A 144,179-nucleotide genomic window follows, 5' to 3' on the forward strand; every position below is an offset into this window, starting at 1 on the left:
GGGTTGAGGAGTAGGGGGTGATGGAGGAGTGGACCAGGGTGTCCCAGAGGGAACAATCCCTGCGGAATGCTGCCGGGGGTGGGGGGGGGGGGTGAAGGGAAGATGTGTTTGGTGGTGGCATCATGCTGGAGTTGGCGGAAATGGCGGAGGATGATCCTTTGAATGCGGAGGCTGGTGGGGTGATAAGTGAGGACAAGGGGGACCCTATCATGTTTCTGGGAGGGAGGAGAAGGCGTGAGGGAGGATGTGCGGGAGATGGGCCAGACACGGTTGAGGGCCCTGTCAACGACCGTAGGTGGAAAACCTCGGTTAAGGAAGAAGGAGGACATGTCAGAGGAGCTGTTTTTGAAGGTAGCGTCATCAGAACAGATGCGACGGAGGCGAAGGAACTGAGAGAATGGGATGGAGTCCTTACAGGAAGCGGGGTGTGAGGAGCTGTAGTCAAGGTAGCTGTGGGAGTCGGTAGGCTTGTAATGGATATTGGTGGACAGTCTATCACCAGAAATTGAGACGGAGAGGTCAAGGAAGGGAAGAGAAATGTCAGAGATGGACCATGTGAAAATGATGGAGGGGTGGAGATTGGAAGCAAAATTAATACATTTTTCCAGGTCCCGACGAGAGCATGAAGCAGCACTGAAGTAATCATCGATGTACCGGAGAAAGAGTTGTGGGAGGGGGCCGGAGTAGGACTGGAACAAGGAATGTTCCACATACCCCATAAAGAGACAGGCATAGCTGGGGCCCATGCGGGTACCCATAGCCACACCTTTTATTTGGAGGAAGTGAGAGGAGTTAAAGGAGAACAGTAGTGTTCGGGTGTGCAGGGCAGTGGCAAGGTGAGATCAAAAGGCAAACCTCCAACTGGCTCCACAGTGAAAGGAACCTCATTTTGAATTTGTGAGGTAAAAATGCTTTGCCTGGTCTCTGGTTAAGTCTATGGGCTGTTGTTGTCTTAGTGGAGATTAGTTTAGGAATTTGTTAAAAGTTATAATAGTAGTAATTTGTAGCCATGTGTATATATTTTAACCTGTGTAAATTAATAAAATGCTTCATTTAGTTAATGTAAAATCTCGAGAACTGGTGGTCTGATTGAGTCACATCTCAAATATAACACTTGAAATGATGGATTATGACAGTTGTTTAAAGTTTAACTCTGGGATTTTTAAAATAACTCCGCTTTACCAACTGCATCGGACATAACACCAGGTGAGTTCCAGACTGGAATCTAATCGAGGGGGTCCGGGTTGTATATATTTCAAATAACAGATACCTGGGAGTGGGTTACAGATTGGAATCTAATCGAGGGGATGCAGGTGGTTTATATATCGAATAACAGATACCCGGGAGTGAGTTACAGACTGGAATCTAATCGAGTGGGTCCGGGTGGTATATTTATAGAATAACAGATACCCGGGAGTGAGTTACAGACTGGAATCTAATCGAGTGGGTCCGGGTGGTATATATATCGAATAACAGATACCCGGGAGTGAGTTACAGACTGGAATCTAATCGAGGGGCTCGGGGTGGTTTATATATAGAATAACAGATACCCGGGAGTGAGTTACAGACTGGAATCTAATCGAGTGGGTCCGGGTGGTATATATAGCAAATAACAGATACCTGGGAGTGAATTCCAGACTGGAATCTAATTGAGTGGGTCCGGGTGGTTTATATATCAAATAACAGATACCTGGGAGTGGGTTCCAGACTGGAATCTAATCGAGGGGGTCCGGGTGGTATATATATCAAATAACAGATTCCTGGGAGTGAGTTCCAGACTGGAATTTAATCGAGGGGGTCCGGGTGGTATATATATCGAATAACAGATACCCGGGAGTGAGTTACAGACTGGAATCTAATCGAGTGGGTCCGGGTGGTATATATATAGAATAACAGATACCCGGGAGTGAGTTACAGACTGGAATCTAATCGAGTGGGTCCGGGTGGTATATTTATCGAATAACAGATACCCGGGAGTGAGTTACAGACTGGAATCTAATCGAGGGGTTCGGGGTGGTTTATATATAGAATAACAGATACCCGGGAGTGAATTCCAGGCTGGAATCTAATCGAGGGGTTCGGGGTGGTTTATATATAGAATAACAGATACCCGGGAGTGGGTTACAGATTGGAATCTAATCGAGGGGGTGCAGGTGGTTTATATATAGAATAACAGATACCCGGGAGTGAGTTACAGACTGGAATCTAATCGAGGGGTTCGGGGTGGTTTATATATAGAATAACAGATACCCGGGAGTGAGTTACAGACCGGAATCTAATCGAGTGGGTCCGGGTGGTATATATATAGAATAGCAGATACCCGGGAGTGAGTTACAGACTGGAATCTAATCGAGTGGGTCCGGGTGGTATATTTATCGAATAACAGACACCTGGGAGTGAATTCCAGGCTGGAATCTAATCGAGGGGTTCGGGGTGGTTTATATATAGAATAACAGATACCCGGGAGTGGGTTACAGATTGGAATCTAATCGAGGGGGTGCAGGTGGTTTATATATAGAATAACAGATACCCGGGAGTGAGTTACAGACTGGAATCTAATCGAGGGGTTCGGGGTGGTTTATATATAGAATAACAGATACCCGGGAGTGAGTTACAGACCGGAATCTAATCGAGTGGGTCCGGGTGGTATATATATAGAATAGCAGATACCCGGGAGTGAGTTACAGACTGGAATCTAATCGAGTGGGTCCGGGTGGTATATATAGCAAATAACAGACACCTGGGAGTGAATTCCAGACTGGAATCTAATTGAGTGGGTCCGGGTGGTTTATATATCAAATAGCAGATACCTAGGAGTGGGTTCCAGACTGGAATCTAATCGAAGGGGTTCGGGTGGTATATATATCAAATAAAAGATACCTGGGAGTGGGTTCCAGACTGGAATCTAATCGAGGGGATCCGGGTGTTTATGTATAGAATAACATACCTGGGAGTGGGTTCCAGGCTGGAATCTAATCGGGGGGGTCCGGGTGGTATATATATCAAATAACAGATACCTGGGAGTGAGTTACAGACTGGAATCTAATCGGGGGGGTCCGGGTGGTATATATATAAAACAACAGATACCTGGGAGTGGGTTACAGACTGGAATCTAATGCATCTTGTAGATGGTACACACTGCTGCTACTGTGTATGGGTGGTGGAGGGAGTGAATGTTTGTGGATGTGGTGCCAATCAAGTGGGCTGCTTTGTCCTGGATGGTGTCGAGCTTCTTGAATGTTGTTGGAGCTGCACTCACTCAGCCAAGTGGGGAGTATTCCATCACACTCCTGACTTGTGCCTTGTAGATGGTGGACAGGCTTTGGGGAGTCAGGAGGTGAATTACTTGTTGCTGGATTCCTAGCCTCTGACCTGCTCTTGTAGCCTCAGTGTTTATATGGCTAGTCCAGTTCAGTTTCTGGTCAATGGTAACCCCCAGGTTGTTAGTGGGGGATTCGGTGATGGTAATGCCATTGAATATCAAGGGGCAATGGTTGGATTCTCTCTTGTTGGAGATGGTCACTGCCTGGCACTTGTGTGGCGTGAATGTTACTTGCCACTTGTCAGCCCAAGCCTGGATATTATCCAGGTCTTGCTGTATTTGGACATGGACTGCTTCAGTATCTGAGGAGTCGTGAATGGTGCTGAACATTGTGCAATCATCAGCGAACATCCCCACTTCTGACCTTATGATGGAAGGAAGGTCAGTGATGAAGCAGCTGAAGATGGTTGGGCCGAGGACACTATCCTGAGGAACTCCTGCAGTGATGTCCTGGAGCTGAGATGACTGACCTCCAACAACCACCTTCCTTTGTGCTAGGTATGACTCCAACCAGTAGAGTTTTCCCTGATTCCCATTGATTCCAGTTTTGCTCGGGCTCCTTGATGCCACACTCTGTCAAATGTGGCCTTGCTGTCAAGGGCAGTCGCTATCACCTCGGGAGTTCAGTTTCTTTTTCCCTATTTGAACCAAGGCTGTAATGAGGTCAGGAGCTGAGTGGCCCTGGCGGAACCCAAACTGGGCATCAGTGAGCAGGTTATTACTAAGCAAAGGCTGCTTGATAGCACTGTTGACGACCCCTTCCATTACTTTACTGATGATGAGAGTAGACTGATGGGGCTGTAATTGGCCGGGTTGGATTTATCCTGCTTTTTGTGTACAGGACATACCTGGGCAATTTTCCACATAGCCGGGTAGATGCCAGTGTTGTAGCTCTCAGTGCGTCCTCGGTGCTCTCATTCCCAGGTGGTGAGTGTTGGGGAAGCTGCAGCGGTGAGGCAGCAGGATTCACAACCGGCCCCAGTCCCCTGAACCTTTCACCCAGGGTGAAGCTTGGTGATTGGATAGGATCAGGTAGCGGAGACTAAAACTCTTTCACTCATAGGAGAGCATCAGAGTGTGATAAAGACAGCAGCTTCTGCCTTCATTTCTTCAGGGACTGGTACAGCCAACATCAGTTGCCCATTGCTCATTGCTCTTGACCTGAATGGCATGGCTTGCTAGGCTACTGCTGTGGGTCTTGAGTCACCTGTAGGCCAGGCTGGGTAAGGGTGGCCCTAAAGAGCATGGGTTTTTACAATTGATGGCAGTTGTCATGGTCACCATTACTGAGACAAACTTGATGTTCCAGGTTTATTCATTGAATTTACATTCCACCAGCTGCCTTGGTAGGATTTGAACCCACATCCCTCAGAACTTTAGCCTGGGCCTCTGGATTATTGGTCCAGTGACATTACCTCTAAACCACCATCTCCCACTTGCTGTAAACTTGGCCAGATTGGAGGAATTTACAATCCCTGAGCTTGATGGCAGTGAAAGAATTTGTAACTCCAGCCAAAGTTCAGGAACACTCAGCTCTTAGTTCCTGCATCGTCCCCTGGGCCCAGCTGCTACCCCTTCACACTGGGAAAGAATCCCACCCTTACTGAAAGGATCCCTTGTCTGTCAGTGCAGTCTCAGACAGACTCTGAGCATACTGTCAAGCCTCAGTGTCTGCATCTCTGTGCTCGTACAGATTGATCCAGGAAGACGATGGTGCCGCAAGTGACTGAGAGAGCCCAGGTCCTATCAATGTGCTTGTCTGTCAGTGACTGTGGAGTACAGCAGAGAGAGCCAAAAGGGAGGGCCTGAGCAAAGAACAGGAAATAGCAGAACAGGAGAGGGGGAGAAAGCAAGATGCACTGCAGCAACTCACCAAGGCACCTTCGACAGCATCTTCCAAACCCACAGCCACTACCATCTAGAAGGACAAGGGCAGCAGATAGATGGGAACACCACCACTTGAAAGTTCCCCTCCAAGTCACTCACCATCCTGACTTGGAGATATATCGCCGTTCCTTCACTGTCACTGGGTCAAAATCCTGGAACAGGAATGAGGAGAGCAAATGAGAAAAGTAATTGGTAGATAGGGAGGAACAAGGGGTCATGGAGAGAAAGCAAGGAAACAGAAACAGAAAGGGGGAGAGAGAGAGAAAAAAAACAGAATAAGATTAAAGTAGGAGCAAGAGAGAGAGAAGCAGGAGGGGTAATTGGGTTTAAGAGGAGGCAGAGGCAAGTTAAAGGGCGGGGTATGATACCATCATGAGGTATACATTTGTGTGTGTGTAGAATTAGGACTTGGTTAATCATCTGTGACTGATTTTTTATGAACTGACAGACAGCTTGTGGTTAGGAATAATGAGAGTGTTCCAGTAGATTGGTGTTTACTGTGTCTGGGTGTAACCTAACTGACTTCAGCTCTTTAGCTTCATTTGAGGTGCAGCATTTGTTTTGTTTTTATGACTGTTGAGATGAGTGATGAGTGCTGTACTGCAGGTGCTGGGACCCCTGCGGTTTATAAGTACATTAAAAATTTAGACGTGAACATAAGAGGCATGATCTGTAACTTCGCAGATGACATGAAAATTGGTGGTGTGGTAAATAGTGAGGAGGAAAGCCTTAGATTACAGGACAATACAGATGGGCTGGTAAGATGGGCAGAGCAGTGGCAAATGGAATTTAATCCTGAGAAGTGTGAGGTGATGCATTTTGGGAGGACTAACACAGCAAGGGAATACACAATGAATGGTAGGACCCTAGGAAACACAGAGGGACCTTGGAGTACATGTCCATAGATCCCTGAAGGCAGCAGCACAGGTAGATAAGGTGGTTAAGAAGGCACATGGGATACTTGCCTTTATCAGCCGAGGCATAGAATATAAGAGCAGGGAGGTTATGTTGGAGTTGTATAAAATGCTGGTTAGGCCACAGCTGGAGTACTGTGTGCAGTTCTGATCACCACATTATAGGAAGGATGTGATTGCACTGGAGACGGTGCAGAAGAGATTTACCAGGATGTTGCCTGGGCTGGAGCGTTTCAGTTATGAAGGGAGGCTGGATAGGCTAGGGTTGTTTTCCTTGGAGCAGAGAAGGCTGAGGGGGGACCTGAAAGAGGTACACAAAATTATCAGGGGCATAGATAGGGTAAATAGGAAGAAACTTTTCCCCTTAGCGGAGGTGTCAATAACCAGGGGGCATAGATTTAAGATAAGGGGCAGGAAGTTTAGAGGGGATTTGAGGAAAAATGTTTTCACCCAGAGGGTGGTTGAAATCTGGAACTGGGCCTGAGGGGATGGTAGAGGCAGGAACCCTCACAACATTTAAGAAGTGTTTAGATGAGCACTTGAAACGCCACAGCCTACAGGGCTATGGGCCAAGTGCTGGAAAATGGGATTAGGATAGGTGCTTGATGGCTGCCACGGACACGATGGGCCGAAGGGCCTGTTTCTGTGCTGTATAACTCGATGAGAAGTGGGATGTAGGACAGACTGGGAAACAAGTTGGCACCTGGAAGTTTGCAGCAACTCTCACTTTGGGGGAGTCTTGTTTAGAACACTAGTTGTGTCAGAATGGCTTAGCAAGGATGGTTACATGACCAGAAACCTATAAACCTCTGAGCTTTCCTTAATTTATGGTCAGGATGGATGAAACTTGTCTACACAGAAATAAAAGGGGTAATTTGTTTATTTGTGCTTACAATGCTTAAAAGCCGTGTGCGTGTCTGGACTTGATCAGATACAATAAAAGGATTACCTGGTAGCCATTTCTGCTTCAATTATTCTCATTAACTACCTTACAAAGACCCAAGTTAAAGTGGGGTGTGACATGGACACGATGGGCTGAATGGCCTCCTCCTGCACTGTAACCACTCTAGGATTCTAAGCTCATTATAAACACAGAGGATCTTTTGAACACTGCTTCAAAGAATAGCAAAAGATGAGAAATAACAAGGTATTTTATAATATTTTATTGAACAGTGATTCCAACTCACCCTTCACCATACACGACATTAACACTCAGTATACACTCCCTCTCCATTTATACATTAACACTCAGTATACACTCCCTCTCCATTTATACATTAACACTCAGTATACACTCCCTCTCCATTTATACAACATTAACACTCAGTATACACTCCCTCTCCATTTATACAACATTAACACTCAGTATACACCCCCTCTCCATATACACAAGATTAATTCAGTAACTCTCCCACTCCATATACACCCACATCCTAACACTCAGTAACTCTCCCACTCCATATACACCCACATCCTAACACTCAGTAACTCTCCCACTCCATATACACCCACATCCTAACACTCAGTAACTCTCCCACTCCATATACACCCACATCCTAACACTCAGTAACTCTCCCACTCCATATACACCCACATCCTAACACTCAGTAACTCTCCCACTCCATATACACCCACATCCTAACACTCAGTAACTCTCCCACTCCATATACACCCACATCCTAACACTCAGTAACTCTCCCATTCCATATACACCCACATCCTAACACTCAGTAACTCTCCCACTCCATATACACCCACATCCTAACACTCAGTAACTCTCCCACTCCATATACACCCACATCCTAACACTCAGTAACTCTCCCACTCCATACACATTCACGTCCTAACACTCAGTAACTCTCCCACTCCATATACTCCCACATCCTAACACTCAGTAACTCTCCCACTCCATATACACCCACATCCTAACACTCAGTAACTCTCCCACTCCATATACACCCACATCCTAACACAGTAACACACGCACTCCATATACACCCACATCCTAACACTCAGTAACTCTCCCACTCCATATACACCCACATCCTAACACTCAGTAACTCTCCCACTCCATATACACCCACATCCTAACACTCAGTAACTCTCCCACTCCATATACACCCACATCCTAACACTCAGTAACTCTCCCACTCCATATACACCCACATCCTAACACTCAGTAACTCTCCCACTCCATATACACCCACATCCTAACACTCAGTAACTCTCCCACTCCATATACACCCACATCCTAACACTTAGTGTACTCTCCACCTCATATACATGATTCTAACATTTGGATAATTAGAGTATGTTTAAATGGTGACCTGCTGGAAAGGTCTGAAAACAGATTGACTGAAACCATCCATGTATACAGATGACTGAAATGTAGTCGTCAGGTATATTAAAAAGATCAAAAAGGATAAGAGAATGTTAGCCTTTGTACTAGGGGTTTGCGATATAAAGACAGGGATAGGGGGTTGGGTGGGGGGGGGGAAGTTTCGTAGAGCTAGACAAGCCTCTAGTTAAGACCTGTCCTGGAGCACTGTGTACAATTCTGGGCTCCACACCTTAGATTGACTTTGGACAGAGTGTAGTGCTGGCTCACCCCAATGTTGCCAGGGAACCGAGAGTTAGATTGTGATAAACAGGCTAATACTGTGTCAAACATAGGAGGATAAGGAATGACTGAGTTGAGGTGCTCAGAATTGTGAAGGACATTGACAGGGCAGTTAGATTTTTTGCTGCTGGTGTCAGGCATTAGGCAAATGGATGAAATGTTTGATTGGAAGCAGGCCAATTCCGGAGAGATTTCAGTAAAACTGTTCTTCACACAGTGTGGAACACTGTACCACAAAAAGGAGTTCAGTGTAGCAGAACTGCAGGAGTATTAGAGCAGCATTGTCTGGCAGTGAAGGAAGCGGTGGTGCACTGTGCTGGCTGGGGATGGAGAGTGTGGGCTCTGTACCTGTGTGTTCTGTCTGGGTGGGGATAGGGGAGTGAGGGCTCTGTACCTGTGTGTTGTGTCTGGGTGGGGATGGGGGAGTGAGGGCTCTGTACCTGTGTGTTCTGTCTGGGTGGGGATAGGGAGTGAGGGCTCTGTACCTGTGTGTTCTGTCTGGGTGGGGATAGAGAGTGAGGGCTCTGTACCTGTGTGTTATGTCTGGGTGGGGATGGGGGAGTGTGGGCTCTGTACCTGTGTGTTGTGTCTGGGTGGGGATAGGGGAGTGAGGGCTCTGTACCTGTGTGTTGTGTCTGGGTGGGGATGGGGGAGTGTGGGCTCTGTACCTGTGTGTTCTGTCTGGGTGGGGATAGGGAGTGAGGGCTCTGTACTTGTGTGTTCTGTCTGGGTGGGGATAGGGAGTGAGGGCTCTGTACCTGTGTGTTCTGTCTGGGTGGGGATGGGGGAGTGAGGGCTCTGTACCTGTGTGTTCTGTCTGGGTGGGGATAGGGAGTGAGGGCTCTGTACCTGTGTGTTCTGTCTGGGTGGGGATAGAGAGTGTGGGCTCTGTACCTGTGTGTTCTGTCTGGGTGGGGATAGGGAGTGAGGGCTCTGTACCTGTGTGTTGTGTCTGGGTGGGGATGGGGGAGTGTGGGCTCTGTACCTGTGTGTTGTGTCTGGGTGGGGATGGGGGAGTGAGGGCTCTGTACCTGTGTGTTCTGTCTGGGTGGGGATAGGGAGTGAGGGCTCTGTACCTGTGTGTTGTGTCTGGGTGGGGATGGGGGAGTGAGGGCTCTGTACCTGTGTGTTCTGTCTGGGTGGGGATAGGGAGTGAGGGCTCTGTACCTGTGTGTTGTGTCTGGGTGGGGATGGGGGAGTGAGGGCTCTGTACCTGTGTGTTCTGTCTGGGTGGGGATAGGGAGTGAGGGCTCTGTACCTGTGTGTTCTGTCTGGGTGGGGATAGGGAGTGAGGGCTCTGTACCTGTGTGTTCTGTCTGGGTGGGGATAGGGGAGTGAGGGCTCTGTACCTGTGTGTTCTGTCTGGGTGGGGATAGGGGAGTGAGGGCTCTGTACCTGTGTGTTGTGTCTGGGTGGGGATGGGGGAGTGAGGGCTCTGTACCTGTGTGTTCTGTCTGGGTGGGGATAGGGAGTGAGGGCTCTGTACCTGTGTGTTCTGTCTGGGTGGGGATAGAGAGTGTGGGCTCTGTACTTGTGTGTTGTGTCTGGGTGGGGATAGGGAGTGAGGGCTCTGTACCTGTGTGTTGTGTCTGGGTGGGGATGGGGGAGTGAGGGCTCTGTACCTGTGTGTTGTGTCTGGGTGGGGATAGGGAGTGAGGGCTCTGTACTTGTGTGTTGTGTCTGGGTGGGGATAGGGAGTGAGGGCTCTGTACCTGTGTGTTGTGTCTGGGTGGGGATAGGGAGTGTGAGTTCTGTACCTGTGTGTTCTGTCTGGGTGGGGATAGCGAGTGAGGGCTCTGTACCTGTGTGTTGTGTCTGGGTGGGGATAGGGAGTGAGGGCTCTGTACCTGTGTGTTCTGTCTGGGTGGGGATAGGGAGTGAGGTCTCTGTACCTGTGTGTTCTGTCTGGGTGGGGATAGGGAGTGTGGGCTCTGCACCTGTGTGTTCTGTCTGGGTGGGGATGAAGGAGTGTGGGCTGTGTCTTGGGGGTGAACGGGAGCAGAGTGAAGGTGGGAAACTGTTCTGGACATGCTGTCTCATCTTGATTCTGATCCATTTTCCAATGGCGCGTGTCCACTGCAGTCCCCTCACTAACGGATGTAAAAACAAGACTGTCCAACATACTAAGTGTCTATCGAAAACGAGCCTGATAATGAGCCTTGTTTTCAGTTACACCTTCTGCACAGGGGTCTGGCACTGGGCTGTCCTCTTCTTACTCTTCATCCGGCTTCTCGCATATACCCGCAGGAAGAGGGAGAGGAAGACAGTGGCCAGGCCCAGGCCACCCACCATGGTGACTGAATGGCCGTAGATAAGGCAGGACAGGAGGATGGCAAAGGCCTGACGGAGGGTCATGATGATGGTGAAGACAGCAGCTCCAAACTGGCCAATGGTGTAGAAGATAAAGAGCTGTCCACAGGCAGAGCAGATTGACAGCAGTCCAGCATGAAAGGCAAACTCTGGGTGCTGTAGCATGAAGGCTAGAGACTGGAAGAAAGCTCCCTGCTCCAGGAGAGAGCCAACGGTGAAGAGACAGGAGAAGAGGTTCACTCCAAACATCATCTGGATAGAGGACATCTTGTACTTGAAAAGGGCGTCCTGCCAATTGGAGGTGAAGCTATCAAAGAGGATGTAACCAGCTAGGATCACGATGCCCGAGAAAGTGGTGACAGTGGACGGGTGTTTGTTCTGAGTGTTGGACAGGAGGAACATGCTGACTCCAGCTGAGATGAGCATGGCTGTCAGATACTCCCAGTACTCGTAGCTCTTGCGTGACACGATCTTGCCCATCAACATGACGGGAATGACTTTGGAAGCCTTGGCCAGTACCTGGGTGGGAAAGCTGATGAACTTCAAGGCTTCGTACTGGCACCAGCTGCTCAAGATGTTGGAGATAGAGGCGAAGGAATATTTATACATGGGTGCCCCGTGGCGAGGCTGCTTCGTGAGAGCACAGCACAGGCCGGCGACTGTGACAGCCAGGATACGATTCATAAAAACCAGGAACTGGGAGTCGCGGAACTTCACCCCAGGATCAGTCTCTGTTCTCCCGTATGCTTTGGTCATCACCCGTTCCTGTAGGACCCCCCAGGTCAGGTAGGAAACCTGGAGAGAGAAACCAACAACTGCTGACTGGGGAAATCCAAAGAATAAGGTGAAATGTGGTTGCCCTCTCACCTCTGGGGGCCTCCTTATCAAATTTTGGAGCAGCAGACATCTTTGGTGTTCAGTATTACTGGCCTCTCTTTTTCTGTAAGTGGGCCACATGGACATCACTGGCAAGGCCAGCATTTGCTGCCCTTCTGAACTGAGTGGCTTGCTGGGCCATTTCAGAGAGAAGTCAACCAGATTGCTGTGGGTCTGGAGTCCCACGTAAGCCAGACCAGATAAGGACCTAAAGGACATGAGCGAACTAGGTGGCTTTTTGTGACAACTGATGATAATTTCATTGTCATCGTTACTGAGGCTAGCTTTATATTCCACATTTCTTTTATTAATTAGTTGAATTTAAATTCCACCAGCTCCTATGGTGGGATTTGAACCCATGTCCCAGAACATTAGCCCGGGCCTCTGGTATGCGAGTCCATTATCACATCACCATCTCTCCATCCACTGGTGTTAAGACCCAGGGGTTATGAGAATCAGATCTCCTCGTGGTGTGGTTACTGTTTCCACCACCCCCAATCTCTTCCCAACCCTGTGTATCACAAAAAGACAGGGTGAGGGAGAGGACAATAAAACAATGCCAATTCCAGTCTTGCTAGGCTCTTAAACTATCAATAAAAGGTGAACCAATAAGTTATTTGATTTAGGTTTTGCCAGAGTAAATAAGGAGAAACTGTTCCCAGTAACTGTTAGCTACAGGATACATTCTCAGGCGATTGGCAAAAAACCTGAGGCAACACAAGTAACTTTCTTTTTTACACAAGTCACTGTGATCTGGAACGTGCTGTCTGAAAGGGCGATGGAAGTCGCTGTGATCAGGAACGTGCTGTCTGTAAGGGCGGTGGAAGTCACTGTGATCTGGAACGTGCTGTCTGAAAGGGCTGTGGAAGTCACTGTGATCTGGAACGTGCTGTCTGTAAGGGTGGGGGAAGTCGCTGTGATCTGGAACGTGCTGTCTGTAAGGGTGGGGGAAGTCACTGTGATCTGGAACGTGCTGTCTGTAAGGGTGGTGGAAGTCGCTGTAATCTGGAACGTGCTGTCTGAAAGGGCAGTGGAAGTCACTGTGATATGGAACGTGCTGTCTGTAAGGGTGGGGGAAGTCGCTGTGATCTGGAACGTGATGTCTGTAAGGGTGGTGGAAGTCACTGTGATCTGGAACGTGCTGTCTGTAAGGGTGGGGGAAGTCGCTGTGATCTGGAACGTGCTGTCTGTAAGGGTGGGGGAAGTCACTGTGATCTGGAACGTGCTGTCTGTAAGGGTTGTGGAAGTCGCTGTGATCTGGAACGTGCTGTCTGAAAGGGCTGTGGAAGTCACTGTGATCTGGAACGTGCTGTCTGTAAGGGTGGGGGAAGTCGCTGTGATCTGGAACGTGCTGTCTGTAAGGGTGGGGGAAGTCACTGTGATCTGGAACGTGCTGTCTGTAAGGGTGGTGGAAGTCGCTGTGATCTGGAACGTGCTGTCTGTAAGGGCTGTGGGAGTGGCTGTGATCTGGAACGTGCTGTCTGAAAGGGCTGTGGAAGTGGCTGTGATCTGGAACGTGCTGTCTGTAAGGGTGGGGGAAGTCGCTGTGATCTGGAATGTGCTGTCTGAAAGGGTGGGGGAAGTTACTGTGATCTGGAACGTGCTGTCTGAAAGTGCTGTGGGAGTGGCTGTGATCTGGAACGTGCTGTCTGTAAGGGTGGGGGAAGTCACTGTGATCTGGAACGTGCTGTCTGTAAGGGTGGGGGAAGTCACTGTGATCTGGATCGTGCTGTCTGAAAGGGCTGTGGGAGTGGCTGTGATCTGAACGTGCTGTCTGTAAGGGTGGGGGAAGTCGCTGTGATCTGGAACGTGCTGTCTGAAAGGGTGGGGGAAGTTACTGTGATCTGGAACGTGCTGTCTGAAAGGACTGTGGGAGTGGCTGTGATCTGGAACGTGCTGTCTGTAAGGGTGGTGGGAGTCACTCTGATCCGGATCGTGCTGTCTGTAAGGGTGGGGGAAGTCACTGTGATCTGGAACGTGCTGTCTGAAAGGGCAGTGGGAGTCGCTGTGATCTGGAACGTGCTGTCTGTAAGGGCAGTGGGAGTCACTGTGATCTGGAACGTGCTGTCTGTAAGAGCAGTGGGAGTCGCTGTGATCTGGAACGTGCTGTCTGTAAGGGCAGTGGGAGTCACTGTGATCTGTAACGTGCTGTCTGAAAGAGCAGTGGGAGTAAATTGAATATCAAATCTCAAAAATGAATTAAAATGGAGAAATTTGCAGGGCTGTGGGGATAAAGCAGGGGATTAATTGGATTAAATGTTTCCAAGAGTCAGCACAGGCACACTGGCCTCCACCTGTGCTTTAACCTTCTATGTGCATAGTGAGCTCAAACATACAGCACAGGAATCCACACGACAGAGTAAATAACTTTGTATATCAGTGAGGGCTTACAGGGACCGAGTGGGGACATGGCACAGGCCAATGGGAGTGAAGTGCGGAGAAGGGTGGTGGGGTTGGGTGGGGTTAGGGGTCTGGTTAGTGGGGGTGAGCCAAGGCCTGCAACGGGGTGAGTGAAGGGGGGGGGCAGAAATCTGGAGCACAGGGTTGATGGGAGGGCTAGCTGGGCAAGGAGTGATCCAGGCCGACGGACAAGGCTGGGGTGGGGGGGTTACAGGGGGCGGGCTGGGCGAGGGGGGGGGGTACAGGCCGGGCGATGTGGGGGGTACAGGCTGGGCGAGGGGAGGGGGGGTACAGGCCGGGCGAGGGGGGGTACAGGCCGGGCGAGGGGGGGTACAGGCCGGGCGAGGGGGGGTACAGGCCGGGCGAGGTGGGGGGGGGGGTACAGGACAGGCGAGGGGGGTGCAGGCTGGGCGAGGGGGGGTACAGGCTGGGCGAGGGTACAGGCCGGGCGAGGGTACAGGCTGGGCGAGGGGGGGCACAGGCCGGGCGAGGGGGGGTACAGGCTGGGCGAGGGGGGGTACAGGCTGGGCGAGGGGGGCGCAGGAGGCGGGCGAGGGGGGGCACAGGCTGGGCGAGGGTACAGGCTGGGCGAGGGGGGGTACAGGCCGGGCGAGGGGGGGTACAGGCTGGGCGAGGGGGGGTACAGGCTGGGCGAGGGGGGGTACAGGCTGGGCGAGGTGGGGGGGGGTACAGGACAGGCGAGGGGGGGTACAGGCCGGGCGAGGGGGGGTACAGGCCGGGCGAGGGGGGGTACAGGCTGGGCGAGGGGGGGTACAGGCCGGGCGAGGGTACAGGCTGGGCGAGGGTACAGGCCGGGCGAGGGTACAGGCCGGGCGAGGGTACAGGCTGGGCGAGGGTACAGGCCGGGCGAGGGTACAGGCCGGGCGAGGGGGGGGGGTACAGGCCGGGCGAGGTGGGGGGGGGTACAGGACAGGCGAGGGGGGGTACAGGCCGGGCGAGGGGGGGTACAGGCCGGGCGAGGTGGGGGGGGGGGTACAGGACAGGCGAGGGGGGTGCAGGCTGGGCGAGGGGGGGTACAGGCTGGGCGAGGGTACAGGCCGGGCGAGGGTACAGGCTGGGCGAGGGGGGGCACAGGCTGGGCGAGGGGGGGTACAGGCCGGGCGAGGGTACAGGCCGGGCGAGGGGGGGTACAGGCTGGGCGAGGGTACAGGCTGGGCGAGGGGGGGTACAGGCCGGGCGAGGGTACAGGCTGGGCGAGGGTACAGGCCGGGCGAGGGTACAGGCCGGGCGAGGGGGGGGGGTACAGGCCGGGCGAGGTGGGGGGGGGGGTACAGGACAGGCGAGGGGGGTGCAGGCTGGGCGAGGGGGGGTACAGGCTGGGCGAGGGTACAGGCCGGGCGAGGGTACAGGCTGGGCGAGGGGGGGCACAGGCTGGGCGAGGGGGGTACAGGCTGGGCGAGGGGGGGCACAGGCTGGGCGAGGGGGGGGCACAGGCTGGGCGAGGGTACAGGCCGGGCGAGGGTACAGGCCGGGCGAGGGGGAGGGTACAGGACAGGCGAGGGGGGTGCAGGCTGGGCGAGGGGGGCGCAGGGGCCGGGCGAGGGGGGTGCAGGGGGCGGGCCAGACGGGGGGTCAGTGGTTAGAGTGGTCAGTCACCTGCAGTCCAAGGACACAGGCCAGCAGCTTTAACGTCTGTTTGGTGAAGGATGATTCTGTCGCCTCGGTTCGTGAAGTTGCAGCAGGTTCTTCCTGCGCTCCAGACTTTAGCTCATTCCCAAATACGCAGCTTTTAACAAGAGGGAAACAGAGACCTCGGCCTACAGCAGAGGGGAGAGAGGAGATAACAGTCAGTCACTCGCTTTTCCAGAGCTGCTTCATCCCATTCAGGGTCGTGGAGAAGTCAGAGCCTATCTTGACAGGCAATGAGCGCTAGGCAGGGTACACCCAGGGTGGGATACCAGTCCATCACAGGGCACACACACACACACAGTGGGGGACAATTTACTGCAGCTAATCCACCAGGCCAGTGTCTTTGGGCAGTGGGAGGAAACCGGAGCATCCGGCAGAAACCCACACGGACACGGGGAAAACACGCAAACTCCACACAGACAGACACCTGAGGTCAGGATCGAACCCGGGTCCCTGGAGCTGGGAGGCAGCAGCACTAACCAAGAAGATAAATCCCCAACACTCCGCGCAGAAATGTGATTCAATAAAACCAGGCACTGAGCCATATAAGGAGACACTAGGCCAGGGGCCAAAAGCTTGGTCAAAGAGTTCGATTTTAAGGAGTCTTAAAGGAGGGGGGGAGAGAGAGAGAGAAAGGGAAGGAGGGGTTTAGGGAGGAAATCCCAGAGCTCGGGCCCAGGCAGCTGAAATTCCAACCACCTAAAGAGGGGCAATTAAAATAAGGCGGGGCAATAGGCCGGAATTGGGGGAAAGATGAGTTATGAAAGGATTGCATGGCTAATAAAGGGCTAATTTAGAGATAAAAGTTTAACCGGGAATCTGACTGGGGAGTTAAGGTAAATCAAGCTGGCACTTGTTTAGTGGGATTTTATACATGGGGCAACAGGAACAGGAGGAGGCCATTCAGCCCATTAAGCCTGCTCTGCCTTTCAGCAAGACCATGGCTGACCATCCACTTCAATGCCTTTTCCCCCACTCTATCCCCGTATCCCTTCATGTCATTGGTATTTAGAAATCTGTCACTCTCTGCTTTAAACATACTCAGTGACTGAGCTTTCACAGCCCTCTCGGGTAGAGAATTCCAAAGATTCACAACCCTCTGAGTAGAAGAATTTCTCCTGATCTTGGTCCTAAGTGGCTTCCCCCTTATTTTGAAATTGTGTCTCCTGGTTGTCGACTCCCCAGCCAGAAGAAACATCTTACCTGCAGCTACCCTGTCTATCCCTTGAAGTATTTTGTAGGTTTCAATGAGATCACCTCTCATTCTTCGAAACTCTAGAGAAAACAGGCCCAGTTTCCCCAACCTCTCTTCACAGGACAGTCCCGCCATCCCGGGAACGTGTCTGATGAACCTTCGTTGCACTCCCTCTATGGCAATAATATCCTTCCTAAGGTAAGGGGACCAAAACTGCACACGGTAATCCAGGTGCAGCCTAACCAAGGTTCTGTATAATTGAGGCAAGATGTTGGTACTCCTGTACTCAAATCCTCTTGCAATAAAGACTAACATACCATTAGCCTTTCTAATTGCCTGCTGCACCTGCCTGTTAGCTTTCAGTGACTTATTGACGAGGACACCCAGGTCCCTTTGTACATTTTCTAATCTCTTACCATTTATTCTGCACATCTGTTCCTCCTACCGACGTGGTCCACATTATATTCCATCTGCCAAGATCTTGCCCGCTCACTAAGTCTGTCCAAATCCTCTTGAAGCCGCTTTGCATTTTCCACACGACACATATTCCCAACTATGTGTCATCGGCGGACTTGGAAACATTACATTTGATCCCCAGATCCAAATCATTGATATATATTGTGAACAGCTGGGGCCCAAGTACTGATCCTTGCAGTACCCCACTAGTCACCGCCTTCCAATGTGAGAATGACCTGTTTATTCCTACCCTGTTTTCTGTCTTTTTTTAAAATTCATTTAAGGGATGTGGGCCTCACTGGCTGGGCCAGCATTTATTGCCCATCCCTAGTTGCCCTTGAGAAGGTGGTGGTGAGCTGCCTTCTTGAGCCGCTGCAGTCCGTGTGGTGTAGGTACACCCACAGTGCTGTTAGGGAGGGATTTCCAGGATTTTGACCCAGCGACAGTGAAGGAACAGTGATAAATTCCCAAATCAGGATGGTGAGTGGCTTGGAGGGGAACTTCCCGGTGGTGGTGTTCCCAACTATCTGCTGCCCTTGTTTTCCAATCCTCAATCCATGCCAGTATATTACCTCCTATCCCATGTGCTTCAATGTTGCTAACCAACCTCCTGTGGGGGACTTTATTGAAAGCCTTCTGAAAATCCAAGTATACTAGGTTCACCGACTCCCCTTTATCAAATTGGTCAATAAGATGCTCAAAAAACTCCCAACGGGTTCGTCACAGATAATTTGCCATTGTTGGCTATGTCCAATCAGATCATTATTATTCAAGTGTCCATTTATCACATTCTTTAGAATTGATCCTAGCATTTTCCCTACTACTGATAGAAGGCTAATATCAAAGCTGAGAGTCCTGGCTTATCTATTGGTGATGTAGCAAAGAAGCTTGGCGAGCTGTGGAATGCTTGCAGTGAAGAGGAGAAAAAGCCGTTCATTAGCAAAGCTTATAAACTGAAGGAGAAATATGATAGAAGGCTAATAGGACTGAAGTTCCCGGTTTTCTCTTTCCCTCCCTCAGATAGTGGGGTGACATTCACTACCTTCCAATCTGCAGCAATTGTCAAGAATCTATCAAATTTGGGAAGCTGATCGCCCACGCATCTCCATAGCTACCTTTTTCAACAGCTGACGTAGAATATCAGGTCCCGGGACTTATCAGCATTCGGTCCCATTAATTTCTCCAATGCAGCCTTCTTATTCATACTAATTCCCTTCAACTCCTCAATCTCCCTAGTCCCTTGGATTTACAATTGTGGCAGATTTTGTGAAAGGGAAATGATGTTCAACCAATTTACTGGAGTTCCTTCAGGAAGTGACATGTGCTGTGGATAAAGGGGAAGCGGTGGATGTGCTGTTGTCATAAAGAGATATTGATGTCTATAATGTTATTGGAAATTATTTTTTTAAAATAGAGTTTAGTGGTGTCTGTGTCTATGTTGTGTATGTGTGTGTGTCTTAATTGGATTATAGGCAGCTAGTGTTGGGGTAACTTATTGGGATGGATAGAAAATTGACCAGCTAACAGGAAGCTCGGAAGAGTATCCTGCAGTCAGCATCATGTGAAGCAGTCTGGGAAGTGTCCTGCAGTCAGCATCGCAGTGAAGCAGTCTGGGAAGAGTGTCCTGCAGTCAGCATCGCTGTGAAGCAGTCTGGGAAGAGTGTCCTGCAGTCAGCATCGCTGTGAAGCAGTCTGGGATGAGTGTCCTGCAGTCAGCATCGCTGTGAAGCAGTCTGGGAAGAGTGTCCTGCAGTCAGCATCGCAGTGAAGCAATCTGGGAACAGTGTGCTGCAGTCAACATTGCTGTGAAGCAGTCTGGGATGAGTGTCCTGCAGTCAGCATCACGGTGAGGCAGTTTGGGAAGAGTATCCTGCAGTCAGCATCGCGGTGAAGCAGTCTGGGAAGAGTGTCCTGCAGTCAGCATCGCTGTGAAGCAGTCTGGGATGAGTGTCCTGCAGTCAGCATCGCTGTGAAGCAGTCTGGGAAGAGTGTCCTGCAGTCAGCATTGCTGTGAAGCAGTCTGGGATGAGTGTCCTGCAGTCAGCATCGCTGTGAAGCAGTCTGGGATGAGTGTCCTGCAGTCAGCATGGCAGTGAAGCAGTCTGGGATGAGTGTCCTGCAGGGATGAGATCTTAGAAGGCTCCTCAAATGAAGCCATATGGGTAGACCTGAAAAACAAAAAAGGAGCAATCACATTGCTGGGAGTGTACTATAGGCCCCCAAACAGTCAGAGAGAAATAGAAGAGCGGACATGTAGGCAAATTTCAGAGAAGTGTAAAAAAAATAGGGTAGTAATAGTGGGAGATTTCAACTTCCCCAACATTAACTGGGTTAGTCATATTGTGATACATTTAGAGGGAGCGGAATTCTTAAAATGCATCCAGGAGAGCTTTTTAAGCCAGTACATAGAAGGTCCTAAAAGAGAGGGGGCGGTCCTGGACTTAATTTTAGGGAATGAAGCCGGGCAAGTGGGAGAGGTATTGCTGGGGGAGCAGATAGTGATCATCACTCTGTTAGATTCAAGGTTGTCGTGGAAAAGGACAAGGATGGGCCAGAAATCAGAGTTCTAAATTGGGGGAAGACCGATTTTAATAAGATCAGATATGATTTGGCCAGAGTGGACTGGGAGCAGCTACTTTTAGGTAAATCTTCATCAGAGCAGTGGAACTCATTCAAGAAAGAAATAGGGAGAGTACACAGCCAACATATTCCAGTAAAGACAAAGGGTGGGACCAACAAATCCAGGAAACCCTGGATGTCGAGGGATATACAGGACTAGATAAAGAGAAAAAGGGAGGCTTATGGCAGATACCGAGGGCTCAAAACATTGGAAGCCCTAGAGGAGTATAGAATGTGCAGGGGGAAACTTAAAAAGGAAGTTAGGAGAGCAAAAAGGGGGCATGAAAAAACATTGGCAGGTAAAATAAAGGAAAATCCAAAGTTATTTTACAAGTACATTAAGAGTAAGAGGATAACTGGGGAAAGAGTAGGGCCCATTAAGGACCATAGTGGCAATTTGTGTGTGGAGCCGGAAGACGTAGGCAGGGTTCTAAATTAATTTGTGTTGGTGTTCACAAGTGAGAGGGACGACGTGGGTATGGAAATCAGGCAGAAGGACTGTGATATAATTAAAGAAATTAGCATAGAAAGGGAGGAGGTTCTAAGTGGTCTGGCAGGCTTAAAAGTAGATAAATCTCCAGGCCTGGATGAAATGTATCCCAGGCTGTTGAGTGAGGCAAGGGAGGAGATAGCTGGGGCGCTGGCAATAATTTTCAATACCTCTCTGGCCACAGGAGAGGTGCCAGAGGACTGGAGGACAGCCAATGTGGTACCGTTATTCAAGAAGGGAGGAAGGGATAAACCAGGGAACTGCAGGACAGTCAGTCTAACCTCAGTGATGGGGAAACTACTGGAAGCAATTCTGAGGGACAGAATTAATCTACACTTGGAGAGGCAGAGATTAATCAAGGACAGTCAGCATGGTTTAGATCAGGGGAGGTCATGTCTGACCAATTTGATTGAATTTTTCGAAGAGGTGACCAGGTGTGTAGATGAGGGCAATGCATTTGATGTAGTCTACTTGGACTTCAGCAAGGCTTTTGATAAGGTCCCACATGGGAAACTGATAACGAAGGTAAGAGCCCATGGGATCCAAGGCAATTTGGCAAATTGGATCCAGAATTGGCTGAGTGGCAGGAAGCAGAGGGTGATGGTCGAGGGGTGTTTTTGTAACTGGATGTCTGTGTCCAGTGGGATTCCACAGGGATCAGTGTTGGGTCCCTTGCTGTTTGAGGTTTATATAAATGATTTAGACTTGAATGTAGGAGGGTTGATCAGTAAGTTCGTGGATGACAGGAAAATTGGTGGGCTAGTATATAGTGAAGAGGATAGCCTTAGGTTACAGGAGGATATAGATGGGCTGATCAGTGGCAAATGGAATTTAATCCAGATAAGTGTGAGGTGATGCACTTGGGCAGGACAAACAATACATGACGAATGGTTGGACCCTGGGAAGTACCGAGGATCAGAGGGACCTTGGTGTGCATGTCCACCGGTCCCTTAAGGTAGCGGGACAGGTAGGTAAGGTGGTTAAGAAGGCATATGGGATACATGCCTTTATTAGCCGAGGCACAGAATATAAGAGCAGGGAGGTTATGCTGGAACTGTATAAAACGCTGGTTAGGCCACAGCTAGAGTATTGTGTGCAGTTCTGGAATCCACATTATAGGAAGGATGTGTTTGCACTAGAGAGAGTGCAGAAGAGATTTACCAGGATGTTGGCTGGGCTGGACAGTTTTAGTTATGAGGAGAGATTGGATAGACTGGGTTATTTTCCCTGGAGCAGAGGAGATTGAGGGGGGATATGACTGAGGTGTATAAAATGAGGGGCATAGACAGGGTAGACAGGAAGGAACTTTTCTCCTTGGTGGAGGGATCAATAACCAGGGGGCATAGATTTAAGGTAAGGGGCAGGAGGTTTAGAGGGGATGTGAGGAAGATTTTTTTCACCCAGAGGGTAAGACTCACTGCCTGAAAGGGTGGTACAGGCAGGAACCCTCATAACATTTAAGAAGTATTTGGATGTGCATTTGCAATGCCATGGCATACAAGGCTATGGGCCTAGTGCTGGAAAATGGGATTAGAATAGTTAGGTACTTGTTTGACTGGCGCAGACTCGATGGGCCGAAGGGCCCTTTTCTGTGCTGTAGACCTCGATGACTCTATGAAACAGTAGGCATTAATGAGTGATTTTCTGGTTGGCAAGATGTAACGAGTGGTGTGCCACAGGGATCAGTGCTGGGACCTCTGCTTTTTACAATTTATATAAATGACTTGGATGAAGGGACAGATGGCATGGTGGCTAAATTTGCTGGTGATGCAAAGATAGGCAGGAAAGTAAATTGTGAAGAGGGCATAAGAAGGATATAAAGGGATAAAGATAGGTTAAGTGAGTGGGCAAGGATCTGGCAAATGGAGCATAATGTGGAAAAATGTGAAACTGTCCCTTTTTGCAGGAAGAATAAAAAAGCAGCATATTATCTAAATGGTGAGAGATTGCACAGGAATCTGGGTGTCCTAGTGCATGAATCGCAAAAGGTTAATGTGCAGATAATTAGGAAAGCTAATAGGATGTTGTTTATTGGGTGGGGAATTTAACACAAGAATAGGGAGGTTATGCTCCTTATTTAAAGGGTGTAAATGCATCTGAAGCAGTGCAGGGAAAGTTTACTAGACTATTACATAGAATGGGCAGGTTGTCTTATAAGGAAAGGTTGGACAGGCTAGGCTTGTATTGGTGTTTAGAATAGTAAGAGGCAACTTGATTGAAACCTACAAGATTCTGAGGGGGTCTTGACAGGGTGGATGTGAAAGGGTGCTTCCGCTTATGGGAGAATCTAAAATTAGGCATCACTGTTTTAAATATAAGGGGTTACCCATTTAAGACTGAGATGAGGAGAAATTTTTTCTCTGAGGGTTGGAGTGTCTTTGGAACTTTCTTCCTCACTCAAAAGGCAACATTTTTAAGGTATAGCTAGATAGATTCTTGATAAGCAAAGGGGTGAAAAGCTATCAGAGATAGGAGGGAATGTGGGGGTTGAGGTTACAATCAGGTCAGCCATGATCTTATTGAATGGCGGAGCAGGCTCGAGGGGCCGAGTGGCCTATTCCTGCTCCTCGTTTGTAGGTTTGTATTTCTTGTATCTTCCTCAGTGAGTCAGCCACACAACAATCATTTAGCCACTCTGCCATTTCTTTGCTTCCCATTATAAATTCTGACTCTGCCTACAATGGAGCCACACTTGTCTTATGCCCTTGTTCCAAAAAGGTTGTAAGGATAAGCCCAGCATTTACCGACCAATCAGTTTAACTTCAGTGTTGGGCAAGATTCTAGAAACAATCATTTGGGGTAGAGTTAGTTGTCACATGGAAAAATAAGGGTTGATAAGGAAGAGCCAGCATGGATTTCTAAAGGAGGAATCGTATTTAACTAACTTGGAGTTTTTTGAAGAGGTAACAGAAAAGGTCGATGAGGGTAATGCTGTTGATGTGGTGTACATGGACTTTCAAAAGGCATTTGATACAGTGCCACACAAGACTTGAGAGAAAAGTTATTGCTCAAGGAATAAAAGGGACAGGAGCAACACGGATACAAAATTGGCTGAAAATAGGAAGCAGAGAGTAATGGTCAATGGATATATTTTGGGCTGGAGTAAGGTTTGTAGTGGAGTTCGGTATTGGGACCCTTGTTGTTCCTGATGTATATTAATGATCTAGGTCTTGGCGTGCGGGGACAATTTCAAAGTTTGCGGATGATACGAAGCTTGGGAGTGTTGTGAACTGTGAGGAGGACAGTGTGGAACTTGAAGAGGACATAGACAAGTTGGTGGAGTGGGCAGATAGGTGGCAGATGAAGTTCAATATGGAGAAGTGTGAGGTGATGCATTTTGGTAGGAAGATCATGGACAGACAATATAAAATAAGGGATGAAATTTTGATATAGTATCCAGGGCTTTATTAATAGGGGCATAGAGTACAAGAATAAGGAGGTTATGCTGAATTTATATAAGACACTTGTTAGACCTCAGCTGGAATATTGTATATAGTTCTGGGCACCACACTATAAGGATGGATGTGAACACATTGGAAAGAGTTCAGAAGAGGTTTACAAGAATGGTTCCTGAGATGAGAAACTTCAGTTACGAAGGAAGAAATCGAGAAGTTGGGTCTGTTCTCCTTGGAGACGAGAAAGCTAAGAGGAGATTTGATAGAGTTGTTCAAAATCCTGAGGGAGCCGGATAGATTGGATAGGGAGAAGCTGTTCCCACTCGTATAAGGGTCAAGAATGAGAGGGCAACGGTTTCAAGTGATTTGTAAAAGAAGCAAACGTGAGGTGAGAAAAAACTTATTCACACAATGAGTGGTTCGGGTGTGGAATACAATGCCTGGAAGTGTGGTGGAGGCAGGTTCAATCGAGGCATTCAGGAGGGCATTAGATGATTATTTAAATAGAAACAATGTGCAGGAGTACAGGGAAAAGGCAGGGCAATGGCACTATGTCATAATGCTCATTTGGAGAGCCGGTGCAGACATGATGGGCCAAATGGCCTCCTTCTGTGCCATTAAAATTCTGAGATTCCTTTTTACGCACCTATTGAAGCTTTTACAGTCTGTTTTTGTTTTTTGCTGCTTTACATTCATATTCCATTCTCCCTTTATCAGTTTCTTGGCCCTCCTTTGTGGCATTCTAAAATCCAACCAATTCTCAGGTTTACTATTATTTCTGGCAATGTTATAGGCCTTCTCTTTAATCTTATACAATCCTCAACATCCTTTGTTAGCCACAGTTGACTGACTTTTCCTTTTGGGTTTTTGTGCCTTGTGCCATACCATAAAATGGAAGAGGGTAAAGGTTATGTGGTATACCTTTACTGAAGCGACATCCTTGTGAGATATTACTGGATTTCATATTTAAATATCTTTCAGGCAGTGTTGCCTGGAAAGTGATTACTTGTGGATTTGACCAAGTAGAGAATTTTGGGGGAATGTTTTGTAAGACTAACCTTAATTGCGTAACTGTAATCTTGGGTGCTTAAGTTTTCTTTTATTTTTCTTTGTTAATAAAACTTTTGAAAAAGTGTTACTGGGCCTCTTACTGCCCCACCCCCACCCAGCTGGACAGAGAGCTCTACCACACAACCCCCACCCCCACCCAGCTGGACAGAGAGCTCTACCACACAGCCCCACCCCCACCCAGCTGGACAGAGAGCTCTACCTCACAACCCCACCCCCACCCAGCTGGACAGAGAGCTCTACCACACAACCCCCGCCCCCGCCCAGCTGGACAGAGAGCTCTACCACACAACCCCCACCCAGCTGGACAGAGAGCTCTACCTCACACCCCCCACCCCACCCAGCTGGACAGAGAGCTCTACCTCACACCCCCACCCCCACCCAGCTGGACAGAGAGCTCTACCTCACACCCCCCACCCCACCCAGCTGGACAGAGAGCTCTACCTCACAACCCCACCCCCACCCAGCTGGACAGAGAGCTCTACCACACACCCCCACCCCCACCCAGCTGGTCTGTGACTTCCTGCCACACAGCATCTACCTGTCTCCAGGTAGTTTTTCCTCTTGAAGTATTGAACAAGTAGATATCCTGGGAGGATGATGGTAGCATAACCAGCAAGATTAATAAAAAAACGCAGAATCCAAAAATCAGACCAAGCTCCATCAAGATCGGAATCCTGGGCACTGGCTGGAGTCATTGCAAACATCAGAGCAAACAGGGAGCTGAAATACAAGGTCAAAACATTAACCCCGTGCTGTATCTCTGCTATCACACACACACTCCGTGTAGCTTCTCTCACCATCCCTCCATCCCACTGTTATTCCCACACCCAGCCCTCTCAGCCCCATTTCTCTACCTAATTTCATTCCACAATATTTCTACACTCTCCTACCCTGCTTCACCCCCATTGCTCTCCTTCCCTCTCTCATTCCCCCTCTCTCTCTTTCCAACTCCCTCCTTTCTCACTCTGTCCCTCCAATTCCCTCCCTCCTTCCAACTCCCCCTTGTCTTTCTCTCCCTCCGTCCAACTCCCCCTTGTCCTTCTCTCCCTCCGTCCAACTCCCCCTTGTCCTTCTCCCCCTCCGTCCAACTCGCCCTTGTCTTTCTCTCCCTCACTCCAATTCCCCCTTGTCCTTCTCTCCCTCCGTCCAACTCCCCCTTGTCTTTCTCTCCCTCACTCCAATTCCCTCCCTCCAACTCCCTCCTTCCCCCTCTCTCTCACCAACTTCCCCCCTCTCTATCTCCCCCTCACAGAATCGCACAGTGCAGAAGAGGCCCTTCAGCCCATCGAGTCTGTACCGACACGTGAGAAACACCTGACCTACCTACCTAATCCCATTTACCAGCACTTGGCCCCATAGTCTTGAATGTTATGACGTGCCAAGTGCTCATCCAGGTACTTTTTAAAGGATGTGAGGCAACCCGCCTCCACCACCCTCTCAGGCAGCGCATTCCAGACCGTCACCACCCTCTGGGTAAAAAAGGTTTTCCTCACATCCCACCTAAACCTCCTGCCCCTCACCTTGAACTAATGTCCCCTCGTGACTGACCCTTCAAGGGGAACACCTGCCCCCTATCCACCCTGTCCATGCCCCTCAATCTTCTACACCTCGATCAGGTCGCCCCTCAGTCTTCTCTGCTCCAACGAAAACAACCCAAGTCTATCCAACCTCTCTTCATAACTTAAATGTTTCATCCCAGGCAACATCCTGGTGAATCTCCTATGCACCCCCTCCAGTGCAATCACATCCTTCCTATAATGTGGCAACCAGAACTGCACACAGTACTCCAGCTGTGGCCTCACCAAGGTTCTATACAACTCCAACATGACCTCCCTACTTTTGTAATCTATGCCTCGATTGATAAAGGCAAGTGTCCCATATGCCTTTTTCACCACCCCACTAACATGCCCCTCCGCCTCCAGAGATCTATGGACACACACGCCAAGGTCCCTCTGTTCCTCAGAACTTCCTAGTGTCATGTCGTTCATTGAATTCCTTGTCAAATTACTCCTTCCAAAGTGTATCACTTCACACTTTTCAGGGTTAAATTCCATCTGCCACTTATCTGCCCATTTGACCATCCCATCTATATCTTCCTGTAGCCCAAGACACTCAACCTCACTGTTAACCACCCGGCCAATCTTTGTGTCATCCGCAAACTTACTAACCCTCCTCCTCTATCCCTCCAACCCCTCCTCTCCTCCCCACCGTCCGCACACCCCCTCCTCCCCATCGTACCCCCCTCCCTCCACCCCCTCTCTCCAACCCCCACCCCCCTCTCTCCACACCCCTACCCCACCCCACCCCCTCTCTCTCCACCCCTACCCCCTCTCACCACCCCCTACCCCACCTCTCCACCCCCTACCCCCTCTCTCCAACCCCCACCCCCTCTCTCCACCTCCCACCCCCCTACCCCACCACCTCTCTCTCCACCCCTACCCCCCTCTCACCATCCCCCATCCCCTCTCCCCCTCCTTCCCCGTCCCCCCTCTTTCCCTCCCCCCCCCTGCCTACCCCCTCTCCCTCCACCCCCTCCCACCCCTCTCCTTCCCCCACCCCGCTCCCTCCCCCCTCTCCCTCTACCTCCCCCCTCCCCCTCCTCCCTCCCCCTCTCTCCTTCCCCCCCACCCCATCCCACCCCTCTCCATCCTTCCTCTCTCTCTCCCTCCCCCCCTCCTCCCTCTCTCCCCCCTCTCCCTCCCCCCTCCCCTCCCTCTATCTCTCTCTCTCCCCTCCCCCTATCTCTCTCTCTCCCTCTATCTCTCTCTCTCCCCTCCCCCTATCTCTCTCTCTCCCCTCCCCCTATCTCTCTCTCTCCCCTCCCCTCCCTCCCTCTCTCTCTCCCCTCCCTCTATCTCTCTCTCCCCCCTCCCCTCCCTCTCCCCTCCCTCCCCTCCCTCTCCCCCCCAACTCTCTCTCCCCCCGTCCCCCCTCTCCCTACCCCCCGTCCCCCTCTCTCTCCCTCCCTCTCTCTCTCCCCCAACTCTCTCCCTCCCCCCGTCCCCCCCTCTCTCCCTCCCCCCCGTCTCTCCCCCCCGTCCCCCCCCTCTCTCTCCCCCCCGTCCCCCCCCTCTCTCTCCCCCCCCTCTCTCTCTCTCCCCCCCCACCCCCTCTCTCTCCCCCCCCACCCCCTCTCTCTCTCTCCCCCCCCTCTCTCTCTCCCCCCCCCACCCCCCCTCTCTCTCTCCCCCCCCTCTCTCTCCCCCCCCACCCCCCCTCTCTCTCTCCCCCCCCTCTCTCTCCCCCCCTCACCCCCCCTCTCTCTCCCCCCCTCACCCCCCCTCTCTCTCCCCCCCTCACCCCCCCTCTCTCTCCCCCCCCCACCCCCCGCTCTCTCTCCCCCCCCCCCACCCCCCGCTCTCTCTCCCCCCCCACCCCCCCTCTCTCTCTCCCCCCCCACCCCCCTCTCTCTCCCCCCCCACCCCCCCGCTCTCTCTCTCCCCCCCCACCCCCCCTCTCTCTCTCTCCCCCCCCACCCCCCCTCTCTCTCTCTCCCCCCCCACCCCCCCTCTCTCTCTCCCCCCCCCCACCCCCCCTCTCTCTCTCCCCCTCCTTCTCTCCCTTTCCCTCCCCCTCTCTCCCCGTCCTCCCCCTCTCTCACCCCACCCCCCATGGTCCCTCTCCCCCCCGACACCTCTCCCCCCCCGACCACCTCTTTCCCCCCCCCGGTCCCCCCCCTCTCTCTGTCCCCCCCACCTCCACTCGGGCTCCATCGCTGCCGGTTGGGTCTGTGCCGCTCTCGGGTTCAGGTTGATCCTGTCCCCGGAGCCCGGGCTTCCTGTCGTCCCTGATCCAGCATCACCCGGAGCCGCGGATCCAGCCTCGGCCTTTCCGGCTGCCCGACCGCTGGTGGCAACTTCCCGGCGACGGAGGGAGGAGAGGCCGGGAAACCAAACTCGTTACCCGCCCGCGATAGCGCCCCGGCGGGCTGGAGGACCGACTGCAGCTCCCCCGGCGGGCTGGAGGACCGACTGCAGCGCCCCGGCGGGCTGGAGGACCGACTGCAGCTCCCCCGGCGGGCTGGAGGACCGACTGCAGCGCCCCGGCGGGCTGGAGGACCGACTGCAGCGCCCCGGCGGGCTGGAGGACCGACTGCAGCTCCCCCGGCGGGCGGGAGGACCGACTGCAGCTCCCCCGGCGGGCGGGAGGACCGACTGCAGCTCCCCCGACTGGCGGGAGGACTAACTGCAGCTCCCCTGGCGGGCGGGAGGACCAGCTGCAGCTCCCCCGGCGGGCGGGAGGATCAACTGCAGCTCCCCCGGCGGGCGGGAGGACCGGCTGCAGCTCCCCCGGCGGGCGGGAGGACTAACTGCAGCTCCCCCGGTGGGCGGGAGGACAGACTGCAGCGCCCCCGGCGGGCGGGAGGACCGTTTGCAGTGCCACCACACTAAACAATAGGGAATGAGATCCTTCAGATAAAAGCTAAATACTGCAGATGCTGGAAATCTGAAACAAAAACAGAAAATGCTGGAAAAACCCATCTGGTCGGACAGCGTCTGTGGAGAGAGAGACAGAGTTAACGTGTCGAGTCCGTGTGACTCTTCTTCAGAGTCCTGAAGAGTCACACCGACTCCTACCTTAACTCTGTCTCCCTCTCCACAGACGCTGTCCGACCGGATGGGTTTTTCCAGCATTTTCTGTTTTTGTTTGTGAGGGCCCTCATCCTGGGCTACAAGAGAGTGGATTAGGAACATAAGGAATAAGAACATGAGAAAGAGGAGCCACAGTCCATTCAGCCCTCCGAGCTCGCCCTGTCCTTCAGAGAGATCATGGCTAACCTTCTACTTCAATGCCATTTTCCTGCACTATCTCCTTATCCCTTGATATTTTTTTAATATGTAGAAATCAATCGATCCTAGCCTTGAACATAAACAGCTGAGCCTCCACAGGCCTCTGGGGCAGAGATTCCAAAGATTCATTAACCTCTGACTGAAGAAATTCCTCCGCATCTCAGTCCTAAATTATTTGCCCCTTATTCTGAGACTGTGTCCCCTGGTTCTTGACCCAGCCACCCAGCAAAGGAAAGCATTCTGCATCTATCCTGTAGAGCCCTGTAAGAATTTTGTATGTTTGAATGAGATCACCTCTCATTCTCCTAAACTCCAGAGAATAAAAGCCCAGTCTATTTATTCTTTCCTCAGTGTTAGGAAATAGAATTATATGTGCATTAAGGTATGTTGGGAATAAGCTATATAAGTTTAATTTGTATTTCTGTATTTGTGGGTTAAAAGTATGTAAGCTGGGTTTTAGTTTCACTTCAAACGATGCTTGCATTTTAATGAAGGTTTTATGACTCTTGAAGGGAAGGCAAAGCAAACACAAGGTAGAAAAAAACTGTGCTGTTGCCAAGCAACAGGATGCTCCTTTAGAAACAGTTGGAAGGAGCTGCTAACAGAAGCAGCATAGGAGAGGGACGGATAGTAGGTCTCAAGCTAAGGTTGAAACCAGCTGCCAGGAGAAGCTGGATGCAGGACAGTGAACTGCAGGAGCAGGTTCCAGAAACTAAAGAAGAAAGTCCCTAAAACCAGGGAGTGAAACAGGAGAAAGTCCCAAAAAGACCTTCTAATCAAAGGAGGGACAGGAATCTGGAAAATGTCCTGGTAAGTGAAGTTAAAAGTAAGGGGCAGAGAGAAAGGCTCCAACCTTTAAAGGGAGAAGCTGCAGGAAGCAGGTTTAAAACAATATTGGCTTGAGGGGAGGCGGTGGCATTATGGTATTGTCACTGACTAGTATTCCAGAGACTCAGGGTAATGATCTGGGGACCCGGGTTCAAATGGTGAAATTTGAATTCAATAAAAATCTGGAATTAAAAGTCTGATGACGAGCATAAAACCATTGCAGATTGTCATAAAAGCCCATCTGGTTCACTAATTTAGGGAAGGAAATCTGCTGTCCTTACCTGTTCTGGCCTACATGTGACTCCAGACCCACAGCAATGTCCTCTGAATGAGGTTAATTAGGGATGGGCAATAAATGCTGGCCTATCCAGAGATGCCCACATTCCATGAACGAATAAAACAAAAGATCCAAGGGGACAGCCAAAGGTCTGTAACTCTGTACTATGGGTATGTGAAGTAGTGGTGTCCTGTTGGCATGGTTGAGCGAGTGCATAGAAGGAAGCTGGAATCCACATGGCGATCTGAGGAGAGGGACATCGGAAGGAGAGTTTGAAACACTGGACCCTTGTGGAAGGCGTCTGGGAGAAAGTCATTTGGGGGAAGATTCTAAAGCAGGTTCTTCTAGGGTGGCCAAAAACAAAAATAAAAATACCTGGAAAAACTCAGCAGGTCTGACAGAATCTGCGGAGAGGAGCACAGTTAACATTTCAAGTCCGTATGACTCTTCAACAGAACTAAGGAAAAATAGAAGAGAGGTGAAATATAAGCTGGTTTAAGGACAAATGTCCTTTTGTCTATGACATCTTTTGGCAATCTCCACCTATCACTGGCCCTCTATCCAGCTCTACCTGTCCCCCCCCCCACCCCTTAAACCAGCTTATATTTCACCTCTCTTCTATTTTTCCTTAGTTCTGTTGAAGAGTCATGTGGACTCGAAACATTAACTGTGTTCCTCTGCGCAGATGCTGTCAGACCTGCTGAGTTTTTCCAGGTATTTTTATTTTTGTTTTGGATTTCCAGCATCCACAGTTTTTTGCTTTTATCATCTAGAGTGGAGATTGGAAACCCTCATGTGAAAGATGGAGTTCAGTGAGAATGGTAGGCTCAAGGTGGGACACGCGTCTGGGTGGGGGTGGGTGGTGTGGGTGGAGTTGATGAGGGCTCCAAAGCATCTGTTTGGGGTGGCATCCGTCACTTGGTTTCAGAGTGTAGTGTGCCTGACCACAGGTTGCTTATTGGTTTGCATGGACCGTGTACTTACTGTGAACATTAGAGTACAAGATAACTTTCATAACTTGTGTTATCCTTACGAATCTGGACATACCTGTAAAGGTATAATTGTGGGTGAAGGAGTATTGTACTATGGTTCATCTTTTCTTGTTTAATAAATATTTTATTCTGTTGTTAAAAGTCGATCAACTGACTCCTGTGATTCTGTTCAGTAGCCACTCTCCACGTTTCTAAACAAAACAAAAAGCTAGGATCTGATATGCCGGGTTCCATCCTGGGTTCTGGCTCGTCCAGTAGCAACATCAGCTGGGATCATAACAACAGGACAATCCCCCCATTCTCAGGAATTAATTTAGTGAACCTTTGTTGCACTCCCTCTATCTTTCCTTAGGTAAGGAGACCAAAGCTGGACACAACACTCCAGGTGCGGTCTCACCAAGGCTGTATATAATTGCAGTAAGGCATCTTCATTCCTGTACTTAAATCCTCTTGTAATAAAGCCAACATACCAGTTGCTTTGTTAATTGCTTGCTCTTACCTACGTGTTCACTTTCAGTGACTCATGAACAAGGACACCCAAGTCCTTTTGAAATTCAACACTTCCCAGCCTCTCACCATTTAGGAATTACTCTGTCGTTCGGCTTTTCCGACCTAAGTTATTAGAACCAAATCTTCCAGGACAGTATCTTCTTTTAAAATATGGAAGGACGTTGCATTATCTGGGCACTTGGAAGCTGACCTGGATTTTTTAAAAAACGGGTCATAAGTTCACCTTGGAAAGTGAACAAACATAACTTTTCCAAGAAATCACATGACCAGCATGGTACTTGAGACGAGAGAGCTGTTTGCTTTTTGAATTGCAATCACTGTAATTGATAGAAAAGAAACTGGTTTAAAGGTAAAGGCCTGGTGATTTACTGGAAATCACCTGACAGATGAGCTTTAAGTTCTAAACTTTTTTAAAAATTCAGTTCAACTGAGAAATTGCCAGCTCGCACTCTTCTTGCCTTTCCTGAAATCTTCTTCTTAGGCAGTCCCTCGGGGTCGAGGATGACTTGCTTCCACATTAAAAATGAGTTCTCAGGTGACTGAAGAGTCCAATGCGTGACCTACAGTCTCTGTCACAGGTAGGCAGGCAGTGGTAGGGGGAAATGGGTGGGTGAGGTGCCCGGGTTGCCAAGTGCTCCTTTCGATGCTTGGCTTTAGCTAGTTCTTGGCAATGAGACTCGAGGAGTTCAGCTCCTTCTCAGATGCTTTCCTCCCACTAGGGGCAATCTTGGGCCAGGGATTCCCAGATGTCAGCAGGAATGTTGTACTTCCTCAAGGAGGCTTTGAGGGTGTCCTTGAAGCGTTTCCTTTGCCTTCGTGGGACTCGCTTGCCGTGTTGAAGCTCCGAGCGTTTGTTTTGGGAGTCTCGTGTCAGGCATGTGGACAGTGTGGCCCGCAGAGCGGAGCTGATTGAGTGTGGTCAATGCTTCAATGCTGGGGATGTTGACCTGAACGAGAACACTGACATTTGTGCACCTATCCTGCCAATGGATTTGCAGGATCTTGCGGAGGCAGCGCTGGTGGTACTTCTCCAGAGTTTGGAGGTGCCTGCTGTATATAGTCAATGTCTCTGAGCCATATAGGAGTGTGGGTATCACAGCTGCTCTATAGTCCATGAGCTTGGTTTTCAGTAGAGTGGTTATCAGTATCCAGCTGGGAATCCTCATATCAGTGGAATGTGTCTGTCTTTGGAAATCTGAGATGCTGCGATGAGAAGGATTGATCCAGCTTTACTTTCCTCCAAGTTGAAGCTCCATTGGTGAGAACCTCCAGGCATCTACTGTGACTAGCGATCTGTCTTCACAGGAGGGAGCTCCAGATTAACAGCTTTGAAATCCTGCAAACTTTATCCTTTTTTTCCTATAAAGTCTTCTCCAACTGCCCACTTCTGCAGAGATCCTGCTTGTTGGTCCTTTGTGCGCACGCGCACACTGGGGAATTTTAAGAGGGATAGATGGTTACACTTCCAGGTTACAAATTGTGTGGTAACCAGCTTTTGCAACTTGTTTTAAAAAAGAAGCTTCATTTTATGATAAATCAATCATTCTGAGCTTATTGAAAGAAAGAAGCCTGGTTAAAGTCGAGTTTATTCCGGGCCTAACAGTAGCGAAGGCAAATAATTGGTCATTTTGCTGAGTGAATTGAACTTCTGAACAGATGGTGTAGGAGGGAGGGTTTCCGATATCTGGATCAGTGGGATCTCTTCCGGGGCAGGTGGGACCTGTACAAGAAGGACGGGTTGCATCTAAACTGGAGGGGCACCAATATCCTGGCTGCGAGGTTTGCTAGTGTCACTAGGGAGGGTTTAAACTAGTATGGCAGGGGGGTGGGAACCAGAGCAATAGGTCATCAGGTGAAATAAATGACTAGGACCCAGTGAATATGGCCAGTAGGACTAAGAGGAAGGGCAGGCAGGGAGAAATTACTGAACACAGTGGGACTGGGGGTCTGAAATGCATTTGTTTCAATGCGAGAAGTATAATAGGCAAGGCAGATGAGCTTAGAGCTTGGATTAGTACTTGGGACTATGATGTTATTGCTATTACAGAGACTTGGTTGAAGGATGGACAGGATTGGCAGATAAACGTTCCAGGATTTAGATGTTTCAGACAGGATAGAGAAGGGTGTAGAAGAGGTGGGGGAGTTGCACTGCTGGTTAAAGGGAATATCACAGCTGTACGACAGGAGGACACCTCGGTGGGCTCATGCAGCGAGGCAATATGGGTAGAGCTCCGGAATAGGAAGGGTGCAGTCACAATGTTGCGGGTTTACTATAGGCCTCCCAATTGCCGGCTGGAGATTGAGGAACAGTTATGTAGGCAGATTTTGGAAAGATGTAAAAGCAATAGGGTTGTTGTGGTGGGTGATTTCAACTTTCCCTATATTGACTGGGAATCACTTAGAGCTAGGGGTTTGGATGGTGCAGAATTTGTAAGATGCATCCAGGAGGGCTTCCTGAGACAATATGTAGATAGTCCAAGACCTGGTATTAGGGAATGAACCCGGCCAGGTGGTCGAAGTTTCAGTAAGGGAGCATTTCGGGAAAAGTGACCATAATTCAGTAAGTTTCAAGGTACTGGTGGATAAGGATAACAGGAGTCCTCGGGTTAAGGTGCTTAATTGAGGGAAGGCTAATTATAACAATATTAGGCAGGAACTGAGGAATCTAGACTGGAGGCGGATGTTTGAGGGCAAATCAACAACTGATATGTGGGGGGCTTTCAAACGTCAGTTGATAAGAATTCAGGACCGGCATGTTCCTGCTAGGATGAAGGATAAGCATGGCAAGTTTCAGGAACCTTTGATAACGAAGGATATTGTGAGATTAATCAAAAAGTAAAGGGAAGCATTCATAAGGGCTAGAAGGCTGGGAACAGATGAAGCCCGTGGAGAATATAAAGAAAGTAGGAAGAAACTTAAGCAAAGAGTCAGGAGGGCTAAAAGGGGTCATGAAAAGTCACTGGCAACCAGGATTAAGGAAATTCCCAAGGCCTTTTATACATATGTAAAAAGCAAGAGGGTAGCCAGGGAAAGGGTAGGCCCACTCAGGGACAGAGGTGGGAATCTGTCTGTGGAGCCAGAAGAAATGGGAGAGATACTAAATGAATACTTCTCATCAGTATTCACCAAAGAGAAGGACTTAGTGGTCGATTTGTCGAGGGAAGGGTGTGTAGATAGCCTGGATCATGTTGAGATCAAAAAAGAGGTGTTAGGCGTCTTGAAGAATATTAAGGTGGATAAGTCCCCAGGGCCAGATGGGATCTAGCCCAGAGTATTGAGGGAGGCAAGGGAGGAGATTGCTGGGGCCTTGACAGAAATCTTTGCATCCTCACTGGCTACGGATGAGGTCCCAGAGGACTGGAGAATGGCCAATGTTGTTCCATTGTTTAAGAAGGGTAGCAGGGATAATCCAGGAAATTACAGGCCTGTGAGCCTTACGTCAGTGGTAGGGAAATTATTGGAGAAGATTCTTCGTGACAGGATTTACTACCATTTGGAAGCAAATGGGCATATTAGTGAGAGGCAGCATGGTTTTGTGAAGGGGAGGTCGTGTCTCACTAACTTGATCGAGTTTTTTGAGGAAGTGACAAAGATGATCGACGATGGAAGGGCAGTGGATGTTATCTACATGGATTTCAGTAAGGCCTTTGACAAGGTCCCTCATGGCAGACTGGTACAGAAGGTAAAGTCGCACAGGATCAGAGGTGAGCTGGCAAGATGGATACAGAATTGGCTTGGTCATAGAAGACAGAGGGTAGCAGTGGAAGGGTGCTTTTCTGAATGGAGAGCTGTGACTAGTGGAGTTCCACAGGGATCAGTGCTGGGACCTTTGCTGTTTGTAGTATACATAAATGATTGGAGGAAAATGTAACTGGGCTAATTAGTAAGTTTGCAGACGACACTAAGATTGGAGGAGTTGCAGATAGTGAAGAGGATTGTCAAAGGATACATCGGGATATAGATCGGTTGGAGACTTGGGCGGAGAAATGGCAGATGGAGTTTAATCCGTACAAATGTGAGGTAATGCATTTTGGAAGATCTAATACAGGCAGGAATTATACAGAACCCTTAAGTGCATTGACAGGCAGAGGGATCTGGGTGTACAGGTCCACAGGTCACTGAAAGTGGCAACGCAGGTGGATAAGGTAGTCAGGAAGGCATATGGCATGCTTGCCTTCATTGGCAGGGCTATTGAGTATAAAAGCTGGGAAGTCATGCTGCAGCTGTATAGAACCTTGGTTAGGCCACACTTGGAATATTGCGTGCAATTCTGGTCACCACATTACCAGAAGGATATGGAGGCGTTGGAGAGGGTGCAGAGGAGGTTTACCAGGATGCTGCCTGGTCTGGAGGTTATTAGCTATGAGGAGAGGTTGGAGAAACTCAGATTGTTCTCACTAGAGCGACGGAGATTGAGGGGCGACTTGATAGAAGTTTACAAAATTATGAGTGGCATGGACAGAGTAGACAGTCAGAAGCTTTTTCCCAGGGTGGAAGAGTCAATTACTAGGGGACATATATTTAAGGTGAGAGGAGAAAAGTATACAGGAGATATGCGGGGCAAGTTTTTTACGCAGAGGGTAGTGAGTGTCTGGAATTCTCTGCCAGAGGAGGTGGTGGAACAGGTACGATAGTGGTGTTTAAGAGGCAGCTTGACAAATACATGAATAGGATGGGAATAGAGGGATACGGACCCTGGAAGTGCAAAATGTTTTCGTTTGACAGGCAATATGATCGGCGCAGGCCTGGAAGGCTGAAGGGCCTGTTCCTGTGCTGTACTTTTCTTTGTTCTTTGTTCTTTAAACTAATGGTGCAACCTGTGGAGTAGTGGGGCTAGAAAAACTGCGCACTTCTCCCATCCTAGTCGTAACAAGTGGATAACCTCTCATGTCTCCACATTTTATTCCAGCTGCCATGCTCCTGCCCGCACACTTAGCCTCTCCAAATCCTCTTGAAGCCTCTGTGCATCCTCTTCACAACTCTCACTTCCAACTAGTTTTGTGTCATCTGCAAACTTGGAAATATTAGTTACACCCCACATCCAAATTATTGAAAGATTGTGAATAGTTGGGGCCCAAGCACTGATCTTTGCAGTACCCCACTAGTCACAGCCTGGCAACCTGAAAATGACCCATTTATTCCTACTGTTTTCTGTTCATTAACCAGTTCTCAATCCATGCCAGTATATTCCCGCTAATCTCATGTGCTCTAAATTTCGTTTACTAACCTCTTTTGAGGGACTCTATCAAAAGCTTTCTGAAAATTTAAATATATCACATCCACCAGTTTCCCCTTATCTATTCTGCAAGTTACATTCTCAAAGAACTCCAACAAGTTTGTGAAACATGATTTCCCTTTCATATCGCCACAATGACTCTGCCCAAACCTACCATTATTTCGTAAGTATCCTGTTATCACATCCTGTATTATAGATTCCAGCATTTTCCCTATTAATGTCAGACTTACAGGTCTGTGGTTCCCCTTTTTCTCTCTCCCTTCTTTCTGAAATAGTGGGGTTACATTTGCCACCTTCCAATCTGCAGGAACCATTTCAGAGTCAATAGAATTTTGAAAGATGACTGCCAATGCATCCACTATCCCTACAGTCACCTCTTTCAACACTGGAATGTAGATATAAACATAGAAACTAGGAGCAGGAGTAGGCCATTTGGCCCTTCGAGCCTGCTCTGCCATTCATTATGATCATGGCTGATCATCCAACTCAATAGCCTGCTCCCGCTTTCTCCCCATACTCTTTGATCCCTTTCACCCCAAGAGCTATATCTAACTCCTTCCTGAAAACATACAATGTTTTGGTCTCAACTACTTTCTGTGGTAACGAATTCCACAGGCTCACCACTCTCTGGGTGAAGAAATTTCTCATCTCAGTCCTAAATGGTCTACCCCATATCCTCAGACTGTGACCCCTGGTTCTGGACTCCCCCACCATCTGGAACATCCTTCCTACATCTACCCTGTATAGTCCTGTTAGAATTTTATAGGTTTCTATGAGATCTCCGCTCATTCTCCTGAACTCCAGCGAATATGATCCTGATCGACTCAATCTCTCCTGATATGTCAGTCCCGCCATCCCAGGAATCAGTTGGGTAAACCTTCGCTGCACTCCCTCTATAGCAAGTACACCCTTCCTCAGATGAGACCAAAACTGCACACAATATTCCAGGGGTGGTCTCACCAAGGCCCTGTATAATTGCAGCAAGACATCCCTGTTCCTATACTCGAATCCTCTGGCTATGAAGGCCAACAAACCATTTGCCTTCTTTATCGCCTGCTGCACCTGCATGCTTACCTTCAGCGACTGGTGTACAAGGACACCCAGGTCTCATTGCACATTCCCCTCTCTCAATTTATAGCCATTCAGATAATAATCTGCCTTCCCGTTTTTGCTACCAAAATGAATAACCTCACATTTATCTACATTATACTGCATCTGCCATGTATTTGCCCACTCACTCAACTTGTCCAAATCACACTGAAGCATCTCTGCAGGTCCAGGGGATTTATCTACTTTAAGTCCCATTAATTTCTCTGGTACTATTTTCTAACTAAAATTAATATCTTGCAGTTCGTCATTTATACTAGTTCCTTGATTCTTCATTATTTCTGGGAGGTTTTTAGTATTTTCCTCTGTGAAGACAGACACGAAGCATTTGTTTAGTTCCTCTGCCATTTCCTTATTCCCCATTATAAATTCTCCTGACTCTGCTTGGAATAGACCCACAATTACTTTTGCTATTCTTTTCTGTTTCACATGCCTAGAGAAGCTTTTATAATCCATTTTTGTTCGTCACTAATTTACTCTCATATTCTGTTTTCCCTTTCTTAATCTTTTTCTTGGTTCTCCTTTGCAGGTTTCTAAAATGGTCCAATCCTCAGGTTTACCTTTTTCGCAACTATATCCACCTCTTCCTAATGCAATCAGTGATTTCTTTTGAGCCTCGGTTAGAACACGTTCCTTGCTGAGTTTTTGTGCATTAAAGGGATGTGTTTTTGTTGTAAACTATGTATTTGTTCTTTAAATGTTAGTCATAGCCAGTCTACCACTGTACCTTTTAACGCAGTTTCCCAATCCACCTTTGTTTAGATTTAAGACCTCAATTGAACCACTTTCAAACTTAATGTAAAATTCTATCATATTGTGGTAACGCTTTCCTAAAGCCTCCTTTACAACAGGGTTATTAATTAGCCCCTTTTCACTGCACAATACTAGATCAAAAATAGCTCGTTCACTAGTTTGTTCCTCAACATACTGCTCTTGAAAACCAAAATATTCATCCTCCACAACATTAGTACCAATTAGGTTTACCCGGGCTATAAGTAGAATGAAATCCCCATGATTACTGTGTTACCCTTGTTACACGCACCTCTACTTTCTTGATTTATACTGAGAGTTATATTACCTGCTGTTCAGTGGCCTATAAACAACTCCCACCTATGATTTCTGCCCCTTGCTGTTTTTTAGTTCCACCCAAACTAATCCTACGTCTTGATCTTTACAACTGAGCTCAGCTCTCACTACAGTGCTAATGTCTTTAATTAACAGAGCTACCCCACCACCTTTTCCCAGCTTCCTGAATGTCACATAAACTTGGGGATTGTTTTTATTCATTCAATGGATGTGGGCTTCGCTGGCTGGGCCAGCATTTATTGCCCATCCCTAATTGCCCTTGAGGTGGTGGTGAGCTGCCTTCTTGAACCGCTGCAGTCCATGTGGTGTAGGCACACCTACAGTGCTGGTAGAGGGGGAGTTCAGGGATTTTGACCTAGTGGCAGTGAAGGAACAGCGATACATTTCCAAGTCAGGATGGTGAGTGACTTGGAGGGGAACTTCTAGGTGGTGGTGTTCCCATCTATCTGCTGCCAGTTTTGATTTCCTTGTAATCATGTCTCTGTAATGTCTATCAGATCATACATATGAATTTCTATTTGAGCTGATAATTCATCTATTTTATTGTGAATGCTACAGGCATCCATATACAGAGCCTTTAATTCAGTTAGTTTTACTGTTTCTGCAAACTCTGGTCCTATTTGTTGGGACACTCTTAAGTTTGCAATCACTGTCCCTTCCTGCCACACTCTGATTAACATTATTTATTTATTGCCTTGTCATTTCCCTTTAATTTACTCAAACTTCCCTGCACGATCCCTTGCCCTCACCGCCCCAGTTAGTTTAAAGCCCTGAGGCTGTTGACCATGTTGAGTAGAAGGAACTGAGTGAGATCAAGCAGATTAATTCAAAGTCCCTGTATGTTAGCCCATGTCTGCCATTGGTGTCCCTAAATCAGTGAGCGTTCAGGAATCCCCCTGGCTATATTTACCAAGAGGAAAATCCCCCTGCTTAAATATAGCTGCATGAAAATGAGAACTAACTGCTATGAGGAAGCAGCCTCAGAGTTTGCACGGACACACTCAGTGCAGTGAGAGAAGCTTACAGAATAGGAAGAGGCCATTCAGCTCATCTTGCCTGTGTTGCCTCTTTGAAAGAGCTCTCCTCTCCGATTAGTCCCAGTCTCCTGCTCCTTCCCCGTGGTCCTGTAAATCTTCCCCTGTCAAGTATTTTTCCATTTACCTTTTGAAAGTTACTATTGAATCTACTGCCACGGCCTTTTCAGGCAAAGGGTTCCAGATCACAACAACTCGTTGTGTCAACAAAAAAAAATCTCCTCATGTCGTTCATGACCCTCCCATCACTGGAAACCGTTGGTCCCAATTTCAAGATCAGTCATCATTTTAAACACGTGTCTCCCCTTCGCCCTCTCTACTCTAAGGAGGAGTGCTCCAGCTTAGGGACATAGGCAATAGGAGCAGGAGTAGGCTATTCAGCCCCTCAAGCCTATCCCGTCATTCAACTAGATGATAGCTGATCACCTACCTCAGTCCCATCTTTCCAAGCTATCCCCATGTCCCTTGGTATCTTTAATAACTAGAAATCTATCGATTTCTGTCTTGCATATACTCACTGACTGAGTCTCCACAGCCCTCTGGGGTAGAGAATTCCAGATTCACCAACCTCTGACTGAAGAAATTCCTCCTCATCTTGGTTCTAAATGATCTATCCCTTATTCTGAGACTGTGTCCCCTGGTTCCAGATGCCACCCCCCCACCCCAACCCAGGGCAAACATCCACCCTGTTGAGCCCTTTAAGAATTTTGTATGTTTCAATGCGATGACCTCTCATTCTTCTAAACTCTAGAGAATACAGGCCCAGTCTCCTCAATCCCTCCTCATACAACAATCCCACCATCCCAGGAATCAGTCTGATGAACCTTTGATGCACTCCCTCTATGGCAAGTATATCCTTCCTTCCGTGAGACAAAAGCTTACTTACTTTTATGTTCAATTCCTCTCATAATAAAGGATAGCATTCCATTAGCCTTCTTAATTACTTGCTGTGCCTGCATATTAACTTTTTGTGACTCATGTACTAGAACACCTCTGCACCTCGGAGTTCTGCAGTCATTCTCTGTTTAAGTGATGCACTGCCTTTTTATTCTTCCTGCCAAAGTGCCTAATCCACTTGGCCCTGGGCCTCTCCAATGCTCTAGGCTCCAGGCCTGGGACTGAAGGTTGGAGATTCCTGGGCCTCAGAATCAGGAGTTGGGGTGTGAGACTCACTTATTCTTCAATCCTAATGTAACTGACATTGGCAACAGCAGACAGTTACCGCGGGTGTGGGGAGCGTGGCATTCTGCATCAGAAAGCCCCATTCCTAGCAACGGACTGGAATCCATTCTCACGAGCAGGTGTTAGTTCACGTTTATTACTGAGTCCACCAGTGTACAGAAGAAAATGAACACCGGGAATGAACAAGTCCAAGATGAGATGTTAAACCAAGGCCCCATTTGTGCTCTCGGATGTGAAAGATCCCATGAAAGATCCCAATTATTGCTAATTGAACAGGGGAATTGTTCTGGTGTCCAGTTCAATATCTATCCCTTATCCTGTATCAGTAAAGAGTGTTTATCTGGTCATCACAATGCTGTTCGTGGAATCTTGCCATACCCAAATTGGCTACTGCATTCTGTAAATAATCACTATCAAAAAATCACAAAAATATTTCACTGCCTGCAAAGCGCTTTGAGACGTCCTGAGATTGTGAAAGATGCCATAGAAATGTAATAACTCCTTCCTCTTTCTTGTATTGTCCTGTGGCAGGTCGTTTAGGAGATGGTGTTAAAGTGAACACATCCCAAAGTTCCCAGTTTGAGGTTTCGGTGTGGGTGAAGAGGTCACGACCTCTAAACCCCAGTGGCTCGTCAATTCACTCATGATGAGTATTCAGCCAGTCCTTGAACCAAGTCTGCAGTTCTGGTGAAGCACCGTATCTATGCCCATCCCCATCTCTTGTGAGGCTTTTAGCATCCAACAAGTCATCAAAATTCAGAGCATGTTACTGGCCTCCCCATCAACTTAATATCATCAAATGGAAACAAGGCAAGGATCTGCAGAGAGAGAGAGAGAGAGCAAACTTTAGGCACAGCTTTTGGAGAGGGAAGGTGCCAGGGATCTGTCAAAGAGTCATAATGGCAGAGGTGGCCGCCATTCAGCCCATCAGCAGGTGGCTATGATCTGGAATGTGCTGCTTCAAAGGGCATTGGAAGCAGGTTCAATAGTAACTTTCAAAAAGGACTTGGGAAAACACTTAAAGGGCAAAAATATTGCAGGACTATGGGGAAAGGGCAGGGAGCTAATTAAATAGCTGGCACAGTCACAATGGGCTGAAAGGCCTCTGTCTGTACTGTCTCATTCTCATGATTTACTGTCAGAGATAAGGATTACAAAATGAACTTTCATTGCAACAGGGGCCACAGAATGAAGGTCAGGAAATGATTCAACTGTTTAACTGAAGTGTCAGGAAGATATATTATATTATAATATTATTGGAATTTTTTGTTAAGTAGAGTAATAATGGGGACTGTGTCTATGTCTGTGTGTGTGATTTAATTAAATTAAAGGCAGCTGGTCTGAAGGCTTTGATGTATTAGACGATAAGCTAGGTTTGAAATGTTAACTAGATAGGCACAGGTGTAACGGGAGCATTTACATTTTTAAATAAAGCAGACTAGATTGTTTTCAAAGGAGGGGTGAAATGTGTCACCTAGCCAGGTGAAGCTCAGAAACAGTGTGTTTATTTTTCCCCATACTGGTAAAATTAGTACAATGAGAGATTTTTATTATCAGAGAGGTAAAGTCCAAAGACATAGTGAAACAATGGGAATTTGCATTTAAAGGGGAAAATATGTATAAAGGAAGGTATTCTAAGATCTAAAACACGTGTAAAAACCCTTTAGCATCTACTCCTCAAGCTGCTGTCTACAATGAACTGGAATTAAGAAAACTCACTTTGAATTGGATTGTTCGGGGTATCGTGTTTCTTTGCCTGGGTCTTTTAAAATCTATGAGTCTCACTGTTGCCTTAACAAAAATGTAACTGGGAGTTAGATTAATTAGAGGATTTAGAAGTTATCATAGTAGTAATTTGTAGCTCTATGTATGTATTTAAAATATTTTCTTCTATTAATAAAGGTTTAATTTAGTTTTGTAAGAATCCTACAAGACTTGTTGGTCTTATTACTACTGAATTCAAAGCATGCATTTCAAAGTTATACAAATTGCAAAACAAGTTGTGGCAGTTGTTTCAAGCTTCACTCTGGGATTTGAGCAGCTCAGCATTTATCATAACAAAGCTTCTTTCAGGGAGATGCAGCCCTCTCCATCCCACACACCTTGGTGACAGAGTGGGTTTGGGTTATAAGATATGGAAATTCCTGGTGGGGATGGGTTCAAATCCTAGATGACATGTTTAAAAATGCAGAACTGAAAAAGGGAATCGGCGACAGTACTGTCACCCGCACACAAGTTCCCAGCAGACACCGGGCGTATTTGAAACCATCATATCTGTGTCAGCCCTTTACTGAAGTACTTAATCTGATCCATTAGCTCACACTCTACAGCTTGCCACCACCCCCATATACACTTCCTCCAGTTGGCACATTTTAGTTTAGGATTCTTAGCCTCAGCTTTAAAGTATCCTTTCATTTACAGGTTGGTTTTAATCTCCATTTAACTGTAGACTTCCTTTCCATCTTGTAGGAATATATTTTGTATTGCTGAAAAATAAGAGACATTTATTTGTCGAAGCTTTTCATCTTGCACTCATCAGGGCAATTCGCAAGAATACAAAATATAAAAGGAACAACAATTTATACTGTATGAGAAGAGAGTGCTGATTGGTTGGCAAGTGGACTTTGATTGGTAGAGGCGTTGCCATGGAGAATGCACCAGTTGATGTTAACTGGCAGTTATCTACCAAGCACCGTTTGAAATTTAAACCAGGCAGCTTGACTCTGATTGGTCAAGGCTCTGAATGCTTTGACAAAAAAAAGCCTATCTTTTCAGCAACACTCAAGTTCTGTACTACCAAAGGACTATTAACATATTTTGTATTTGAGCTGACTATTTTCCACTGATGTCATTTTCCCACTCATTTCGTTCTCATCCTTGTTTCCAAATCCCTCCATGACCTCCCTATCTCTGTCATCTCCTCCACCCCTACAACCCTCTGAGGTATCTGCATGCCTTTAATTCTGGCCCCTTGAACATCCCTGATTTAAATCGCTGCATCATTGGTGCCTTCAATTACCTGGGTCCCAAGCTCTGGAATTCCCTCCCTAAATTTCCTGGCCTCTCTACCTCACTTCCCTTGTTTAAGACGCTCCTTAAAACCTACCCCTTTGACTGAGTTGCCCTAATATCTTTTATGTGGCTCAATACTGTCTGCTTTGCTCCTGTGAAGCATCTTGGGATGTTTTAGCACATTAGAGATGTTAAATGACTGTTAGCTGTTGAAGTTTAGTAACTTCTCTGTCCCACTAGCTTGCTCTGAAAAGTGTCTCATCTCTCTGAACTCTGATCTTTTGCAGGGCAGGACCCCTTAGCTTTGAACTCTCTTCACTCTCAACTTGAACATGACTAGATCTGTTTTCTTTTATTCGCTCATGGGATGTGGGCGTTGCTGGCTAGCATTTATTGCCCATCCCTTATTGCCCTTGTTCAGAGGGCATTAGCCCAGTGCTTTTCTGATTTCCTGCCGTTTGTTTCCTGTTCATGTCTGCTTCACTCCGTGTTTGCTTCACTTACATCAACGTTGCCAGTGGCCAGGTCCTGGGCAGTGTCCCCCTCCACATTGGGGAGCAGGGGATCTGCCCCAGCCTGGCACAAGATGTCTGCAGTCTGGGTGTCCCATCTGCCTACTGCAAGGTGCAGGGCTGTGCAGCCATTATACATTATTGCATCAACACTGGCTCCCCTCCGCAGCAGAAAGTGCACGAGCGACTGGTCCCCAGACTCCACAGACAGGTGCAGACAGGTCTTCCCACTCGGACCATCCTGAAACAGAACAAAATTAAAAGGGAAGTAAGCAAGAGACGAGGGGACCCACAGATGAAGAAAGGGGCAGGCGGGCAGAGAGAGAGAGAGAGAGAGAAAAAGAGAGAGGCGGGGAGAGAAAGAGAGGCAGGTAGAGAGAGAGAGAGAGGCAGGCGGGGAGAGAAAGAGGCAAGCGGAGAGAGAGAGAGAGAGAGAAAAAGAGAGGCGGGGAGAGAGAGAGAGGCAGGTGGAGAGAGAGAGAGAGAGAGAGAGGCAGGTGGAGAGAGAGAGAGAGGCAGGCGGGGAGACAGAGAGAGAGAGGCAGGCGGGGAGAGAGAGAGGCAAGCGGAGAGAGAGAGAGGCAGGCGGAGAGAGAGAGAGAGAGAGGCAGGTGTGGAGAGAAAGACAGACACAGAGGGGAAGAGACAGAGAGAGTTTGAGTGAGAGGGGGACAGGCAGAGAGAGAGGGGGAGGGGCGCAGGCGCAGAGAGAGAGAGAGAGAGACACACACACAGAGGGAGAGGGGGGCAGGGAGGGAGAGGGGGGCAGCGAGGGAGAGGGGGGCAGCGAGGGAGAGGGGGGCAGCGAGGGAGAGGGGGGCAGCGAGGGAGAGGGGGGCAGCGAGGGAGAGGGGGGCAGCGAGGGAGAGGGGGGCAGCGAGGGAGAGGGGGGCAGCGAGGGAGAGGGGGGCAGCGAGGGAGAGGGGGGCAGCGAGGGAGAGGGGGGCAGCGAGGGAGAGGGGGGCAGCGAGGGAGAGGGGGGCAGCGAGGGAGAGGGGGGCAGCGAGGGAGAGGGGGGCAGCGAGGGAGAGGGGGGCAGCGAGGGAGAGGGGGGCAGCGAGGGAGAGGGGGGCAGCGAGGGAGAGGGGGGCAGCGAGGGAGAGGGGGGCAGCGAGGGAGAGGGGGGCAGCGAGGGAGAGGGGGGCAGCGAGGGAGAGGGGGGCAGCGAGGGAGAGGGGGGCAGCGAGGGAGAGGGGGGCAGCGAGGGAGAGGGGGCAGCGAGGGAGAGGGGGCAGCGAGGGAGAGGGGGCAGCGAGGGAGAGCAGGGCAGCGAGGGAGAGGGGGGCAGCGAGGGAGAGGGGGGCAGCGAGGGAGAGGGGGGCAGCGAGGGAGAGGGGGGCAGCGAGGGAGAGGGGGGCAGCGAGGGAGAGGGGGGCAGCGAGGGAGAGGGGGGCAGCGAGGGAGAGGGAGGGGGAAGGAGAGACAGAGACAAACATGCAGAGAGAGAAAGAGAGAGGGAGACAGAGGGAGAGACAGAGTGAGACAGACAGGCAGAAAGGAAGAGGGGGAGACAGGCACAGAGATGGAGAGAGACAGAAAGACAAGCAGAGAGAAAGAGGAAGAGACAGATCGGCAGTGAGAGAGAGAGAGAGAGAGAGAGACAGTCAGAGAGAGAGAGAGAGTGGGAGACAGAACTTGAGATGTGCTTTAACCGAGGAGAGATAAACTGAAAGGGCCGCCGGGCCAGGAAAGTTACAGCCTCACCTGGGTGTTAATGTTGCTTCCCTTCTGTAGCAGCACGGCTATGATCTCCTGGTTCTTCATGAGAGTTGCTACATGGAGGCATGTCCTACCTACAACCAATATAGAGGGCAAAAAATACAGAGATCAATCCATGACCGCCGGGGCCCGGACACACAGGCCGCTCGGCCGCCGGGGCCCGGGCAAACAGGCCGCCCGGCCGCCGGGGCCCGGACTAACAGGCCGCCGCCGGGGCCCGGGCAAACAGGCCGCCGCCGGGGCCCGGGCAAACAGGCCGCCGCCGGGGCCCGGGCAAACAGGCCGCCGCCGGGGCCCGGACTAACAGGCCGCCGCCGGGGCCCGGGCAAACAGGCCGCCGCCGGGGCCCGGGCAAACAGGCCGCCGCCGGGGCCCGGGCAAACAGGCCGCCGCCGGGGCCCGGGCAAACAGGCCGCCGCCGGGGCCCGGGCAAACAGGCTACTTGGCTGCTGCCAAGGCTGTAACTCTTTTGAGTCAAACCAAATAAACTTAACAAATCAGGGGACAAATTAAAATGCAGCCCCTTAAAGGGAAACTGCAAAAATAAAAGACAAAATTTAAAGGAAACTTACAAACATGAAACCAAAATGTGATCAAAGGGGTCAGTAAAACACCCCAGTCCCCACCGAGCATGGAAGACCTCGACAGTGCCAGCGGACACCGCGTGCTCCCTCAACAGAGACACTCAGCCGCAAACATAGCAGCGGAAGAGGAGCAGATAGTCAGGCTGGACAAATTCCTCGATCGCCTGCTGCCTGGAGCTGTTAATGGCTGTAAGTGCACACACACCTGGGATAGATGTGTACTTGCTGGCCCTCCCTTACCTTGCCAGTTCTGGAGCTCCATGTTCAGCTTCATTCCTGTCTTGTTCCCTGTCAGCAGCCTCACACAGTCGAGTAGCTGGTATTGACAGGCCAGGTGGAGCGGAGTGTTCCCATTCCAGTCTTGCTGATCGAGACTTACCCCCTTCAGCATGAGCTCACGTATAATGTTCAGCTGCTCAGTGTAAACAGCTAAATGCAGGGCTGACTGAAACAAAAAGGGGACTTGCTAAAACATCATATTCTACTCCCTTAACTCCCTCTTCAAACTCCCAGACAACTCCACAGGGCCAAACCTACCCCCTCCCTCCTCCACCTCCAAACATGCAGACTCCACCACTTCCCCAATCTCCACTCACTCACCACTGGCTAAGACCCTGTCCTCACCCTCCCCAACCTATATTCAAAGGCATTTCCACCTCACAAGTGCCAGGCATTAACCATTCCCAACAAGAGAGAATCTAACCATCTCCCATTGATTTTCAATGGCATTACCATCACTGAATCCCCCACTATAAACATCCTGGGGCTTAACATTGACCAGAAACTGAACTGGACTAGCCATATAAGTACTGTGGCTACAAGAGCAGGTCAGAGGTTAGGAATCCTGTGGTGAGTAACTGACCTCCTGACTCCCCAAAGCCTGTCCACTATCTACAAGGCACAAGTCAGGAGTGTGATGGAATACTCCCCACTTGCCTGGATGACTGCAGCTTCAACACTCAAGAAGCTCGACACCATCCAGAGCAAAGCAGCCCGCTTGATTGACACCCCTTCTACAAACATTCACTCCCTCCATCGCCAATGCACAGTAGCAGCAGTGTGTACCATCTACAAGATGCACTGCAGAAACTCACCAAGGCTCCTTAGACAGCACCTTCCAAACCCACAACCACTCCCATCTAGAAGGACAAGGGCAGCAGATAGACGGGAACACCACCACCTGGAAGTTCCTCTCCAAGTCACTCACCATCCTGACTTGGAAATATATCACCGTTCCTTCACTGTCGCTGGGTCAAAATCCTGGAACTCCCTTCCTAACAGCACTGTGGGTGTACCTACACCACATGGACTGCAGCGGTTCAAGAAGGCAGTTCACCACCACCTTCTCAAGGGCAACTAGGGATGGGCAATAAATGCTGGCCCAGCCAGTGATGCTCACATTCCGTGAACAAACAAAACCAAAAACAAATTGAACCTCCTACTATCCAATTAACGAACACTAAATATTCAGACAGCATATTTTCATACTTGGAGGCAGGGCATGGAGAGGATCTAGTGAGGTTACTTACAGAATATAAAAGAATTGGTAGGGGCAAACCAGGATGTACAACCTTAGCCATTCATGATGTAGGAGAACCCCTCCTATAAAACAGCATCCTTACTGTTTCAGGCCAGAGAAATAAGCCCAGGTGAAAGCACAGATCCAGTTGTTAGAATCATACCTCAAGACTGAAGCTTTATTTTACGAAATGGAAGGATTTGGCATGGCCTAGTCCTCTGGATGCTAACCTGGGATATATTTTTTTTCAAAAGGTCATAAGTTTACCTTGGAGCTGTGAACAAGCAGGCCTCTTCCAAGAAATCACCTGACCTATATGGTACTTGAGGAGGAGTTGTTTGTTTGTTTGTTGAACTGCAAAACACTAATGAAAAGCTGGGAGGTAAAAAGGGAGGAAAAAAAACTTAAGTTGTGAACCTGCTTGTTTTGAAGGCAGGCTTGTTGGAGAACAAGCTGAGAAAGGAAGGCCACCTTGACTGGCTCCCTCTCTCTACCTTGCCTAAAATTGTGTGTGGCTATCAACCTGTAGCCAGAGAACCCTCATCTGAGTGTAAACTGTCAGCATTTGGGCCTGTAAAGCTGAGACCAGTTGGTGAGACCGTGCAAACACACACCGGGACTAGTGGACTGTCTTCACACTAGAGAACTCCAGGTCAATAGTGTCGAGACCCTGTGGACTTTATCCTTTACTTTATAACGCCCATCCTCCAAAGCCCATCTCTGCAGAGAGACTCTGTCTGTCTGTGTGTGTCTGTGCTGGGGGAATTCTTTAGGAAGAGACAGATAGTTATACTTCCCGATTACAACTGTGTATTAACCAATACTTGCAACTTGTTAAAAAAAGTTTTATTTAAAATAAATTAATCATTCTGAGTTTTTGAACAAAGTCTGGTCAGAGCCTCTTTTCTTCTGGGTACTAGAGGTATAGGTACACAATTGGCCGTTTCTGAGAGAAAATTAAACATTTAAAGTAACGGTACTGCGGAGTAGTGGGGCTTGATCATTTGCGCACTCCTCCCGTCCTGGTCGTAACGCAGAACATGTTAGAAAATCACCTCATTGAACCCAGCCAAAGCGGCTGGAGTTCCCCTGTTGTGTTAGTGCTTAAATCAGATGGGTTGACCAGTTCTGTATAGACTACAGAAAGGTCAATGCAGTAACAAAAGCAGATTCCTACCCAATTTCTTGCTTGGAAGATGGTATTGACAGAGGCGGTGACATAGTGATATGGTCACTGGACTGGTATTCCAGAGACCCAGGGTAATGCTGGGGACCTGGGTCCGAATCTCACCATGGCAGATAGTGAAATTTGAATTCAATAAAAACTTGGCTGCCAATTGTCACAAAACCCATCTGATTCACTAATGGAAGGAAATCTGCTGTCCTTAGCTGGTCTGGCCTACATGTGACTCCAGACCCACAGCAATGTGCTGGACTCTGAAATAACCTCTGGACAAGGGAAACAAGTGCTCACCTAGTCAGTGACGTCTACATCCCATGAACGAAAAATAAAACAAAAGTTGGTAGTGCCATGTTTCTTACTAAAATAGATCTGATGTATTGGCAGGTTCCTTTAACACCCTGACCTAAAGAAACATCAGCCTTTGTTATGCCAGATGGGCTTTTCCAATGCTGAGTGATGCCATTAAGGCTAAAAAAATTGCCCCAGCAACTTTTCAGAGGCTAATGAACCAAGTGATAGCCGACATTCCTGATTGCGTGGTTTATCCTGATGATGTACTGATATATAGTGACACCTGGAAATACCACTTGAAACAGCTAGAAGCCCTGTTTTAAAAACTAACATCAGCTGATTTGGTAAGAAATCTTGCCAAAAGTGAATTTGCGTAAGCGCGAGTAGCTTATCTAGGATATATTATAGGACAAGGACATGTGTTGCCAAGTACAGTGGAAGTACACGCATTGTGGAGTTCCCTACCCCTGAAACTAAGCGAGAGATCATGAAGTTTTTAAGCGTGTGGGGTTTTACCACAAATTTGTACCAAATTTTAGTACTGTAGCTGTTCCACTGATGGACTTGCTACAAAAGAAAGGCAAGTTAGTGTGAATGGGAGAGTGCCAAGCATCTTTTGAAAGGCTGAAAGCTATTTTGATTAATGAACCAAATTTCACTAAACCCTTCAAAATAGCAACTGATGCTAGTGACCTGGGGGTAGGAGCAGTCCTGTTACTAGGAGATGAATCAGGCAGAGAAAGGCCAGTGAGATACTTTTCCAAAAAGCGGAATCATAAGAACATAAGAAATAGGAGCAGGAGGCGGCCATTCGGCCCCTCAAGCGTGCCCCGCCATTCAGTAAGATCATGGCTGATCTGCCCCAGGCCTCAACTCCTCTTTCATGCCAGTTCCTCATAGCCCTCAACTCCCCGATACTTCCAAAATCTATCTACCTCCTCTTTAAATACTTAGCGATCTAGCCTCCACAACTCTCTGGGGTAGAGAATTCCAGACATTCACTACCCTCTGAGAGAAGAAATTCCTTCACATCTCAGTTTTAAATGAGTATCCCCTTGTTCTGTAACTATGTTCCCTAGTTCGAGATTCCCCCACTAGTGGAAACATCTTCTCAACATCTACCCTATCACGCCCCCTCAGAATCTTGTACCTTTCAATAAGATCACCCCTCATTCTTCTAAACGCTAATGAATAAAGGCCTAACCTGTTTAGCCGTTCTTGATAAGTCAGCCCCTTCACCCCAGGAATCAGCCTAGTGAATCTCTTTTGAACTGCCTCCAATGCCAGTGTATCCTTTCTTAAATACGGAGACCAAAACTGCACACAGTACTCTGGGTGCGGCCTCACCAACACCCTGTACAGTTGTAACAAGGCTTCCCCATTTTTAAACTCCAACCCCCTGGCAATACAGGCCAAAATACCATTTGCCTTCTGAATTACCTGCTGTACCTGCATGATAACTTTTTGTGTTTCATGCACAAGAACACCCAGATCCCTCTGTGCTGCTCTTTTTTGGAGTCTCTCTCCATTTAAATAATAGCTTGCCTTTTGATTATTCCTACCAAAGTGCATGACCTCACACTTTCCTACATTAAACTCAATCTGCTAAATTTTCGCCCACTCACTCAACCTGTCTATATCCCCTTGCAGATTCCTTATGTCCTCATCACAACATGCCCTCCCAACTATTTTGTATCGTCAGCAAATTTGGATACATTACACTCTGCCCCCTCCTCCAAGTCATTTAGATAGTAAATAATTGAGGCCATAGGACTGATCCTTGTGGCACTCCACTAGTTACGCCTTTCCAACCTGAAAAAGACCCATTAATCCCAATTCTCTGTCACCTATGTGTTAACCAATCCTCAATCCATGCTAATACATTACCCCCATTGCCGTGAGCTCCTATCTTGGCCAATAACCTTTTCTGTGGCACATTATCGAATGCCTTCTGGAGATCCAAATACACTACATCTACTGGTTCCCCTTTGACAACTCTGCTAATTATATCCTCAGAGAGCTCTAGCAAATTTGTTAAACATGATTTCCCTTTCACAAAACCATGTTGACTTTGTTTGATTGCGTTAAGCTTTTCTAACTGTCCTGTTATTTCTTCCTTAATAATGGACTCTAGCATTTTCCCAATGACAGATGTTAGGCTGACTGGCCTATAGTTTCCTGCTTTTTGTCTCCCTCCCTTCCTGAATGGGGGCTTCACATTTTCGGTTTTCTGCTGGGACTCTCCGGTAATCCAGTGAGTTCTGGAATATTTTGACCAAAGCCTCCACTATCTCTGCAGCCACTTCCTTTAAAACCCTTGGATGCAGGTCATCAGGTCCTGGCGACTTGTCTGCCTTTAGTCCCATTAGTTTGTCAAATACTTTGTCCCTCGTGACAGAGACTGTTAGAAGATTTTTCCTCCCAGTAGCTCCTTCCTTATCTGATATCTTTGGGATGTTTATAGTGTCCTCAACCGTGAAGCCCGATGCAAAATATTGGTTTAAATTATCTGCCATCTCCCTGTTCCCCGTCATCAACTCTCCAGTCACATCCTCCAAGGGTCCCACACTCACTTTAGCCATTCTCTTTTATATACCCCTAGAAGCTTTTACTGTTTGTTTTTATATTTCTTGCCAAATTACTTTCATAATCAATTTTCTCCCTCTTTATTAGCTTTTCACTCATCCGCTGCTGGTTCCTAAAAAATTCCCTATCCTCTGGCCTACCACTAGTTTTCGCCACTTTGTATGCCTTAGTTTTTGATTGGACACTCTCCTCGACCACGGGTGGTTCATCCTTCTCATCGAGTCCTTCTTTTTGACCAGGATAAATTTTTGCTGTGTGTTTTGAAATATCTGCTTAAATGTCTGCCACTGCTCATCCGCTGACCTTCCCCCTAGTCTATTTTCCAAGGCCGCTTTAGACAACTTTGCCTTCATGTAATTGCCCTTATTTAAGTTGAGGACACTGGCTTGAGACCCAAGTTGCTCGCCCTCAAGCTGAATCTGAAATTGACACCAGAAAAGATACTCTAAAATGGAGAAGGAAACCCTGGGCTTCCTATTGGCTCTTAAACATTTTGACGTGTCTGTCCATGGATTCAGGGAAACACTGGTATATAGGTGTATGGACAGAATCATTAACCAGAATGCCAATATTTGGATGGAGTTTATTATGACAGCCTTATCACTTAAAGATTGTCCACATTGTGGGGAACGATAATGTCATTGTTGGTGCTTTGTCTGGAAGTTAATTTTGCCTTAAATTTGCTAAAGGCCAAAATGGTACAGAGAGTAACTTTGTATAAAAGTGAATGAATGAGTGTGTGGGTGTGTTTTCGTATTTTTTGTTGATGTTTATTACACTTTGTAATGAAACACATATAAATACAGCCTTTCATTTCTCCAAGGTGGCAAGTGTCATGAACACTTTAACCAAAGAAAATGGTTCATCTTCAAGGAAAGAACATTCCGGAAAAATTTGTATTTTAAAAGACACTGTCCCTTCAAGGGTTAATGCAGGAACTCTGCCATTCCTGGAAAAAGGTTCCTTTTACAAGAAAAGGTAATTAAGCAGTTGTAAAGGAGCTGGAAACCTCTTGAACCAGGTGGACTGTGTACAAAGGGGGTTTTTATGGCTCTGAAAGCAAAGCCATGCCTGGAAAACTGTGTTTAAAAGTTGGTTTTGGTTTGCTTTAAAAAAGTACCAACTGTTTGTGAAAAAGAGACAGCAGCCGTTTTGTAGTTCAGAACCAGTCGCAGGTGAATATAAGCTGCTCCTGAGTTGCTCTATGTGCTGGAATTGAGTACCTGCAAGTATTCTTCAAGTCCACCTAGAAATCAGTGCAAGAGTCATCGACTGTTTCGCAGATCAGTGCTGAGACCAACCATATAACCCAGACACCATTTCAAGGACTCCATCATTTTTCTTTTTTTAGGCAGTGGCCTAGTGTGGTTCACTATGTCCTTGAGGGAAGGAAATCTGCTGTCCTTACCTGGTCTGGCCTACATGTGATTCCAGATCCACAGCAATGTGGTTGACTCCTAAATGGCCTAGGAAGCCACTCAGTTCCTCAAGGGCAATTAGGGATGGGCAATAAATGCTGACCTAGCCAGTGATGCCCATGTCCCATAAATGAATGAAAAAAAAAATGGACTTTTAACCTTTGGCAGAATTCCTCTATTTTTATTTTATTTGTTTGTGTGTGCATGTGTGTGCGCGCACGTGGGGGTGCGTGCGTGTGCGCATGTGGGGGTGCGAGTGTGTGCGCGCGTGCGCGCATGTGGGGGTGCGAGTGTGTGCGCGTGTGTGTGTGTGTGCGTGCGCGCGCGCATGTGGGGGTGCGAGTGTGTGAACGCGTGCGCGCATGTGGGGGTGCGAGTGTGTGCACGCGTGCGCGCATGTGGGGGTGCGAGTGTGTGCACGCGTGCGCGCATGTGGGGGTGCGAGTGTGTGCACGCGTGCACGCATGTGAGGGTGCGAGTGTGTGCACGCGTGCGTGCATGTGGGGGTGCGAGTGTGTGCACGCGTGCGCGCATGTGGGGGTGCGAGTGTGTGCACGCGTGCGCGCATGTGGGGGTGCGAGTGTGTGCACGCGTGCGCGCATGTGGGGGTGCGAGTGTGTGCACGCGTGCGGGTGCGTGCTCGTGTATGTGTGCCCGCATAAGAAACTTAGGGCATTTCAAAAGAGTATACTTATAGTATACTTTCATATTTCATACTTTATGTTAATAAGCTTTGCCTTTCTATTGGACAAGTCTGATTTTATAATAAGCTAATAATTTTGTTGTCTTGTGAAGAAAGCTGGGTATTGAGTGGTCATTGTGAGATTAATAGATAAAGCACATATTTGACGATATAACTAGCTGGGAACATCATTTCAGTATATGTTGTGACCTGTGGAGTAGTGGGAGTAGAGACAGACAGTGCACTCCTCCCATCCCGGTCGTAACAAAACATGCGCATGCACACACAGCCCCCGAGACCAACTCCCACTCACTGTGTGAAGCCCCTCCCACAGCCCGCTTAACACAACAGTCATCACCTGGAACAGATCATTCTGCATGTTCAACACTTCCACTGTGAAGTAAGAAATGAAATGGAGGGCGCACTCTTCAGCTTTGTGGATTATTGCAAGGTGTACGATCCTGAAAGAGAAAGAGAGAAAGAGTGAGGCAGAGAGATAGAGGGTGACAGAAAGAAAGCGTGAGGTGGGGAGAGAGACGGAGGGATGGAGAGAATAAGCAGTCAGAGGGAGAGGGAGAGAGTGGGGGGGGAACATGTGGTTAGTCAGATCACAGAGTCAGATATTACCCTGAAGCTGAGGGGACATGTGTTACTCAGATATTTACAGAATTCAAGGGCATGTGGTCAAAGGAGCAGGGGAAACAAACCAGCAGGTCCCAGGCCCGAACCCAAGCCAGAGCCCAGGCCTGTTGAAGCTCAGCAGATGGGTGAGGTCTGCCCTTCACATTTTTATGGCACAGAAAGAGGCCACTTGGCCCATCGTGTCTGCGCTGGCTGAAAAATGAGCCACTCAGCCTAATCCCACTTTCCAGCATTTGGTCAGTAGCCCTGCAGGTTCTGGCACTCCAGGTGCATATCCAAATACCTATTAAATGTTGAGGGTTTCTGCCTCTACTACCCTTACAGGCAGTGAGTTCCAGTCCCCCACAACCTTGGGTGAAAAAGCTTTTCCTCATCTCCCCTCTAAATCTTCCTACCAATCACTTTAAATCTATGCACCCTAGTCACTGACCTCTCTGCTAAGGGCAATAGACCCTTCCCATTCACTCCATCCAGGCTCCTCGCTATTTTGTATATCTCAATCAAATCACCCTCAGCGACCCCAGTTCCAAGGGGAACAACCCCAGCCTATCCAATCTTTCCTCCTAGCTGCAATTTTCCAGGCCTGGCAACATCCTGGTAAATCTCCTCTGTACCCTGTCTAGTGCAATTACATCCTTTCTGTAATGAGGTGACCAGAACTGCACACAGCACTCAAGCTGTGGTCTAACTAATGTTTTATACAGTTCCAGCATAACCTCCCTGTTCTTATATTCTAAAGCTCGGCTAAAGGAAAGGATTCCATATGCCTTCTTCACCACCATGTCAACTTGTACTGCTACCTTCAGGCGTCTGTGGACATTCACTCCAAGATCCCTCACTTCCTTTACGCCTCTCAGTATCCTCCCATTAATTGTGTAATCCTTTGCCCAGTTTGACATCCCCAAATGCACAACCTCAGGGCTGAATTCATGTGTCCCTTTTCTGCCCAGCTGACCAGTCCATTGATATCGTCCTGCAGTCTACAGCAATCCACCCTGCAAGCTACCACACAGCCAATTTTTGTGTCGTCTGCAAACTTCTTCACCATGTCCTCAGAATTTACGTCCAAGTCATTAATATATACCACAAAAAGCAGGGGATCTAGTACTGAGCCCTGTGGAATCCTACTGGAAACAGCCTTCCAGTCACAAAAACACTTCTCAATAATTACCCTTTGTTTCCTGCCACTGAGCTAGTTTAGTATCCATTTTGCTACTGGATACAAATGGGCTTTTATTATTTTTGTATTTATATTTTTAAAAATTCATTCACAGGATGTGGGCTTCGCTGGCTGGGCCAGTATTTATTGCCCGTCCTTAGTTGCCCTTGAGAAGGTGATGGTGAGCTGCCTTCCTGAACCGCTGCAGTCCCTGTGGTGTAGGTACACCCACAGTGCTGTTAGGGAGGGAGTTCCAGGGTTTTGACCCAGTGACAGTGAAGGAATGGCGATATATTTCCAAGTCAGGATGGTGAGTGACTTGGAGGGGAACCTCCAGGTGGTGGTGTTCCCATCTATCTGCTGCCCTTGTCCTTCTAGATGGTAATGGTCGTGGGTTTGGAAGGTGCTGTCGAAGGAGCCTTGGTGAGTTTCTGCAGTGCATCTTGTAGATGGTACACACACTGCTGCTACTGTGCGTCGGTGGTGGAGGGAGTGAATGTTTGTGGGTGGGGTGCCAATCAAGCGGGCTGCTTTGTCCTGGACGGTGTCCAGCTTCTTGAGTGTTGTGGGAGCTGCACTCATCCAGGTAAATGGAGAGTATTCCATCACACTCCTGACCTGTGCCTTGTAAATGGTGGACAGGTTTTGGGGAGTCAGGAGGTGGGTTACTCGCCCCTTAACTGTTTGCTGGACCTGCATGCTTGCTTTCAGTGATTGGTGTACCAGGATGCCCAGGTCCCTTTGTACATCACCATTTCCCAACATATCACTATTTAAATAATACTCTGCCATTCTGTTTTTCCTACCAAAGTGGATAACTTCACACTTATCCATGTTATACTGCATCGGCCATGTATTTGCCCACTCACTCAACCTGTCTAAATCACCTTGAAGCTTCTTAACACCCTCTTCATCACTCAGATTCCCACCAAGTTTCTTGTCATCAGCAAACTTGGAAATATTACATTTGATTCACTCATCCAAATCATCGATATATATTGTGAATAGCTGGGGCCCAAGCACTGCTCCCTGCAGTACCCCACTAGTCACCGCCTGCCATTCCGAAAAATACCCGTTTATTCCTACTCGCTTTTCCTGTCTGCCAACCAATTCTCAATCCACGCCAATATATTACCCCCAATCCCATGTGCTTTCATTTTACACACTAACCTCTTTTGTGGGACTTTATCAAAAGCGTTCTGCGAATCCAAATATACCACATCCACTGGTTCTCCATCATCTATTTTGCTAGTTACGTCTTCAAAAAACTCCAGAAGGTTTATCAAACGTGATTTCCCTTTCATAAATCCATGTTGACTTTATCTAACCCCGTTGATATTTTCTAAATGTCCTGTTAACACATCTTTTATAATAGGCTGTAGAATTTTCCCGACTACTGATATTAGGGTAACTGGTCTGTAATTCCCTGCATTCTCCCTCCCTCCTTTTTAAATAGTGGGGTTATATTTCCCGCCCTCCAATCTGCCGGGACTATTCCAAAATCTACAAAATTTTGGAAGATGACAACCAAACGCATCCACTATTTCCATGGCCACTCCATTTAGTGCCCTGGGATGTAGACTATCAGGCCCTGGGGATTTATCAGCTTTTTTTAACTAAGACTAATTTCCTTCAATTCCTCCTCCTCACTAGGCCCTTGGTTCACTAGTCCCTTGGTTCACTAGTATTTGTCTGTGAAGAGAGAACTAAAGTATTTGTTCAACTGCTCTGCCATTTCCTTGTTCTCTATATTAAATTCCCCTGTTTCAGACTGTAAAGGACATTTGTCTTCACTAATCTTTTTCTTTCTACATATTTATAGAAGCTCTTACAGTCCGCTTTTATGTTCCTTCCAAGTTTACTCTCGTACTCCATTTTCCCCCTCTTAATCAATATTTTGTTCTCCTTTGCTGAATGCTAAACTGCTCTCAATCCTCAGGCTTGGTTCCTCGACATACTGGTCTAAAAAACCATCTCGTACAGATTCCAGGAACTCATCTGCCACAGTATTATTGGTAATTTGATTTGCCCAGACTGTATATAAATTACTGTGGCACCCCTGTTACATGCATCTCTAATTTTCTGTTTAATGCCGTCCCCTATCTTATCCCTGCTGTTTGGAGGCCTATAGACAACTCCCACTAATGTTTTCTGTCCCTTGTTGCTTCTTAGCTCCACCCAGACTGATTCCACATCTAGATTTTCTGAGCCAATATCCTTTCTCACTATTGCACCGATTTCATCCGTAACTAACAACATCACCCCACCCAACCTCCTTTTCCTTTGTGCCTGTCCTTCCTAAACATCGAATACCTTTGGATATTCAGTTCCCAGCCCTGATCACCCCGCAGCCATGTCTCCGTAATCGCAATCATTTCGTAGACGTTTACATCTATTTGCCCTGTTAATTTGTCTACCTTATTGCGAATGCTCCATGCATTCAGATACAGTGCCTTTAGACTTGTCTTTTTAACATTTTTACACACCTTTTTTGTACTATGGCCCTATTTGCTGTTAGCCCTTGTTTCCTCTGCCTTCCACTTTTGCTTTCTACTTTTCTATCTTTATTTCCCGCTCAGGTTCCCAACCCCCAAACACTCCAATTTAAAGCCTCCCCTACGTGAATGGGAAATCAAACATGCTGAACCTGTTGGGAGTTTTTTGAGCATGTTACTAACAGAATTGGTAAAGGGTAGTCAGTGGATGTAGTGGTTTTTGGGTTTTCAGATGGTTTTTGATAAACTCCCCCACAGGAGGTTTGTTAGCAAAATTAAAGCACATGGGATAGGAGGTAATGTACTGGCATGGATTAAGGACTGGCTAACAGGCAAGAAAACAGGAAGGCTAATGGTGTGTTAACTGTTATCGCAAGAGGATTTCAGTATAGGAGTACCAACATCTTGCCTCAATTATACAGAACCTTGGTTAGGCTGCACCTGGATTACCGTGTGCAGTTTTGGTCCCCTTACCTTAGGAAGGATATTATTGCCATAGAGGGAGTGCAACAAAGGTTCATCAGACACGTTCCCGGGATGGCGGGACTGTCCTGTGAAGAGAGGTTGGGGAAACTGGGCCTGTTTTCTCTAGAGTTTCGAAGAATGAGAGGTGATCTCATTGAAACCTACAAAATACTTCAAGGGATAGACAGGGTAGCTGCAGGTAAGATGTTTCTTCTGGCTGGGGAGTCGACAACCAGGAGACACAATTTCAAAATAAGGGGGAAGCCACTTAGGACCAAGATCAGGAGAAATTCTTCTACTCAGAGGGTTGTGAATCTTTGGAATTCTCTACCCGAGAGGGCTGTGAAAGCTCAGTCACTGAGTATGTTTAAAGCAGAGAGTGACAGATTTCTAAATACCAATGACATGAAGGGATACGGGGATAGAGTGGGGGAAAAGGCATTGAAGTGGATGGTCAGCCATGGTCTTGCTGAAAGGCAGAGCAGGCTTAATGGGCTGAATGGCCTCCTCCTGTTCCAATCTTAGTGAAGGGGAAATTTCAAGGCAGAGTTTTCGGACAGAATAACCAGCCTGATAAACCCCTGAGTGACACACCGGACCAGGCCGGACCGGACAGGGCCCCCTCGCCAGACCAGGCCGGACCGGACAGGGCCCCCTCGCCAGACCAGGCCGGACCGGACAGGGCCCCCTCGCCGGACCAGGCCGGACCGGACAGGGCCCCCTCGCCAGACCAGGCCGGACCGGACAGGGCCCCCTCGCCAGACCAGGCCGGACCGGACAGGCCGGGCCAGGCTGACCCCCCTCCGGACAGGTACTTACGAGTCTCCGTCCTCTCCCAGGAAGGTGTAGGGGTTGAGCGGGTTGAGCGGTTCTCCGGCCTTTGGACCAGGGCCCAGTTCCCGGTCCTCGGCCTCTCCCAGGCGGCAGTCCCGCTGCAGAGCCTCACTCAGCGACTCGGTGAGGGATTGTGATCCGTACGAGGAGTCCAGGCGCTCTCTGTCGGCCTTAGGGTCGGCCTCATCCCCGCCCGCGGCCCAGGTCCCGGCCCCGGTCTCCCGGGTCCCGGCCCCGGTCTCCCCGGCCCCCAAGCCGCCGGCTCCCTCCTCCTCCAGCCGCCCGCTCAGAGACACGGATCCATAGGAAGAGTCCAGGCGCTCGGCCTCGGGGCCCCACTCATCCCCACAGAGGGTCCCCCCAGGCCGGGTAAAACACGACTCACTGCTCCGGCCCTCAGGCTCCATCACCCCGACCGCTACTTCAACCAAGCGGCAGGCGGAGCGGGCCCTGACCACGCCCCTCCCTCCATCCTGGCAGCGCCCCGCTTACACTGACCCCGCCCCCTCCCACCCGGCACCGCCCCTCCTACACTGACCCCGCCCCCTCCCTCCTTCCTGGCACCGCCCCGCCTACACTGACCCCGCCCCCTCCCTCCTGGCACCGCCCAGCCCGCACTGACCCCGCCCCCTCCCTCCTGGCACCGCCCCGCCCGCACTGACCCCGCCCCTCTGCACTGACCCCGCCCCTCCCTCCATCCATCCTGGCAGCGCCCCGCCTACACTGACCCCGCCCCCTCCCTCCTGGCACCGCCCCGCCTACACTGACCCCGCCCCCTCCCTCCTGGCACCGCCCCGCATACACTGACCCCGCCCCCTCTGCACTGACCCCGCCCCCTCCCTCACGGCACCGCCCCGTCCGCACTGACCCCGCCCCCTCCCTCCATCCATCCTGGCACCGCCCCGCCCACACTGACCCCGCCCCCTTCCTCCTTCCTGGCAGCGCCCCGCCTACATTGACACCGCCCGCTCTGCACTGACCCCGCCCCCTCCCTCCTTCCTGGCACAGCACTGACTCCGCCCCTCTGCACTGACCCCGCCCCTTCCCTCCTTCCTGGCGCCGCCCCGCCTACACTGACCCCGCCCCCTCTGCACTGACCCCGCCCCCTCCCTCCTTCCTGGCACCGCACTGACCCCGCCCCTCTGCACTGACCCCGCCTCCTCCCTCCATCCTGGCACCGCCCCGCCCGCACTGACCCCGCCCTGTCTGCACTGACCCCGCCCTCTCCCTCCCTCCATCCTGGCAGCGCCCCGCCTGCACTGACCCCGCCCCTCCCTCCTTCCTGGCACCGCCCCGCCTACACTGACACGGCCCCTCTGCACTGACCCCGCCCCCTCCCTCCCGGCACCGCCCCGCCCGCACTGACACCGCCCCCTCTGCACTGACCCCGCCCCCTCTGCACTGACCCCGCCCTCTCCATCCCTCCTTCCTGGCACCGCCCCGCCCCCTCTGCACTGACTCCGCCCTCTCCCTCCCTCCCTCCATCCTGGCAGCGCCCCGCCTACACTGACCCCGCCCCTCTGCACTGACCCCGCCCCCTCCCTCCCGGCAGCGCCCCGCCTACACTGACCCCGCCCCTCTGCACTGACCCCGCCCCCTCCTTCCTGGCACCGCCCCTCTGCACTGACCCCGCCCTCTCCCTCACGGCACCGCCCCGCCTACACTGACCCCGCCCCTCTCCACTGACCCCCGCCCTTACATCCTTCCTGGCAGCGCCCCGCCTACACTGAGCCCGTCCCTCCCTCCTTCCTGGCACCGCCCCGCCTACGCTAACCCCTCCCCTCTGCAGTGACCCCGCTCCTCCCTCCTTCCTGGCACCGCCCCGCCCGCACTGACCCCGCCCCCTCCCTCCCTCCTTCCTGGCACCGCCCCGCCCGCACTGACCCCGCCCCCTCCCTCCCTCCTTCCTGGCACCGCCCCGCCTACACTGACCCCGCCCCCTCCCTGGCACCGCCCCGCCTACACTGACCCCGCCCCCTCTCCATTGACCCCGACCGCACTGACCCCGCCCCTACCCCATTGACCCCGCCACGCACGCACTGACCACTGCCCCCACCCCATTGACACCGCCCCGCACGCACTGACCCCGCCCCCTCTCCCCTGACCCCGCTCCACCTGCCCCTTCTCCCTTTCCACTGACCACTGCCCCCTCCCCTGATACCGCCCCCTCTCCTGTCTCCGCCCTCTCTCCTGATACCGCCCTCTCTCCTGTCTCCGCCCCCTCTCCTGTCCCCGCCCCCCTCTCCTGTCTCCGCCCTCTCTCCTGTCCCCGCCCCCTCTCCTGTCTCCGCCCTCTCTCCTGTCCCCGCCCCCCTCTCCAGTCCCCGCCCCCCTCTCCTGTCTCCGCCCCCTCTCCAGTCCCCGCCCCCCTCTCCTGTCTCCGCCCCGTCTCTCCCTGACACCGCCCCGTCTCTCCCCGACACCGCCCCTCACCCCCTGACACTACCCGTCTCCCCGACTCCAGCCCCTCTCCCCCTGACACCGCCCCCTCTCCCCCTGACACCGCCCCCTCCCTTGACTCCAGCCCCTCTCCCCCTGACACCGCCCCTTCTCCCCCTGACACCGCCCCCTCTCCCCCTGACACCGCCCCTTCTCCCCCTGACACCGCCCCTTCTCCCCCTGACACCGCCCCCTCTCCCCGTGACACCGCCCCCTCCCTTGACTCCAGCCCCTCTCCCCTGACACCGCCCCCTCTCCCCCTGACACCGCCCCCTCTCCCCCTGACACCGCCCCCTCTCCCCCTGACACCGCCCCCTCTCCCCCTGACACCGCCCCCTCTCCCCCTGACACCGCCCCCTCTCCCCCTGACACCGCCCCCTCTCCCCCTGACACCGCCCCCTCTCCCCCTGACACCGCCCCTTCTCCCCCTGACACCGCCCCCTCTCCCCCTGACACCGCCCCCTCCCTTGACTCCAGCCCCTCTCCCCTGACATCGCCCCCTCTCCCCCTGACACCGCCCCCTCTCCCCCTGACACCGCCCCCTCTCCCCCTGACACCGCCCCCTCTCCCCCTGACACCGCCCCCTCTCCCCCTGACACCGCCCCTTCTCCCCCTGACACCGCCCCCTCTCCCCCTGACACCGCCCCCTCTCCCCCTGACACCGCCCCCTCTCCCCCTGACACCGCCCCTTCTCCCCCTGACACCGCCCCCTCTCCCCCTGACACCGCCCCTTCTCCCCCTGACACCGCCCCCTCTCCCCCTGACACCGCCCCCTCCCTTGACTCCAGCCCCTCTCCCCCTGACACCGCCCCTTCTCCCCCTGACACCGCCCCCTCTCCCCCTGACACCGCCCCTTCTCCCCCTGACACCGCCCCCTCTCCCCGTGACACCGCCCCCTCCCTTGACTCCAGCCCCTCTCCCCTGACACCGCCCCCTCTCCCCCTGACACCGCCCCCTCTCCCCCTGACACCGCCCCTTCTCCCCCTGACACCGCCCCTTCTCCCCCTGACACCGCCCCCTCTCCCCCTGACACCGCCCCTTCTCCCCCTGACACCGCCCCCTCTCCCCCTGACACCGCCCCTCTTCCCCTGACACCGCCCCTTCTCCCCCTGACACCGCCCCCTCTCCCCCTGACACCGGCCCCTCTCCCCCTGACACCGCCCCCTCTCCCCCTGACACCGCCCCTCTTCCCCTGACACCGCCCCTTCTCCCCCTGACACCGCCCCTTCTCCCCCTGACACCGCCCCCTCTCCCCCTGACACCGCCCCTTCTCCCCCTGACACCGCCCCCTCTCCCCCTGACACCGCCCCTCTTCCCCTGACACCGCCCCTTCTCCCCCTGACACCGCCCCCTCTCCCCCTGACACCGGCCCCTCTCCCCCTGACACCGCCCCCTCTCCCCCTGACACCGCCCCTCTTCCCCTGACACCGCCCCTTCTCCCCCTGACACCGCCCCTTCTCCCCCTGACACCGCCCCCTCTCCCCCTGACACCGGCCCCTCTCCCCCTGACACCGCCCCCTCTCCCCCTGACACCGCCCCTTCTCCCCCTGACACCGCCCCCTCTCCCCCTGACTCCAGCCCCTCCCCCTGACACCACCCCCTCTCCCCCTGACTCCAGCCCCTCCCCCTGACACCACCCCCTCTCTCCTGACTCCAGCCCCTCTCCCCCTGACACTGCCCCTCTCTCCTAACTCCAGCCCCTCTCCCCCTGACTCCAGCCCCTCTCCCCCTGACACCGACCTCTCTCCCCCTGACTCCAGCCCCTCTCCCCCTGACACTGCCCCTCTCTCCTGACTCCAGCCCCTCTCCCCCTGACACTGCCCCTCTCTCCTAACTCCAGCCCCTCTCCCCCTGACTCCAGCCCCTCTCCCCCTGACACCGCCCCCTCTCCCCCTGACACCGACCCCTCTCCCCCTGACACTGCCCCTCTCTCCTAACTCCAGCCCCTCTCCCCCTGACTCCAGCCTCTCCCCCTGACACCGGCCCCTCTCCCCCTGACACCGGCCCCTCTCCCTCTGACACCGCCCCCTCTCCCCTAACTCCAGCCCCTCTCCCCTAACTCCAGCCCCTCTCCCCTGACTCCAGCCCTTCTCCCCCTGACACCGCCCCCTCTCCCCCTGACACCGCCCCCTCTCCCTTGACTCCAGCCCCCCACCCAAGACCTGCCCTCACCTCCCGGCTCCAGCCCCTCTCCCCTGACACTGCCCCCTCTCCCCTGACTCCAGCCCCACTCCCCTGACTCCAGCCCCACTCCCCTGACTCCAGCCCCTCTCCCCCTGACTCCAGCCCCTCTCCCCCTGACTCCAGCCCCTCTCCCCTGACTCCTGCCCCTCTCCCCCTGACAACTCCCCCTCTCCCCCTGACAACTCCCCCTCTCCCCTGACTCCAGCCCCACTCCCCTGACTCCAGCCCCTCTCCCGACTCCAGCCCCTCTCCCCTGACTCCAGCCCCTCTCCCCTAACTCCAGCCCCTCTCCCCCTGACACCACCCCTCTCCCCCTGACACCGCTATCTCCCCCTGACACCGCCCCCTCTCCCCTGACTCCAGCCCCTCACCTCCCGGTTCCAGCCCCTTTCCCCTGACTCCAGCCCCTCTCCCCAAGACCACCCCCTCACCTCTCGGCTCCAGCCCTTCTCCCCTGACTCCAGCCCCCTCTCCCCTGACTCCAGCCCCTCTCCCCAAGACCACCCCCTCACCTCCCGGCTCCAACCCCTTTCCCCTGACTCCAGGCCCTCTCTCTCTGACACTTTCCCTCTCCCCCTGACACCGCCCCCTCTCCCCTGCCTCTAGCCCCTTTCCCCAAGACCACCCCCTCACGTCCTTGCACTGCCCCTTCTCCCCTGACTCCAGCCCCTCTCCCCTTGACCCCTCTTCCCCCTGACTCCAGCCCCTCTCTCCCTGACACCGCCCCCTCTCCTGACTCCACCATTTCTCCCCTGACTCCAGCCATTTCCCCCCTGTCTCCAGGCCCTCTCCCTTGGCTCTTTGCTCTGTGTCATCCCCGTTATGGATCTTGGCGTTTAATTATGATTGATATCTCTGTTGAATACAATGGCTCTTCTGAATCACCTTGGCTTATTTTTACTCAGGTTAAAGGCAATATGCAAACACTTTTTGTTTCAGGGTGTTTCGACAAAATGAAGCTGCGGCAAAATGAGCTTCAAACTATAGATTTATCCCTGAACACTATAAAAATAGTTTTGTTGTGTTTCATACAAAATCCTCCATCAGTCTGAATTAAAATAGAGCTGTGAATATTGGCTGTAACACAAGGAGGAAAGCAGAGTGGTGTGAGTGGGTGATTTGCAGCAGACAGTATGTAGAGCTCAGTCAAGTGCCAATAAGTGGTCCGATGTAATCCCATTGACTTTGGTGGCTTTAAGTGGGCGGCAGATGGCATTCCTCACCCTTTCCCGGTTATGGTGCAGCGTCTGGTTGATGGCATATTCATTCTCTTGGCCGATATCTGTCAGTCGCAGGTCAAACTCCATTAAAGTCTTGTTCATGGACGTTCCCTCTAGTAGCTGCCTCCCACCTTCCTGATCAAACAAAACAGGAAAACTTAGTGGATAGAGAGAAACAGAGAGAGAGAGACTCTGTAGAGAGCTGAGGGACGGATTAGATAATTAGGAGACCTGAGGGAAAGATACAATAGAATCAGACGAGAAAGGTTTAGAAAGGCAGATCAGAGAGTCAGAATGGGAGAGAATCAATGAAGAGAGATAGAGAGACCGGATAATAGACAGAGACCTGAGAGAGAAAGACTCTCATTAGAAGAAAACATAACATCTTACTTTCCTGAATCTGAGGATACAGTAAGAAGCAGGAATCACTCCGCACTAACACCCAAGTTCCCATACAATTCACACACCATCAGAACTTGGAAATATATCATTTCCTCATTGTGGCCGTGTCAAATGACTAGACCTCTCCACCTAACAGCAGTGGGAGGACCTTTGGCACACAGACACAACAGTTCCAAAAGACAGCTCACCATCACTCTCTCAAGGGCAATAAGTGACGGGCAAAAAATACTAGCCTTGCCAGCATTTCCATATCTCAAGGATAAATTTAAAAAAAACACCCATGAAGAAGAGGTATGAAGCCAAAGTCAAAATCCCCCTAGGTAGAGACACAGGATTACTGAGGATGCAGTACCCAGTGTGGTTCCCAGCCATACAAAATTGGAAGGTACCATCAAACGAATGCTCTGTGACAGTGTTTCTGTCCAGGAAAGTGTTGGAGCTGCACCCATTCAGGTAATTGCTGAGTATTCCCTCACGCCTTGAACTAAAGCCTTGCTAATGGTGGAGAGGCTTTGAGTAGCCAGATGGGCTGTTGTTCAAAATGCCCAGCCACTGGCCAGCTCTTGTGGTTACACCGTTGATATAGCTAATCCTATTAAACATCTGTTCAGTGGGAATGCCCAAGTGGAAGGAAGGTAGATTGAAGGCTGGGAGCAATTACAGAGTGGATGGAGTTGCATCGGGTCTGATATGTTTTATATTAATTCTCGGGATGTCGCCTGGCGGTGATTACCCAATTCCAGGAGCCCTCAGAGACTTGCTGGGCCGGTTAAGAGTCAACTACATTGACGTGGAACTGGAGTCACATATTAGGCCCAAACTGTGTAAGAGCAGCAGACTTCCTTCTGTAAGAGACATGAGTGATCTAGCTGGATTGTGACATAGAAACATAAAAAATAGGAGCAGGAATAGGTAATTCAGATCTTTGAGCCTGCTCTGCCATTCAATATGATCATGGCTGATCCTCTATCCCAACGCCATACTCCCACGCTCTCCACATACCCTTGTCGCCTTCAGAGTCTAGAACTCTATTTCCTAGAGTCACAGAGCTCTATAGCACTGAAAAAGGCCCTTCGGCCCATTGAGTCTGCACCAGTCAAACAAGTACCTAACTATTCTAATCCCATTTTCCAGCACTAGGCCTTGTATGCCACAGCATCGCAAGTGCACATCCAAATGCTTAAATGTTATAAGGGTTTCCGCCTCTACCACCCTTTCAGACAGTGAGTCCCAGATTCCCACCACTCTCTGGGTGAAAAAATTCTTTCTCATACCCCCTTACCTTAAATCGATGCCCCCTGGTTATTGATCCCTCCGTCAAGGGGAAAAGTTCCTTCCTGTCTACCCTATCTATGCCCCTCATAACTTTATACACCTCAATCATGTCCCCCCTCAATCTCCTCTGCTCCAGGGAAAATAACCCCAGTCTATCCAATCTCTCCTCATAACTAAAACTCTCCAGCCCAGGCAACATGCTGGTAAATCTCCTCTGCACTCTCTCTAGTACAATCACATCCTTCCCATAATGTGGATTCCAGAATTGCACGCAATGCTCTAGCTGTGGCCTAACTAGCGGTTTATGCAGTTCCAGCATAATCTCCTTGCTCTTATATTCTATGCCTCAGTTAATAAAGGCAAGTATCCCATATGCCTTCTTAACCACCTTATCTACCTATCCCACTACCTTAAGGGACCGGTGGACATGCACACCAAGGTCTTTCTGATCCTCGGTACTTCCCAGGGTCCGACCATTCATCGTGTATTCCTGTGCCTTGTTTGTCCTGCCCAACTGCATCAGCTCACACTTATCCAGATTAAATTCCATTTGCCACTGATCAGCCCATCTGACCAGCCTGTCTATATCCTCCTGTAATCTAAGGCTATCCTCCTCACTATTTACCACCCCACCAATTTTCGTGTCATCTGCGAACTTACTGATCAACCCTCCTACATTCAAGTCTAAATCGTTTATATATACCACAAACAGCAAGGGACCCAACACCGATCCCTGTGGAACCCCACTGGACACAGACATCCAGTCACAAAAACACCCCTCGACCATCACCCTCTGCATTCTGCCACTCAGCCAATTCTGGATCTAATTTGCCAAATTGCCTTGGATCCCATGGGCTCTTACCTTCGTTATCAGTTTCCCATGTGGGACCTTATCAAAAGCCTTGCTGAAGTCCAAGTAGATTGCGCCAAATGCATTGACCTGGTCACCTCTTCGAAAAATTCAAATTGGTCAGACATGACCTCCCCTTAACAAAGCCATGCTGACTGACCTTGATTAATCCCTGCCTCTCCAAGTGTAGATTAATTCTGTCCCTCAGAATTGCTTCCAATAGTTTCCCCACCACTGAGATTACACTGACTGCCCTGTAATTCACTGGTTTATCCCTTCCTCTCTTCTTGAATAACGGTACCACATTGGCTGTCCTCCTCCAGTCTCCGGCACCTCTCCTGTGGCCAGAGAGGTATTGAAAATTATTGCCAGCGCCCCTGCTATCTCCTCCCTTGCCTCACGCAACAGCCTGGGATACATTTCATCCAGGTCTGGAGATTTATCTACTTTTAAGCCTGTCAGACCACTTAGAACCTCCTCCCTTTCTATGCTAATTTCTTCAATTATATCACAGTCCTTCTGTCTGATTTCCATACCCACACCGTCCCTCTCACTTGTGAACACTGACACAAAGTACTCAGTTAGAACCCTACCTACGTCTTCACTCAGAGGGTGGTGAACCTGTGGAATTTTCTATCACAGAGGGCTGTGAAGGCCAGGTCACTGAATATATTTAAGAGAGAAATTGATAATTTTTTGGAAATTAGGGGCATCAAGGAGTATGGAGAGAAAGTGGGAATATGGTGTTGAGATAGAGGATCAGCCATGATCATATTGAATGGCGGAGCAGGCTCGAAGGACTGAATGACCTACTCCTGCTCCTAGATGCTATGTTTTTATGTAAAGCTCCCTCTACACTATTCCCATCAAACACTCCCAGGACAGGAACAGCACGGGGTTAGATACAGAGTAAAGCTCCCTCTACACTGTCCCCATCCAACACTCCCAGGACAGGTACAGCACGGTGTTAGATACAGAGTAAAGCTCCCTCTACACCATCCCCATCAAACACTCCCAGGACAGGTACAGCACGGGGTTAGATACAGAGTAAAGCTCCCTCTACACTGTCCCCATCAAACACTCCCAGGACAGGTACAGCACGGGGTTAGATACAGAGTAAAACTCCCTCTACACTGTCTCCCATCAAATACTCCCAGGACAAGTACAGCATGGGGTTAGATAGAGTAAAGCTCCCTCTACACTGTCCCCATCAAACACTCCCAGGACAGGTACAGCATGGGGTTAGATACAGAGTAAAGCTCCCTCTACACCGTCCCCATCAAACACTCCCAGGACAGGTACAGCACGGGGTTATATACAGAGTAAAGCTCCCTCTACATAGTCCCAGGACAGGTACAGCACGGGGTTAGATACAGAGTAAAGCTCCCTCTACACTGTCCCCATCAAACACTCCCAGGACAGGTACAGCACGGGGTTAGATACAGAGTAAAGCGCCCTCTACACTGTCCCCATCAAACACTCCCAGGACAGGTACAGCACGGGGTTAGATACAGAGTAAAGCTCCGTCTACACTTTCCCCAACAAACACTCGCAGGGCAGGTACAGCACAGGGTTAGATACAGAGTAAAGCTCCCTCTGCACTGTCCCATCAAAAACTTCCAGATGAGGTACAGCATGGGGTTATATAGAGATAAAGCTCCCTCTACAGGCTTATAAGTGGACAAATCTCCAGGTCCAGGTGATTTGTGTCCCAGACTGCTGGGGGAGGCAAGGGAGGAGATCGCAGGGGCTCTGACCCAAATTTTTAATTCCCCTCTGGCCACAGGGGAGGTGCCAGAGGACTGGAGAACAGCTAATGTGGTTCCGCTATTCAAGAAGGGTTGTAGAGATATGCCAGGGAACTACAGGCCAGTGAGTCTCACGTCAGTGGTAGGGAAACTATTGGAGAAAATTCTGAAGGAGAGAATCTATCTCCACTTGGAGAGGCAAGGTTTGATCAGGGATAGTCAGCATGGCTTTGTCAGAGGGAGGTCATGCCTAACAAATTTGATTGAATTTTTTGAGGAGGTGACCAGGTGTGTAGATGAGGGTAGTGTAGTTGATGTAGTTTATATGGATTTCAGCAAAACCTTTGACAAGGTCCCACATGGGAGACTTATAAAGAAGGCAAATGCACGTGGGATACAGGGTAATTTGATAAGGTGGATTCAAAATTGGCTTAGTTGTGGGAGGCAGTGTGTGATGACAGAAGGACGCTTTAGTGACTGGAAGCCAGTATCCAGTGGCGTACCACAGGGATCTGTGCTGGGTCCCTTATTATTCGTCATTCATACAAATGACATAGATGACTATGTGGGGGGTTGAATTGGTAAGTTTGTGGATGACACAAAGATTGGCCGGCTGGTTAACAGTGAGGTTGAGTGTCTTGGGCTACAGGAAGATATAGACGGGATGGTCAAATGGGCAGATAAGTGGCAGATGGAATTTAACCCTGAAAAGTGTGAGGTGGTACACTTTGGAAGGAGTAATTTGAAAAGGAAGTATTCAATGAACGGCATGACACTAGGAAGTTCTGAGGAACAAAGGGACCTTGGAGTGTGTGTCCATAGACCTCTGATGGTGGAGGGGCATATTAGTGGGGTAGTGAAAAAGGCATATGGGACACTTGCCTTTATCAATCGAGGCATAGATTACAAAAGTAGGGAGGTCATGTTGGAGTTGTATAGAACCTTGGTGAGGCCACAGTTGGAGTACTGTGTGCAGTTCTGGTCGCCACATTGTAGGAAGGATGTAATTGCACTGGAGGGGGTGCAGAGGAGATTCACCAGGATGTTGCCTGGGATGAAACATTTAAGTTATGAAGAGAGGTTGGACAGACTCGGGTTGTTTTCATTGGAGCAGAGAAGACTGAGGGGCGACCTGATCAAGGTGTACAAGATTATGAGGGGCATGGACAGGGTGGATAGGGAGCAGCTGTTTCCCTTGAAGGGTCAGTCACAAGGGGACATAAGTTCAAGGTGAGGGGCAGGAGGTTTAGGGGGGATGTGAGGAAAAACTTTTTTACCCAGAGGGTGGTGACGGTCTGGAATGCGCTGCCTGGGAGGATGGTGGAGGCGGGTTGCCTCACATCCTTTAAAAAGTACCTGGATAAGCATTTGGCACGTCATAACATTCAAGGCTATGGGCCAAGTGCTGGTAAATGGGATTAGGTAGGTAGGCCAGGTGTTTCTCACGTTTTGGTGCAGACTCGATGGGCCAAAGGGCCTCTTCTGCATTCTGTGCTGCTCACATCCTAAGAAAGAATACATTTGCTTTTAAATTCAGGGATAGAAAGAGCCATAGGCTCAGAGTCACTGTTCAATGGTCCCTTTCTGGACATGGTAAATGTAGAGGCTTTGGGTGAATACATGACTGTGTTCAGCTGTGCTGGTCCAGGGATTACACTTGACAAGTAACCACAAGAGTGAAGGATGGTGTTTGGAAGGGTTTGCAAGTATGAAATCCAGCAAGAGTCAATACTTTCAGGAGAAAGTGGAAGGAGAATGGGAAGAGGCGGTGATAGGATTAAGAACCAGACAGAAACATGGAGGGATCAACAGATACCACACAGTTTGGCTTATATGGGTCACTCTAATTGATAACCACCATTGCTGTACCTCGAATATCACCCGCACATACTGACCTGCCCTAAATTATTACAGGAAAGATCAATGGACTTCAGGGTGTGGTTCTTCATTAGGAGTTCAGAGAAGACCACTGCCACAGGCTCCGTCAGCTCATTGCTCGATAAGTTGATTTCTTCCACTGAGGACTTCACAAGAGCTTGGCCCAAAGCCTCCCCGCCTTCATCCCCAATCTGATTGAGGCGAAAGCTGATGGATTTGAGGGTGGAGAAGCGCCTGACTTTGTAGGAGATGGCTTTGGCCCCATAAACTGAGATGCAGTTGTTGCACAGGTTGACCTTCTCCAGCTTAGTCTTGTGGAGAAGCTTGGCCACTACCTTTGCCCCATTGTCCTTGATTAAGTTATGCGACAGGTCCAGTTCTACCAGTGAGGGATGGTTCAGCATGTACTTCACCAGCACTCTTAACTTCTCATCATCAATCCTGTTTCGAGGGAGTTTGAGCACCTTCAGGCTCTTACAAGAATGGATGGCCTTTGCTAGCGAGAAGCAATCTCGGTAAGTGAACTGGAAGATGTTCCATTCAAAATTCATCCCGCAGTCTTTGACCCCGTATGTCACATGCAGTTCTTCAAGGTTGATGAGTTTGCTGAGCAAGATGCTGAAGTCAAAGTGATCAACTGAAGGTCCATTCGCATCACTATCACTGCCGGCATCTGAGGACTCATCATCCATTGTCTCATGACTTTGCTTGACAGGAGGAAGGAGCTGGGCAATGTCTAACTTCTTCACATAGTTTCTACAGAGTGGGACCAGTTCTAGGACTACCTTTACATCAGTGGTGTCTGGGACAAAGAATTCAATGATGTTCTTCAGCAGCCGTTCAAAGAACATCCTCTTCCAGCTTCCTCCATAACTGGAGATGTCGCACACCTCCCAGCATTCCAGGCAGCATCTTCTCCAATAGCCCTCATCACTGACCAGGTTTGCTGTCACTTGTAGTGGGATATTGGTGGAGATCTTGGCCAACACCTTGCGTTTGTGCTTCTCCAGAAGCTGGTCCAAAAGGGGATGCTCTGTGGTGTGAAAAGAGGGCACAGTGCAAGTGAGTGATTTGGCAGCATTATCTCCAGCCACTGTGGTGATCATTTGCAAAGTACACACTGCTCCTCATAATCCAAAGCCTCTTTGTTCAAATTAAATGATCATTTCATAGACTCATAAAATGATACAGCACAGAAAGTGGCTAATCACCCCATCGTGTCTGTGCCAACTCATTGGAAGAATTAATCTCATTCCCTGCTCTTTCTGTACTGCCCTTCAAATTATTTCCTTTCAAGTATTGATCCAGTTCCCTTCAGGACAATGCCATTGAATCTGCTTCCACTGTCCTTTCAGGCAGTGCATTCCAGATCAGGACAACTCGCTGTAAAAACATTTCTCCTCATCCCCCTCTGGTGCTTTTCTCTTAAATAGGACCCTGACCCATGAGTTTATGTCTGATCTATGACCTAATTGTATACCACATATCCCTCAATACTGTTAGCTAACAAGAACCTATCAATCTCAGGTTTAAAAATAAATATTGACCAAGCAGCAATTGCCATTTACAGGAGTTCCAAACTCTTACCTCTCTTTGTGTGTGCAAGTGTTGCCTACTTTCACTCCTGAAAGATCTGGTTTTAATTATTAGACTATGTTCCCTCGTCCATAGAGGTGTCAGCTGTGGCTCAGTTCATAGCACCCTCGCCTTTGAATCAGAGGGTTGTGGGTTCATGTCCCACTCCCGGAAAACCAAGAACTGTGATTGTACACGACAGAGTTGCAATCTGTGACTGTTGATAACTCGAAAGAGGATCCCTGAAGGCAGCAGCACAGGTGGTTAAGAAGGCTAATAGGATACTTGCCTTTATTAGTCAGTTAGGCCACAGCTGGGGTACTGTGTGCAGTTCTGGTCGCCACATTATAGGAAGGATGCGATTGCACTGGAGAGGATGTAGAGGAGATTCACCAGGATGTTGCCTGGGCTGGAGCGTTTCAGTTATGAAGAGAGACTGGATAGGCTAGGGTTGTTTTCCTTAGAGCAGAGAAGGTTAAGGCGGGACCTGATAGAGGTACACAAAATTATGAGGGGCATAGATAGGGTAAATAGGAAGAAACTTTTCCCCTTAGCGGAGGTGTCAATAACCAGGGGGCATAGATTTAAGATAAGGGGCAGGAGGTTTAGTGGGGATTTGAGGAAAATTTTTTTCATCCAGAGGGTAGTTGGAATCTGGAACACACTGCCTGAGGGGGTGGGAGAGGCAGGAATCCTCACAACATTTAAGAAATATTTAGATGAGCACTTGAAACGCCACAGCATACAGGGCTACGGGCCAAGTGCTGGAAAATGGGATTAGAATAGATAGATGCTTGGTGGCCGACATAGACATGATGGGCCGAAGGGCCTGTTTCTGTGCTGTATAACTCTATGACTTTAAACTTCTCAGTCAGAGCAACTAGTTTCTATCCACCCTTTCTGTTCCCCTTATTTTGAAAAGTTGATCAGATCATCCCTTAACTGTCTCAAATCCTATGCATGACATTTTAATGATCTGTGTACCTGGGCCGCTTTTCAAATAGGATTTTAAATAATGGGGGAGGGTTCAGATTTTGAAACTTTAATGATAAAAGGCCAGGCAATAGTTCAGGGTAGCGAATGATAACCAGGTGTGATAGGAAGGGACAGAGCGTAGAAACATAAGAGTGCACCAGCAAATAGAATCAGAGTGGGAAAAATGGTAAAAAGGCAGAATTAAAGTTGCTTTATCTGAATGCAGGCAGTGGTAGCAGTGTGGACCATGCACTGCAGGAACTCACCAAGTCTCCATCAACAGCACCTCCCAAATCCATCACCTCTACCAAGGGCAGCAGACACATGGGAACACCAGCACCTGGAAGTTCCCTTCCAAGCCACTCATCATCCTGACTTGGAGGTATATCACCATTCCTTCACTGTCGTTGGGTCAAATACTTGGAACTCTCTTTCGAACAGCACTGTTAGTGTTGTAAGGAACATATCTTTTTATTTCTTTTGGACTACTGTAAAGAACATATCTTTAAATTTCTGTTGGACTGTGGATTAAAATTACAATGGCTGCAGATTGAAGGACATGTCTACTGGAACAGTGTGAGGGATATATACAATGTTGCTGTCCTGGAACAGTGTGTGCAATGAAAGACAGGATGGTGCTGAGGAGTCATCTGGTTTAATGGGGAACTGCCTGGCAACAACATTTTAATTGGCTCCTGACCAGGTGACCAGAGTTTGTGTGAGACCAGTGCAGCAGAATAGCTCCTAGCCTGAAAAGAAAAAGACCTAAAACCTCTTGCATGTAATAAGATATAAGTGTATATAAGATTCCAGTAATTCTATAATAATAGCTAGCTGACTTTTTCTGCTTATATCTCTATAACCTGCTCTCTCTCTGAAAACCTCTGTCAAGAGGCAAAGGGGAAAGTCACTGTTAGAGACATTGAAAGGCAAGTGCTCACCCAGTGAACTAAAGACTGAAAGTGCTGGAAGACCACCTTGTGTCATCAACAAGAACGGAAAAGAATTTGGAAGACATCGATCAAAATCAACCCATCGAATCCTGTGCTTTAAAATCCTAATTTTTATGTGTCTTATGTGTCTTGTATGTGTTTGTATAGGAATTTAAGTTTAGGTTATAGAGTTAGGAATTAGCAGTTCATATTTCTTTCTTTTGCCACTGGTTAGCGACAGTTTGTTTAAGAAACAGTTATTTACTTATTAAGTTAACAAACCTGGTGCTCGTATTCTGTTAAATTTAACAGTTGGGTAGATTTGGGACAATCTGGTGGTTTGATCAAACTTTTCACATTAGTTGTGGCTCGGGGAGCAGTTGGAATTGATGTTACAGCGCACTATCCCCAGCGAGTTGTTACAGCTTCAAGGTGATTTAGACAGCTAGAGTGAGTGGGCAAATACATGGCAGATGCAGAATAACGTGGGTAAGTGTGAATTTATCCACATTAGTAGGAAAAACAGAATGGCAGAGTATTATTTAAATGGTGATGGATTGGGAAATGTTGATGTACAAAGGGACCTGGATGTCCTTGTACACCAGTCACTGAAAGTAAGCATGCAAGTGCAGTAAGCAGCTAAGAAGGCAAATGGTATGTTGGCCTTCATTGCCAGAGGACATGAGTACAGGAGCAAAAATGTCTTACTGCGGCTGTACAGGTGAGATTGGTGTTATTTCTAGACTCTAAAGGTGTCAAGCGATATGGGGAGAGAGCATGAGCATGGTGTTGAGATACAGAATCAGACATGACCATATGAATGTCACAGCAGGCTTGAAGGGCTGAATGACCGACTCCTGCTCCTATTTGCTATGTTTCAACAACCAGGGGGCTGGAAAGTGGGATTACAATGAGCGGCTGGTTTCTTTTTGCCCTTTTTGGCTGGCGCACACACGATGGGCTGAATGGCCTCATTATCCACGGTAACTTTTCTACAGTCTGTGGAACCACTCACTCTCCAGCTCCAGGAGTGATGAGAAGCCTCTCAATCTCCAATCTCCGGGAGTGACAGGGAGCATCTCACTATCCAATCTCCGGGAATGACAGGGAGCATCTCACTCTCCAATCTCCGGGAGTGACAGGGAGCCTCTCACACTCCAATCTCCGGGAGTGACAGGGAGCATCTCACTCTCCAATCTCCGGGAGTAACAGGGAGCATCTCACTCTCCAATCTCCGGGAGTGACAGGGAGCGTCTCACTCTCCAATCTCCGGGAGTGACAGGGAGCGTCTCACTCTCCAATCTCCGGGAATGACAGGGAGCATCTCACTCTCCAATCTCCGGGAATGACAGGGAGCATCTCACTCTCCAATCTCCGGGAGTAAGAGGGAGCATCTCACTCTCCAATCTCCGGGAGTGACAGGGAGCATCTCACTCTCCAATCTCCGGGAGTGACAGGGAGCATCTCACTTTCCAATCTCCGGGACTGACTGGGAGCATCTCACTCTCCAATCTGCGGGAGTGACTGGGAGCCTCTCACTCTCCAATCTCCGGGAGTGACAGGGAGCATCTCACTCTCCAATCTCCGGGAGTGACAGGGAGCATCTCACTCTCCAAACTCCAGGAGTGACAGGGAGCCTCTCACTCTCCAATCTCCGGGAGTGACAGGGAGCCTCTCACTCTCCAATCTCCGGGAGTGACAGCGAGCCTCTCACTCTCCAATCTCCGGGAGTGACAGGGAGCCTCTCACTCTCCAATCTCCAGGAGTGACTGGGAGCATCTCACTCTCCAATCTCTGGGAGTGACAGGGAGCATCTCACTCTCCAATCTTCGGGAGTGACAGGGAGCTTCTCACTCTCCAATCTCCGGGAGTGACAGGGAGCATCTCACCATCTAATCTCCGGGAGTGACAGGGAGCATCTCACCATGCAATCTCCGGGAGTGACAGGGAGCGTCTCACTCTCCAATCTCCGGGAGTGACTGGGAGCATCTCACTCTCCAATCTCCGGGAGTGACAGGGAGCCTCTTACTCTCCAATCTCCGGGAGTGACAGGGAGCCTCTCACTCTCCAATCTCCGGGAGTGACAGGGAGCATCTCACTCTCCAATCTCCGGGAGTGACAGGGAGCCTCTCACTCTCCAATCTCCGGGAGTGACAGGGAGCATCTCACTCTCCAATCTCCGGGAATGACAGGGAGCATCTCACTCTCCAATCTCCGGGAGTGACAGGGAGCTTCTCACTCTCCAATCTCCGGGAGTGACAGGGAGCTTCTCACTCTCCAATCTCCGGGAGTGACAGGGAGCATCTCACCATCCAATCTCCGGGAATGACAGGGAGCATCTCACTCTCCAATCTCCAGGAGTGACATGGAGCATCTCGCTCTCCAATCTCCGGGAGTGACATGGAGCATCTCACCATCCAATCTCCGGGAGTGACAGGGAGCATCTCACCATCCAATCTCCAGGAGTGACAGGGAGCATCTCACTCTCCAATCTCCGGGAGTGACATGGAGCCTCTCACTCTCCAATCTCTAGCAGTGACAGGGAGCATCTCACCATCCAATCTCCAGGAGTGACAGGGAGCATCTCACTATCCAATCTCCGGGAGTGACAGGCAGCCTCTCACTCTCCAATCTCCAGCAGTGACAGGGAGCATCTCACTCTCCAATCTCCGGGAGTGACAGGGAGCATCTCACTCTCCAATCTCCAGGAGTGACAGGGAGCATCTCACTCTCCAATCTCTGGGAATGACAGGGAGCATCTCACTCTCCAATCTCCAGGAGTGACAGGGAGCATCTCACTCTCCAATCTCTGGGAATGACAGGGAGCATCTCACTCTCCAATCTCCGGGAGTGACTGGGAGCCTCTCACTCTCCAATCTCCGGGAGTGACAGGGAGCATCTCACTCTCCAATCTCCAGGAGTGACAGGGAGCATCTCATGCTGCCCAGTTTATCTTGCACTATTCAAGCAGTCACTCACCAGTGAAATTCTTCACAATGTGGTTGATACAGAGATCCGAAAGCAGAGGGACCGTTGCCAGTGACCACTCGGGATCCTCCGCAATGATTCTCCTCATCCTCCTGGGATCAGCTGCAGGATTTGGACCTGAGAACTTGGTGGCCCAAGGGTTAATATCCATGGCTGCAATCTTACCTCAATGACTGGGGGATAGTTCAATGGTTGGATCTACTGTGGAGACCTGAATTGTCTCAGGGAGAATAACAACCTATAAAGAATAAAGCAGGGTTAGAACTTCCCATCAACCACCCAGAGTTCGATTTCTTTCAGACACTGCCCCTGGCTCACCCTCTTTCTGTCCCTCTGCCAGCCTCTCTCCCTTTCTCTCACACACATGCTCACTCATTCTCTCTCCCTTTCTCTCACACACATGCTCACTCATTCTCTCTCCCTCTCTCTCACACACACGTTCACTCATTCTCTCTCCCTCTCTCTCACACACACGCTCTCTATCTCTCCCCCTAACTCATTCTGTCTCTCTCTCACTCCCTCTCTCTCACACACACATGCTCACTCATTCTCTCTCCCTCTCTCTCACACACGCTCACTCATTCTCTCTCCCCCTCTCTCACGCACACGCTCTCTATCTCTCCCCCTAACTCATTCTGTCTCTCTCTCACTCCCTCTCTCTCACACACACGCTCACTCATTCTCTCTCCCTCTCTCTCACGCACACGCTCTCTATCTCTCCCCCTAACTCATTCTGTCTCTCTCTCACTCCCTATCTCTCACACACACGCTCACTCATTCTCTCTCCCTCTCTCTCACACACACGCTCTCTATCTCTCCCCCTAACTCATTCTGTCTCTCTCTCACACACTCTCTCTCCCTCTCTCTCACACACATGCTCACTCATTCTCTCTCCCTCTCTCTCACGCACGCTTTCTATCTCTCCCCCTAACTCATTCTGTCTCTCCCTCTCTCACACACACGCTCACTCATTCTCTCTCCCTCTCTCTCACACACTCTCTCTCCCTCTCTCTCACACACACGCTCACTCATTCTCTCTCCCTCTTCCTCACGCACGCTCTCTATCTCTCCCCCTAACTCATTCTGTCTCTCTCTCACTCATTCTCTCTCCCTCTCTCTCACACACATGCTCACTCATTCTTTCTCCCTCTCTCTCACGCACACTCTGTCTCTCTCCCCCTAACTCATTCTGTCTCTCTCTCACTCCCTCTCTCTCACACACACGCTCACTCATTCTCTCTCCCCCTCTCTCACGCACGCTCTCTATCTCTCCCCCTTATTCATTCTGTCTCTCTCTCACTCACTCTCTCTTCCTCTCTCTAACACACATGCTCACTCATTCTCTCTCCCTCTCTCTCACGCACGCTCTCTATCTCTCCCCCTTATTCATTCTATCTCTCTCTCACACACTCTCTCTCCCTCTCTCTCACACACAAACACACTCTCTCACAATCTCTCCCTCACTCTTTCTCTCTCACACACACTCTTTCCCTCCCTCTCACCCTTCTCTCTCTCCCTTTCATCTTCTCTCTCTCTTTCCACTCTCTCTCTCTTATTCTTTCTTCCTTCCTCTCTTCCCTCTTTCTCTCTCACTCTCCCACACATACACTCTCACTGCCTCCCTCTCTCTCACCCTTTCTCTCTCCCCCCTCTCACTATTTATCTCTCTGCCCCTCTCTCCCTCTCTCACACGTTTTCTCTCTCCCGCCCTCTGTCTTTCTCTGTCACTTCACAAACACACTTTCTCTCCCCCCTCCCCTCACTCTCAGATATACACACACTCACTATTTCTCCCTCTCTATCCTCCACTCTCACTCCCCATCCCTCTCACTCACCCCCTCTCTCTTTCACCCCCCTCCCTCAGCCCCCTCCCTCTCACTCACTCCCCCTCCCTCAGCTCTCTCCCTGTCACTCACCCCCCTCCCTCTCACTCATCCCCTCCCTCAGCCCCCTCCCTCTCACTCACTCCCCCTCGCACTCACTCACTCCCCCTCGCACTCACTCACTCCCCCTCCCACTCACTCACTCCCCCTCCCACTCACTCACTACCCCTCCCACTCTCTCACTCCCCCCCACTCACTCACTCCGCCTCCCACTCACTCACTCCCCCTCCCACTCACTCACTCCCCCTCCCACTCACTCACTCCCCCTCCCACTCACTCACTCCCCCTCCCACTCACTCAAATCCCTCCCACTCACTCAAATCCCTCCCACTCACTCACCCCCCTCCCTCAGCCCCCTCACTCTCACTCACTCCCCCTCCCTCTCACTCACCCCCCCTCCCTCTCACTCACTCCCCCTCTCACTCACTCCCTCTCCCTCTCACTCACTCCCCCTCCCTCTCACTCCCCTCTCAATCACCCACCCCCTCTCACTCACCCCCCTCTCACTCACCCCCCTCTCACTCACCCCCTCCCTCTCTTTCACCCCCTCCCTCTCACTCAACACCCTCCCTCAGCCCCCTCCCCCTCACTCACTCCCCCTCCCTCTCACTCACCCCCCCTCCCTCTCACTCACCCCCCCTCCCTCTCACTCACCCCCCTCCCTCTCACTCACCCCCCCTCCCTCCCTCTCACTCACCCCCCCTCCCTCCCTCTCACTCACCCCCCTCCCTCTCACTCACCCCCCCCTCCCTCCCTCTCACTCACCCCCCCCTCCCTCCCTCTCACTCACCCCCCCCCTCCCTCCCTCTCACTCACCCCCCCCTCCCTCCCTCTCACTCACCCCCCCCTCCCTCCCTCTCACTCACCCCCCCCTCCCTCCCTCTCACTCACCCCCCCCTCCCTCCCTCTCACTCACCCCCCCCTCCCTCCCTCTCACTCACCCCCCCCTCCCTCCCTCCCTCTCACTCACCCCCCCCTCCCTCCCTCTCACTCACCCCCCCCTCCCCTCCCTCTCACTCACCCCCCCCTCCCTCCCTCTCACTCACCCCCCCTCCCTCCCTCCCTCTCACTCACCCCCACCTCCCTCCCTCTCACTCACCCCCCCCTCCCTCCCTCTCACTCACCCCCCCTCCCTCCCTCTCACTCACCCCCCCCTCCCTCCCTCTCACTCACCCCCCCTCCCTCCCTCTCACTCACCCCCCCTCCCTCCCTCTCACCCCCCCCTCCCTCCCTCTCACTCACCCCCCCTCCCTCCCTCTCACCCCCCCCCTCCCTCCCTCTCACTCACCCCCCCCTCCCTCCCTCTCACTCACCCCCCCCTCCCTCCCTCTCACTCACCCCCCCCTCCCTCCCTCTCACTCACCCCCCCCTCCCTCCCTCTCACTCACCCCCCCCTCCCTCCCTCTCACTCACCCCCCCCTCCCTCCCTCTCACTCACCCCCCCCTCCCTCCCTCTCACTCACCCCCCCCTCCCTCCCTCTCACTCACCCCCCCTCCCTCCCTCTCACTCACCCCCCCCTCCCTCCCTCTCACTCACCCCCCCCTCCCTCCCTCTCACTCACCCCCCCTCCCTCCCTCTCACTCACCCCCCCTCCCTCCCTCTCACTCACCCCCCCCTCCCTCCCTCTCACTCACCCCCCCCTCCCTCCCTCTCACTCACCCCCCCCTCCCTCCCTCTCACTCACCCCCCCCTCCCTCCCTCTCACTCACCCCCCCCTCCCTCCCTCTCACTCACCCCCCCCCTCCCTCCCTCTCACTCACCCCCCCCTCCCTCCCTCTCACTCACCCCCCCCTCCCTCCCTCTCACTCACCCCCCCCTCCCTCCCTCTCACTCACCCCCCCCTCCCTCCCTCTCACTCACCCCCCCTCCCTCCCTCTCACTCACCCCCCCCTCCCTCCCTCTCACTCACCCCCCCCTCCCTCCCTCTCACTCACCCCCCCTCCCTCCCTCTCACTCACCCCCCCCTCCCTCCCTCTCACTCACCCCCCCCTCCCTCCCTCTCACTCACCCCCCCCTCCCTCCCTCTCACTCACCCCCCCCTCCCTCCCTCTCACTCACCCCCCCCTCCCTCCCTCTCACTCACCCCCCCCTCCCTCCCTCTCACTCACCCCCCCCTCCCTCCCTCTCACTCACCCCCCCCTCCCTCCCTCTCACTCACCCCCCCCTCCCTCCCTCTCACTCACCCCCCCCTCCCTCCCTCTCACTCACCCTCCCTCCCCCTTTCCCTCCCTCCCCCTCTCCCTCACACACTCTCTCTATCCCCCTTTCACCTCTCATAAGATCTCCCTCTGGATTATCCTCTGTTGACGTTACCAATGGCAACAGTTTCTCAGCATCTCGGCATTTCCGTGATTGGCTAGAGACGGCTCACGGTTCCCCTGGAGACGGTCACCAGACAGCAGGGGCGGGGTCAGGAAACCCGTCCACTCTGTCAATCACTGCAAACCCCGCCCCTCCGTCACAGCAAACCCCGCCTACCCCGTCACTGAAATCCCGGCTCAACCCGTCACTGTAAACCCCGCCCAACGCGTCACTTTAAATCCCGCCCACCGGTCACAGTAAACCCCGCCCAACGCGTCACAGCAAACCCCGCCTACGCGTCACAATAAACCCCGCCCACGCCGTCATTGTAAACAGAAAATGCTGGAAAAACTCATCCGGTCGGACGGTCTCTGTGGAGAGAGAGGGACAGAGTTAAGGTAGGAGTCGGTGTGACTCTTCAGAACTAAAGAGGAGAAATGTGGTGAAATATAGACTGTTTAATGGGGGTGGGACAGGTAGAAACGGATAGGGGGCCAGTGATAGGTGGAGGCAAAGGAGAGGTTGACAAGGATGTGACAGACAAAAGGCCAAAGGTGTTAATGGTGGCGACACTGGCTAAAGGAGGTGTTAATGGTGGCGACACTGGCTAAAGGAGGTGTTAATGGTGGCGACACTGGCTAAAGGAGGTGTTAATGGTGGCGACACTGGCTAAAGGAGGTGTTAATGGTGGCGACACTGGCTAAAGGAGGTGTTAATGGTGGCGACACTGGCTAAAGGAGGTGTTAATGGTGGCGACACTGGCTAAAGGAGGTGTTAATGGTGGCGACACTGGCTAAAGGAGGTGTTAATGGTGGCGACACTGGCTAAAGGAGGTGTTAATGGTGGCGACACTGGCTAAAGGAGGTGTTAATGGTGGCGACACTGGCTAAAGGAGGTGTTAATGGTGGCGACACTGGCTAAAGGAGGTGTTAATGGTGGCGACACTGGCTAAAGGAGGTGTTAATGGTGGCGACACTGGCTAAAGGAGGTGTTAATGGTGGCGACACTGGCTAAAGGAGGTGTTAATGGTGGCGACACTGGCTAAAGGAGGTGTTAATGGTGGCGACACTGGCTAAAGGAGGTGTTAATGGTGGCGACACTGGCTAAAGGAGGTGTTAATGGTGGCGACACTGGCTAAAGGAGGTGTTAATGGTGGCGACACTGGCTAAAGGAGGTGTTAATGGTGGCGACACTGGCTAAAGGAGGTGTTAATGGTGGCGACACTGGCTAAAGGAGGTGTTAATGGTGGCGACACTGGCTAAAGGAGGTGTTAATGGTGGCGACACTGGCTAAAGGAGGTGTTAATGGTGGCGACACTGGCTAAAGGAGGTGTTAATGGTGGCGACACTGGCTAAAGGAGGTGTTAATGGTGGCGACACTGGCTAAAGGAGGTGTTAATGGTGGCGACACTGGCTAAAGGAGGTGTTAATGGTGGCGACACTGGCTAAAGGAGGTGTTAATGGTGGCGACACTGGCTAAAGGAGGTGTTAATGGTGGCGACACTGGCTAAAGGAGGTGTTAATGGTGGCGACACTGGCTAAAGGAGGTGTTAATGGTGGCGACACTGGCTAAAGGAGGTGTTAATGGTGGCGACACTGGCTAAAGGAGGTGTTAATGGTGGCGACACTGGCTAAAGGAGGTGTTAATGGTGGCGACACTGGCTAAAGGAGGTGTTAATGGTGGCGACACTGGCTAAAGGAGGTGTTAATGGTGGCGACACTGGCTAAAGGAGGTGTTAATGGTGGCGACACTGGCTAAAGGAGGTGTTAATGGTGGCGACACTGGCTAAAGGAGGTGTTAATGGTGGCGACACTGGCTAAAGGAGGTGTTAATGGTGGCGACACTGGCTAAAGGAGGTGTTAATGGTGGCGACACTGGCTAAAGGAGGTGTTAATGGTGGCGACACTGGCTAAAGGAGGTGTTAATGGTGGCGACACTGGCTAAAGGAGGTGTTAATGGTGGCGACACTGGCTAAAGGAGGTGTTAATGGTGCCATTAGGAGTAGGAAGCAGAATGAGCAAGTGACAGACGGACCGAGTCGGGGTGGGGTGAAGGGATCGAAATGGGCTGAAAGGTGGAGATGGAACAATAGATGGATGGAAGTAAATTTTTAAAGTAATAATAATAGCAAGTGGTGGGAAAAGAAAAATATACACATTAAAAAAAAATAATAATTATTGGAAAAAAGGGGATCAAAAGTGGGGTGAGGGTGGAGGAGAGAGTTCATGATCTGAAGTTGTTGAACTCAATATTCAGTCCGGAAGGCTGTAAAGTGCCTAGTCGGAAGATGAGGTGCTGTTCCTCCAGTTTGCGTTGGGCTTCACTGGAACAATGCAGCAGGCCAAGGATGGACATGTGGACATGAAAGGAGGGTGGTGTGTTGAAATGGCAAGCGACAGGGAGGTCTGGGTCATGCTTGCGGACAGACCGAAGGTGTTCCCAGGCTGTTGAGTGAGGCAAGGGAGGAGATAGCAGGGGCGCTGGCAATAATTTTCAATGCCTCTCTGGCCACAGGAGAGGTACCAGAGGACTGGAGGACAGCCAATGTAGTACCGTTATTCAAGAAGGGAGGAAGGGATAAACCAGGGAACTGCAGACCTGTCAGTCTAACCTCAGTGGTGGGGAAACTATTGGAAGCAATTCTGAAGGACTTAATCTACACTTGGAGAGGCAGGGATTAATCAAGGACAGTCAGCATGGTTTTGTTAAGGGGAGGTCATGTCTGACCAATTTGAATTTTTCGAGGAGGTGACCAGGTGTTTAGATGTGGGCAATGCATTTGACGTAGTCTACTTGGACTTCAGCAAGGGTTTTGATAAGGTCCCACATGGAAAACTGATAATGAAGGTAAGAGCACATGGGATCCAAGGCAATTTGGCAAATTGGATCCAGAATTGGCTGAGTGGCAGGAAGCAGAGGGTGATGGTCGAGGGGTGTCTTTTTGACTGGATGCCTGTGTCCATTGGGGTTCCACGGGGTCCCTTGCTGTTTGTGGTATATATAATCAATTTAGACTTGAACATAGGAGGTTTGATCAGTAAGTTCGTGGATGACACGAAAATTGGTGGGGTGGTAAATAGTGAGGAGGATAGCCTTAGATTACAGGAGGATATAGACGGGCTGGTCAGATGGGCTGATCAGTGGCAAATGGAATTTAATCTGGATAAGTGTGAGGTGATGCATTTGGGCAGGACAAACAAGGCACGGGAATACACGATGAATGGTAGGACCCTGGGAAGTACCGAGGATCAGAGGGGCCTTGGTGTGTATGTCCACCGGTCCCTTAAGGTAGCAGGACAGGTAGATAAGGTGGTTAAGAAGGCATATGGGATACTTGCCTTTATTAGCCGAGGCATAGAATATAAGAGCAGGGAGGTTATGCTGGAACTGTATAAAACGCTAGGCCACAGCTAGAGTATTGCGTGCAGTTCTGGAATCTGCATTATAGGAAGGATGTGATTGCACTAGAAGAGTGTAGAGGAGATTTACCAGGATGTTGCCTGGGCTGGAGAGTTTTAGTTATGAGGAGAGATTGGATAGACTGGGGTTATTTTCCCTGGAGCAGAGGAGATTGAGGTGGGACATGATTGAGGGGCATAGATAGGGTAGACAGGAAGGAGCTTTTCCCCTTGGTGGAGGGATCAATAACCAGGGGGCACAGATTTAAGGTAAGGGGCAGGAGGTTTAGAGGGGATGTGAGGAAGAATTTTTTCACTCAGAGTGTGGTGGGAATCTGGAACTCACTGCCTGAAAGGATGGTAGAGGCAGAAACCCTTATAACATTTAAGAAGTATTTGGATGTGCACTTGCAATGCCATGGCATACAAGGCTATGGGCCTAGTGCTGGAAAATGGGATTAGAATAGTTAGGTACTTGTTTGGCGCAGACTCGATGTGCTGAAGGGCCTTTTTCTGTGCTGTAGACATCTATGACGCTATGATACTAAACTCCGCCCACCCTGTCAATCACTATAGACCACACACTGTCAAACACCATAAATCCCACACACCCTGTCAATCGCGACAAAACCACTGTCGCTGTCAGTCACTGTAATCCCTGCCCACCCACCCTGTCAATAACCGAAAACCCCGCCCACCCCGCCAGCAATCGTGAACCCCGCCCACCCCGTCCACCCCGTCAACAACCGTAAACCCCGCCCACCCTGCCAACAACCGCGAACACCGCCCACCCCATCAGCAACCATAAACCCCGCCCACCTCGCCAACAACCGCGAACACCGCCCACCCCGTCAACAACCATAAACACCGCCCACCCCGCCAACAACCGCGAACACCGCCCACCCCGTCAACAACCATAAACACCGCCTACCCTGTCACTGTAAACTCCACCCACCCCGTCAAAAACCGTGAACACCGCCCACCCCGCCAACAATCGTGAACACCGCCCACCCCGCCAATAACCATAAAGACCGCCCACCCCGTCAACAACCGTGAACCCCGCCCACCCTGACAACAACCGTGAACCCCGCCCACCCCGACAACAACCGCGAACACCGCCCACCCGTCAGCAACCATAAACACCACCTACCCTGTCACTGTGAACACCGCCCACCCCGTCAAAAACCGCGAACACCGCCCACCCCGTCAACAACAACGGCGAACACCGCCCACCCCGTCAACAACCGCAAACACCGCCCACCCCGTCAGCAACCATAAACACCGCCTACCCTGTCACTGTAAACACCGCCACCCCGCCAACAACCGCGAACACCGCCCACCCCGTCAACAATCGTAAACCCCGCCCACCCCGCCAACAGCCGCGAACACCGCCCACCCCGCCAACAGCCGCGAACACCGCCCACCCCGTCAACAACCGCGAACCCCGCCCACCCCGTCAACAGCCGTGAACCCCGGCCACCCCGCCAACAGCCGCGAACACCGCCCACCCCGCCAACAGCCGCGAACACCGCCCACCCCGTCAACGACCGTAAACACCGCCCACCCCGCCAGCGACCGTAAACCCCGCCCACCCCGCCAGCGACCGTAAACCCCGCCCACCCCGTCAACGACCGTAAACCCCGCCCACCCCGCCAGCGACCGTAAGCACCGCCCACCCCGTCAACAACCGTGAACACCGCCCACCCCGTCAACAAGCGTAAAGACCGCCCACCCCGCCAACAACCGTGAACACCGCCCACCCCGTCAGCAACCATAAAAACCGCCTACCCTGTCACTGTAAACACCACCCACCCCGTCAAAAACCGTGAACACCGCCCACCCTGCCAACAACTGCGAACACCGCCCACCCCGTCAGCAACCATAAACACCGCCTACCCTGTCACTGTAAACACCACCCACCCCGTCAAAAACCGTGAACACCGCCCACCCTGCCAACAACTGCGAACACCGCCCACCCCGTCAGCAACCATAAACACTGCCTACCCTGTCACTGTAAACACCACCCACCCCGCCAGCGACCGTAAACCCCGCCCACCCCGTCAACGACCGTAAACCCCGCCCACCCCGCCAGCGACCGTAAGCACCGCCCACCCCGTCAACAACCGTGAACACCGCCCACCCCGTCAACAAGCGTAAAGACCGCCTACCCCGCCAACAACCGTGAACACCGCCCACCCCGTCAGCAACCATAAAAACCGCCTACCCTGTCACTGTAAACACCACCCACCCCGTCAAAAACCGTGAACACGGCCCACCCCGTCAACAACCGTGAACACGGCCCACCCCGTCAACAACCGTGAACACGGCCCACCCCGTCAACAACCGCGAACACGGCCCACCCCGTCAACAACCGCGAACACGGCCCACCCCGTCAACAACCGCGAACACGGCCCACCCCGTCAACAACCGCGAACACCGCCCACCCCGTCAACAAGCGCGAACACCGCCCACCCCGTCAACAAGCGCGAACCCCGCCCACCCCGTCAACAAGCGCGAACCCCGCCCACCCCGTCAACAAGCGCGAACCCCGCCCACCCCGTCAACAAGCGCGAACCCCGCCCACCCCGTCAACAAGCGCGAACCCCGCCCACCCCGTCAACAAGCGCGAACCCCGCCCACCCCGTCAACAAGCGCGAACCCCGCCCACCCCGTCAACAAGCGCGAACCCCGCCCACCCCGTCAACAAGCGCGAACCCCGCCCACCCCGTCAACAAGCGCGAACCCCGCCCACCCCGTCAACAAGCGCGAACCCCGCCCACCCCGTCAACAAGCGCGAACCCCGCCCACCCCGTCAACAAGCGCGAACCCCGCCCACCCCGTCAACAAGCGCGAACCCCGCCCACCCCGTCAACAAGCGCGAACCCCGCCCACCCCGTCAACAAGCGCGAACCCCGCCCACCCCGTCAACAAGCGCGAACCCCGCCCACCCCGTCAACAAGCGCGAACCCCGCCCACCCCGTCAACAAGCGCGAACCCCGCCCACCCCGTCAACAAGCGCGAACCCCGCCCACCCCGTCAACAAGCGCGAACCCCGCCCACCCCGTCAACAAGCGCGAACCCCGCCCACCCCGTCAACAAGCGCGAACCCCGCCCACCCCGTCAACAAGCGCGAACCCCGCCCACCCCGTCAACAAGCGCGAACCCCGCCCACCCCGTCAACAAGCGCGAACCCCGCCCACCCCGTCAACAAGCGCGAACCCCGCCCACCCCGTCAACAAGCGCGAACCCCGCCCACCCCGCCAACAAGCGCGAACCCCGCCCACCCCGCCAACAAGCGCGAACCCCGCCCACCCCGCCAACAAGCGCGAACCCCGCCCACCCCGCCAACAAGCGCGAACCCCGCCCACCCCGCCAACAAGCGCGAACCCCGCCCACCCCGCCAACAAGCGCGAACCCCGCCCACCCCGCCAACAAGCGCGAACCCCGCCCACCCCGCCAACAAGCGCGAACCCCGCCCACCCCGCCAACAAGCGCGAACCCCGCCCACCCCGCCAACAAGCGCGAACCCCGCCCACCCCGCCAACAAGCGCGAACCCCGCCCACCCCGCCAACAAGCGCGAACCCCGCCCACCCCGCCAACAAGCGCGAACCCCGCCCACCCCGCCAACAAGCGCGAACCCCGCCCACCCCGCCAACAAGCGCGAACCCCGCCCACCCCGCCAACAAGCGCGAACCCCGCCCACCCCGCCAACAAGCGCGAACCCCGCCCACCCCGCCAACAAGCGCGAACCCCGCCCACCCCGCCAACAAGCGCGAACCCCGCCCACCCCGCCAACAAGCGCGAACCCCCGCCCACCCCGCCAACAAGCGCGAACCCCCGCCCACCCCGCCAACAAGCGCGAACCCCGCCCACCCCGCCAACAAGCGCGAACCCCGCCCACCCCGCCAACAAGCGCGAACCCCGCCCACCCCGCCAACAAGCGCGAACCCCGCCCACCCCGCCAACAAGCGCGAACCCCGCCCACCCCGCCAACAAGCGCGAACCCCGCCCACCCCGCCAACAAGCGCGAACCCCGCCCACCCCGCCAACAAGCGCGAACCCCGCCCACCCCGCCAACAAGCGCGAACCCCGCCCACCCCGCCAACAAGCGCGAACCCCGCCCACCCCGCCAACAAGCGCGAACCCCGCCCACCCCGCCAACAAGCGCGAACCCCGCCCACCCCGCCAACAAGCGCGAACCCCGCCCACCCCGCCAACAAGCGCGAACCCCGCCCACCCCGCCAACAAGCGCGAACCCCGCCCATCCCGTCACTGTACTGGTTCCCCTTTTTGTACCCCACTTATTACATCCTCAAAGAACTCTTAATTTGTCAAATACAATTTCCCTTTCACCTAGCCATGTTGACTCTGCCTGCCTCTGGTATGGTTTTCTAAATGTTCTGCAATACATCCAAAATAATGGATTCTACCATTTTCCCAATGAGAGGTTTGGGGCTACCTGGCCTATTGTTTCCCTCCTTTCTTGAATAGAGGTGTTACAATTGCTGTATTGCATATGAAAATCCTGCACTCATATAGTGCTAGATAGACAATGTGATTGGCTGCAGGTCTTTGTCGGGAGTTGGGGAGGGGAGGACGCACTATGATGAGTAGTAGGCCAGCCTCAGCAGCACTGATTCGAGAATGGGCTGCTGGCCATGAGTCAGTCACCATGTCATACATTCCAGAAAACGAGGTGCCCCCAGGTAGTTAATAACTCACGAGTTTCATTAATCCAGGTGGACCCAGCAAATACGGCACAGACGGAGTGAGTCAGTACTGAGGGAGCGCTGCGCTGTCGGAGGGTCAGTACTGAGGGAGTGCTGCACTGTCAGAGGGTCAGTACTGAGGGAGTGCTGCGCTGTCGGAGGGTCAGTACTGAGGGAGTGCTGCACTGTCGGAGGGTCAGTACTGAGGGAGTGCTGCACTGTCAGAGGGTCAGTACTGAGGGAGTGCTGCACTGTCAGAGGGTCAGTACTGAGGGGACGCTGCGCTGTCGGAGGGTCAGTGCCGAGGGAGCGCTGCGCTGGCGGAGGGTCAGTGCCGAGGGAGCGCTGCGCTGTCGGAGGGTCAGTACTGAGGGAGCCAGGGTAATGCTCCGGGGACATGGGTTCAAATCCCACCACAACAGATGGTGAAATATGAATTCAAAAAGAATCTGGAATTAAAAGTCTGATGATGACCATGAAACCATTGTCGATTGTTTTAAAAACCTAATGTCCTTCAGGGAAGGAAATCTGCTGTCCTTACCTGGTCTGGCCTACATGTGATCTCAGCAATGTGGTTGACTCCTAACTGCCTGCTGAAATGGCCTAACAAGCCACTCAGTTCTAAAGGGCAATTAGGGATGAGCAACAAATGCTGGCCTTGCCAATGATACCCACATCCCATCAAAGAATAAAAAAAAACAAGCAGTTAAGAAGGCAAATGGCATGTTGGCATTCATGACAAGAGGAATTGAGTATAGGATAAAGATGTCTTACTGCAGCTATACAGGGCCTTGGTGAGACCGCACCAAGTAATTCTGTACAATTGTGTCATTGAGTATTGTGTACAGTTCTGGTCTCCTTACCTCAGGAAAGATAATCTTGCCATAGAGGGGGGTGTAATGTAGGTTCACTAAATTAATTCCTGGGATGGAGGGATTGTCCTATGAGGAAAGATTAAATAGACTGGGCCTTTATTCTCTGGAGTTTAGAAGAATAAGAGGTGATCTCCTTCAAACATACAAAATTCTAACATGGCTCGACTAGGTAGATGCAGGAAGGGTGTTTCTCCTGGCTGGGATGTCTAGAATCAGGAGACACAGTCTCAGAATAAGGGGCAGGTCATTTAGGACTGAGCTGAGGAGGAATTTCTTCACTCAGAGGGTGGTGAATCTTTGTAATTCTCTACTCCAGAGGGCTGTGGACGCCCAAGACTGAGATGGATAGATTTCTACATGTTTAAAATATCAAGGATAGTGCAGGAAAATGATGTTGAGGCAGAAGATCAGCCATGATCTTATTGGATGGTGAAGCAGGCTCAAAGGGCCGAATGGCCTACTCCTGCTCCTATTTCTTACATAAGACTCTGTCTCCCGACTGCTATTTTGAAGAAGAGTGAGGGAATTCACCGACTCCCGCAGCTACCTCGACTACAGCTCCTCACACCCCGCTTCCTGTAAGGACTCCATCCCATTCTCTCAGTTCCTTCGCCTCCGTCGCATCTGTGCTGATGACGCTACCTTCAAAAACAGTTCCTCTGACATGTCCTCCTTCTTCTTTAACCGAGGTTTTCCACCCATGGTCGTTGACAGGGCCCTCAACCGTGTCTGGCCCATCTCCCGCGCATCCGCCCTCACGCCTTCTCCTCCCTCCCAGAAACATGATAGGGTCCCTTGTCCTCACTTATCACCCCACCAGCCTCCGCATTCAAAGGATCATCCTCCGCCATTTCCGCCAACTCCAGCATGATGCCACCACCAAACACATCTTCCCTTCACCCCCCCTGGCGGCAATCCGTAGGGATCGTTCCCTCCGGGACACCCTGGTCCACTCCTCCATCACCCCCTACTCCTCAACCCCCACCTATAGCACCTCCCCATGCCCACGCAGAAGATGCAACACCTGCCCCTTCACTTCCTCTCTCCTCACCGTCCAAGGGCCCAAACACTCCTTTCAAGTGAAGCAGCATTTCACTTGCATTTCCCCTAACTTAGTCTACTGCATTCGTTGCTTCCAATGCGGTCTCCTCTACATTGGAGAGACCAAACGCAAACTGGGCGACCGCTTTGCAGAACACCTGCGGTCTGTCCGCAAGAAAAACCCAAAGCTCCCTGTCGCTTGCCATTTTAACACTCCACCCTGTTCTCTTGCCCACATGTCTGTCCTTGGCTTGCTGCATTGTTCCAGTGAAGCCCAACGCAAACTGGAGGAACAGCACCTCATCTTCCGACTAGGCACTTTACAGCCTTCCGGGCTGAATATTGAATTCAACAACTTTAGATCTTAAACTCCCTCCCCCCATCCCCACCCCGTTTCTTCCCTCTCCCTTTTGTTTTTTTCAATAATTTATATAGTTTTTTCTTGTCCCACCTATTTCCATTATTTTTAAATCTACAACTAATACCTTGTCAGTCTTTCCACCCCACCCCCACTAGAGCTGTACCTTGAGTGTCCTGCCATCCATTCTTAATTAGCACATTCTCTTAGATAATATCACCACCTTCAACACCTCTTTGATCCTTTTGTCTGTGACATCTTTTGATTATCTGCTCCTATCACTGCTTGCTTGTCCCTACAACCACACCCACCCTCAACTTCTCTCCCCCCACCCCACCCCCCACCTTAAACCAGCTTATATTTCACCCCTCTCCTAACTACACTCAGTTCTGTTGAAGGGTCATTGGACTCGAAACGTCAACTCTTTTCTTCTCCACCGATGCTGCCAGACCTGCTGAGTTTTTCCAGGTAATTCTGTTTTTGTTTTTGTGAGGGAATTCTTGCTGGATTCCTTGCCAATATTTATTCCTCAACCAAGATCACTAAAACGTAGATGACGTGGCCATTTATCTCATTGCTCTTTGTGGGATCTTGCTGTGCACAAACTAGCTGGCACATTTCCTACCTTATAACAGTGACTACACTTCCAAAAGTACTTCAGTGTTTGTACAGTGTCTTTGGACTTGCTGTGATTTGAAGGCTGCTATAGAAATCTAAGCCTGTATTTGGAATATTCCCCTATTTTCAGAACAGCAAAGAGATGGCTCCGGGAGGTGATAGGAACGGAAGCGCCATAGGAAGGAGATATGGAGGGAGCTGAGCCCCAGGAAGCGCCCCGGACCTTCAGAGCTCATCCAGAGCCATCAGCTCCAGCAGGTCTACAGGCAGCTGCTGTGGGAGGTGGAGAGTGCCCCAGTCAAAGTGGCAAGCCACCTGCTTTGAATCCTGGAGAGATCCTGGGGAGTGGGGGTGGGACTCTCCTGACACTGCTGGTTGGAGTGGCTCCTGGTGCCAGAGACAGGATCTTGCAGTTCATCACCAGCGGAGGTCCTTCTGTTGGGACAACTGGAGGACAGAGCAGTGAGGAACCTGACTCTCCAGGCCATTGGCCTTGGAGAATGTCACCACCTTTCTGGGCATTCTGCTGTACCAGTCCTTCAGGCTCATCCTGATCGAAGGAATCGGGGCCGACAATGAAGACCCACCTCAGCTGAACCCCAAAAATTTAGGCTGGCTTCAATCAAACTTCACCAGAAATTGGAGGACAAGGGATTCCACAGTGGGTTTATCATCGAAAACTGCAGCCCAGCAATGAGGACATATCTCCTTCCACACCCCTTTGGAGTCACTGCTCATGGAGTTGCTCAATGTTATAGCACAGCAGGCTGCTCAGTCCCTCATGCCTGACCTGGTACTTTGAAAGAGTTTTCCAATTTAGTCCCAGTCTCCTGCTCTTTCCCCGATCCCTGCAGATTATCCCTCTTTAAATACATGTCCAGTTGTCTTTTGAAAGTTCCTATGGAATCAGATTGCATCAATCTTTCAACTCATGTATTCCAGATTATAACAACCCTCTGGGTGTAGATATTATCCTCATTTCCCTCTCATTTTTTAAATCAGTGCCCACTGGGGAACAGTTTCTCCTCATTTCCTCCAGTAAAACCCCTCATCATTTTGAACATGTGTAGTGGGTCCTCCCTTTATCTTCCCCCCTGTTAGGAGAACAATTCTAGCTTCCCCAACCTCCCCAATAACTGAGCTCCCTCCTCTGTGCGACCATCCTAGTGAGCTTTCTCTGTGCCCTCTCCAAGGTCTTGGCATCCTTTTGAGAACTTGGTGCCCAGAATTGTATCCGATCCTCCAGCTGAGGCCTAACCAGTTATTTGTAAAGCTTTATCAGAACTTCCTTGTTTTTGTATTCAATGCTCCGCTTTACAAAGACTCGTATTCCATAGCTTTTCCTAACCACCTTCTCAACTTGCCCGCCCAGCTTGAAGATTTTGTGAATTTTCATCCCCAGGCTCCTCTGCACTTGCAAACCCCTCAGAATAGTTCACAGGAACAGGAGTAGGCCGTTTAACCCCATTCATGGAGATCGGAGCTGATCTGCCATCTAACTCCATCATACCCGCTTTCTCTCCATATCCTTTGGTTAACAAAAATCTATCAATCTCAGATTTAAAATTGGGTTATTACTTCACACTTACCTGCATTAAGCTGAATCTGCCACCTGTCTGCTCATTTCCACAATCTGTCTATGTTCTCCTGCAGTCAGTTATCTTCCTGCTCAGTGTTTGCTGCACTGCAAATATCCCAGGCTTGAGAAGACACCGGTGATCCAGCTGCTCTTGGAGAGTGGTCTCCTGTTCTTTCTTAAGGTGGAGAGGTTCCAGCTGATACACCACAATAGTCCCAACTAGGAGCTTGTTGAAGTGAAGCTGGGCACCATCATTGACTGCTTCTTCATGTCCTGGGAGGAAGCCAAACTACAAGAGAATGGTGCTGGAAAGAAAAGCTTGTTCTCAGGGACACAGGAGGGCCCATAGGAACAGGTGGAGGCAGTTCAGCTTCTGGAGCCTGTTCCACCATTCAATTAGACCATGGCCAATGGGTATCTTAACTCCATAACCCCTGATACCTTTGCCAAGCAAAACCTCTTAATCTAAAGCTCTAATTGATTCCCAGAATCAACTTTTTTGGGGCAAGGCAGTTAGGGGCTTCCACTGCTTGTTGTGTGAAGAAGTGCTTCCTGACATCACCTCTGAGTGGCCTGGCTCGAATTTTAAGATGACTTTGCTGCAGACTCTTCACAAGAGGAACAAGTTTCTCAATGGAATACAAGCCTAGTCTGTTGCAACCTGTCCTCATAACGTCCCCTTTTTAAAACCTGGTCTAATTCTAGTGAATCCACACTGCGGCCCAATCCAAGGCCAATAAATCCTTCTTGAAAGGCAGTGCACAGACTGAATGCAGTCACTCCAGAACTTCATGTAGCTTCATACCTTAAGTTGCATAACTTTTACCCCGAGACAAAGGCCCATTAGCCTTTTCAATGATTATTGTACTTGAAGCTCCTGGTTTTGCTGCTAGTTTTTGTTTACACTATTCTGTTGAAATAACCCTGAGTTTTGCTAGTACTTTCTGATTTTCTTCTTGTGAGAAGATTGGATTGAGTGTGAGCAGTTAGAGTATAAATGTTGTACGTAGTGCTTTGTATAATCTGATAGAATGAACACTTCCTAATGGTGGAGAGAAGTGTCCTGCCGTTTGTGTGAAATTCTGACCTCTGCCTGCAGGTTCACCCCTGTTCCCTTCCCCATCAATTGAGAGACTTCAGCTTTGATTTCCAATCCCTCCATGGCCTCAAGCCTTCCCTATCTCTGTAATCTTCTCCAGCTCTACAACCCTCCGAGATATCTGTGCATCCCAATTTTGCTGACAGCTTTGGATGGGAATATAGATGGAAATAAGGGGTAGGGTGCAAATTATTAGAAATAAAGACAGGAGAAACTGAGAAATTACAACCATACTTTTTAATTAATTAAAGTGCTGCCCAAACATCAGAAATATGTTTACACCCACTAAACCATCCCAAAAAAACTTCCCAGATATGGTAGTTGTGGAACAACCTGTGAGGGGAGCAGGACACACAGCACCTGCCCAGGAAGGTGACCCCAGACAGGCAAATCCCTCTGGGAGTATGTTACAGACACTGATCCCAGCTCTGCTTCCCCACCAGCTACTGTACAGTGCCAGGACTTGTGGCCAGAAAATACCTGGTCCTGTCCAGTCACAGGAGTGGGAGTGAATGGGAATGGAATATTGGAATTCTGGGATAGGAATGAGATTGATGAAATGAGATTCAATGCAGATGGATTATTGGAATTCCAGTGTGGATTGGGATTGATCAAATGGGAATGGAGTATTGGAATTCCAGTGTGGATTGGGATTGATCAAATGGGAATGGAATATTGGAATTCCAGTGTGGATTGGGATTGATCAAATGGGAATGGAGTATTGGAATTCCATTGTGGATTGGGATTGATCAAATGGGAATGGAATATTGGAATTCCAGTGTGGATTGGGATTGATCAAATGGGAGTGGATTATTGGAATTCCATGGAAAGTTTGGAGGCTGGGAATTTAGGACTGGATGGAAGGGTCAAATGGGATTCCAGGGATATAGAAAATGGGAAAATGGAAGTTAAGTTTGGATTTTGAATTTCTGAACTACAGAGGGAAAGCTAAATCCGAGGAGGAGAAGCAGCTGTCAGTCATCCAGCTGGCAAAGCAATGCCACCCCACGGGTCACCCAGTGATTGGCAGGCAAAACAGTGGGCAGATTGATGGCGATTACAAAGTTGGTGGAGTGACCAGTGGACAAGAGGGACCCAGCTCGACGTGAGGTCCTGTACAGGGGGCACTCATAGTAACTATCCTCGCTGTTTGTCTCCTGATGGTGCTCTGAGGATCTCCTTTGACTGTCAGTCTAAAAAGTGAAAAGTTGGTTTTTAACATACATTGGCAGTCTTCAAGACGCAGCATTAAAACATCAGTGACTAACGCACAGCTTTCAAACATCAGTGACTAACGCACAGCTTTCAAACATCAGTGACTAACGCACAGCTTTCAAACATCAGTGACTAACGCACAGCTTTCAAACATCAGTGACTAACGCACAGCTTTCAAACATCAGTGACTAACGCACAGCTTTCAAACATCAGTGACTAACGCACAGCTTTCAAACATCAGTGACTAACGCACAGCTTTCAAACATCAGTGACTGTCATGACTACAGATCATTGCACCAAATTTCTTACAGACGAATTAAGCTTTTAAGTTAGGCATGTGTTTTGTTTTTAAAAAAGACAGACAAGCAGAAGCTGGCTGAGACTGTAAAGTAACCACTTGCTGTGAAATTCCTATGTGAATTACACTTGACCAACTAGTCACACCTAAAAAGGTGTCAAGGCCTACTTCAGACAGTTATACATCAAAGGAAGAGATGCAATGCAAAAACTGAACTGTAATCTCCTGTGTTTGCGGAGATAATGAAGGCTGATTACCATCTTAGCAGAAACCATCTCCTGTGAGTTATATCCCAGACTGTGGACATGATCTCAGTTGAAAGACGGCAATTTCTGGGCGAAAGCCGCGTTTGTTTTTCCATTCCAGGAATACACAAGAAAAGGTGTTTAAAAAGCCAACTGCAACCCTGGTCTCTGTGTGTAAGTTTTGGTGTTCCAGGCCTGGTGTGTGAGGGTGTGCTGTGAAGGTCGCAGCTGAAGAGCATCAACTGCGCTTGCAGGTAAAAAAAGTCCTCTCTCTCTGATTGCTGGAGACAAGTTAGCAAAGCCACAGTTGAAAAGGAAACAGGACAACTCTGAGATGACTGTCACTTTAAGATCAGTTCAACTGAATGTGGGTCACGTGATTGTTCAACCAATGTGTAGCTTGCGTGGGGTGAATAAATTCGAGGGGAGGAGTTTCCTTGGAGATGGTTGTATGAGGGGCTGGCTATATATAGCAGCCACAGAAGTTCTCGTGTAAATAAAGTTGGTTTAGTTCAACTAAGAAGCTTCCCGGAGCGTGTTTCTACATTTGATGACTAGGAAAAACTATCCTGGCACTGTCTCCTGCCTGCATCTGTGAGTATTGCGTTTAATTGATGACTGTGAATAGGAATTTATATTACTCACCAAGATGCCTCTTTCCGGCCGGATAGACCCATTCGAGATCTCTGCAGAGGAATTGTCAAGCGCCTTGGATTCTACTTTTAGGTGAATGAAATAAGAGACGAGGGGAAACATAAGGCATTTGTGGAAGCCAGGCTTATAGTCTGAACCGCAGCCTTACCGTTCCAAGTGCACCTGACTCCAAATCATTCATTGAGTTATTGGACTTACTTAAGGCTCATTTCCGACCGAAGCCTTCAGTCATAAAGTGATGTTTTAAGTATAATTTGTGAGTGAGAGCCCCGGGGGAATTGATCCCATTGCGACATTGTGAAGCTCAAACAATTATCAGAGCATTACAATTTTGATACGACCTGAAGTGATGTGCTGCAGGACCAATTAGTCTGTGGTGTGAGTAACAATTCCATACAAGGTCAGTTGTTAGTGGAAGTTGATATCGATTTCAAACAAGCGATGGAGATTGCGCTTGCTATGGAAAACGCTGAGGCTGATGCATTGGAACTGCAGGGCATGTAAAATGGCGCTGTGCACCAGTTAGGGTGGGAACCAGCAGCCAGCTATGGTGAAGCTGAAGCTACTGGAAAAAGGGAAGCTGTTCCAGTAAGCTATAGAACTAAAAGATACAGCAGAGGCAGTCTGGCAGTGATTCCTAAGGTCCAATGTTATCGGTGTGGGAGTAACTACACTCTTGAATCTTGTCGATTTAAGGAAGCTGAGCACCATTATTGTGGTAAAAAAGGACACCTGAGGAGACAATGCAGGGCTAGGTCCAGGCAGTTGAATCCAACAAGATGTTCCAAGTACACAGTGTGGAAGACTCTGGTACCAGTAAGTCTGATATTTACTCTCCAGCCTCAAGGATGTCAAGCCAGACCCAATCACAGTAACACTGTGTAAATGGGAAACCTCTAACTATGGAAGTAGATACAGGTGCATCAGTCACTGTGATGGGCGAGCACACATTCCAGTTTTTGAGAAGGGTTGCCCCTCTCAAACATACGCCAGAGAAGAAGTAAAGGTGAGGGGAACCACCATTGTACCTGTAAGCTATGGACAGCAGTCTGCCCAGCTACCTATCGTAGTAGTAATGGGTGAAGGACTGAGCCTTCTGGACCATGACTGGCTCAAGAAAATAAAGCTAAATTGGGCTGACATTTTCCAGGTGAGGACAGGGGAATTGTCAGAATTATTAAGAAAATATGACAGTGTCTTCCAGGATGAGTTAGGTAAAATTAAGTTAAAATTAACAAGCCAAGATCTATGAGAATCTGGAAGCCACTTCCTGATTTTTCAGAGTTAGACCGTTACCATATGCCCTGCGTGAGAAAGTGGATGCTGAACTAAATAGGTTAGAAGAGCTAGGTATTATGCAGCCGGTTCAGGTTTTGGAATGGGCTGCACCCATCATCGCCATCTTGAAGCCTGACAAAACTATCTGCATTTGCGGTGATTACAAACAAACCGTCAATCAGGCCGCAAAGCGGGACAAATATCCTCTTCCAGGAATCGAAGATCTCTATGCAAAACTGGCCGGGAACTAGTCATACACCAAACTGGACATGAGTCACACTTATCAACAGCTTGAGTTGGATGATAGTTCACGAGGATATGTCACGATAAACACCCGCAAAGGGCTTTTTCAGTATATGCGCCTGCCTTTTGCTGTCTCATTGGCATGCGCGATATTCCAACGCACAATGGAGAGCCTACTACAGGGGTTGTGATATACCTCAATGATGTACTCATAACTGAGGCGGAACATCTGGCAAATTTAGAAGAGGTGTTAAAAAGATTTCAGGAGGCTAGAGTTTGACTCAAGAAAGAAAAGTGCACTTTTCAAGCCAAGGGGGTGACTTACCTGGGGCACAGGATCAATGCTCAAGGGCTACACCCTGTCGAGGAGAAAGTCAGGGCCATAAGAGAAGTGCCTTTCCCTATGAACGTGTCTGAACTTAAATCGTTTCTAGGAATAGTCAATTATTATGGATTGTTTTTGCCAAATCTATCCACTGTGCTGACCCCCTTACACGCCCTACTAAAGAAGCACCACCGCTGGTTTTGGGGAACGCCTCAGGAAATTGCTTTCAACAAGGTGAAGCAATTGCTGCAGTCTTCTAGCCTACTAGTACACTTCGAACCTTCAAAGGAACTAATACTGACGTGTGACACCTTATGGCCTTGGGGCAGTGTTGTCCCATGAGATGTTGTCCCAGTGAAGCCCAACGCAAACTGGAGGAACAGCACCTCATCTTCCGACTAGGCACTTTACAGCCCTCTGGGCTGAATATTGAATTCAACAACTTTAGATCTTAAACTCCCCCTCCCCCCATCCCCACCCTGTTTTTTTCCCCCCCCCACCCGCTTTTTTTTTCAATAATTTATATAGATTCTTCTTTCCCCACCTATTTCCATTATTTTTAAATCTAAAACTAAAACCTTTAGTCTTTCCACCCCACCCCCACTAGAGCTGTACTTTGAATATCCTGTTTTCCATTCTTAATTAGCACTTTTCTCAGACAAAGACCACCACCTTCAACACCTCTTTGACCCCTTTGTCTGTGACATCTTTTCATTATCTGCTCACACCACACCCTCAATGTGTCTCTTCCCCCCCCCCCCCCCCCCACCCACCTTAAACCAATTTATATTTCTCCCTTGTTGAAACTATGCTGCAGTTCTGCCGAAGAGCCATGAAGGCTCGAAACGTTAACTGATTTCTTCTCCGCCGATGCTGCCAGACTTGCTGAGTTTTTCCAGGTAATTCTGTTTTTGTTTTGGATTTCCAGCATCCGCAGTAGCTTTTAGTTTTTTGTTTTTATCTTTGTCCCATGAGATGGCTGACAGCTCAGAAAGGCCGTTAGGATATGTGTCAAAAACACTCAGTAGCTGAAAGAGGCTATTCACAAATCAAAAAAGAGGGCCGATCAATAGATTTTGGTGTCAAAAAGTTCCATCAGTATCTACATGGGAGACATTTCACTATTGTTTCAGATCACAAGCCGTTGTTGGGTAAGCCTGCTCTGCCATTCAATAAGATCATGGCTGATCTTCTTGATTTTCGATTTCCACATTCCCATCTAACCCCAATAATCTTTGATTCCCTTGCCTAACAAGAATCTATCTACCTCTGCCTTAGAAATATTCAATGACCCTGCCTCCACCACCTTCTGAGGCAGAGAATTCCAAAGTCGCAAAACCCTCTGAGAGAAAAAATTCTCCTCATCTCTGTCCTAGAAGGGCGACCCCGAATTTTAAAACAGTGCCCCCTAGTTCTGGACTCACCCACAAGAGGAAACATCCTTTCAACGTCCGCCTTGTCAAGGCCTTTCAGGATCTTATATACCTCAATCAAATCACCCCTCACTCTTCTAAACCCCAGTGGAAACAAGCCCAGTCTGTCCAACCTTTCCTCATAAGACAACCCGCTCATTCCAGGTATCAATCTAGTAAACCTCCTTTGAATCGCCTCCAATGCATTTACATCCTTCCTTAAATAAGGAGACCAAAACTGCACACGGTATTCTCACCAATGCCCTGTATAACTGAAGCATAACATCCTTACTTTTATGTTCAATCTCTCTCATAATAAAGGATAGCATTCCATTAGCCTCCTTAATTCCTTGCTATACCTGCATACTAACATTTTGTGACTCATGGACTAGAACACCTAGATCCCTCTGCACCTTCACAACTTCACATTTTCCCACAATAAACTCCATTTGCCAGATCGTTGCCCACTCACTCAACCTATCTATATCCATCTGCAACCTCCTCATGTCCTCTTCACAACATACTTTCCTACCTATCTTTGTGTCATCTGCAAATTTAACAACCATCTCTTCACTCCCCTCATCTAAGTCATTGTAAATCGTAAAAAGTTAAGGCCCCAGTACAGACCCCTATGAGACTCCACTCGTCACATCCTGCCCATCAGGAAAAGACCCATTTATGCATACTCTCCTGTTTTCTGCCAGCCAGCCAATCTTCTATCCATGCTAATATGTTACCCACTATATCATGCACGTTTATTTTCCGTAATAATCTTTTGATGTGGCACCTTATCAAATGCCTTCTGGAAGTCCAAGTACAGTACGTCTACAGGCTCCTTTTTAGCCACTGTGCATGTTGCTCCTTCAAAGAATTCCAATAGATGGGTTGGTGGAATGGGAGGTAAATTGGCAGATGGATTTTATTATAGAGAAGTGTGAGGTCATACATTTAGGGAGGTCAAACAGTTACAGGGATTACAAAATAAATGGGAATATACTAAGAGGGGTAGATGAAGTGAGAAAGAAATCTTGGCGTACAAGTACACAGGTCCCTGAAGGCAGCAGTTCAAGTAGACAAGGTTGTAAAGAAGGCATATGGAATGCTCTCCTTCATTGGCAGAGGTATAGAATATAAAAGTAAGGATATAATATTGGAATTGTATAAAACACTAGTGAGGCCGCAACTGGAGTATTGTGTGCAGTTCTGGTCACCACATTACAGGAAGGACGTAATAGCTCTGGAGAGAATGCAGAGGAGGTTTACAAGAATGTTGCCAGGGTTAGAAAAGTGTAGCTACAAGGAGACATTGGATAGGTTGGGGTTATTTTCCTTAGAACAAAGAAGGCTGAGAGGTGACTTGATTGAGGTGTACAAAATTATGAGGGGAATAGATAGAGTGGACAGGTAAAATTGTTTCCCTTGATGGAGAATTCTAGAACCAGGGGACATAGATTCAAGATAAGTGGCAGAAGGTGTAGTGGGGACATGAGGAAGAACCTTTTTACCCAGAGGGTAGTGGGTGTCTGGAATTTGCTGCCCAAGTTGGTGGTAGAGGCAGGAACTTTAAACTCTTTTAAAAAGTACCTGGATGTGCACCTAAAGTGCTGTAAACTGCAGGGCTATGGGCCGGGTGCAGGAAGGTGGGATTAGAAAGGGCACCTGGGTGTCCTTGGGCTGGCATGGACATGATGGGCCGAATGGCCTCCTTCTGTGCTGTAACATTTCTATGGTTCTAAATTGGTTAAACATGATTTCCCTTTCACAAAACCATGCTGACTCTTCCATATTGCCTTGAACCCTTCTGAGTGCCCAGCTATAACCTCTTTAATGGTCAATTCTAATAACTTCCCCACAACAGACATCAAGCTAACTGGCCTATAGTTTCCTGTTTTCTGCCTTCCTCCCTTCTTGAATAGAGGGGTTATATTTGCTACTTTCCAATCTGATGGAATCTTTCCAGAATCTAGCAAATTTTAGAAAATTAACACTAGCACATCGACTACCTCATTAGCCACGTCTTTTAAGACCCTAGGATATAGTCCATCGGGACCCGGAGACTTGCCAGCCTGCAGCTCCATCAATTTGCTCAGTACCATTTCCATAGTGATCCGGTTATGTTACCAATACCAAAGTCTAGTCTAACCTGCTCTCTGGTTGGTTCCAGAACTTGCTGCTCTAAGAAACTATCTCGAAAGCATTCTAAGAACTCCTCATCCAGGCTACTACTGCCAATCTGATTTTTCCAGTTTATGCGTAGATTAAAATCACCCATGATTATTGCCGTCCCTGTATCACAAGCACATAATATTTTCTCTTGAATACTTTGTCCTACACTGTGACGACTGTTAGACAGGAAACACAGCCGCCTGGACTCTTGCTCTTTGCTGCAGGTAACAGTGTCATTCCCCCTCACTATACTATCCCCTACTACCACTATATTCCTTTTTGCTCCCCCCACTTGAATGGCTTCCTGTACCACAGTGCCATGGCCAGCCAGCTCATCCACCTTGCAGACTTTGCTTTCATCCACACAAGTTGTGAGCACCTCAAACCTGTTTGATTATTGCAAAGCCTGAGGCTCCTTCCTTACTGTCTGCTCGGTCCCATTACCTGCCGCATTGACAGTCACATCCTCCTGTCCCTCATTGCTGACCAAAACAGTTGACCCTATTCTAATAGGTGTAACTGTCTTCTGGAACAAAGTATCCAGGTATTTCTCCTCCTCCTTTATGTTGTGCAGTGTTTGCATTTCGGCTTCCGGACCAATAAACCTGATCTGGAATTCCTCAAGCTGCTTACACTTCCTGCAGACGTGTTTGTCATGGATCACCTTAGCGCCCAAAAGCTCCCACATCTCACAGCTGCAACATGTCTCGCATTCTGACTTATGTTATTTAGTTAATTTACTTTAATTACTTTCTACCTATGTATGCTACAATTTACTGTGTGTATTGAATGCTAGTACCACTGACAACTAAAGGTTATATGCTTCTTAACTACAAGGTATGTCTTTTAGATGTTTGTTTAAATTATTTTTTTTATTGTTTTTTAATATTTATTGTTTGATTTTAATTTTAAAGTTTTCAAATGTTGGTTTATTATTTTAAAGTTTTAGTTTGTTTTATTCAGAGATCTGCCTGAACTTGCCTGTCTCAAGCTGGTTTCTCACACACTCTCCCTTAGACTGAGCACTTACCGGCCAGTCAACCTACTAGCTTCCTGTAACACCACAGTTTTTATTCCTCTTTTCCCTGGACTGCAGCCTCACAGCAACTGAAACAGTGAAACAGCTGCTCCTCAGCTCCGCTCCCACTCCCAGCAAGTTGGGCCACTCTGAAATCCCCGGTCTGTATTTATAGGCGCTTCACACTGTCTCCCGCAGGTCTGCTCCTCAGCTCCGCTCCCACTCCCAGCAAGATGGGCCACTCTGCAATCCCCGGTCTGTATTTATAGGCGCTTCACACTGTCCCCCGCAGGTCTGCTCCTCAGCTCCGCTCTCACTCCCAGCAAGATGGGCCACTCTGCAATCCCCGGTCTGTATTTATAAACGCTCCTCAGCTCCTGTCTCCCGCAGGTCTGCTCCTCAGATCTTCTCCCACTGCCAGCAAGATGGGCCACTCTGCAATCCCCGGTCTGTATTTATAGGCGCTTCACAGCTCCTAACTGTCCTCCGCAGCTCCGCTCCAACTCTCAGCAAGACAGGCCACTCTGCAATCCCCAGTCTGTATTTATAGACGCTCCTCAGCTCCTGACTGTCCCCCGCAGGTCTGCTCTGTTCCAACTCCCAGCAAGGTATAGATAAAGTCCTTACAGCATGGGAAATGAGGCAGATTCAGAGGACGGGAAACCCTACTCCATCTGTACACAGGAACTTAGTTGTCAAGATGGTATTGTGCTATGGGCAGCGCGAGTGGTCATTCCTGTAGCAAGCAAGGAGCTACTCCTGATGGAACTACACAATGGCCACCCTGGTATCTTGAAAATGAGAATGTTAGCCAGGAGTTATGCATGGTGGCCTGGAATCGACATTGATATTGAAGACCTGGTAAGACTCTGCCAACAGGGCCAGTTGCAGCAAAGCCTGCCAGCCACAGCTCTACTACGCCCTTGGGAATGGCCTAGTCGGCCATGGGTCCGCATCCATGTCGAGTATAAGAACATAAATAGGAGCAGGAGGAGGCCATTCGGCCCTTCAAGCCTGCCCCACCATTCAATAAGATCATGGCTGATCTGCCCCAGGCCTCGACTCCTCTTTCATGCCAGCTCCTCATAGCCCTCAACTCCCCGATATTTCAAAAATCTATCTACCTCCTTTAAATACTTTCAGTGATCTAGCCTCCACAACTCTCTGGGGTAGAGAATTCCAGACATTCACTACCCTCTGAGAGAAGAAATTCCATCGCATCTCAGTTTTAAATGAGTATCCCCTTGTTCTGTACCTATGTCCCCTAGTTCGAGATTCCCCCACTAGTGGAAACATCTCCTCAACATCTACCCTATCACGCCCCCTCAGAATCTTGTACGTTTCAATAAGATCACCCCTCATTCTTCTAAACTCCAATGAATAAAGGCCTAAGCTGTTTAGCCGTTCTTGATAAGTCAGCCCCTTCACCCCAGGAATCAGCCTAGTGAATCTCTTTTGAACTGTCTCCAATGCCAGTATATCCTTTCTTAAATACGGGGACCAAAACTGCACACAGTACTCTGGGTGTGGCCTCACCAACACCCTGTACAGTTGTAACAAGGCTTCCCCATTTTTAAACTCTAACACCCTAGCAATACAGGCCAAAATTCCATTTGCCTTCTGAATTACTAGCTGTACCTGCATGCTAACTTTTTGTGTTTCATGCAGAACACCCAGATCCCTCTGTGCTGCTCTTATTCAGAATCTCTGTCTATTTAATTAATAATCTGCCTTTTGATTCTTCCTACCAAAGTGCATGACCTCACACTTTCCTACATTAAACTCCATCTGCCAAGTTTTTGCATGGTTTATGTAGGACCATTTATGGGTCCGATGTTTCTCTTTGTAATTGATGCACACTCTAAGTGGATAGAAATTTTTGAGGGGAAGACACCGACATCGATGGCGACCATCGAAAAGCTGCGGCCCTGTTTTGCAACTCATGGTTTGCCTGAATTAACCGTGTCCGATAATGGAGCAGTGTTCACGAGTAGGGATTTTCAAAACTTTACCACTCTCAATGGTATAAATCACAAAGACAGTGCCCTACCAGCCCACATCAATGACAGGTGTTGCTCCTGGTGAACTGTTAGTGAAATGCCATCTCAGGAAGAGGTTACATCTTCCAAATTTGCAGGGGAGGGTGGAGTCAAGTCAGTGCAACCCGGAGACAAGTCATGATTCTCACAGTAGAGCTAGGAAGTTCTCGACTAATGAAAATGTGTATGTGAGAAACTTCGGTAGCGGTCCTAGGTGGATTCCTGGAAGGGTAGACTCTGAGACCGGACCTCTTTTGTATCAAGTCAGGATTGAGGGACAGATTTGTTCGGAAGCACGTTGCCCATTTGAGGGGTAGAGAGGCACTCCCACAGTCAGTGTTACCACCGAGTGTTGGCGAACTTGTGTGCACTGAAGATTCTGGTCAACCTGTAATAAATGTCAAGGACAGCGCTGTGGAAATTCATGATAACAAATTGTCTGTCCTAAAGGAGGTACCCGTTAGTACAGTTCCAGAAAATGTCGATCCAGCCAATCTGTCACAACCTGTCGAAATATGCTGTTCAAAGCAAATTCAAAAACCACTCCAAAGAATGAATTTATAACTATGGGGTATATTGTATGTATTGTGTAACTGAAGTCCGAGCTAACAACATATGGAATTATTTCTAGAATTCAGAAAACTCTTGGTTCAATTGTACAAAGCAATTGTTAATTGAAAAGATGTACAAAGGAGTTAAGCGGGGGAGAGATATGATGACTGTGACTTTAAGATCAGTTCGACTGAGTAGGGGGTCACATAATTTGTTTAACCCATGTGTAGCTCACGCGAGGGAATAAATTCTAGGGGAGGAGTTTCCTAGGAGATGGTTGTATGAGGGGCTGTTAGATACAAGCAGCCACAAAAGCTCTTGTGTAAATAAAGTTTGTTTTGTTTGATGAAGAAGCCTCCCAGAATGTGTTTCTACACACTCCTTTCAACTAACCTGCAGAACCAAGAATCTCCAAACCAATTGGTCAACTGCCCAAGGTCAGCTCCAACTTAACAGCTGCAACGTTTCATCATCTACTCCTCACGGAGAAGCCAAAGACTGGTTCCTATATTGTTTTAACTTTTATTTTTGTACTAATTTCTCAGTTCGAATCTGTGTGTATGTGTATTGCTCCTTTATCACTTTTCTCACATTTTAGTAACTAATAACCTCATTCTTTCTTTAACTCAAGAAAGCCTGGTTAAATTGGCTCCTTTTTAAAACAGAACTACATTTGGACCAGGAAAAGGTACCCACAAGGGATGGAATCCTTTTTAAATTAACCTTGTTGCGACCAACCGAGGGATAAAACAAAGAAAGGGAGCAAGTTCATCCCTCCTCACCCAGGAGCATAGCAAATAGGGGGGAACCTTGCCCGGGGACCGTTCACGTCACATGCAAACACACACGCACACATATACTCGGGACATTCACTCTGTTTCTCTCTTCACAGGTGCTGCAGACCTGAGTTTTTCCAGAATTTTCTCTCCTTATTTCACATTTCTTCATATTGCCTTCATTCCAATGGTCCCTATCCTGTGTAACTCACAATAAGAGGTTGTGGTGGAAGAATTAATCCAGCCTGGTCTTTTGGTTCAAGTTGGTTTATTTTCAAGACAACTCCTCACTGCTACTGACTTCCACACAAAGTGATCCATCTGTATCTTTTTTTACAAAAACAGAATTACCTGGAAAAACTCAGCAGGTCTGGCAGCATCGGCGGAGAAGAAAAGAGTTGATGTTTCGAGTCCTCATGACCCTTCAGCAGAACATATCTTTTTTATTCTGTTTGGATGGGATAATCAATGCCCATCGCCTGTTTAACTAGCAATTGTCTTTAACAAGGTGATAGTCCAGCCATGTGATTATTTATTCATTAACATCCTGAACTGTTTGAAATCTCATTCCTATTTTATCCCTCAATCTGTTAATTTAGTTTATTTGGTGGGCTTTAAAAAAAAGAGTTAAATGTCATTCCCCCCCGAACTGTTCTCATGTCCCCCCCCCTCCGAACTGTTCTCATGTCCCCCCCGAACTGTTCTCATGTCCCCCCCCCGAACTGTTCTCATGTCCCCCCCCCGAACTGTTCTCATGTCCCCCCCCCGAACTGTTCTCTTGTCCCCCCCGAACTGTTCTCTTGTCCCCACCGAACTGTTCTCATGTCCCCCCCCGAACTGTTCTCATGTCCCCCCCGAACTGTTCTCATGTCCCCCCCCCGAACTGTTCTCTTGTCCCCACCAAACTGTTCTCTTGTCCCCACCAAACTGTTCTCATGTCCCCCCCGAACTGTACTCATGTCCCCCCCGAACTGTTCTCATGTCCCCCCCCGAACTGTTCTCATGTCCCCCCCCCGAACTGTTCTCATGTCCCCCCCGAACTGTTCTCATGTCCCCCCCGAACTGTTCTCATGTCCCCCCCGAACTGTTCTCATGTCCCCCCCGAACTGTTCTCATGTCCCCCCCGAACTGTTCTCATGTCCCCCCCGAACTGTTCTCATGTCCCCCCCGAACTGTTCTCATGTCCCCCCCGAACTGTTCTCATGTCCCCCCCCGAACTGTTCTCATGTCCCCCCCGAACTGTACTCATGTCCCCCCCCGAACTGTTCTCATGTCCCCCCCCGAACTGTTCTCATGTCCCCCCACCGAACTGTTCTCATGTCCCCCCCCCCGAACTGTTCTCATGTCCCCCCCCCCGAACTGTTCTCATGTCCCCCCCCCCGAACTGTTCTCATGTCCCCCCCCCCCGAACTGTTCTCATGTCCCCCCCCCCGAACTGTTCTCATGTCCCCCCCGAACTGTTCTCATGTCCCCCCCGAACTGTTCTCATGTCCCCCCCGAACTGTTCTCATGTCCCCCCCGAACTGTTCTCATGTCCCCCCCGAACTGTTCTCATGTCCCCCCCGAACTGTTCTCATGTCCCCCCCGAACTGTTCTCATGTCCCCCCCGAACTGTTCTCATGTCCCCCCCGAACTGTTCTCATGTCCCCCCCGAACTGTTCTCATGTCCCCCCCGAACTGTTCTCATGTCCCCCCCGAACTGTTCTCATGTCCCCCCCGAACTGTTCTCATGTCCCCCCCGAACTGTTCTCATGTCCCCCCCGAACTGTTCTCATGTCCCCCCCGAACTGTTCTCATGTCCCCCCCGAACTGTTCTCATGTCCCCCCCGAACTGTTCTCATGTCCCCCCCGAACTGTTCTCATGTCCCCCCCGAACTGTTCTCATGTCCCCCCCGAACTGTTCTCATGTCCCCCCCGAACTGTTCTCATGTCCCCCCCGAACTGTTCTCATGTCCCCCCTGAACTGTTCTCATGTCCCCCCCCGAACTGTTCTCATGTCCCCCCCCCGAAGTGTTCTCATGTTCCCCCCCCCCCCCGAAGTGTTCTCATGTCCCCCCCGAAGTGTTCTCATGTCCCCCCCGAAGTGTTCTCATGTCCCCCCCCCGAAGTGTTCTCATGTCCCCCCCCCGAACTGTTCTCATGTCCCCCCCCGAACTGTTCTCATGTCCCCCCCCGAACTGTTCTCATGTCCCCCCCCCCCCCGAATTGTTCTCATGTCCCCACCCCCCCGAACTGTTCTCATGTCCCCCCCGAACTGTTCTCATGTCCCCCCCCCCCCCCCCGAACTGTTCTCATGTCCCCCCCGAACTGTTCTCATGTCCCCCCCCCCGAACTGTTCTCATGTCCCCCCCCCGAACTGTTCTCATGTCCCCCCCCCGAACTGTTCTCATGTCCCCCCCCCGAACTGTTCTCATGTCCCCCCCCCCGAACTGTTCTCATGTCCCCCCCCCGAACTGTTCTCATGTTGTCCCCCCCCCCAACTCTGGACTGTTCCCATGTCCCCCCCCCCCCCCCACTCTGGACTGTTCTCATGTCCCCCTCACCCTCCCACTCTGGACTGTTCTCATGTGCCCCCCCCCCTCCCACTCTGGACTGTTCTCATGTCCCCCCTCCCCACCCCCCACCCCCACTCTCGACTGTTCTCATGGTTCCCTGTCCTGGAGGTTTGTAAAGCTGGGAATTCCCACTGAAGAGAAATGCTGAAACAAGTAGCCAACAAATGTTGAATTAAACTTGTCACCCACCTGCACCGGGAGGAAGAGAATCTCAGGCATTTGATAATATCTCCTACCAATAGTGGAATCCTGCAGGACACGTTTGTGCTGCTCCCAACAAGCGCCATCCAAATAGAAACCAAACAGGAGAGCTCCATCTTCAGGAGGGGTGGGGTGCTGTGAGCAAAGCAACATTGGAAGTGTTGAATAGTTGATTGATCTCATTCCTATCAGGATGAGTTCTCTATACTCAGCTAATCGTCACGATATGTATATACCCCACTCTGCCCCAGTATACAACCCTGATCATCACCCTGCGTATACACCCCACTCTGTCCCAGTATACAGCCCCTATCATGACCCTGTGTATACACCCCACTCTGTACCAGTATACAACCCTGATCATCACCCTGTATATACACCCCACTCTGTCCCAGTATACAACCCTGATCATCACCCTGTGTATACACCCCACTCTGTCCCAGTATACAATCCTGATCATCACCCTGTATATACACCCCACTCTGTCCCAGTATACAACTCTGATCATCACCCTGTATATACGCCCCACTCTGTCCCAGTATACAGCCCCTATCATCACGCAGGGTACACACCCCACTCTGTCCCAGTATACAACTCTGATCATGACCCTGTGTATATACCCGACTCCGTCCCAGTATACAACCCTGATCATCACTGTGTATACACCCCACTCCGTCCCAGTATACAACACTGATCATCACCCTGTGTATATACCCCACTCTGTCCCAGTATACAACTCTGATCATCACCCTGTATATACACCCCACTCTGTCCCAGTATACAGCCCCTATCATCACGCAGGGTACACACCCCACTCTGTCCCAGTATACAACTCTGATCATGACCCTGTGTATATACCCGACTCCGTCCCAGTATACAACCCTGATCATCACTGTGTATACACCCCACTCCGTCCCAGTATACAACACTGATCATCACCCTGGGTATACACCCCACTCTGTCTCAGTATACAACCCCAATCATCACCCTGGGTATACACCCCACTCTGTCTCAGTATACAACCCCAATCATCACCCTGTGTATACACCTCACTGTGTCTCAGTATACAACCCCAATCATCACCCTGTGTATACGCCCCACTCTGTCTCAGTATACAACCCCTATCATCACCCTGTGTACACACCCCACTCTGTCTCAGTATACAACCCCAATCATCACCCTGGGTATACACCCCACTCTATCCCAGTATAATCCCCCTGATCATCACCCTAGGTATACATCCCACTCTGTCTCAGTATACAACCACCTGATCATCACCCTGGGTATACACCCCACTGTGTCTCAGTATACAACCCCAATCATCACCCTGTGTATATGCCCCACTCTGTCTCAGTATACAACCACCTGATCATCACCCTGGGTATACACCCCACTCTGTCCCAGTATACAACCCAATCATCACCCTACGTATACACCCACTCTGTCCCAGTATAATCCCCCTGATCATCACCCTGAGTATTGTTAGACAAGGCAGATGGTAAATGCTGAGCTGCTTAAATCTCAGAGGGAAACTTGAAGCAGCTGCCAAAATGGTTTTTGCAATTTGTATGGTATGAGGAGCAGTTCTGAAATCAGCAAATGATGACCTGACTACTTGTGGTGATTTTCTCGTAAACATTTATTAAAAGAATAAAGAAGAAACAAATGAAACAGTTGAACACGTGGGGCAGAATATTCTGCTCAGTGTGAGGGTGTGCACCCAACACGCTCGTGTGTAAAATATAGCGCGATGATGTCGGGTGAGTGTCCTGGCATCATCGCGCGATATTTCACTCAGCGGGCGCATGCGGGTGCTGGAGACATGCCCGATATTAATTAAGAGGCCAGTTAAGAGCCATTGAAAAGTCAATTGATGCCGATTTTTTGTCGACCATGCGTCTCTGTGCTCGCCGCACGGGCAAAACAAGCAGGCAGCCAGCCGACAATTTCAAAAACCTCATCCATGGGTGGGATAGAAAGGGTTGGCAGCATTGCCAGTGTGAGTAGTGAGGAGTCTGCTCGATAGTTTGTACTGGTGATTTATTGGTATTTGGCAGCTTCATCTCTGTTCGGGGCTTCATTGTTAGCATTTCCAGGCTTCATTTCAGGTCTCCTTGGTATCTCCAGGGACCCCAGAGAATGCAGACTGTGAGGATCCTTCCAGGTATCAGACAGCCTTCCCTTACCCTGGGAATGGGGATTGTGGTCTCCGTTGGAGGCACCTCCTCTGAGGGGGAAGAGAGGGGCAGAAGGGAGAGGAGGGCAGGTGTCCCAATGCAGCCTCCGGGGGAGGGTCCTATGGGAGGAGAGGCACAGGCACAAGGGGTGCAGGGCCAACAGGAAGGCCAAAGCAGAAGGGGCTGCAGAAGACGCCACTATCCTGCTGCCAGGGTTTGCAGGTGACGATGCAGCTACCTCAATATGTCTGAGGTGCAATGCCGAAGGAGGCTCCGTCTCGCAAGGAAGGCAGTGACATCCATCTGTCAGAGGATTGGACCTGAGATCAGCTCCGACTGTGTGGGTGGACACCCCATGCCAGTGGCTCTGAAGGTCACAGTGGCCTTCAGCTTCTATGCTTCCGGCTCTTTCCAGGGGTCAGAGGGGGATCTGTGTGGAGTCTCCCAATCAGCTGAGCACAGTTGCATCAAGCTGGTGACAGAAGCTCTGTTCAGGTGGGTACTGACCTTTATTCATTTCCGTATGGATGAGGCCAGCCAGGCTGAGTGAGCCAGAGGCTTCGCAGCGATTGCTGGCTTCCCCTGCACCCAGGGTGCCATTGACTGGGCACATGTGGTCATCAGAGTGCCAGTGATCAGCCAGGTGCCTTCGCCAAGGATTCCTACTCCATGAACGTTCAGATAGTATGTGACCATAGGATGCTTAGTCTGCAAGCCTGTGCAAGGTACCCTGGCAGCTCCCATGATGCGTATGTCCTGAGACACTTCCAGGTGCCGAGACTGTTCAGTGCTCCAGCCCGACTGGATGGATGGCTGCTGGGTGACAAGGGCTATCCCTTTAAAAGGTGGCTTATGACGCCTCTTTGCCACCCAAGAACAGAGGCTGAGCAGCGTTAAAATAGGAGCCATGCCTCCGTAAGGGCGGTGATAGAGAGGACCATCGGTCTTCTCAAGATGTGCTCCCAATCCCTGGACCGTTCAGGGGGTGCACTACAATAGCCCCCAGAGCTGGTGTCAGTGATAGTGGTTGCATGCTGCACTCTCCACAATCTGGCACTGGCAAAGGGGGGCCCACTGGAGGTAGAGGATGTTGATGCAGCTCCACAGGCCACAGATGATGAATTCGGTAGTGAGTCAGAAGAGGAGCATGGTGAGGAGAACGCTGAGGGTGTGGAGGCAGACCTCGGTAACCTCCAGGGAGGCAGGGACGCCTTGATCCAGCGCTCCTTCAGGTAGGCTGCTAAAGATCCGCTCCCACCTCATGTCAGTGCCACCACCTCCATCCTGGGTGTTTGAAATGATCCTTTCATTTGAACACAAAGAACACTCAGTGCCTGTGCAACAAAGTCTCCAGCCACTCACACCCAGCATGAGATACTGGTGTGCCCTGCACCTAGAAAACAAGCATACTTAGGCCATTAACACAAGGGCAAAATTTATCTCATGTTGATAGTCAAAACAAATTAACTGAAACTTCTCTGTTCTTCAACCCCGGACCAGTTAAAATAAACAAAACATTGCACAATAGGAGATCATCCATGACCAGTCCCTCTTGTGCTCATGGTGCTTTAAACTTATGTTTGTGAGTGCTATGTCTAGGTGCTCTCCCCTCACTGGCACTGACGTTGGAGACAGCCCGCTGACTCTGCTGTCCTGTTGGCCTCGATGGCCTTGGCGGGCGTCCTCTGGCCCGTGGAGCCTGTGCTGGCCCCGCCTGGGAGGGAGTGACCAGTGCCACAGCTGGCATCTCCCCAGTTGCTGCAGCCTCATCGGATGCCACGGTCACTGGCAGAGGGGCAGAGGAGCTGCTGACATGATCCAGAGCGCCCTGAGAGGAGCCCACAGAGACAGCAGGCAGCTCGTGTGCCAACGTGAGGTCGCTCTGGACCTCCCTGCTCACCATTGATGGACAGGCACCTAACTGGGATATGGGTCCCTCATCCATCTCCCACATGGACACTGACCACCTGGGGTCAGTGCCTGTGTGAGGGCTGCAGGTCCCAGCACAACCCCAGGTTCTGATCCCCCTGATTCTGTTCCTGGGGCTGCCTCTCCATGAGAGTCACCACTGTCCCAATGGAGGAGGCAGTGCGCTTGGCTATGAGGGTAAACACAGTGTTGATGCTCCGTATGGACTCCTCCATCATGGAGACCATGGCACACATATCCTCATGGATCTCTGGCACATCCCACTGGACATCCAGCATTTGCTGCCCAATGGGCGGTTCCAGAGGCTCAACATCTGCCTTTGACTGAGCATGGTCCTGGTCTCCAGCAGTTCTCTGACTGCCGGAGCCCTGGGCACTCTCTGTCTCCGCCTGCACCTCAAGCGAGTGTGAAGTGCCCTCACCATTGTGCACCGACGTTCTAGCCAAAGATCTAACGCCCACCGAGGTGCTGGTATCTGCGCTGGTGCCTGGTTCAGAGAGTGGGTGTCCCTCCTGGCAGCCACTTCCTCCAGGAGGACCGCAAGGCACTCATCAGAAAACTGGGGGGGCTGAGTGCCCACCCAACTTGCCCTCCCACCTGATGTCTGGAGCCACATTGGAATCCATCATTTTTAATCTCCTGCTGACAATGCCGAAGATGTTTTTATCGCCGGTGGTCTTCCAGGGCCCGACTGTGCTGATTTTAAACTGGCTGCCAGGTCGCCATTGGAGCCTGCGGTGGACAGGCCCCTGGCTGCCCCTGCCTGATTACTGGGGAGCCGCCGTTCACGCTTGGCGAGGCTTTATTGGCCTTTTGCGTGAAATTGCAGTCGGGGGCCGATCGGGCGTGGTGGGCTGGTTCCCGCCCACTCCCAGGCCCGCCAACCGCCAAACTCAAAATTCTGGCCACGAATGGCTTCACACAGTAAACATGACTTTAAAACACTTCCACCAATCTTAACTTAACTACCCTCAGAGCTAACCTTCCCCTTTTCTGTTCAACAACTATCCTGATAGATTTTAGTATCTACAGAGTTCCAGTCATTTTTACCACTGTGCTTTGTCTCTTGGGCTGTCCACTGAGGCTGACAGCAACTGGGTCCTCAGGTCTGGCCTTGCTCACACTGTCTTCCAGGAGTTCTGACCAGCTATCCTGTTGTCTTCTGGGAGGATGAAGCAGCTACCCCCTCACATAGACTTCCGTGTTTCCTGAAATGCATTCCTTCCCTTTGATCTCTCTATTATCTCAACCAGTCTCTTCAGAAATGCTTTCTTCCCAGAATTGATTGGACTATTCTTTACTTTAGCTCTTAGACTTCTAGTGTACTCCCCTGATCACCACCCTGTGTGTACACCCCGCTTTGTCTCAGTATACACTCCATGATCATAATCCTGGGTACACAACCCACCCTGTCCCAATATACTCCCCCGATCATCACTCTCAGTATACACCCCACTCCGTCCCAGAATACATCCCCCGATCAACACCCTGTGTATACACCCCACTCTGTCCCAGAATACATCCCCCGATTATCACCCTGTGTGCACACCCCACTCTGTCCCAGAATACATCCCCCGATTATCACCCTGTGTACACACCCAACTCTGTCCCAGAATACATCCCCTGATCATCACCCTTGGTATACACCCAATTCTGTCCCAGTATACTCTCCCAATCATCACTCCCTGTATACACCCCTCTGTCCCAGTGAAATCCCCCGATCAACATGCTGGGTATACACCCCACTCTGAATTTGTCCTGCTTTTTGTGTACAGGACATACCTGGGCAATTTTCAACATTGCCGGGTAGATGCCAGTGCTGTAGCTGTACTGGAACAGCTTGGATAGGGGCGCGGCAAGTTCTGGAGCACAAGTCTTCAGTACTATTGCTGGAATATTGTCAGGGCCCACAGCCTTTGCAGTATCCAGTGCCTTCAGCTGTTTCTTGATATCACGTGGAGTGAATTGAATTGGCTGAAGACTGGCATCTGTGATGCTGGAGACCTCCGGGGTAGGCTGAGATGGATCATCCACTCGGCACTTTTGGCTGAAGATTGCTGCGAACGCTTCAGCTTTATCTTTTACACTGCTGTGCTGGGCTCCTCCATCATTAAGGATGGAGATATTTGTGGAGCCTCCTCCTCCAGTGAGTTGTTTAATTGTCCACCACAATTCACGGCTGGATGTGGCAGGACTGCAGAGCTTAGGCCTGATCCACTGGTTGTGGGATCGCTTAGCTCTGTCTATCATTTGCTGCTTCTCCTGTTTTGCACACAAGTAGTCCTGTGTTATAGCTTCACCAGGTTGACACTAAGTTTTAGGTATGCCTGGTGCTGCTCCTGGCTTGCCCTCATGCACTATTCATTGAACCAGGGTTGATCCCCTGGCTTGATGGTAATGATAGAGCGGGGGATATGCCGGGCCATGAGGTTACAAATTGTTAAAGCAAAAAACTGCGGATGCTGGAAATCCAAAACAAAAACAAAAACAAAAGTAAAAATAGCTGGAAAAACTCAGCAGGTCTGACAGCATCTGCGGAGAGGAACACAGTTAACGTTTTGAGTCCGTATGACTCTTCAACAGAGCTAAGGAAAAATAGAAGAGAGGTGAAATATAAACTGGTTTAAGGGGGGGTGGGACAGGTAGAGCTGGATAGAGGGCCAGTGATAGGTGGAGATAACCCAAAGATGTCACAGACAAAAGGACAAAGAGGTGTTGAAGGTGGTGATATTATCTAAAGGAATGTGCTAATTAAGGGTAGAAAGCAGGACGAGCAAGGTACAGATAGCCCTAGTGGGGGTGGGGTGGGGGGAAGGAATCGAAATAGGCTAAAAGGTAGAGATAAAACAATGGATGGAAATACATTTAAAAATAATGGAAATAGGTGGGAAAAGAAAAATCTATATAAATTATTGGAAAAAAAAGGGGGATCAGAAAGGGGGTGGGGATGGAGGAGAGAGTTCATCATCTAAAATTGTTGAACTCAATATTGAGTCCGGAAGGCTGTAAAGTTCCTAGTCGGAAGATGAGGCGCTGTTCCTCCAGTTTGCATTGAGTTTCACTGGAACATTGCAGCAGGCCAAGGACGGACATGTGGGCATGAGAGCAGGGTGGAGTGTTGAAATGGCAAGCGACAGGGAGGTCTGGGTCATGCTTGCGGCCAGGCTGAAGGTGATCTGCAAAGTGATCGCCCAGTCTGCATTTGGTCTCTCCAATGTAAAGGAAACCACATTGGGAGTAACGAATGCAGTAGACTAAACTGAGGGAAGTGCAAGTGAAATGCTGCTTCACTTGAAAGGAGTGTTTGGGCCCTTGGACGGTGAGGAGGGGGGAAGTAAAGGGGCAGGTGTTGCACCTTCTGCGGTTGCATGGGAAGGTGCCGTGGGAGGGGGTTGAGGTGTAGGGGGTGATGGAGGAGTGGACAAGGGTGTCCCGGAGGGAACGATCCCTGCGGAATGCCGCCGGGGGGATGAAGGGAAGATGTGTTTGGTGGTGGCATCATGCTGGATTTGGCGGAAATGGCAGAGGATGATCCTTTGAATGCGGAGGCTGGTGGGGTATTAAGTGAGGATAAGGGGGACCCTATCATGGTTCTGGGAGGGAGAGGAAGGTGTGAGGGCGGATGCGCGGGAGATGGGCTGGACACGGTTGAGGGCCCTGTCAACCACCGTGGGTGGAAAACCTCGGTTAAGGAAGAAGGAAGACTTGTCAGAGGAACTATTTTTGAAAGTGGCATCATCGGAACAGATGCGACGGAGGCGAAGGAACTGAGAGAATGGGATGGAGTCCTTACAGGAAGCGGGGTGTGAGGAGCTGTAGTCAAGGTAGCTGTGTGAGTCGGTAGGCTTGTAATGGATATTGGTGGACAGTCTATCACCAGAAATTGAGACGGAGAGGTCAAGGAAGGGAAGGGAAGTGTCAGAGATGGACCATGTGAAAATGATGGAGGGGTGGAAATTGGAAACAAAATTAATAAATTTTTCCAGATCCAGACGAGAGCATGAAGCAGCACCTAAGCAGTCATCGATGTACTGGAGAAAGAGTTGTGGGAGGGGGCCTGAGTAGGACTGGAACAAGGAATGTTCCACATACCCCATCAAGAGACAGGCATAACTGGGGCCCATGCGGATACCCATAGCCACACCTTTTATTTGGAGGAAGTGAGAGGAGTTTAAGGAGAAATTGTTCAGTGTGAGAACAAGTTCAGCCAGACGGAGGAGAGTAGTGGTGGATGGGGGTTGTTTGGGCCTCTGTTCGAGGAAGAAGCGGAGAGCCATCAGACCATCCCGGTGGGGGATGGAGGTGTAGAGGGATTGGATGTCCATGGTGAAGAGGTGGTTGGGGCCAGGGAACTGGAAATTGTTGATATGATGTAGGGTGTCAGAGGAATCGTGGATGTAGGTGGGAAGGGACTGGACAAGGGGAGAGAGAATGGAGTCAAGATAGCAAGAAATGAGTTCCGTGGGGTAGGAACAGGCTGACATGATTGGTCTGCTGGGACAGTCCTGTTTGTGGATTTTGGGTAGGAGGTAGAAGTGGGCCGTCCGAGGTTGGGAGACTATGAGGTTGGAAGCTGTGGAAGCAAGATCTCCAGAGGAGATGAGGTCAGTAACAGTCCTGGAAACAATGGCTTGATGTTCAGTGATGGGGTCATGGTCCAGGGGGAGGTAGGAGGAAGTATCTGTGAGTTGACACTCAGCCTCTGCGAGGTAGAGTTCAGTACCCCAGACAACAACAGCACCACCCTTGTCAGCAGGTCTGATGACAATGTCAGGGTTGGACCTGAGAGAACGGAGTGCAGCAAGTTCAGAGAGAGACAGGTTAGAGTGGGTGAGAGGAGCAGAGAAATTGAGACGACTGATGTCACGCCGAACAGATTGTGTTCAAGTACAATTCTGCTGCTGGTCCACAGTGCCTCATGGATGCCCAGTCTTGAGTTGCTAGAAATGTTTGAAATCAATCCCATTTAGCAGGGTGGTAGTGCCACATAACACGATGGAGGATATCCACAATGTGAAGGTGAGACTTTGTCTCCACAATGTGCGGTGGTCACTCCTACCGATACTGTCATGGACAGATGCATCTGCGGCAGGCAGGTTGGTGAGGATGAGGTCAAATATGTTTTTCCCTCTTGTTGGTTCCCCTACCACCTGCCGCAGACCCAGTCTAGCAGCTATGTCCTTTGGGACTCAGCCAGCTCGGTGATGCTACCGAACCACCCTTTGTGATGGACATTGAAGTCCCCCACCCAGAGTACATTCTGTGCCCTTGCCACCCTCAGTTCTTCCTCCAAGCGATGTTCAACATGGAGGGGCACTGATTCATCAGCTGAGGGAGGGCGGTACATGGCATTCAGCAGGAGGTTTCCTTGCCCGTGTTTGACCTGATGTTATGAGACTTCATGGGGTCCGGAGTCGATGTTCAGGACTCCCAGGCAACTCCCCTCCGACTGTATACCACTGTGCCACCACCTCTGCTGGGTCTGTCCTGCCGGTGGGACAGGACATACCCAGAGATGGTGATGGTGGTGTCTGGGACATTATCTGTAAGGTATGATTCCGTGAGGATGAGTATGTCAGGCTGTTGCTTGACTAGTCTGTGAGACAGCTCTCCCAATTTTGGCACAAGCCCCCAGATGTTATTAAGGGGGACTTGACAGGGTTGTTGGTGCTGGGTTTGCCATTGTCGTTTCCGATGCTTAGGTCGATGCCGGGCGGTCCATCCGGTTCCATTCCTTTTTATTAACTTCTAGCATTTGATACAACTGAGTGGTTTGCCAGACCATTTCAGAAGGCAGTTAAGAGTCCACATTACTGCAGATCTGGAGTCACACCAGACCAGGTAAGGGCGGCAGATTTCCTTCCCTAAAGGGCTTTAGTGAACCAGATGGGTTTTTACAACAATCGACAATGGTTCATGGTCAACATTAGACTTTAACTCAAATTCCACCATCTGCCATGGTGGGATTCAAATCTGGTCCCCAGAGCATTCCCCTGGGTCCCAGTCCAGTGACAATATCATTACGCCACCACCTGGGAGTTCCCCTCCAAGTCACTCACCATCCTGACTTGGAAATACATCACTGTTCCTTCACTGTCGCAGGGTCAAAATCCTGAAACTTCTTCCCTAACAGCACTGTGGGTGTACCTACACCACAGGGGCTGCAGCGGATCAAGAAGGCACCTTCTCAAGAGCAACTACACCAGTCGCTGAAGGTAAGCATGCAGGTGCAGCAGGCGGTAAAGAGGGCAAATGGTATGTTGGCCTTCATAGCCAGAGGATTCGAGTACAGGAACAGGGATGTCTTGCTGCAATTGTACAGGGCCTTGGTGGGACCACACCTGGAATATTGTGTGCAGTTTTGGTCTCCTTATCTGAGGAAGGATGTACTTGCTACAGAGGGAGTGCAGAGAAGGTTTACCCGACTGATTCCTGGGATGGCGGGACTGACATATGACGAGAGATTGAGTCAATTAGGATTATATTCACTGGAGTTCAGAGGATGAAGGGGTATCTCATAGAAACCTATAAAATTCTAACAGGACTATACAGGGTAGATGCAGGAAGGATGTTCCTGATGGTGGGGGAGTCCAGAACCAGGGGTCACAGTCTGAGGATATGGGGTAGACCATTTAGGACTGAGATGAGGAGAAATTTCTTCACCCAGAGAGTGGTGAGCCTGTGGAATTCGCTACCACAGACATTAGTTGAGACCAAAACATTGTATGTTTTCAAGAAGGAGTTCGATATAGCTCTTGGGGCAAAAGGGATCAAAGGGTATGGGGAGAAAGCGGGAGCAGGCTATTGAGTTGGGATGATCAGCCATGATCATAATGAATGGCGGAGCAGGCTCGAGGGGCTGAATGGCCTACTCCTGCTCCTAGTTTCTATGTTTCTATGTTTAACTCGGGATGGGAAATAAGTGTGGCCCAGCCAGCGAAGCCTACATCTAATAAATGAATAAATAAAACCTCTGCCCCAGTGTACTCACCCTGATCATCACCCTGTGTATACACACCACTCTGTCCCAGTATACACATGGTCAACACCCTGTGTATACACACCACTCTGTCCCAGTATACACATGATCATCACCCTGTGTATACACACCACTCTGTCCCAGTATACACATGATCATCACCCTGTGTATACACCCTGTCCCAGTATACACATGATCAACACCCTGTGTATACACCCTGTCCCAGTGTACATCAACACCCTGTGTATGCACACCACTCTGTCCCAGTATACACATGATCAACACCCTGTGTATGCACACCACTCTGTCCCAGTATACACATGATCATCACCCTGTGTATACACCCTGTCCCAGTGTACACATGATCAACACCCTGTGTATGCACACCACTCTGTCCCAGTGTACATACGATTATCATCCTGTGTATACATCCTATCCCAGTATACGCACAATCATCACCCTGTGTATAAACACCACTCTGTCCCAGTGTACACATGATCAACGCCCTGTGTATGCAAGCTGTCCCAGTATACGCAAAATCATCACCCTGTGTATACACCCTACTCTGTCCCAGTGTACACCTCCTGATCGTCAACATGCGTATACACTCCACTTGATTCCAGTACACTCCACTGATGATCACCCTTTGTATGCACCCCACTCTGTCCCAGTATACTACCCTGATTGTCACCCTGATACAGCGATCAAACAAGCAATGGATCATATCTAAGCTCTGCAGTCCTGCCACATCCCGTTGTGAATGGCGTTGGACAATTGAACAACTCACTGGAGGTGGAAATTCCACAAATATCCCCATCCTCAATGATGGGGGAGCCCAGCACATCAGTGCAAAAAGTAAGGCTGAAGCATTTGCTACAATCTTCAGCCAGATGTGCCGAGTGGATGCCAGTGAAGCCCATATCCTGTGAATGAATTTAATAAAAATACCTGTGTACACAGTCCACTCTGTCCCAGTATATTCCCCTGATCGTCACCATGTATATACACCCCACTCTGTCCCAGTATATTCCCCTGATCATCACCATGTGTAAACACCCCACTCTGTCCCAGTATATTCCCCGATCGTCACCATGTGTATACACCCCACTCTGTCCCAGTATATTCCCCTGATCATCACCATGTGTAAACACCCCACTCTGTCCCAGTATATTCCCCGATCGTCACCATGTGTATACACCCCACTCTGTCCCAGTGTATTCCCCTGATCGTCACCATGTGTATACACCCCACTCTGTCCCAGTATATTCCCCTGATCGTCACCATGTGTATACACCCCAATCTGTCCCAGTATATTCCCCGATCGTCACCATGTGTATACACCCCACTCTGTCCCAGTATATTCCCCTGATCATCACCATGTGTAAACACCCCACTCTGTCCCAGTATATTCCCCGATCGTCACCATGTGTATACACCCACTCTGTCCCAGTGTATTCCCCTGATCGTCACCATGTGTATACACCCCACTCTGTCCCAGTATATTCCCCTGATCGTCACCATGTGTATACACCCCACTCTGTCCCAGTATATTCCCCTGATCGTCACCATGTGTATACACCCCACTCTGTCCCTGTATATTCCCCGATCGTCACCGTGTGTATACACCCCACTCTGTCCTAGTATATTCCCCTGATCGTCACCATGTGTATACACCCCACTCTGTCCCAGTATATTCCCCTGATCGTCACCATGTGTATACACCCCACTCTGTCCCAGTATATTCCCCTGATTGTCACCATGTGTATACACCCCACTCTGTCCCTGTATATTCCCCTGATCGTCACCATGTGTATACACCCCACTCTGTCCCAGTATATTCCCCTGATCGTCACCATGTGTATACACCCCACTCTGTCCCAGTATATTCCCCTGATTGTCACCATGTGTATACACCCCACTCTGTCCCAGTATATTCCCCGATCGTCACCATGTGTATACACCCTACTCTGTCCCAGTATATTCCCCTGATCGTCACGCTAGGTATACACCCCACTCTGTCCCAGTATATTCCCCTGATCGTCACCATGTGTATACACCCCACTCTGTCCCAGTATATTCCCCTGATCATCACCATGTGTATACACCCCACTCTGTCCCTGTATATTCCCCTGATTGTAACCATGTGTATACACTCCACTCTGTCCCTGTATATTCCCCTGATCGTCACCATGTGTATACACCCCACTCTGTCCCTGTATATTCCCCTGATTGTCACCATGTGTATACACCCCACTCTGTCCCAGTATATTCCCCTGATCGTCACGCTGGACATACGCCCCATTCTTACCTGCCCAGTATGCTCCCATGAGTCGTGCTTCATTCCCCTACATTTTCCCCTGAAATTGTTGTTGTAAAGACATCATGCACTCACCATGAAGGCTTGCATCCAGATACTCAATTTGAGTTTTGAAATATTCGAAAAATCCTCGTTTTGCTCATTGAAGGGCTGCACGTGAAACTCAAAGGTGAGGGAATCCACAGATATGCCATGTCTTCGTGCATGGTTTTGTAGCAGAGCTGTGAGGAATCCTGCAATGGGATGTGGTTAATCATGTCATGACAGGTGCATGGCAGGGCTGTTTTCAGGACACAGTTAAGACCGAGCTACTGGGTCAGGTCACCAAGTCTTGGTCAAAGAGCTAGGTTTTGAAAAGAGTCTGGAAGGGTGAAGAGAGGCGGACAGGTGTAGGAATTCCAGAGCTTCAGGCCTAGGTAGCTGATGGTGGAGCGATTAAGATCAGGGATTCTCAAAAGGTCAGAAATAGAGGAGTGCAGCTATATCGGAATATACCCATCAATTCACCTGGCCCTTGGACAGTCTGCAACCTCTCGCACAGAGATGGACAGCCCCCAACATCTCTCACTGAGATGAACAGCCCCCAACCTCTCTCACTGAGATGGACAGCCCCCAACCTCTCTTACTGAGATGGACAGCCCCAAACCTCTCTCACTGAGATGGACAGCCCCCAACCTCTCTCACTGAGATGGACAGCCCCAAACCTCTGTCACTGAGATGGACAGCCCCAACCTCTCTCACTGAGATGAACAGCCCCAACCTCTCTCACTGAGATGGACAGCCCCAACCTCTCTCAATGAGATGGACAGCCCCAAACTCTCTCACTGAGATAGACAGCGCCCAACCTCTCTCACAGAGATGGACGGCCCCCAACCTCTCTCACTGAGATGGACAGCCCTCAACCTCTCTCACTGAGAGGGACGGCCCTCAACATCTCTCACTGAGAGGCACAGCCCCCAACCTCTCTCACTGATATGGACGGCCCCAAACCTCTCTCACTGAGATAGACAGCCCCAGCTTCTCTCACTGAGAGGCACAGCCCCCAACCTCTCTCACTGAGATGGACGGCCCACAACCTCTCTCACTGAGATGGACGGCCCCCAACCGCTCTCACTGAGATGGACGGCCCCCAACCTCTTTCACTGAGAGGGACAGCCCGAAATTCTCTCACTGAGATGGACGGACCCCAAACTCTCTCACTGATATGGAGAGCCCCCAACCTCTCTCACTGAGATAGACAGCCCCCAACCTCTCTCACTGAGATGGACGGCCCCCAGACTCTCTCACTGAGAGGGACGGCCCCCAACCTCTCTCACTGAGATGGACGGCCCCAAACCTCTCTCACTGAGATGGACAGCCCCTAACCTCTCTCACTGTGATAGACAGCCCCAACCTCTCTCACTGAGATGGACGTACTCAACCTCTGTCACTGAGATGGACAGCCCCCAACCTCTTTCAGTCAGATAGACAGCCCCAAACTCTCACTGAGATGGATGGCCCCCAACCTCTTTCACTGAGATAGTCAACCCCCAGTGACTCTCACTGAGATAGACAGCCCCAATCTCTCTCACTGAGATGGATGGACCCCAAACTCTCTGACTGAGATGGACAGCCCCCAACCTCTCTCACTGAGATGGACGGCCCCCAACCTCTCTCACTGAGATGGACAGCCCCAACCTCTCTCACTGAGATAGACAGCCCCAACCTCACTCACTGAGATGAACAGCCCCAAACTCTCTCACTGAGAGGGACAGCCCCCAACCTCTCTCACTGAGATAGACGGCCCCAAACTCTCTCACTGAGATGGACAGCCCCAAATTCTCTCACTGAGATAGACAGCCCCCAACACTCACTGAGAGGGACAGCCCCCAAATCTCACTGAGATAGACATCCCCAACCTCTCTCATTGAGATGGACAGCCTCAACCTCTCTCACTGAGATGGACAGCCCCAACCTCTCTCACTGAGATGGACAGCCCCAACCTCTCTCAATGAGATGGATAGCCCCCAACCTCTCTCACTGAGAGGGACGGTCCACAACCTCTCTCACTGAGAGGCACAGCCCTCAACCTCTCTCACTGAGATGGATGGCCCCCAACCTCTCTCACTGAGAGGATCATCCCAAAACTCTCTCACTGAAATAGACAGCCCCCAACCTCTCTCACTGAGATGGACGGCCCCCAACCTCTCTCACTGAGATGGACGGCCCCCAACCTCTCTCACTGAGATGGACAGTCCCCAACCTCTCTCACTGAGAGGGATGGTCCACAACCTCTCTCACTGAGAGGCACAGCCCCCAACCTCTCTCACTGAGATGGATGGCCCCCAACCTCTCTCACTCAGATGGACCACCCCAACCTCTCTCACTGAAATGGACAGTCCCCAACCTCTCTCACTGAGAGGGACGGTCCACAACCTCTCTCACTGAGAGGCACAGCCCCCAACCTCTCTCACTGAGATGGACATCTCCCAACCCCTCTCACTGAGATAGACAGCCCCCAGCCTCTTTCAGTCAGACAGACAGCCCCAAACTCTCACTGAGATGGACGGCCCCCAACCTGTCTCACTGAGATAGACAGCCCCTAACCTCCCTCACTGAGATAGACAGCCCCAACCTCTCTAACTGAGATGGACAGCCCCCAACCTCTCCCACTGAGATGGACGGCCCCCAAACTCTCACACTGAGATGGACAGCCCCCAACCTCTATCACTGAGATGGATGGCCCCAACCTCTCTCCCTGAGATAGACAGCCCCCAACCTCTCTCACTGAGATGGACAGCACCCAACCTCTCTCACTGAGATAGACAGTCCCAAACTCTCTCACTGATATGGAAAGAAAGCAACCTCCCTCATTGAGAGGCACAGCCCCCAATCTCTCTCACTGAGATGGAGAGCCCCACACTCTCTAACTGAGATGGACGGCCCCCAGCCTCTCTCACTGAGAGGGACAGCCCCCAACTCTGAGTGAGAGGGACAGCCCCCAACTCTCACTGAGATAGACAGCCCCAACCTCCCTCACTGAGATAGACAGCCCCAACCTCTCTAACTGAGATGGACAGCCCCCAACCTCTCTCACTGAGATGGACGGCCCCCAAACTCTCACACTGAGATGGACAGCCCCCAACCTCTATCACTGAGATGGATGGCCCCAACCTCTCTCCCTGAGATAGACAGCCCCCAACCTCTCTCACTGAGATGGACAGCACCCAACCTCTCTCACTGAGATAGACAGTCCCAAACTCTCTCACTGATATGGACGGCCAGAAACACTCTCACTGAGATGGAAAGAAACCAACCTCCCTCATTGAGAGGCACAGCCCCCAATCTCTCTCACTGAGATGGAGAGCCCCACACTCTCTAACTGAGATGGACGGCCCCCAGCCTCTCTCACTGAGAGGGACAGCCCCGAACTCTGAGTGAGAGGGACAGCCCCCAACTCTCACTGAGATAGACAGCCCCAACCTCTCGCACTGAGATAGACAGCCCCTACCTCTCTCATTGAGATGGACAGCCCCCAACCTCTCAATGAGATAGACAGCCCTAACCTCTCTCATTGAGATGGACAGCCCCAACCTCTGTCACTGAGAGGGGCGGACCCCAACCTCTGTCACTGAGATGGACAGCCCCTAACCTCTCTCACTGAGATAGACAGCCCCCAACCTCTCACTGAGATAGACAGCCCCGAACCTCTCTCACTGAGATGGACGTACCCAACCTCTCTCACTGAGATGGACAGCCCCCAACCTCTCTCACTGAGATGGACAGCCCCAAATTCGCTCACTGAGATGAACAGCCCCAACATCTCTCACTGAGAGGGACAGCCCCAAACTCTCTCACTGAGATAGACAGCCCCCAACCTCTCTCACTGAGATGGACAGCCCCAACCTCTCACACTGAGATAGACAGCCCCCAACCTCTCTCACTGAGATGGACGGCCCCCAAACTCTCTCACTGAGATAGACAGCCCCCAACCTCTCTCACTGAGATGGACAGCCCGAACCTCTCTCACTGAGAGGGACAGCCCCAAACACTCTTACTGAGATAGACAGCCCCCAACCTCTCTCACTGAGAGGGACGGATCCCAACCTCTCTCACTGAGATGGACGGCCCCCAACCTCTCTCACTGAGATGGACGGCCCCAACCCCTCACTGAGATAGACAGCCCCCAAACTCTCTCACTGAGATAGACAGCCCCAACCTCTCTCACTGAGATGGACCGCCCCAACCTCTCTCACATAGATAGACAGCCCCCAACCTCTCTCACTGAGATGGACAGCCGCCAACTCTCACTGAGAGTGACAGCCCCCAAATCTCACTGAGATAGACAGCCCCAACCTCTCTCACTGAGATGGACAGCCCCAACCTCTCTCACTGAGAGGGATGGACCCCAACCTCTGTCACTGAGATGGACGGCCCCCAACCTCTCTCACTGAGATAGACAGCCCCCAACCTCTCACTGAGGTAGACAGCCCCCAACCTCTCTCACTGTGATAGACAGCCCCAACCTCTCTCACTGAGATCCACGTACCCAACCTCGCTCACTGAGATGGACAGCCCCCAACCTCTCTCACTGAGATGGACAGCCCCAAATTCGCTCACTGAGATGGACAGCCCCAAACTCACTCAGTGAGATAGACAGCCCCCAAACTCTCTCACTGATAGGGACGGCCCCCAACGTCTCTCACTGAGATGGACGGCCCCCAACCTCTCTCACTGAGATGGACGGCCCCAAACTCTCTCACTGAGATAGACAGCCCCAACCTTTCTCACTGAGATGGACCGCCCCAACCTCTTTCAGTCAGATAGTCAGTCCGAAACTCTCACTGAGATGGAGGGTGCCCAACCTCTCTCACTGAGTTAGACAGCCCCCAAACTCTCTCACTGAGATAGACAGCCCCAACATCTCTCACTGAGATGGACAGCCCCCAACCTATCTCACTGAGATGGACAGCTCCCAACCTCTTTCACTGAGATGGACAGCTCCCAACCTCTCTCACTGAGATAGGCAGCCCCCAACCTCTTTCAGTCAGATAGACAGCCCCAAACTCTCACTGAGATGGACGGCCCCCAACCTCTCTCACTGAGATGTACAGCCCCCAACCTCTATCACTGAGATGGACGGCCCCAATCCTTCCTCACTGAGATGGACGGCCCCCAACCTCTCTCCCTGAGATAGACAGCCCCCATCCTCTCTCACTGAGCTGGACAGCACCCAACCTCTCTCACTGAGATAGACAGCCCCCAAACTCTCTCACTGAGATAGACAGCCCCAAGATCTCTCACTGAGATGGACTGCCCCCAACATCTCTCACTGAGATGGACGGCCCCCAACCTCTCTCACTGAGATGGTCGGTCCCCATCCTCTCTCACTGAGATGGACGGCCACAATCCTCCCTCACTGAGATGGATGGCCCCCAACCCCTCTCACTGAGATGGACAGCACCCAACCTCTCTCACTGAGATAGAGAGCCCCCAAACTCTCTCACTGAGATGGACGGCCCGAAACTCTCTCACTGAAATGAAAAGAACCCAACCTCCCTCATTGAGAGGCACAGCCCCCAATCTCTCTCACTGAGATGGAGAGCACACACTCTCTAACTGAGATGGACGGCCCCCAACCTCTCTCACTGAGAGGGACAGCCCCCAACCTCTCTCACTGAGAGGGATGGCCCCCAACCTCTGTCACTGAGATAGACAGCCCCCAACCTCTCTCACATAGATTGACTGGGTCCAACCTCTCTCACTGAGATGGACGGCCCCCAACTCTCACTGAGAGGGACAGCTCCCAAATCTCACTGAGATAGACAGCCCGAACCTCTCTCACTGAGATGGACAGCCCCAACCTCTCTCACTGAGAGGGACGGACCCCAACCTCTGTCCCTGAAATGGACAGGCCCCAACCTCTCACTGAGATAGACAGCCCCCATCCTCTCTCACTGAGATGGACAGCACCCAACCTCTCTCACTGAGATAGACAGCCCCCAAACTCTCTCACTGAGATAGACGGCCAGAAACTCTCACACTGAGATGGAAAGAACCCAACCTCCTTCATTGAGAGGCACAGCCCCCAATCTCTCTCACTGAGATGGAGAGCCCCACACTCTCTCACTGAGATGGACGGCCCCCAACCTCTCTCACTGAGTGGGACAACCCCCAACTCTGACTGAGAGGGACAGACCCCAACTCACACTGGGATAGACAGCCCCAACCTCTCACTGAGATGGACAGCCCCTACCTCTCTAACTGAGATGGACAGCCCCCAATGTTTTTCACTGAGAGGGGCGGCCCCCAACCTCTGTCACTGAGATAGACAGACCCCAACCTCTCTCACATAGATAGACAGCCGCCAACCTCTCTCACTGAGATGGACGGCCCCCAACTCTCACTGAGAGGGACAGCCCCAACTTCTCTCACTGAGAGGGATGGACCCCAACCTCTGTCACTGAGATGGACAGCCCCCAACCTCTCTCACTTAGATGGACGGCCCCTAACCTCCCTCACTGAGATTGACAGCCCCTAACCTCTCTCACTGAGGTGGACAGCCCCCAACCTCTCTCAGTGAGATGGATAGCCCCAAATTCGCTCACTGAGATGGACAGCCCCCAACCTCTCTCACTGAGAGGCACGGCCCCCAGACTCTCTCACTGAGAGTGACAGCCCCCAAATCTCACTGAGATAGACAGCCCCAAACTCTCTCACTGAGATAGATAGCCCCAAACTCGCTCACTGAGATAGACAGCCCCAACCTCACTCACTGAGATAGACAGCCCCAAACTCTCTCATCGAGAGGGACAGCGCCAACCTCTCTCACTGAGATAGACAGCCCCCAAACTCTATCACTGAGATAGACAGCCCCAAGATCTCTCACTGAGATGGACTGCCCCCAACATCTCTCACTGAGGTGGACGGCCCCCAACCTCTCTCACTGAGATGGACGGCCCCCATCCTCTCTCACTGAGATGGACGGCCCCAATCCTCCCTCACTGAGATGGACGGCCCCCAACCTCTCTCACTGAGATGGACAGCACCCAACCTCTCTCACTGAGATAGAGAGCCACCAAACTCTCTCACTGAGATGGACGGCCCGAAACTCTCTCACTGAGATGGAAAGAACCCAACCTCCCTCATTGAGAGGCACCGCCCCCAATCTCTCTCACTGAGATGGAGAGCACACACTCTCTAACTGAGATGGACGGCCCCCAACCTCTCTCACTGAGAGGGACAGCCCCCAACCTCTCTCACTGAGTGGGATGGCCGCCAACCTCTGCCACTGAGATAGACAGCCCCCAACCTCTCTCACATAGATTGACTGGGTCCAACCTCTGTCACTGAGATGGACGGCCCCCAACTCTCACTGAGAGGGACAGCCCCCAAATCTCACTGAGATAGACAGCCCCAACCTCTCTCACTGAGATGGACAGCCCCAACCTCTCTCACTGAGCGGGACGGACCCCAACCTCTGTCCCTGAAATGGACAGGCCCCAACCTCTCACTGAAATAGACAGCCCCCATCCTCTCTCACTGAGATGGACAGCACCCAACCTCTCTCACTGAGATAGACAGCCCCCAAACTCTCTCACTGAGATAGACGGCCAGAAACTCTCACACTGAGATGGAAAGAACCCAACCTCCTTCATTGAGAGGCACAGCCCCCAATCTCTCTCACTGAGATGGAGAGCCCCACACTCTCTCACTGAGATGGACGGCCCCCAACCTCTCTCACTGAGTGGGACAACCCCCAACTCTGACTGAGAGGGACAGACCCCAACTCTCACTGGGATAGACAGCCCCAACCTCTCATTGAGATGGACAGCCCCTACCTCTCTAACTGAGATGGACAGCCCCCAATGTTTTTCACTGAGAGGGGCGGCCCCCAACCTCTGTCACTGAGATAGACAGACCCCAACCTCTCTCACATAGATAGACAGCCGCCAACCTCTCTCACTGAGATGGACGGCCCCCAACTCTCACTGAGAGGGACAGCCCCAACTTCTCTCACTGAGAGGGATGGACCCCAACCTCTGTCACTGAGATGGACAGCCCCCAACCTCTCTCACTTAGATGGACGGCCCCTAACCTCCCTCACTGAGATTGACAGCCCCTAACCTCTCTCACTGAGGTGGACAGCCCCCAACCTCTCTCAGTGAGATGGATAGCCCCAAATTCGCTCACTGAGATGGACAGCCCCCAACCTCTTTCACTGAGAGGCACGGCCCCCAGACTCTCTCACTGAGAGTGACAGCTCCCAAATCTCACTGAGATAGACAGCCCCAAACTCTCTCACTGAGATAGATAGCCCCAAACTCGCTCACTGAGATAGACAGCCCCAACCTCACTCACTGAGATAGACAGCCCCAAACTCTCTCATCGAGAGGGACAGCCCCAAGATCTCTCACTGAGATGGACAGCCCCCAACATCTCTCACTGAGATGGACGGCCCCCAACCTCTCTCACTGAGATGGACGGCCCCCAACCTCTCTCACTGAGATGGACGGCCCCAATCCTCCCTCACTGAGATGGACGGCCCCCAACCCCTCTCACTGAGATGGACAGCACCCAACCTCTCTCACTGAGATAGAGAGCCCCCAAACTCTCTCACTGAGATGGACGGCCCGAAACTCTCTCACTGAGATGGAAAGAACCCAACCTCCCTCATTGAGAGGCACAGCCCCCAATCTCTCTCAATGAGATGGAGAGCCCACACTCTCTAACTGAGATAGACGGCCCCCAACCTCTCTCACTGAGAGGGACAGCCCCCAACCTCTCTCACTGAGAGGGATGGCCCCCAACCTCTGTCACTGAGATAGACAGCCCCCAAACTCTCTCACTGAGATAGACGGCCAGAAACTCTCACACTGAGATGGAAAGAACCCAACCTCCTTCATTGAGAGGCACAGCCCCCAATCTCTCTCACTGAGATGGAGAGCCCCACACTCTCTCACTGAGATGGACGGCCCCCAACCTCTCTCACTGAGTGGGACAACCCCCAACTCTGACTGAGAGGGACAGACCCCAACTCACACTGGGATAGACAGCCCCAACCTCTCACTGAGATGGACAGCCCCTACCTCTCTAACTGAGATGGACAGCCCCCAATGTTTTTCACTGAGAGGGGCGGCCCCCAACCTCTGTCACTGAGATAGACAGACCCCAACCTCTCTCACATAGATAGACAGCCGCCAACCTCTCTCACTGAGATGGACGGCCCCCAACTCTCACTGAGAGGGACAGCCCCAACTTCTCTCACTGAGAGGGATGGACCCCAACCTCTGTCACTGAGATGGACAGCCCCCAACCTCTCTCACTTAGATGGACGGCCCCTAACCTCCCTCACTGAGATTGACAGCCCCTAACCTCTCTCACTGAGGTGGACAGCCCCCAACCTCTCTCAGTGAGATGGATAGCCCCAAATTCGCTCACTGAGATGGACAGCCCCCAACCTCTCTCACTGAGAGGCACGGCCCCCAGACTCTCTCACTGAGAGTGACAGCCCCCAAATCTCACTGAGATAGACAGCCCCAAACTCTCTCACTGAGATAGATAGCCCCAAACTCGCTCACTGAGATAGACAGCCCCAACCTCACTCACTGAGATAGACAGCCCCAAACTCTCTCATCGAGAGGGACAGCGCCAACCTCTCTCACTGAGATAGACAGCCCCCAAACTCTATCACTGAGATAGACAGCCCCAAGATCTCTCACTGAGATGGACTGCCCCCAACATCTCTCACTGAGGTGGACGGCCCCCAACCTCTCTCACTGAGATGGACGGCCCCCATCCTCTCTCACTGAGATGGACGGCCCCAATCCTCCCTCACTGAGATGGACGGCCCCCAACCTCTCTCACTGAGATGGACAGCACCCAACCTCTCTCACTGAGAGGCACGGCCCCCAGACTCTCTCACTGAGAGTGACAGCCCCCAAATCTCACTGAGATAGACAGCCCCAAACTCTCTCACTGAGATAGATAGCCCCAAACTCGCTCACTGAGATAGACAGCCCCAACCTCACTCACTGAGATAGACAGCCCCAAACTCTCTCATCGAGAGGGACAGCGCCAACCTCTCTCACTGAGATAGACAGCCCCCAAACTCTATCACTGAGATAGACAGCCCCAAGATCTCTCACTGAGATGGACTGCCCCCAACATCTCTCACTGAGGTGGACGGCCCCCAACCTCTCTCACTGAGATGGACGGCCCCCATCCTCTCTCACTGAGATGGACGGCCCCAATCCTCCCTCACTGAGATGGACGGCCCCCAACCTCTCTCACTGAGATGGACAGCACCCAACCTCTCTCACTGAGATAGAGAGCCACCAAACTCTCTCACTGAGATGGACGGCCCGAAACTCTCTCACTGAGATGGAAAGAACCCAACCTCCCTCATTGAGAGGCACCGCCCCCAATCTCTCTCACTGAGATGGAGAGCACACACTCTCTAACTGAGATGGACGGCCCCCAACCTCTCTCACTGAGAGGGACAGCCCCCAACCTCTCTCACTGAGTGGGATGGCCGCCAACCTCTGCCACTGAGATAGACAGCCCCCAACCTCTCTCACATAGATTGACTGGGTCCAACCTCTGTCACTGAGATGGACGGCCCCCAACTCTCACTGAGAGGGACAGCCCCCAAATCTCACTGAGATAGACAGCCCCAACCTCTCTCACTGAGATGGACAGCCCCAACCTCTCTCACTGAGCGGGACGGACCCCAACCTCTGTCCCTGAAATGGACAGGCCCCAACCTCTCACTGAAATAGACAGCCCCCATCCTCTCTCACTGAGATGGACAGCACCCAACCTCTCTCACTGAGATAGACAGCCCCCAAACTCTCTCACTGAGATAGACGGCCAGAAACTCTCACACTGAGATGGAAAGAACCCAACCTCCTTCATTGAGAGGCACAGCCCCCAATCTCTCTCACTGAGATGGAGAGCCCCACACTCTCTCACTGAGATGGACGGCCCCCAACCTCTCTCACTGAGTGGGACAACCCCCAACTCTGACTGAGAGGGACAGACCCCAACTCTCACTGGGATAGACAGCCCCAACCTCTCATTGAGATGGACAGCCCCTACCTCTCTAACTGAGATGGACAGCCCCCAATGTTTTTCACTGAGAGGGGCGGCCCCCAACCTCTGTCACTGAGATAGACAGACCCCAACCTCTCTCACATAGATAGACAGCCGCCAACCTCTCTCACTGAGATGGACGGCCCCCAACTCTCACTGAGAGGGACAGCCCCAACTTCTCTCACTGAGAGGGATGGACCCCAACCTCTGTCACTGAGATGGACAGCCCCCAACCTCTCTCACTTAGATGGACGGCCCCTAACCTCCCTCACTGAGATTGACAGCCCCTAACCTCTCTCACTGAGGTGGACAGCCCCCAACCTCTCTCAGTGAGATGGATAGCCCCAAATTCGCTCACTGAGATGGACAGCCCCCAACCTCTTTCACTGAGAGGCACGGCCCCCAGACTCTCTCACTGAGAGTGACAGCTCCCAAATCTCACTGAGATAGACAGCCCCAAACTCTCTCACTGAGATAGATAGCCCCAAACTCGCTCACTGAGATAGACAGCCCCAACCTCACTCACTGAGATAGACAGCCCCAAACTCTCTCATCGAGAGGGACAGCCCCAAGATCTCTCACTGAGATGGACAGCCCCCAACATCTCTCACTGAGATGGACGGCCCCCAACCTCTCTCACTGAGATGGACGGCCCCCAACCTCTCTCACTGAGATGGACGGCCCCAATCCTCCCTCACTGAGATGGACGGCCCCCAACCCCTCTCACTGAGATGGACAGCACCCAACCTCTCTCACTGAGATAGAGAGCCCCCAAACTCTCTCACTGAGATGGACGGCCCGAAACTCTCTCACTGAGATGGAAAGAACCCAACCTCCCTCATTGAGAGGCACAGCCCCCAATCTCTCTCAATGAGATGGAGAGCCCACACTCTCTAACTGAGATAGACGGCCCCCAACCTCTCTCACTGAGAGGGACAGCCCCCAACCTCTCTCACTGAGAGGGATGGCCCCCAACCTCTGTCACTGAGATAGACAGCCCCCAACCTCTCTCGCATAGATTGACTGGGGCCAACCTCTCTCACTGAGATGGACGGCCCCCAACTCTCACTGAGAGGGCCAGCCCCCAAATCTCACTGAGATAGACAGCCCGAACCTCTCTCACTGAGATGGACAGCCCCAACCTCTCTCACTGAGAGGGACGGACCTCAACCTCTGTCCCTGAAATGGACAGACCCCAACCTCTCACTGAGATAGACAGCCCCCAACCTCTCTCACTGAGACGGACAGCCCCTAACCTCTCTCACTGAGAGGGATGGACCCCAACCTCTGTCACTGAAATGGACAGACCCCAACCTCTCACTGAGATAGACAGCTCCCAACCTCTCTCACTGAGATGGACGGCTCGTAACCTCTCTCACTGAGATAGACAGCCCCTAACCTCTCTCACTGAGATAGACAGCCCCAACCTCTCTCACTGAGATGGACAGCCCCCAACCTCTCTCACTGAGATGGACAGCCCCCAACCTCTCTCACTGAGATGGACAGCCCCCATCCTCTCTCACTGATACGGACAGCCCCAAATTCGCTCACTGAGATGGACAGCGCCCAACCTCTCTCACTGAGAGGCACGGACCCCAGACTCTCTCACTGAGAGTGACAGCCCCCAACTCTCACTGAGATAGATAGCCCCAACCCCACTCACTGAGATAGACAGCCCCATCCTCACTCACTGAGACAGACAACCCCAAAATCTCTCGAGAGGGACAGCCCCAACCACTCTCACTGAGATAGACAGCCCCAACCTCTCTCACTGAGATAGGCAGCCCCCAACTCTCTCACTGAGATGGACAGCCCCAAACTCTCTCACTGAGATAGACAGCCCGCAATTCTCACAGAGAGGGACAGCCCCCAAATCTCTCTGAGATAGACAGCCCCAACCTCTCTCATTGAGAGGGACAGCCCCCAACCTCCATCACTGAGATAGACACCCCCCAACTGCTCTCACTGAGATGGACGGCCCCCAACCTCTCTCACTGAGATGGACAGCCCCCAACCTCACTCACTGAGATGGACAGCCCCAAACTCTCTCAGTGAGAGGGACAGCCCCCAACTCTGACTGAGAGGGACAGCCCCAACCTCTCTCACTTAGATGGACAGCCCCAAACTCTCTCACTGAGAGGGACAGCCCCCAACCTCTCTCACTGAGATGGACAGCCCCAAACTTTCTCACTGAGATAGACAGCCCCCAACCTCTCTCACTGAGATGGACAGCCCCAACCTCTCTCACTGAGAGGGACAGCCCCAAACTCACTCACTGAGATAGACAGCCCCCAACCTCTCTCACTGAGAGGGACGGCCCCCAACGTCTCTCACTGAGATGGACGGCCCCCAACCTCTCTCACTGAGATGTACGGCCCCAAACTCTCTCACTGAGATAGACAGCCCCAACCTCTCTCACTGAGATGGACCGCCCCAACCTGTTTCAGTCAGATAGACAGTCCCAAACTCTCACTGAGATGGAGGGCGCCCAACCTCTCTCACTGAGTTAGACAGCCCGCAAACTCTCTCACTGAGATAGACAGCCCCAACATCTCTCACTGAGATCGACAGCCCCCAACCTCTCTCACTGAGATGGACGGCCCCCAACCTCTCTCACTGAGATGGACAGCTCCCAACCTCTCTCACTGAGTTAGACAGCCCCCACCCTCTTTCAGTCAGATAGACAGCCTCAAACTGTCACTGAGATGGACGGCCCCCAACCTCTCTCACTGCGATGTACAGCCCCCATCCTCTATCACTGAGATGGACGGCCCCAATCCTTCCTCACTGAGATGGACGGCCCCCAACCTCGCTCACTGAGATAGACAGCCCCCATCCTCTCTCACTGAGATGGACAGCACCCAACCTCTCTCACTGAGATAGACAGCCCCCAAATGCTCTCACTGAGATAGACGGCCAGAAACTCTCTCACTGAGATGGAAAGAACCCAACCTCCCTCATTGAGAGGCACAGCCCCCAATCTCTCTCACTGAGATGGAGAGCCCCACACACACTCACTGAGATGGACGGCCCCCAACCTCTCTCACTGAGTGGGACAGCCCCCAACTCTGACTGAGAGGGACAGACCCCAACTCTCACTGAGATAGACAGCCAAGAACTTCTCTCACTGAGATGGACGGCCCTCAACCTCTCTCACTGAGATAGACAGACCCCAACCTCTCTCACATAGATAGACAGCCCCCAACCTCTCTCACTGAGATAGACAGCCCCCAACCTCTCTCATTGAGATGGACAGCACCCAACCTCTCTCACTGAGATAGACAGCCCCAAACCCTCTCACAGAGATGGACGGCCCGAAACTCTCTCACTGAGATGGAAAGAACAGAACCTCCCTCATTGAGAGGCACAGCCCCCAATCTCTCTCACTGAGATGGAGAGCCCCACACTCTCTAACTGAGATGGACGGCCCCCAACCTCTCTCACTGAGATTGACAGCCCCCAACCTCTTTCACTGAATGGACAGCAACCGACCGCTCTCACTGAGATAGGCAGCCCCAAACTCTCTCACTGAGATGGACGGCCCGAAACTCTCTCATTGAGATGGATAGAACCCAACCTCCCTCATTGAGAGGCACAGCCCCCAATCTCTCTCACTGAGATGGAGAGCCCCACACTCTCTAACTGAGATGGACGGCCTCCAACCTCTCTCACTGCGAGGGACAGCCCCCAACTCTCACTGAGATGGACAGCCCCAACCTCACTCACTGAGAGGGATGGCTCCCAACCTCTGTCACTGAGATAGACAGCCCCCAACCTCTCTCACATAGATAGAAAGCCCCCAACCTCTCTCACTGAGATGGACGGCCCAAAACTCTCACAGAGAAGGACAGCCCCCAAATCTCACTGAGATAGACAGCCCCAACATCTCTCACTGAGATGGACAGCCCCAAACTCTCTCAATCAGAGGGACGGCCCCCAACCTCTCTCACTGAGATGGACGGCCCCCAACCTCTCTCACTGAGATGGACTGCCCCTAACCTCTCTCACTAAGATAGACAGCCCCAACCTCTCTCACTGAGATGGACGTACCCACCCTCTCTCACTGAGATGGACAGCCGCCAACCTCTCTCACTGAGATGGACAGCCCCAAATTCGCTCACTGAGATGGACAGCCCCCAACCACTCTCACTGAGAGGGACGGCCCCCAGACCCTCTCAATGAGAGTGACAGCCCCCAAATCTCACTGAGATAGACTGCACCAAACTCTCTCACTGAGATAGATAGCCCCAAACTCGCTCACAGAGATAGACAGCCCCAACCTCACTCACTGAGATAGACAGCCCCAAACTCTCTCATCGAGAGGGACAGCCCCTACCTCTCTCACTGAGATAGACAGCCCCAACCTCTCTCACTGAGATAGACAGCCCCAACCTTTCTCACTGAGAGGGACGGGCCCAACCTCCGTCACTGAGATATACAGCCCCCAACCTCTCTCACTGAGATGGACGGCCCTCAACCTCTCTCACTGAGATAGACCGCCCCCAACCTCTCTGACTGAGAAAGACAGCCCCCAACCTCTCTCACTGAGATGGACAGCCCCCAAACTCTTTCACTGAGATGGACAGCCCCAATCTCTCTCACTGCGATGGACAGCACCGAACCTCTCTCACTGAGATGGACAGCCCACAACCTCTGTCACTGAGATAGACAGACCCAACCTCACTCACTGAGATGGACAGCACCAAACTCTCTCACTGAGAGGGACAGCCCCCAACCTCTCTCACTGAGATAGACGGCCCCAAACTCTCTCAGTGAGATAGACAGCCCCCAACCTCTCTCACATAGATAGAAAGCCCCCAACCTCTCTCACTGAGATGGACGGCCCAAAACTCTCACAGAGAAGGACAGCCCCCAAATCTCACTGAGATAGACAGCCCCAACATCTCTCACTGAGATGGACAGCCCCAAACTCTCTCAATCAGAGGCACGGCCCCCAAACTCTCTCACTGAGAGTGACAGCCCCCAAATCTCACTGAGATAGACAGCCCCAACCTCTCTCACTGAGATAGACAGCCCCAACCTCTCTCACTGAGATAGACAGCCCCAAACTCTCTCACTGAGATGGACAGCCCCAAACTCTCTCACTGAGATAGACAGCCCGCAACTCTCACAGAGAGGGGCAGCCCCCAAATCTCAGTGAGATAGACAGCCCCAACCTCTCTCACTGAGATAGACAGCCCCCAACCTCTCTCACTGAGAGGGACTGCCCCAACCTCGCTCACTGAGAGGGACTGCCCGCAGACTCTCTCACTGAGAGGGACAGCCCCAAACTCTCTCACTGACTGAGATAGACAGCCCCCATCCACTCTCACTGAGAGGGACGGCCCCCAACCTCTCTCACTGAGATGGACGGCCCCCAACCTCTCTCACTGAGATGGACTGCCCCTAACCTCTCTCACTAAGATAGACAGCCCCAACCTCTCTCACTGAGATGGACGTACCCACCCTCTCTCACTGAGATGGACAGCCGCCAACCTCTCTCACTGAGATGGACAGCCCCAAATTCGCTCACTGAGATGGACAGCCCCCAACCACTCTCACTGAGAGGGACGGCCCCCAGACCCTCTCAATGAGAGTGACAGCCCCCAAATCTCACTGAGATAGACTGCACCAAACTCTCTCACTGAGATAGATAGCCCCAAACTCGCTCACAGAGATAGACAGCCCCAACCTCACTCACTGAGATAGACAGCCCCAAACTCTCTCATCGAGAGGGACAGCCCCTACCTCTCTCACTGAGATAGACAGCCCCAACCTCTCTCACTGAGATAGACAGCCCCAACCTTTCTCACTGAGAGGGACGGGCCCAACCTCCGTCACTGAGATAGACAGCCCCCAACCTCTCTCACTGAGATGGACGGCCCTCAACCTCTCTCACTGAGATAGACCGCCCCCAACCTCTCTGACTGAGAAAGACAGCCCCCAACCTCTCTCACTGAGATGGACAGCCCCCAAACTCTTTCACTGAGATGGACAGCCCCAATCTCTCTCACTGCGATGGACAGCACCGAACCTCTCTCACTGAGATGGACAGCCCCCAACCTCTGTCACTGAGATAGACAGACCCAACCTCACTCACTGAGATGGACAGCACCAAACTCTCTCACTGAGAGGGACAGCCCCCAACCTCTCTCACTGAGATAGACGGCCCCAAACTCTCTCAGTGAGGTGGACAGCCCCAACCTCTCTCACTGAGATGGACAGTCCCCAACCTCTCTCACTGAGAGGGACGGCCCACAACCTCTCTCACTGAGTGGCACAGCCCCCAACATCTCTCACTGAGATGGACTTCCCCCAACATCTCTCACTGAGAGGGACAGCACCAAACTCTCTCACTGAGATAGACAGCCCCCAATCTTTCTCACTGAGATGGACAGCCCCAACCCCTCTCACTGAGATGGACGGCCCCCAGACTCTCTCACTGAGAGGCACAGCCCCCAACCTCTCTCACTGAGATGGACGGCCCCCAACCTCTCTCACTGAGAGGGTCAGCCCCAAACTCTCTCACTGAGATAGACAGCCCCCAACCTCTATCACTGAGAGGGAAGGCCCCCAACCTCTCTCACTGAGGTGGACGGCCCCCAACCTCTCTCACTGAGATGGACGGCGCCCAAACTCTCACTGAGATAGACAGCCCCCAAACTCTCTCACCGAGATAGACAGCCCCAATCTCTCTGACTGAGATGGACCGCCCCACCATCTCTCACTGAAATGGAGAGCCTCCAACCACTCTCACTGAGATGGACAGCTCCCAACCTCTCTCACTGAGACAGACAGCAACCAACCTCTTTCAGTCAGATAGTCAGCCCCAAACTCTCACTGAGATGGACGGCCCCCAACCTCTCTCACTGAGATAGACAGCCCCTAACCTCTCTCGCTGAGATAGACAGCCCCAGACTCTCTCACTGAGATGGACAGCCCCCAACCTCTCTCACTGAGATGGACGGCCCCCAATCTCTCTCACTGATATGGACAGACCCCAACCTCACACTGAGATGGACAGCCCCAAACTCTCTCACTGAGAGGGTC

The 144,179-nt window shown here is 51.0% G+C and overlaps 3 protein-coding genes and 1 long non-coding RNA gene across 6 annotated transcripts; all 4 read right to left on the reverse strand.

Moving 5' to 3' along the window:
• Positions 1–7,263: 7,263 nt before the first annotated feature.
• Positions 7,264–10,070, reverse strand: LOC144673621 (uncharacterized). 2 transcript variants are annotated; one of them, XR_013574396.1, is made up of 6 exons: positions 9,957–10,070; positions 9,866–9,910; positions 9,775–9,819; positions 9,412–9,682; positions 9,184–9,228; positions 7,264–9,091 (listed from the first exon to the last, which is right to left on the reverse strand). It is a non-coding gene; the product is annotated as an uncharacterized LOC144673621 (long non-coding RNA). The 2 variants fall into 2 exon arrangements; XR_013574395.1 differs by lacking the exon at positions 7,264–9,091 and having other exon boundaries at positions 9,165–9,228.
• A 397-nt stretch (positions 10,071–10,467) lies between these two features.
• slc35b2 (solute carrier family 35 member B2) lies at positions 10,468–29,106 on the reverse strand. 2 transcript variants are annotated; one of them, XR_013574394.1, is made up of 5 exons: positions 28,902–29,106; positions 25,744–25,925; positions 15,947–16,107; positions 10,636–11,848; positions 10,468–10,590 (listed from the first exon to the last, which is right to left on the reverse strand). XR_013574394.1 is itself a non-coding variant. In XM_078535368.1 (4 exons), the coding sequence occupies exons 1-4, from the start codon at positions 28,916–28,918 to the stop codon at positions 10,913–10,915; spliced, it is 1,296 nt and encodes a 431-aa protein (XP_078391494.1). In that variant the 5' UTR covers positions 28,919–29,106; the 3' UTR covers positions 10,468–10,912. The 2 variants fall into 2 exon arrangements, 1 of the variants encoding a protein (XP_078391494.1); XM_078535368.1 differs by having other exon boundaries at positions 10,468–11,848.
• Positions 29,107–42,363: 13,257 nt separating this feature from the next.
• nfkbie (nuclear factor of kappa light polypeptide gene enhancer in B-cells inhibitor, epsilon) lies at positions 42,364–61,805 on the reverse strand. The gene is made up of 6 exons (XM_078535369.1): positions 61,334–61,805; positions 56,112–56,214; positions 48,315–48,519; positions 47,476–47,564; positions 45,764–46,012; positions 42,364–43,065 (listed from the first exon to the last, which is right to left on the reverse strand). The coding sequence occupies exons 1-6, from the start codon at positions 61,753–61,755 to the stop codon at positions 42,997–42,999; spliced, it is 1,137 nt and encodes a 378-aa protein (XP_078391495.1). The 5' UTR covers positions 61,756–61,805; the 3' UTR covers positions 42,364–42,996.
• A 5,058-nt stretch (positions 61,806–66,863) lies between these two features.
• Positions 66,864–80,043, reverse strand: drc5 (dynein regulatory complex subunit 5). Its single transcript, XM_078535370.1, has 3 exons — positions 79,806–80,043; positions 73,362–74,377; positions 66,864–67,326 (listed from the first exon to the last, which is right to left on the reverse strand). Exons 1-3 carry the CDS (start codon positions 79,963–79,965, stop codon positions 67,114–67,116), a joined length of 1,389 nt encoding a protein of 462 aa, XP_078391496.1. The 5' UTR covers positions 79,966–80,043; the 3' UTR covers positions 66,864–67,113.
• Positions 80,044–144,179: the final 64,136 nt, after the last annotated feature.

The sequence above is a fragment of the Cetorhinus maximus genome, unplaced genomic scaffold (assembly GCF_964194155.1).
Source record: "Cetorhinus maximus unplaced genomic scaffold, sCetMax3.hap1.1 HAP1_SCAFFOLD_414, whole genome shotgun sequence".
NCBI lineage: Eukaryota > Metazoa > Chordata > Chondrichthyes > Lamniformes > Cetorhinidae > Cetorhinus > Cetorhinus maximus.

What these genes read in the sequence shown, in the direction of transcription:
- slc35b2 (XM_078535368.1), bottom strand. An exon ending in GAAAAACTACCTGGAGACAG is followed by an intron (nt 16,108 to 25,743) that starts GTAGATGCTGTG and finishes CCTCTGCTGTAG; the next exon opens with GCCGAGGTCTCTGTTTCCCT. An exon ending in CCTGTGTCCTTGGACTGCAG is followed by an intron (nt 11,849 to 15,946) that starts GTGACTGACCAC and finishes TTCTCTCTCCAG; the next exon opens with GTTTCCTACCTGACCTGGGG.
- drc5 (XM_078535370.1), bottom strand. Translation starts at nt 79,965, where the DNA reads ATGGATATTAACCCTTGGGCCACCAAGTTCTCAGGTCCAAATCCTGCA. An exon ending in CATTGTGAAGAATTTCACTG is followed by an intron (nt 74,378 to 79,805) that starts GTGAGTGACTGC and finishes TTCACACCACAG; the next exon opens with AGCATCCCCTTTTGGACCAG. An exon ending in CCTGTAATAATTTAGGGCAG is followed by an intron (nt 67,327 to 73,361) that starts GTCAGTATGTGC and finishes TTGTTTGATCAG; the next exon opens with GAAGGTGGGAGGCAGCTACT.
- nfkbie (XM_078535369.1), bottom strand. Translation starts at nt 61,755, where the DNA reads ATGGAGCCTGAGGGCCGGAGCAGTGAGTCGTGTTTTACCCGGCCTGGG. An exon ending in CTGGGAGAGGACGGAGACTC is followed by an intron (nt 56,215 to 61,333) that starts GTAAGTACCTGT and finishes TTTCTCTTTCAG; the next exon opens with GATCGTACACCTTGCAATAA. An exon ending in TGGCCACTGGCAACGTTGAT is followed by an intron (nt 43,066 to 45,763) that starts GTAAGTGAAGCA and finishes CTCTCTCTGCAG; the next exon opens with ATCCTTGCCTTGTTTCCATT.